General features: G+C 42.6%; 3 protein-coding genes and 3 long non-coding RNA genes across 13 annotated transcripts; 2 read left to right on the forward strand and 4 right to left on the reverse strand.

Annotated features, from left to right (window-relative positions):
* Positions 1–8,914: 8,914 nt before the first annotated feature.
* LOC110150180 (ubiquitin-ribosomal protein eS31 fusion protein-like) lies at positions 8,915–9,750 on the reverse strand. Its single transcript, XM_070450879.1, has one exon. The coding sequence runs from the start codon at positions 9,733–9,735 to the stop codon at positions 9,265–9,267; it is 471 nt and encodes a 156-aa protein (XP_070306980.1). The 5' UTR covers positions 9,736–9,750; the 3' UTR covers positions 8,915–9,264.
* A 45-nt stretch (positions 9,751–9,795) lies between these two features.
* Positions 9,796–15,233, reverse strand: LOC110150188 (uncharacterized). The gene is made up of 3 exons (XR_002317668.2): positions 15,047–15,233; positions 13,796–13,950; positions 9,796–10,654 (listed from the first exon to the last, which is right to left on the reverse strand). It is a non-coding gene; the product is annotated as an uncharacterized lncRNA (long non-coding RNA).
* On the forward strand, positions 13,233–59,237 carry LOC110150190 (uncharacterized). Of its 2 annotated transcripts, XR_011482115.1 has the most exons (3): positions 13,233–13,344; positions 57,016–57,086; positions 57,328–59,237. It is a non-coding gene; the product is annotated as an uncharacterized lncRNA (long non-coding RNA). The 2 variants fall into 2 exon arrangements; XR_011482114.1 differs by lacking the exon at positions 13,233–13,344 and adding an exon at positions 13,911–15,311 and having other exon boundaries at positions 57,016–59,237.
* An 11,034-nt stretch (positions 59,238–70,271) lies between these two features.
* On the reverse strand, positions 70,272–85,578 carry ZNF546 (zinc finger protein 546). 6 transcript variants are annotated; one of them, XM_070450873.1, is made up of 7 exons: positions 85,489–85,570; positions 84,912–84,961; positions 84,751–84,822; positions 80,730–80,817; positions 78,876–79,002; positions 77,116–77,211; positions 70,272–75,842 (listed from the first exon to the last, which is right to left on the reverse strand). In XM_070450873.1, the coding sequence occupies exons 2-7, from the start codon at positions 84,947–84,949 to the stop codon at positions 73,840–73,842; spliced, it is 2,424 nt and encodes an 807-aa protein (XP_070306974.1). In that variant the 5' UTR covers positions 84,950–84,961; positions 85,489–85,570; the 3' UTR covers positions 70,272–73,839. The 6 variants fall into 6 exon arrangements, with proteins under 6 accessions (XP_070306974.1, XP_070306975.1, XP_020768703.2 ...); XM_070450874.1 differs by lacking the exon at positions 84,912–84,961 and having other exon boundaries at positions 85,489–85,578; XM_020913044.2 differs by lacking the exon at positions 84,912–84,961 and having other exon boundaries at positions 80,730–80,846; positions 85,489–85,578.
* On the forward strand, positions 84,717–95,341 carry LOC139029866 (uncharacterized). Its single transcript, XR_011482116.1, has 3 exons — positions 84,717–84,973; positions 85,361–88,956; positions 94,866–95,341. It is a non-coding gene; the product is annotated as an uncharacterized lncRNA (long non-coding RNA).
* PSMC4 (proteasome 26S subunit, ATPase 4) lies at positions 90,898–118,412 on the reverse strand. 2 transcript variants are annotated; one of them, XM_070450878.1, is made up of 11 exons: positions 118,272–118,412; positions 100,015–100,113; positions 99,209–99,395; positions 96,156–96,302; positions 95,965–96,074; positions 95,771–95,864; positions 92,052–92,219; positions 91,890–91,966; positions 91,581–91,749; positions 91,320–91,375; positions 90,898–91,132 (listed from the first exon to the last, which is right to left on the reverse strand). In XM_070450878.1, the coding sequence occupies exons 1-11, from the start codon at positions 118,395–118,397 to the stop codon at positions 91,019–91,021; spliced, it is 1,347 nt and encodes a 448-aa protein (XP_070306979.1). In that variant the 5' UTR covers positions 118,398–118,412; the 3' UTR covers positions 90,898–91,018. The 2 variants fall into 2 exon arrangements, with proteins under 2 accessions (XP_070306979.1, XP_020768714.1); XM_020913055.2 differs by lacking the exon at positions 118,272–118,412 and adding an exon at positions 101,001–101,189.
* Positions 118,413–124,416: the final 6,004 nt, after the last annotated feature.

Consider the following 124,416-nt stretch of genomic DNA (forward strand, 5'->3'; position numbering starts at 1 on the left):
GCATCATGTCATCTCTGTTTTTTATTACAATTTAATTCCTCACTCAAATTCTTAATAAAAATGTCAAAACAAATATGTTGAAAGAAGTTCTAATGTGTACTTTAGCAGTTTTCCACATTGCAAACCTTAACCACATTGCAGGTTAAGTGTGGATTAATCTACTCTGACAAGTGCTTTTTTTCCTCGGTGGAGAAAACCATGGATATAGCCATTTCTGATAATTCTGTGCTTGACTCAACTTTCACATTAGTTTTGTCTTTAAATTAATAAACTCTGAAATTTCTGGATTATTCAGATCGATCAGAGACAGACAGATTTCCCTCTTCAGATTTCCAACCAGAGTAATGACCATGACTAAGACAAAATTTTTCAGAAAGTGAGATAGTGGACATGCCTGTGCTTAATCCCTGCCTCTATCTTTTTCCAGATGTGCCAAGATTTTCCTTTGGGCAGTTCTGGTAGGATTATGTTGGGTTGTGTGGTTTGTCAAATAACACTCAGTTAAACAAAATATATATTTATTTTTCTATCCCAGAAAGAAGATGATTCATGGTTGACTGTTTCCATAGTGTTAGGGACTCAGGCTCCACCATGAGTTTCCTCCATCCCTAAATCACTATGTAGTCAAAGATGACTTATTTGTCTCCAGCCATCCTGTCCACATTCTGGACATAGGAAAGGAAGAAAGGACAGATAATCATGACATATCCCTTTGAGGACATTTCCTGGAAGTAATCACTTCCACTTGTATTCAGTGGATCTGAACATTATTGCCCGGCTTTTTAGCTTCAAGAGATTCTTTGAAATGTAATCTTGATTCCAGATGGCTATATTCCTGGCTAATACATGAGTGTTTTGTTACTCAGAAAGAACTTTGTCAGGCAGATTCTTAACCACTGGACTACCAGGGAAGTAGGCCTATTCATATCTTTTGCCCATTTTTATAGTGGGGTTCCTGACTGAGCGACTGAGCATGCATACATGCATTCTTAGATGTTTGCAGGATTTTGTTGTATATTTGGATTTTAATCACTTTTTTTTTGAAGCTAGAAATATGTTCTCCTGGTTTGTCACTTATTAAACTTTTTCAATCATGTCTTTGCAGGAAAACTTCGATCTTAATATAGTCAAATCCATCTCATTATATGGTTTCTGTTTTCTTGGTTTAAACATCTTTATTCATTCCAAAGTCATAAAAATATTCTGCATTTTTCTACTAGCTGTTCTGGGTTGAATTACATCTCTTAAAAACAGATATGCTGAAATCCTTACCCCAAGTAGTCTATAATGTGCTGTTATTTGGAAACAGAGTGGTTGCAGATGTAATGAATTAAATTAAGATGAGGTCATACTGGAATAGGGTGGGGCCCTAGCCCAATAGGACTGATGTCCTTATAAGAAGACAGCCACTTGGAGACAGACACCCAGAGGGAAAAGTGCCATGTGATGAGAAAGGCTAAGATTGGAGTTCCGCAGTGCAGCTGCAAGCCGAGGAACTGCAAAGATTGTCAGCAAATCACCCAAAGCTAAGACAAAGCAAGGAAGGGTTCCCCTACAGATTCCAGAGGGAGCTTGGCCCCTTCACACCTCGATTTTAGACTTCTAGCCTCCAGAACTGGGAGACAGTACATTTCTGTTGTGTTAAGCCACCCAGTTTGTGGTACCTTGATTTGCAGCCTTGTGAAAGGAATATGCTAGCTTTATAGATTATCTTTCATGTTTAGCTCTCTAATCCATTTGACTGAACATTGTATTGTGGTGAAAAGTAGGGAACCAACTTTTCTTTTCTCCTTATAAAGAATCAGTTTTCACGATGTTATCCTTTAACAGTCCATCTCTTCCCTTCTGATTAGGACGCTTATTCTGAAATATCTCAAGGTCTTTCATATACACGTGTCTCCTTTTCCATTGATCAGTTTGTCTGATCATGTGCCATTCCACCTTTGTTTTTTTTCTTTACTCTGGCTTTTTGGTATATCTTTTCAATAAACTGTTTTTATTTATTTATTTGTTTGGCTGTGGCAGGTCTTTGTTGCAGCATGTGATTGAACCTGGGCTGCCTGCAGTGGGGGCATGAAGTCTTAGCTACTGGATCACTTGGATTACCAGGGAAGTCCGTTTGGCATTTCTTACTTGATACAGATCCTCTTATCTATTTGTGAGTCTTGATTCTTCCACATGCATTTTTTAATCCATTTATTTTGTTTCTAAAAAAAAAACTTTCTGGAATTTGGGCTTGTGTTGAATTTATAGCTCGATTTAGATGGAAGAACATCTTAATAATATTAAATTGTTGCATTCATGAACATGGTTCATCTCCCCTTGTTAGATTTCTTCTGTTTCCTTTAATAACATTATTATTTTCTTTTTTGGCCATGCCAAAAAAGATCTTAATTCCCAGACCAGGGATTGAATCCAAGTACTCGGCAGTGAAAGCTTGGAGTTCTAACCATTAGACTGCCCGGGAATTCCCTAAATTTTTTTTCTTCATAAACATCTTGTGGATTGACAGATGAATTCCTAGATTACCTTTAAACTTTTGTTACTATTCTAAATGGGATCTTATTTTTTGTTAGAGTTTCTAGTTGTTTACTATCAGATCAGTTCAGTTCAGTTCAGTCGCTCAGTTGTGTCTGACTCTTTGCGACCCCATGAACCACAGCATGCCAGGCCTCCTTGTCCATCACCAACTCCCAGAGTCTACCCAAACTCATGTCTATTGAGTCAGTGATGTCATCCAGCCATCTCATCTTCTGTCGCCCCCTTCTCCTCCCACCCTCAATCTTTCCCAGCATCAGGGTCTTTTCAAAAGAGTCAGCTGTTCTAATCAGGTGGCCAAAGTATTGGAGTTTCAGCTTCAACAACAGTCCTTCCAATGAACACCCAAGACTGATCTCCTTTAGGGTGGACTGGTTGGATCTCCTTGTAGTCCAAGGGACTCTCAAGAGCCTTCTCCAACACCACAGTTCAAAATCATCAATTCTTCTGCACTCAGCTTTCTTTATAGTATAGAGAAGTGCTATTCATTTTTCCAGTTTGATTTTGTATTTGGCCGATCTGCTGAATTTCTGATAGCTTTAATGGTTTGGAGTTTCTGTGCGTGCATGTGTGCTCAGTCGTTTCAGTCACGTCAGACTCTTTGCAACCTTATGGACTGTAGCCTGCCAGGCTCCTCTGTCCATGGATTCGCCAGACAAGAATACTGGAGTGGGTTGCCATGCCCTCCTCCAGGGGATCTTCCCAACCCGGGGATCGACATCTCCTATCTCTCCTGCATTGCAGGCGCGTTGTTTACCATCTGACCCACCAGGGAAGCCCCTGGAGTTTCTATATGGAATACCAAATCACATCCAAATAATGACAATTTTGTCCTCCTCCCTCTCATCCCTTATATACATATTTATAGTGACTTATTGCAGTGACCAGGACCCCTAGGAGTGAACAGTAATGGTGATTGTATTATATCTTCCTTCTGATCTCAAAGGAAATGAGCTTACGGTTCTATCTTATGTGTGTGATGTGTAGTAGATTTTGGTAGATAGTCCTCAGCAAATTATGAGAGTTCCTTTCTATCCCTAATTTTCTGAGAGCTTTTATCATAAATAGATGTTGAACATTATCAAATGATTTTTTCAAGCCATAGATGTGACCATCGGACTTTTCTCCTTTATTCAATAATGTAGTACATTACATTAACTTTCTGATGTTCATTAAAACCTACTCGATGATATTTTATTTTTCATACATTCATTGTATTTGCTTATCTAATATTTTATTTTGGAATTATATTTATACTTATAAAGTAAAATGGGCCTTTAATATTCTTTTCCCAAAGTGTCCCTATTCTGTTTAGGAGTCAAGGATACCAGCTTCATAAAATAAATATCTCTTCTTTTTTTTCCTTGTAATAAGTTATATACTGCAGGTGTTACTTGTTCTTTGAAAGCTTGGTAGAATTCCCCTGTTAAACTTTCTGGGGCTTCTTTTAACTAAAGTTTCTTTAATGGCTGTTGGTCTCTTCAGAGTTTATTTTTTCTTGTTTCAGTATTGGCGTTTTCTATTCTTGTGGAAATTTGTCTGTTCTGTCAAGATTTTCAAGTGCGCTGGTCTGTGTAATTCAAAAATTTATTTTATCATTTGAAAATATCTCTATCTGTAGTTCCCTCCTTTTAAGTTATGCATTTTGTTTTTATTTGCATCTTTTTTCTATCAGTCTTGCCTGAAGCATTTTTATCTTATTAGAATTTCAAATTGCCAAGTTTTGAGGGGTTTTTTTGGTTTTCACTCTATCAATTTCAGCCTTTAAATTATTTTCTTCTTCCTTTTTGGATTTTTCTCTGTTGTTTCATATTTAAGTTCTAAACTGAGGCTTCCTCATTTGTTTTCAGTCTTTTGATAAAAACGTTCAAAGCAATGAATTACCCTTGAAACATTGCTTTTATTGCCTTTCAGTTATAGGATGTATTTCATTTATTTATTTTTGGCCTCACTGAGTCTTTGTTGCTGTGTGTGGGCTTTCTCTAATTGCACAGAGGCTACTCTAGCTGTGGTGCAAGAGCTTCTGACTGCAGCGGCTTATCTTGTGCAAAGCACATGCTCTGAGACGGGGAAGGCAATAGCACCCCACTCCAGTACTCGTGCTTGGAGAATCCCAGGGACGGGGGAGCCTGGTGGGCTGCCGTCCGTGGGGTTGCACAGAGTCGGACAGACTGAATCGACGCCGCAGCAGCAGCAGCAGCAGGTCTGAGACATGCCGGCTGCAGGAGTTGCGGTGCTTGTGCTCTGGGCTCAGGCTCAGTAGTCGTGACACATAGGCTTAATTGCTTCATGGCATGTGCAATCTTCCTGGCCCAGGGATCAAACCCGTGTTCCCTGCATTGGCAGGCAGGTTCTTAACTACTGGACCACTGGGAAATTCCTATGTTTTATTTTCTAACTCGAGAGTTATTTGTATTATATTATTTAAGTTTTGGGGCTCCTGTGTTTTTGGTGTTTAGAGCCATTTACACTAGGATGAATGACTATGGTATAATAGAGAGAGTCTAGAACATGCTGCCTCAGAAGACATTTATTTCACAAAACGTCGCAGAGTAGGTGGGCGACCCTGCCCCAAGAGGTCATCAGGCCCCAGCTTTCTTATTGCCCTGCTCGAGGCATCATCCTGTCTCATATGGGTGAAGCCATCTTAGGGTCACTAAATCTGTTCCCCTCTATCAGAAAACAGAAGGCAGAAGTATGGAGTAATTAGCTTCATTTTAAAGACAAGACTCAGAAGTTACCTACCTTACATCTACTCTTATTCCACCGGCCAAAATTTTGTCATATAGCTACAGGAGACAATACTAACTGGGGTTTGGTCAGAAAAACAGAAACTGTACCAGTTATTTTAACAGAGACAATTTAATGTAAGGAATTAGTTGAGTTGGTGAATTAGATGTTGAAATGACAAAATGGGGATGTTGTATTAATCAGAGATAACAGATGCAGGCATTCACCCCCTAGGACTGAAGCAACAAAGGGAATTTCTAGTTGTTTACTGTCGTTGTTGCTTAGTCCCTAAATTGTGTCCAACTCTTTTTCAACCCCATGGACTAGAGCCCGCCAGACTCCTCTGTCCACAGGATTCTCCAGGCAAGAATTCTAGAGCAGGCTGCCATTCCCTTCTCCAGGGGATCTTCCCAACCCAAGGATCAAACCCGCATCTCCTACATTGGCAGGCAGATTCTTTACCACTGAGCCACCAGGAAAGCCCTATTTACTATTATGTGAACATCATAGAGTCATTATAATTATAATACGGTTATTAGAATCTAGAAGGTTGAAGGAATACTCCTTAGAGCCGGAACCCAGGCCTCTGACGAGGGGACAGCTGGTTTCAGTGTTTCAGAGAGAGAGAAATGAGACTGAGAATGTGGAAAAGACAGGAGTCAGCTGCTGCCATCAGGGAGAAGAACTACTGCTGGAGTCATGCTGACAGGAACAGCAAGCGAAACAGGAAGAAACATGTACTTTCTCCTTCCAGCCTTTTGTCTTTCTTGTGCTCCCTCCCAGCAGAATCAAATAGAGAGCTGGCAACCTCAGAGCCAGAAAGTGAAGTGTGAAAGGGTGGGTTTGGGCTAAGAAACAATTAGTCATGAAGGCAGTTAACCCACCCTTTTGACTACTCAGCATCCATACATATCTTTTTTTTGGCCATGCCACGCAGCAAATGGATCTTAGTTCCCTGACCAGGGATCAAACCCACGCCCCCCACTTTGGAAGCATGGGGTCTTAGCCACTGGACCACCAGGGAAGTCCCATATGTATCTTTCTACACACATTCAGATTTCCATTTAACAACTATAAGCATCATGTTTCATCTGATCTTGCACAAAGATGCTCTCATCTATCCTCCAAACAGGGGAGATACAGAATTCCTCCTGTCATATTACCCATTTCTGTTTTGCCTTTCTTATTATTCTCCTTCCAGCATTCATTTGGATTGAGTCTGCTCCCAACATTTCCGTTTTCCCCTCTATGCTATATTGAACGTTTTACACTTACTGTCTGTTCTTTTAGTGCTTACTCTAAAAATATCATCATGTGCATTCTACAAAATCTTCTCCATTTATAAGTTCTTCAAGATTTTAGTTCTTTTTTAAACATTAAAATTTGACATTGTTACTGTATTTTTGGTAGAGTTTTGATATTTTTGGTATGTTTACCTCATGCTTTTGTTTAGTTTTTCTTATCATTCTTTCTTGTGTTTCAGGATTAGTTTCCTTCCTCCCAAAGTATCTCTTAGAAATTCTTTTGAAAAGGGTATCTTGGGAATTAATTCCTACTTTTTGGTTTGTCTAAACAATCATTTTCTTTTTGTTCTTGAAATATATTTTGCTGGGCATACAGTTCTAGTGTGACAAGTTATTTTATTTTAGCCCTTCGAGGATCTCATTCCACTATCTTCTGGATTATTGCTATTGAAAAATAAAAAGTAATGCTTGGGCTATTCAAATGACATTCCCTTTAGTGGGCTAAAGTTTACTAATTACATAGTGTGGATATATTTTTTTTAATATTCTGCTTGGGATTCATTGGGTTACCTGAGTTTGAGGAAGAATCTTTCTTATCAATTCTGAAAAATTTCCAGACATTATCAAATGTGCTTCCCTCCCTTCTATTATCTTTTTATTTATTTTGGCTCTGCTGGGTCTTCACTGCTGCCCGGGCTTTTCTCTAGTTGCAGCAGGCAGGGGCTACTCTCTTGTGATGCACAGGATTCTCACTGCACTGGCTTATCTTGTTGAGAGGCACAGGCTCTAGGCTGTCTTCAGTAGCTGTGGCTCCCAGGTTCTAGAGGACAGGCTCAGTGGTTGTGGCACAGCACGTGGGATCTTCCCCTACCAGGGATCGAACCCATGTCTCCCACATTGGCAGGCAGACTGTTTACTACCAGGGAACCACCAGGGAAGCCCCTATCTTTTAAAAAAAAAAACACAAATTAGATGTATGTTGGACCTTCCCAATCTGTTCCATATTTCTCAACCCACTGTTCATAATTTCCATCATTTTTTTCTCCCTGTGCTGCGCCCGGTGTAATTTCTTCAAATATATATGTGTTCTAGTTTCTTCTCCTTTCAATGGTGATACAATCTATTTCATTTGTCCACTGGGTTTTTTAATTTTCACATATGTAACTTCTAGTTTTCCTTGTTCAAATCTTCCTTGCCAGTCTTGAAAGTCTGTTTTTTCCTTCAGTATTTTCAAAATATCATCTTTGATTTCTTAAAACATTTATTTTGTATTCAGTACCTTATAATTTAATATTCATACCAGCTCTGAGTCTGATTCTGAGGTTTGTCACTTCTGCTTGTTAGGTTTGTGGAACTCATGTTCCTTGGGATTTTATCTGTGGAAATTCTTTAAAGCCTGGGTTTAAAATGCATTTCCCTGGGTAGAGTTACTGTTTACTTCTGCCATGTACCTGTGGGAATAGCTAGCTTGGGTTGTTATTCAACTCCTAAGTCATGTCGACTCTTTGAGACCGCGTGGACTGCAGCACGCCAGGCTTCCCTATCTGTCACCATCTCCCAGAGTTTGCTTAAACCCATGTCCATCGAGTCGGTGATGCCATCCTACTATCTCATCCTCTATCATCCCCTTCTCCTCCCACCTTCAGTCTTTCCCAGCATCAGGGCCTTTTCCAGTGAACCGGCTCTTCCCATCAGGTGGCTAAAGTACTGGAGCTTCAGCTTCAGCATCAGTTCTTCCAATGAATATTCGGGGTTCATGTAGCCAGCTTAGGACCACTCTAAAATTTTGTCTGGAGGTCTTTCAGGCTACATAGATAGTACAAATTTAGACTTGAAACACACAGGAATATGGACTTACTGTTACGAGTTCTCAGGGGAAATTTTTCTTTTGCTTTACTCATCATAAAGGCAGAGACAAACATATATTCCCATCATGTTTTTCAGAGGGAGGGCTTTTAAAAAAGTACCAACCAAGGGTTTGCTCTCAGGTTCTAGAATTTTATATCTAGAACTGTGATCTTTCCTCTCACTCTGATTAAGTCCCAGGATTTTTCTTCTCTGAAAATGACCCTTTAACATCCTGGCTTTATGCTGTTAACCCCAGAAAAAGCACCGAGTCTAGAGCTATCTTTACGTCTCTGGATTCACGCTTTCTTGTTTCTGGGACTGTAAGGATATACTTAAGGCACACGCTCTCCTTCAAGACTGGCCCAACCAAGAGGAAATGTCTGGGGCCCCAGGCCTCCCCCCGCTCTCATTGAATTAGGGTGCTAGTTTACATACAATTAATTGTACCTATTCATTTTTAAATTAATTATACCCTGTCCCTAGCATTCACTGACAGCAAATTCAATTACTCATTAATCTAATCGTTACTGCTTTTATTCAGAGAACACTGAAGGTCTGTTTTTTTAAATTAGTTTATTTTTGGTTGCACTGGGTCTTCCTTGCCGCGTGTGGGCTTTCTCTAATTGTGGCAAGAGGGGGCTGCTCTTCGTCGTGGTGAGGGGGCTGCTCATTGTGGTGGCTTCTCTCGCACTTGGGCTTCAGCAGTTGCAGCCTGTGGGCTCAGTAGCTGTGGCTCTCAGGCTCTAGAGCTCGAACTCAGCAGTTGTGGTGCACAGGCTCCATGGGTGCCTTGTGGCTTGTGGAATCTTCCTGGACCAGGTATGGAACCCATATTCCCTGCATCGGGAGGTGATTCTTTTTTTTTTTTTAATGTTAGCTCATATCTTTATTAACCAATATACAACTACTTGTCTTTTGGTTTGTTGAAACAATAGGTCAGACAACATTTGCCACAGTAATGTCTGTCGAAGTGACTGGCCATAAAAACTCCAGCACCACATTCATCTGAGGGACACTCCCGGCGAAGGCGACTGATTTTGCCATTCTCATCCATCTTACAGTATTTCAGAACAGCCAATTTAACCTTCTTTCTCTTATGCTTGTTCTTCTTGGGAGTGGTGTAAGACTTCTTCTTCCTTTTCTTAGCACCTCCATGAAGTCTCAACACTAGATGAAGAGTGGACTCCTTTTGAATGTTGTAGTCAGACAAAGTACGTCCATCTTCCAGTTGCTTGCCAGCAAAGATCTGTCTTTGCTGGTCAGGAGGAATTCCTTCCTTATCCTGGATCTTGGCCTTTACATTTTCTATTGTATCCAAAGTTTCGACCTCGAGAGTGATGGTCTTCCCCGTCAGGGTCTTCACGAAAATCTGCATCTTGGCAGAGGTTCCACTTGAGGGTGAGGAAAAGGAGGAGACAGATGAGACCTGAAATACAGGAGGGGCGATGGCCGGTTACGGGACAGAGCTCCCGGGAGGTGATTCTTAACCACTGGGCCAGCTGGGAAATCCTGAAGGACTGTTAATATCCTAAAACCAAGGAATGTCTCTTATGGGCTGAACTGTCTCCCTCCCATCCCCACCCCCAAATTCATGGGTTGAAGCCCTAATCTGCAATACCTTGAAATGACTTTATTTGGAGACAGGACCTTTAAAGAGGTGATTAGGTGAAAATGAGGCCATTAGATGGGTCCTAATTCAATCATGATTGGTGTCCTTACAGGAAGAGGAAATTTGAACACACAAAGAAAATCAGGGATGTATGCCCACAGAGGAAAGAAGGCAGTCATCTACAAGCCAAGGAGAGGCTCAGAAGAAGCCCTCCTGCCCTCACCCTGATCTTGGGCATTTGTCTCTGGAACTATGAGAAATGAATTTCTGTTGTTTAAGCTACCCAGCCTGTGGTTACTTTGTTATGACTGCCCCAGAAGGCTAGTCCTAGCATCTCTGACGCTATGATTTCAGGCACCATCTTGGTCTTGAGGGAAGAAACCATGATTTGACACAGGAGCCTTGTCAAGGCTATTCCAAAAAAAACAAACAACAACAAACAAAAAAAGGAAAGAAAAAGCAAAAGCTAACCAAATAAATAAACAAAAACCCAAAACGCCAAGCTGTTTCCATCACACCCATTGCGCGGCCTGGTTTGGCAGACAGACTTCTGCCCAGGCCTGGGATGTGTCTCACTCATACATCGTGTTTCTTTTTCCAGGGCCCTTCTGCTCAGGAATGAAGCCGAGGATGGGCAGCATCTCGGGGCTGCCTCAGACTCTGCAGATGACTTGGCTTAGAGGACCTGTGGGACGTGCAGAGAAAGAGAACCGGGGGAGAGGTGAGAACAGCAGGAGCTAGGGAGGGGGACGAGGGACAGGAACACTCTCTCAGGCTTGAAACCAGATTCTCTGAATAAGTGTGGGTGAGGAAGGCATTTTCTGAGGTCTGGAAACACAGGGGGAAATGCAGGAAGGGAGTGATGTCCGATGAGTTCACGACTAAGTGAATCAGAGGTGGCGCAAGCGTCCCAGCCCTCCTCTGCCTCTCTTGATTACCTTGGGAAGCTGATTCAGTCATATATATTCTATTGTATTCATATTCATATCACAATATGCATATGCATATGCAATATTCATATTGCATCTATTCACCTTTACTATTTCCCTTCCCCTGGCTTCATGTATGACAAATTCATTCCCTCATTGGAAAAATATTTTCTGAGCATGGTCGATGTGTTGCGCACGTGGCAGTCTCTGCCTTTATCCAGCTCCAGATCTGGGAGAGCAAGCGCTCAGAGTGAGGGTTTCACCAAATGGCTTAAAAACTTAAACCTAAGATGTGACACCATAGAACTCCTAGAAGAAAGTATGTGCAAAATATTCTCTGATAAGTTGTTGCTGTTCAGTTGCTCAGTCCTGTCTGACTCTGCAACCCCATGGATTCCAGCATGCCAGGCTTCCCTGTCCTTCACCATCTCCCAGAGCTTGCTCAAACTCACGTCCGTTGAGTCAGTGATGCCATCCAACCATCTCATCCTCTGTCATCCCCTTCTCATCTTGTCTTCAATCTTTACCAGCATCAGGGTTTTTTCTAATGAGTTGGCTCTTCACATCAAGTCACCAAAGTATTTGCTTTCCAATGAATATTCAGGATCAATTTCCTTTAGGGTTGACTGGTTTGATCTCCTTGCAGTCCAAGGGACTCTCAAGAGTCTTCTCTAACATCATAGTTTGAAAGCATCAATTCTTCATCACTTAGCCTTCTTTATGGTCCAAATAAAAACAAACAAATGAGACCTAATCAAACTTACAAGCTTTTGCACAGCAAAGGAAATTGTAAACAAACAAGCAGGCAAAACCCCGAAAAGACAACCTATGGAATGGGAGAAAATAGGGCTTGCAGTAATATGGGGTTTACATGGGGTTGCAAAGAGTCAGACATGACTTAGCGACTGAACAAAACAAAAAACAAGGATTTTAGACTCTCCCTGAAGGACATGGGAATCTACAGAAAGATTAGGCTGGGGAGCAACAACTAGATCATGAATGAACTGTACAGCAAGATTTGAAATGTTGCTGTTGTATTCAGCAACATCTTATGGAAAACCTTGAACGAACTTTTTGGGCAACTCAGTAGTACAGGTGAGAGATGATGGTGATTTGGAAGAGGGTAGCTTCGTGGGGAATGAGAGAAGTGACAGATTTTTGAACCTCTGGAACATTCTAAAGGGTCTGATATGGAGTGAGGAAGTGGGAGGAGCTAAGTGTGACTCTCAGATTTCTAGGGAGACTAAAGAGTCAGAAGAGAAGAGAGAAGAGGATCTAACTGTTACTCCAGGAGGTCTGTCAAGGGGAAGAAGGAACTTTTTCTAAGAGCCTGGAGAAGGAGGGGCTTCCCTGGTGTCCAGTGGTTAAGAATCCATCTGGCAATGCAGGGGACCTGGGGCTGATCCCTGGTCTGGGAAATCTCCCACATGCCACAGGGCGACTAAACCTGTGCTCCATAACTACTGAGCCTGCACACTCTAGAGCCCATGTACTGCAGCAAGAGAAACCACTGCAATGAGAAGCCTGCCCACCTCAACTAAAGAGTAGCCTCTGTTCACCACAGCTCGAGAAAGTTTGAGGAGCAACAAATACCCAGCATAGCCAAAAATAAACAAATAAATAAAATTATTAAAAAAAGAGTAGCCCCTGCTTGCCACAACTAGAGAAAGCCCATGCACAATGACAAAGACCCAGCACAGCCAAAAAATAAAATAAGTAGATTTAAAAAAACCTGGGAGAACCTAGACAGCATATTAAAAAGCAGAGACATTACTTTGCCAACAAAGGTCCATACAGTCAAAGCTATGGTTTTTCCAGTAGTCACGTATGGATATGAGAGTTGGAAAGACTGATGCTGAAGCTGAAGCTTCAATACTTTGTGTACCTGATGCAAAGAGCTGACTCATTGAAAAAGACCCTGATGCTAGGAAAGACTGAAGGCAGGAGGAGAAGGGGATGACAGAGGACAAGATGGTTGGATGGTATCACTGACTCAGTGGACATGAATTTGAGCAAGCTCCAGGAGATGGTAAAGGACAGGGAAGCCTGGTGAGCTACAGTCCATGGGGTCACAAAGAGTCAGACATAACTTAGCGACTGAACAACAAGAAGATTTAAAAAAAAGAGCATGGGGAAAGAATAACAATATCTGGAAACAGCACTGAGTTGCTAAGGGATAGCAGAGTCTAAAGATACTAGATTATCAAGCTTGGCCACATGACCTGCTTTAGCCAATGAAATATGGACACATTGATGTATATCTCTTTTGAGCTGAAACTCCAGGAGCCAGCTCACGGCTGTTCACATCTCTTTTCACATCTCTTTTCCAGGAGATCAGCAGTGTTTTAGACACTGCTCCATCAGTCTGGGTGAAGAAAGGAGCATGTGGAGAAGAACTTGAGCCACCCAGGTTGGACATGGCGCACGAGGGAGTCTCTACCTTTATGTGAGTCACTGGGATTTTGGTTTGTTTGTTTCCGTGGCATATCCTGGTTACTTCCCTCTCCACCTCCAGACCTTGAGGTGTTTGGCGAGTGGGCGGATGAAGTGCCTTCAGCTAAGATTGTGGGGATTATCTCTGGAGAAGGATCTGATGTTAGTTAAGGTAAGAGTCGGAGGGAACATTGAGCGAAAGGCTTACAGGGGTTGCAGTGACAGAATTTGGGAAGGATGGAGGGAGGCAGGAGCGGGTAGAGCAGAGAACACAGAGATTGATGGAGATGAGAGAACTTGAGAGGATGAGAGGAGCTTGTGTTGGGGGAGTTATCGAGGGAAACAAAAGATAGGGAACATGATGAATTTGGTTACGACATTCCTCAGAGGACAATGGGCTCTCAAGCTCAGAACCACAAATTGCTTCAAAAAGTCTCCTCCCCATCCCATCCACTCCCTCTCACCTCTCTCTCTTAATGTTCATCATCACTTTCATCATAGTGGGCTGACTTCTCAGTTGCTGGTGTCGTTCTGATACAATGTGACTTCCATCCTGCAAGAGCCTGGCCTGAGTTGTTCATTACTCTACCCTGAATGCTGAACACAGGGACCCAGCTACCTGTGAGATGAATGAAGGAAATTTACGGATCCATCCTATTCATCATAGTCTCTCCCATCAGTAAAGGGTGGTTCTTAGCAATCTGTAAGCCTAAGTTTAGCTCTTGGCTTATGTTTTTCTGTCTTAGTCATTGTGGGCAAATTACCCAACCTCTCAGACTTTGTTTTCTTAGGTTTAGAATGGGATGCTAGGGACTTTCTTGGTGGTCCAGTGACTGAGACTCCACCATCCCAGTGCAGGGGGTCTAGGTTAGATCCCACGTGCTGCAACTAAAAAAGATCCCACGTATTGCAACGAAAACTGGAGATCCCAAATGCCACAACTAAGACCCAGCCCAGCAAAACAAATAAATATAAACATTTTGTAAAAATGTTTTATTTAAAAATGAGATACTGATAGTTATCTAAGTCACAGGGTTGTTCTCAGAATTAAATGACATGATTTATCTCATTTAAAGGACTCAGCATGTTGAACAACTATCCAATTTTTGGGTACGTGTCCTAATTATAGAAAGATATCTATGCTGATGGCCACTGCAGACAAATATGCCAGTCCCTGGGCTGCCCAGGTGGCTCAGCGGTAAAGAATCCTCCTGCAGTGTAGGAAATGCAGGAAACTTGGGTTTGATTCCTGAATTGAGAAGATTCCCCTGGAGAAGGAAATGGCAACCCACTCCAGTATTCCTGCCTGGAAAATTCCATGGACAGAGGAGCCTGGTGGGCTACAGTCCATGGAATCGCAAAGAGTCAGACATGACTGAGCGACTGAGTGCACACACACACACACACACACACACACACACACACACATGCCTGTCCTCTTTAGAACTCCATATAGTTTCCCCAATCTCCTTGCTTATCAACTTATACTACAGAGGAAAAAGGGCTTGTTTGAATAGACCCTCTGGGTCTATTGAAGACCCAACCAGAACGTGCCCTACTACACCTTAGAAGGAAGTGGCTCTCTCAGCTAGAGAGGAATGTGACTCAACGAAATACCCAGAAAAAAAGAAAGAAGGAAGAAGGAAAGAAATAACGAGCAGGCATGGGAGTTTTCTACAGCTCCTATAACAAATTATCACTGTCACTGCTCACACGGTTTGCTGAACCTAGGGTAGGCCAGGCATGAGCGAGGAAGCTGGAAGAAAACTCGAGGAGCGTAGAAACCGCAGACATGTTACAGCCATGACGTAACCTTCTCTCCTAGCTGACGCAGCAGCCGAAACAGCAGCCATGACGTAACCTTCTCTCCTAGCTGATGCAGCAGCCGTAACAGCAGCCATGACGTAAAGGCTCATACCTGCAAGGGTCTTCCAGGTGGAGCTTATATAGCCCCACAGACCAAAAGTAGCCCTTGGTCAAGTGAGTACCTCGTGATGCACATGTGCAGTGCTTTAAGTAATCTCAGCTGTTACACGATCATTATTTACAAAATGTGGGGCAAGAGCGAGAGGCCTCGGGGCGAGAGAGCCTGACCACGCCATCTTGGCTAATTTGCTCTTTCCCTGAAACCACAAACTTAGTGGCCTCTAACAACACAAATTTACTGTTTTGCAGTTCTGGAGGTTGGAAGCCTAAGATCACTCTCATTGGGATAAAATCAAAGTGTCACAGGGCTGCATTCCTTTTGTGTGTGTGTGTGTGTGTGTGTGTAATTCTTTTATTTATTTATTTATTTATTTATTTATTTTGGAGTATAGTTTCTTTATAATGTGGTAGTTTCTACTCTACAGCAAACCCATGTCTCTTGCATCTCCTGCATTGGCAGGTGGATTCTGTAGCACTAAGCCCCCTGGAAAGCCCCATTTTATTCTTTAGCACATCTCAATTCAGACTAGACATGTTTTAAGTGCTTCATATTGAGAATATTTTGTTGGACAGTTCAGGTCTAGATCCTAAACTCTGCAACGGCCCCAGGGCCTAGTACAATCCCTGGTCAATGGGCATTCAGATTTGGTGGACATAGAAATTTATGGACTGCTCTGTTCAGGTTTAAACTCTTTTTCAAAAGCCTTGGACCACTGACCCAAAGAAGGAAGCCTAACTGGGGTATGTGTGTGTGCCGTCATTTGCACTAATTTGCATAATCCCTCCCAGGTGTGCTTGCTCTCCAGTCAGCTTCTCTTTAGTGATTCCCACTGGGTCTGCTCTTACCCGGGCAACTTTTTTTCTTTAGGCCAAGCTGTGCTATGCAGCTTTCGGGATCTCTGTTTCCCCAACCAGGGAAATTGAACCTGGACCACGGCACTGAAAGCCCGGGATCCTAACCACTATGCTACCAAGGATTAGGATTCCAGGCAACTTTGGAAAATGCACCGTTGAGCTGTGCTTAGTCCGGCCTGGAAGGAAAAGGACAGAAAGGGAACGCTGCATGGAGCCAGTTCCCTGGGGACCTTCAGAGGTGGGTGGGTCAAGAAGAAACTCCCAAACAGGCCTTCCAAGGCCCTTTGTGATCTGGCTCTGCTCCCTGCTCACCTCCAGCCTTAGCACATTGTTCTGGATTGAAACATGCCCTCCCCTCTTTAAAGCCGTACACTGAAGCCCTGATGCCCAAGTGTGACTGAGTTTGGAGATAATTGCAGTTAAGTGAAGTTAAAGGGCTAGAGCCCTAACCCCATAGGACTGGTGTGCTTATTAGAAGAGGAAATGACACCAAGGGCCTATATACCCAGAGAAAAGGTCTCGTGAGAACACAGGGGGAAGGCGGCCGTCTGCACGCCAAGGAGAGAGGCCTCGAGAGAAACCAACCCTTCTGGCACCTTCATGCTGGACTTACAGAACTGTGAGAAAGTCAATTTCAGTTGTTTAAGCCATCTGGTCTGTTGTACTCTGTTATGGTAGCCCTAGCAAGCTAGCACCTACCCTGGCTCTCACCAGTCCTCAATGTTGCCCTTGAACTCCTCTCTGTTAGCTTTCCTGGCATAATCCAGCAGTCCTTCTTTTGGAGAAGAACTTTTTTTTTCCCTCTGGGTGATAAACAAGAAGTAACAGAGCTAGCTGCTCGTCTGGGTGCATTGAAAGGAGACGAAACTGCCTCTTAACAAGTAAGAGACAAGCGGGAGTGCTCCCTCTCTGCAGATTACTGTCAATCACTGAACACATCACTCCTTTTAGTTCTTAAAGCAAAACACTATGGGGCTTCCCTGAAGGCTCAGTGGTAAAGAATCTGCCTGCCAATGCAGGGGACACAGATTTGATCCCTCATCCAGGAAGATCCCACATGTCTCGGAGCAACTATTGAGCCTGTGCTCTAGAGCCCGGAGCTACAGCTACTGAAGCCTGGGTGCCCTGGAGCGTGCTAAGTTGCTTCAGTTGTGTCCAATTCTTTGCGACCCTATGGCCTGTAGCCCACCAGGCTCCTCTGTCCATAGGATTCTCCAGGCAAGAATGCTGGAGTGGGTTATTATGCCCTCCTCCAGGGGATCTTCCTGACCCAGGGATTGAACCCATGTCTCTTTTGTCTCCTGCATTGGCAGGTGGCTTCTTTACCACTAGCATGCCTGAAAAGCCCCCTGGAGCCCATGCTCCACAACAATAGTGTAGCTCCTATTCTCTGAAACTAGAGAAAAGCCTGAGCAGCAACGAAGACCCAGCACAGCCAATAAATAAATAAATAAAAATTATTAAAGAAAACACTATGAAGTGAGTACCATAGACCATATTCCCATAACTCTAACAGCAAACATTTACACTCTGTCTAAAGTCTCAGGCACTGTGCTCTGAAGCAAACACGCATCACCTCATTTAATCCTCACTGGGACAGAGAAGGTAGGAACCATCATCACCATTCATATTCTGTACATAAGGCAGGCAGGCCCTGGGCAGTTCAATCATTTGCCCAAGTCTGCAGAACTGGGCAACTGCCAAACAGAGCAATCTGACCCCAGAGCACTCACCCCTGCCCACTGAACTCTGTGAGTCAGTGGAGAGTCAGGCAACCATAAACTTGCCCAAGGTTACGGACTTCCCTGGTGGTCCAGTGGTTGAGGCTTCTCCCTTCCACTGCAGGAGGCACAGGTTCGATCCCTGGTTAGGGAGCGAAGATCCTGCATCCAGGGAAATGGTGTGGCCTAAAATTAAAAAAAAAAGAAAAAATCTTGCCCAGGTTAAATAATAATCATTGGGGCTGTACTGGAATTTGACTTTTTATCAAAAGTGCTGTCACATTCACTCAGCAGTCATTTGATGGTTGTGCATACTAGGAAAGATACTGTGCCCAAAATGTGGAGTCTGAAAACCAACACCCACAGTTGCTGCCTAAAAGGAGGATCTGAATAGTGGAAAGATGGTCATGCAAATAGCTATAATCCAACTACCTCATTGTTGTTGTTCAGTCACTAGGTTGTGTCCGACTCTGCGAGCCCATGGACTGCAGCACTCTAGGCTCCACTCTCCCACACTATCTCCCAGAGTTTGCTCAAACTCATGTCCATTGAATCAGTGATACCATACAACCATCCCATCCTCTGCCATCCCCTTGTCCTGCCTTCAAACTTTCCTAGCATCTGGATCTTTTCCAGTGAGTCGGCTCTTCCCATCAGGTGGCCAAAATATTGGATCTGCATCTTCAGCATCAGCCCTTCCAATGAATATTCAGGGTTGATTTCCTTTAGGATTGACTGGTTTGATCTCCTTGCTCCCCAAGGGACTCTCTAGAGTCTTCTCCAGCACCACAATTTGAAAACATCTGTTCTCCGGTGTTCAGCCTTCTTTATGGTCCAGTTCTCACATCCGTACATGACTACTGGAAAAATCATAGCTTTGACTATATGGACTTTTGTTGACAAAGTGGTGTCTCTGCTTTTTAATATGCTGTCTAGGTTTGTTATAGCTTTCCTTCCAAGGAGCAAACATCTTTTAATTTCATGGCTGCAGTCACCATCTGCAGTGCCTGGAGAATTCCATGGACAGAGGAGCCTGGCAGGCTACAGTCCATGAGGTCACAGAATCAGACATGACTTAGTGATTAACTTCCTGGAGGAAGGTATTGAATCCAGTGGGATCCTATAAACAGCCCAGAGTTTGCCTTGGAAATCTTTCTTCACAAGGGAATTTATGCTGGAGAAAAACCAAATAAGACTGGTCATAGATCAATTGATTTTAAAAAAAATTGCAGTAGAAAGAGAGAATGGGAAAAAACAAACTCACTCTCTTAACCACATAACCACATAAAGGATCTTAATAACCTTCACATTTAAGAACAGCCTAAGTAAATTATTACTGATTTTTTTATCATCTGATATGACTGTATAAACCATCTCTAACTTTTAAACCAACCATTGCTTTTCATTTATGGATTTCATCTAAAAATATGCCAAACCTTAAGAAGAATTCAAGTATAAATATCTTTAACAGGAAAGAAAAACTAACAAGTTTCATTAGCACTGGGAGTGTTCTTATCTTTTTTCTCCTTGGGTGTTAAAAGCTGGAGAACAGTAAATACTGTGGAATTCAAGAACACATTTGCCTCAACATTGTTTTTGGCCTTCAAATCCAGGAGGAATTGGCCTTCAAATTAACACATTATTGATAAAAAACTAACTTCCATTCTTAAAGGGGAGGCACATATTCTGATCTTCTGTTTTTCTCTAAAAAAGAGATTTATGTGCTTTTCAACAGATGAAAGTGTTAGTCACTCAGTCATATCTGACTCTTTGTGACCCCTTGGATTATAGCCCACCAGTCTCCTCTGTCCATGGAATTCTCTAGGCAAGAATACTGGAGTAGGAAGCTATTCCCTTCTCCAGGCAATCGAACCCGGGTTGCCTGCCTTGTAGGTAGATTCTTTACCATCTGAGCCACAGAGCTTTTCAACGGAAAAGGCAATAGTATGTTCAAAGCATAGCAACTTGAGAACATGATTTGCTTTAGGAAACGCAAAGATTTCTGTATTTCTGGAACATAAAGTTCAGGAAAGGAGATGAGACTTAGGCTGTAACTGAGGTTAATTTTGAAGAGCCCCTTCAGTTTAGATCAGTTCAGTCGCTCAGTCATGTCCGACTCTTTGCGACCCCATGAACCACAATACACCAGGCCTCCCTGTCCATCACCATCTCCCGGAGTCCACCCAAACCCGTGTCCGTTGAGTCGGTGATGCCATCCAGCTATCTCATCCTCTGTTGTCCCCTTCTCCTCCCACCTTCAATCTTGCCCAGCATCAGAGTCTTTTCCAGTGAGTCAGCTCTTCGCATCAGCTGGCCAAAGTTTTGGAGTTTCGGCTTCAACATCAGCCCTTCCAATGAACACCCAGGAGTGATCTCCTTGAGGATGGACTGGTTGGATCTCCTTGCAGTCCAAGGGACTCTTAAGAGTCTTCTCCAACACCACAGTTCTAAAGCATCAATTCTTCGGCGCTCAGCTTTCTTTATAGTCCAACTCTCACATCCATACATGACTACTGGAAAAACCATAGCCTTGACTAGATGGACCTTTGTTGGCAAAGTAATGTCTCTGCTTTTCAATATGCTGTCTAGGTTGGTCATAACTTTCCTTCCAAGGAGTAAGCCCTTTATATTATAATAAAAAGTAGGAATTTTACCCCGATAGGCTGGTAGGCAGTGAAAAGGAACAGACTCTCTTTCTTTGTCTACTCACCACTCAACTCTGCATACTTGTCACTAAATGCATGGAGGTTTTCCCCACACCAAGAAATTCTCTGATCAGGCACTTCCAGTGGTTCAGTCCCTTCCAATGCAAGGATTCAGATTTGAACGCTAGTCGGGGAACTAAGATCCCATTTGCCGTGGGGCTACTGAGCCTGCACACCACAACTAAGACCCGACGAAGCCAAATATATGTATTTAAAGAAGTTCTCCACTTCTCTGGGGACACCAGCTGGATGTCTTAGAATTCAATTCAGTTCAACTCTGACACCATCTACCTGGAGTTGGCCTGAGATCCCACAGTTTAAGGGCTCAGTCCCACAAGTCTAACCCCCAACTCTCAGATACCTATTGTAACTAGTGGGTCTTCAGGTTACCTGCAACCTCTGTCCAAGTTGGCTACAAATTGGGGGTTCCCATGACACCCCCTCCTCAGGTTCAATGATTTGTTAGAACAGCTCAGAGAATTCAGGAAAACAGATACTTACTAGATGATTGGTTTATTATAAAAAGATCCAACTCCAGAATGGTTGAATGGAAGAGATGGACAGGGCAAGATATGGGAGAAGGATGCAGAGCAAACATGCAGAGGGCATGCCACACACAATCCCCCCCACCCCACCCCCGCACCAGCCAAAAGCTCTCAGAACCTCTTAGAGTTTTTCATGGAGGCTTCATTACCCAGCCATAGTTCGTTAAATCATTGGCCTTTGGTGATCAATGTCCAGCCTCTCTTCCTTCCCTGGAGGTGAGGGGCGTGGAAGGCTGAATTCCAACCCTCTGATCACAGGATTGGTTTCCTAGCAACCGTCCCTCATCCTCAGCTTTCCAGCAGCCACTTCATCACCAAGAACTCAGGTGTGGTTGAAAGGGGCTTGTTATGAAGAATAAAAGACACTCACTTAAAAAAAAAGATTTATTTACTTATGTTTGGCTGCACTGGATCTTCATTGCTGCACATGGGCTTTCTCTAGTTGTGGAGAGGATGGGCTACTCTCTTTGTGGTGTGAGCGCTTCTTGTGGTGGCTTTTCTTGTGGCAGAACACAGGCTCTAGGCACACAGGCTTCAGTAGTTGTGGTGCACTGGCTCAGTAATTGTGGCACATGGACTTAGTTGCCGTGTGGCATGTGGGATCCTCCTGGACCAGGGATTGATGTATGTCTCCTGCATTGGAAGTGGATTTTCAACAACTGGACCACCAGGGGAGCCCCTCCTTTCACTTTTATTGCTCTAATCACTTAGGAAATCCAAGGGTTTCAGAGAATCTGTGTCAGGAAAGGGGACGAAGACCACATATATCTTTCTTAATATCACGACATCACAGGCAGCTATTGAAAACATATTGGCAAGAGAGTGAAATGATCAGTCATACTTATTTATAAAGCTTCTCTTGATAGCAACCCTGAGGATAGACTGTAAAAAACTGGGAAGATCATGAAGAGTCAATATCAATTATGAGGTTATTGTCTCCGAACTCCCAATCCACCCTCCTCTGCTGCTTCGTGATGATGCTGAGCTGGGAAACCACATTTCATTTATTCAGAATTTATTTTATTTCTGGCCACCCTTGGTCTTCGTTGCTTAGAGCAGGCTTTCCCTAGTTGCAGCGAGCAGGGCTACTCTCTTGTTGCAGCTGGCAAGCCCTGGAGTGCAGGCTTTGTAGTGGCGGTATACGGGCTTAGTTGCCCTGCAGCACGGCACGTGGGGTCTTCCCGAACCAGGGATCAAACCAGTGTCACCTGCATTGGCAGGCAGATTCCTAATCACTGGACCACAGGGAAGTCTAGGGAAACCACAATTCTGCTTTGCCAGATGGGTCTATGTTAGACCCTGGCAATGGGGTTTGCGAGCAGATTACAGAAGTAAGGTGATTTCCAGGTTTGCCCTGGGTGTCCCCAGTTTTAGCAATGAAAGTTATGCTTCCTGGGAACCTCTTTCCAGGGTGGTTGGTCACCTTATGCAGAAGGGACTTGCCTGCTGTTCTTGTGAGTGTTACCTCAACAACACTTCTTCACTCTGGTGGTGGTGGGGACGGCGGCAACAGCAGCAGCATTGCCTGAATCCAATTTGTAGTTTTCTAACACTTGTAAAGGGCTTCCCTGGTGCCTCAGTGGTAAAGAATCCTCCTGCCAATGCAGGAGACCCAGATTTGATCCCTGGGTCGGGAAGATCCCCTGGAGAAGGAAATGGCAACCCACTCAGGTATTCTTGCCTGGCCGTTGCCATGGACAGAGGAGCCTGGTGGGTTACAGTCCATAGAGTTGCAAAGAGTGGACACGACAGAGCGACTAAACAATAACAACAATAGCAACACTTGCAAAACTGGTTTCATCAGAAACATCAGCTCCAGCTTGCTGGTGCCCTTTCTTCCCATCACTGTTGCCCCAGCTCTAGATGTGGTCCTGCTTCCTGCAGTTGCTGCTTCTACGCTGTCTTAGAGTTGTGGTCCTCAGAGTGTGGTCCCCAGAGTAGCAGCATCAGTATCTGCTGGGAACTTGTTAGAAACACATCATTCTGGCCCCATCCCAGATCCATCAGACTCTGGTGGTTGTCCTCTGCGGTCCTCCAGGCAGTTTGGCTAAGGTTTGAGAACCACTGCCTTAGGGATCTCTTTTTACCCTTGCAGTTATCTAGATAACAACTCTATGCCAAGTTGGCATTTCCTTATATTACAGTCCATATGTTCAATTCTCCCTGTTAAAATAACTGGTGTGGTTTCACTGTCCTTATTGGATCCTGACTTGTTATGAAGAATAAAAGACACTTCTTTCACTTTTATCACTCTTATCAGGAAATCTGATAAGTGTTTTAGGGACTCTGTGTCAGGAGAGGGAACAAAGACCAAATTTATCTTTCTTAATATAAATCACAACATCACAGATAGACTAATCCAGACTCCGCTGCAATAATACAAGTTATAGGACTTCTCTGATTGTCCAGTGGTTAAGAATCTGCCTGCTAACGCAGGTGACAAGGGTTTGATCCCTGATCCGGGAAGATCCCACACGCTGAGGGGCAGCTAAGCCCGTGCAGCATAACTGCTAAGCCCGTGCTGTAGAACCCACGAGCCACAACTATTGAGACCACATGCTGCAACTGCTGAAGCCTGCACACACTAGAGCCTGTGGTCTGCAACAGGAGAAGCCACTGCAATGAGAAGCCTGCACATTGCAACTAGAGAAAGCCTGCATGCAGCAACAAAGATCCAGCACAGTCAAAAATAAGTAAATAAAAAAAATTTATAGACAAAGACTGTCCAAACTAGAGTAGTAGGAGTGCGGTGGAGAAGAGGTGACACACAGAAGATATTTAAAAGTTCTGGATTACTATTTGAGTGGAGGGAGGCCAAAGATCTAGGACTGTTCCCACTTTCCTGGTCTGGGTTGCAGATGGACTGTGGTGCCAGTTCACAAAACCCAGGCACTGTAGGAAGAGGGACGGGGTGATGGTGGTGGAGATGATTGATCTGCTTTGGGATTTGATCAGGTTTCGGTTTGGCAGTTGGTTTTAGGGCCTTGAGCTCAGGAGAAATGTCTGAACAGGAGAGTTGGGAATGATCTAAGGTAGCAGCTGACTCCATAGACCTAGCTAAGCCTCTCCAGAGAGATAGGCAGCCAGGAGAAAAGATCTGCTAGCCAGGTGTCATAGGATTAGAGACCAGGACACACACTGGTGGGAAGTTATAGAAAGTTGAAGGGGCATTTCCCTGGTGGTCCATTGGCTAAGACTCTGTGTTCCCAATGTAGGGATCTCAGGATCCATCCCTGGTCAGGGAACTAGATCCCGCATGCTGCAACTAAGACCCAGAGCAGCCAAATAAATAAATTAATTAAATTTTTAAAAAAGGAAAGAGAGGGAGGGCTGAGGGAGGTTCATAGTGGGTCAAATATAATGGACTGGCCACAGAAGTGTATTAACCAGTCTTGGGGTTTTTTTCCCCCCTGTATCCTGATGCTTTGACATCTGGGGCCTTGCTGACCCTGGAAGACCTACCCCTGCCAGGACTAGCCAGTTTCTAGAAATAGTCAGTGATTTTCTTTGGAGCATGCTTTTCAAATGCAAACCAACCAATCTCGAGACCCACAGCCTCCTCACCTGCTCTATTTGGCTGTCACACTCCAGCCACTCTCCACCGGCTCTCATCACCACCTGGGCCACGTGCCAGAAAACAGGGGAGACCCTGTGCCTCCTTACTGCACAAAAGGTAGCAATCTGGGCACTCTAATTGCACCTTGCTTTTTTTTTTTCCTTAACTGTATCTTAGAGATCACTACACACAGACACTCACACATACACATTCTTACGTATCTGTACTCCTAATAGTTCTTATTTCCTTTTACAGCTGAATAGTATTCTGTTTTTGTGGATGAAGCATAGTTGATTTAACCTGTACTCCATTCATGGCTGCTTCAGTGTTTTCTAGTTTTAAAAACATTAATCAAGTATTGTGGCTGTGCCATGTCTTAGTTGCAGCAAGTGGGATCTTCGATCTTTGCAGCATGTGGAGTCTTTAGTAGCAGCAAGTGAACTCTTAGTTGCATCATGTGGGATCTTAGTTCCCTGACCAGGGATTGAACTCTGGGCCACCTTCACTGGGAGCCAGGAGTCTCAACACCGGATTAACGAAGACCCCAGTTTTGTTTTGTTTTAAGACCCCAGTTGTTTGCTGTACTGAAGAGGCACATTTGTATGACATTTTTCTGTGCGTCTTTACATTAGAATCTTAGATGTGGGATTGCAGATGTCAAAGGGTAAATTTGCTAAATAATGCCAAATTCTCCTCCATGGAGGTTTGACTTGTTTTTCATTCCACTAGCAAGGTGTAAGGACCCCTGGGTCCTCACAGCAATGCCAACAGAGTGTTGTCAAACCACCTGGAGTTTTGCTTATTTGATAGGTGAGAAAAAGGATTTCAGCATGGTTTGAATTTGTGGTTTTTAAAATTACATGGGGAGGTTGAGCATATTTTTGTGTATGTAGGGGATATTTGCATTTCTTTTCATGTGAACTTCCTCTTCGTATGTCTTACCCACTTTCAATAGGTTTCTGGGTCTTTTTTGCCTCCATTTTTTAGATGCTTTTTATATTTTAGAGATACTAATCCTTTGTGATTCTAGTTGTAAATATTTTTTTTCCATTTTTTTCATCTGTAGTTTTTAGTTTGCCTGTGGTGGGTTTATGTTTTGAACCTGTGAAAGGTTTCCATTTTTGCTTGGTCATTTAACAAAATGCTCTTTCATCACCTCTGAATTTTGATGAACCATTTGGCAAATATACCCCACTTCCACACTCTCAGGTCATTAGGAGACTCACTAGTGTTTTATTATTTATGAGACTGTATTTTTCCACTTAGGTCATTGATACACTTTGAATTTAAGCTGGTATCCTGTGTGAGAAATGGACTCAAGCTTTTTTGTTTGTTCATCTAGTTGATCCAATAGCACTAAATTAAAAACTTCCCTAAAGTTTCTTCCTGAATTAAAAAAGTATTACATGATTGCATAAGGTTCCATAAGCAATTGTTTCTATTTCTGGATTGATCTGTGTGTGTAACCGATGCATCCACAATACATTGTTTTATATTGTCTTTAATATCTGTTTTCTCCCCCTCCTCCTTTTTCAATTTTTCCCCCCACATTTCCCTGCTGTACTTCCAAATGAACCTTATAATCAAGTTGCCTAGCTGTAGGGAAAAAAAAACCTGATGACATCTTTATTGGGCTTGTGATAAATTTATAAATGAACTCAGAGCCCTGACCTCTTTATAATGTTGGCAGCTGGTTGTTTTTTTTTTTTCCCCTTTCCATCATTGGTATCCATGTGCCACCTGGTGGCCACTGTTCACAACAGCAATTATTTTCTCTAAAGAAGCTGCTCAAAATAATAAACGTTTGTCATCTCACACACTTTCTGTGAGTCAGGTATCAGAGGATGGCTTGTCTGGATGATCCTTGCTTGAAGCCCTGGCTCATCCTCACTGTGAAGGCCTCATTCATCAGAAAGCTTGAATGGGGCTGGAGGAATCCCCTCAGCCTCTTGGCCAGAGGTGTCAGCTCCTTCCAGGTGGCTCAACAGTAAAGTATCCACCTGCAATGCAGGAGACACAGGTTCAGTCCCTGGGTTGGGGAGATCCCCTGGACAGAGGATCCTGGCAGGCTACAGTCCATGGGGTCGCAAAGACTCGGACACGACTGAACCCAGCACACACACACCTCAGTTCCTCACTATACGGCCCTCCCCAGAGTTTCCTTAGGACCTGCATCTGGCTTTCCCTCAGGGCAAGTGGACCTGAGGTAGGAGATAGATGGGCCTCCAGTCAGCTGTCAAGTGGAGTAAAACTAAGGCTTTGTTCTCACACAGACTTCCAAGGACAAAGCTACTGACAGAAGCTGAGCTCTGCTGAAGTAGAGAGAAGATGACCACTGCTGAGGTCAAGGAAAACTTCTCTTTGTGCACATGAGCAGGAAGACTCCTTGAGGGTCAAAAAGGAACGGAGCCCCACCCCATAATAAGTGCAGGCGTGTACCCACAGGTCTCTGTGGTGGGATCCTTCTTAACAAAAAATTGTGCGGGCATATTGGAGAGGGTTCTAGGACTAGTCAGGTGTGAAAAAAAAAACAACAACAAGATAATCGGCTTAATGTAAACAAAGACTTGGAAGGACTGTCCTATATAAGTGATTTAAATCACCTCTTTACTGTGCTTCTCAGCACTTCTCTCCAGAGATCAGACCCAGAGGGAGTGAGGTGGAAGCTGCAATACTAGGTTATTTTAGACTTATAGGAAATGTGCTGCTAGTACAGAGATGTCCTGTGTATCTCTCACCCTGATCCCCTTGATATTAATACTATAGTAGAGTGATCAAATGCTATTATAGTATTAATATAGTATAATAGCAGAGGGCTCCCCTGATGGCTCAGCTGATAAAGAATCCGCGTGCTGTGCAGGAGACACAGGTTCAATCACTGGTTGGGAATATCCCCTGGAAAAGGGAGTAGCAACGAACTCCAGTATCCTTGCCTGGAAAATCCCATGGACAGAGGAGCCTGGCGGGTTACAGTCTATGGGGTTGCAAAGAGTTGGACATGACTGAGCGACTAACACTTGCACTTTCAGAGTGATCAAACCCAGAACGTTAACATGGCACCATATCATTAATTTAATTACCAGTCTGCCTTGAATTTTAACAGTTTTTCTGCTGATGTCCTTATGTTCCAGGATCAAATCCAGGATCCTGCACTGAGTTGTCAAGTGCCCTTAGCCTCCGAGAGTCAGTGACAGTTCCTCTTCATTTCCTTATCTTTCATGACCTTAATCATTTATTTGGCTGCTCCCGGTGGGCCATGTGGGATCTTTGGCAGCATGTGGGATCTTTGATCTTCGTTGTGGCCTGCAGAATCTTTAGTTGCAGCAAGATCTACTTTTGTGGGATCTACTTCCATGATTAGGTATTGAACCTGGGCCCCCTGCACTGGGAGCATGGAGCCATTGGACCTCCAGGGAAGTCCCAACCTTGACACTTTTGAGGAGAGCTCTTTTATTAAATGTCCCTCAGCTTGGATTTGCCTGTTTTCCATGGTTGAAATGAAGTAATGCATTTTTGGGAGGCCAGGAATACCATACAAATGATGCTGTGTCTTTCTCAGTGCAACGTATGAGACATGTCACTATGTCTTGTGGGTGATATTGACCTGAGTCACTTGGTTAAGGCACAGTCTACTGCATGTCTCCACTGTAAAGCTACTGTCTTTCCCTTAGCAATTAAGAAGTATCTTGGGGAAGGTGCTTTGTGTCTATACAAGTCTTGATTCTCCTCAGACCTGCACCTACAAATTTTAGCATGGATCTGGTCTGTAACAGTTGTTACTGGGCATTTGCCTAATAGTGATTTTGCATGTCCCTTTCTCCTTCTACTTCTGTTAGTTGGAATTCTGTTGAAAGAAAGAGCCGTTCCTTCTCCCCATTACTTACATATTTGACTATTTACTTAAATCAACATGAACTCAGAGTTTTGTTTCACTCTGTGGATTGAAACCTCATATGGGGAGTCTTTTACATTTTTGACAACCAGCTGGATATGAAACAGTATGCTGTCATAGTTTTATTTTATTTATTTATTTATTTTAGTATGCTGTCATAGTTTTAATGAGAATGTTTCTGAATACTGAATTCTAATGAGGTTGGGCATCTTTGGCTTTTTCCATTTGTGATGTCTAGGAAATGCTTATGGCAGCTTTTTTTTTATGGTTTTTAAAATTAAAAATTTTAAAGTCAAAGTATAGTTGACTTATAATGTTTCAGGTATACAGAAAAGTGATATATTGAATGTATATATATGTATATATTTGTTTCCATTATAGGTTACTACAAGATATTAAATATAGTTCCTTGAGCTATACAGATCCTTGTTGTTTATTTATTTTATATATAGTAGTGAAAGTGAAAGTCACTCAGTCTTGTCCAACTGTTTGCCTACAGTCCATGGAATTCTCCAGGCTAGAATACTGGAGTGGGTAGCCATTCCCTTCTCCAGGGGATCTTCCCAACCCAGGGATCGAACCCAGGTCTCCCGCATTGGAGGCAGATAATTTACCAGCTGAGCCACCAGGGCATGTCTCTTTTAATCCCCAATTCTTAACTTATCCCTCCCCCTTTCTCTTTTGCTAACCATAAGTTTGTTTTCCACCAGTGTATCTGTTTCTGTTTTGTAAATAAGTTCACTTATATCATTTTTAAAAATTCCACATATAAGTGATATCATATGATATTTGTTTTATATATCTTTGATTTAATTCACTTAGATAATCTCTAGGTCCATTCATGTTGCTGCAAATGGCATTATTTCATTTCTTTTTTTATGCCTGAGTATATTACTCATTGTATGTATGAACCACATCTCCTTTATCCATTCATCTGTTGATGAACATTTAAGTTTCTTCTATGTCTTGGCTATTGTAAATAGTGCTTCTGGCAGCTATTTTTTTATTTTCTTGTCTCTCTAGGTCGGGATGTCAGGCTCACAGTACAGATACAAGTCTATATCTTGCGAATAGGCCTAAAATACATTAGGGCTTGTTTATGTGTTAAATGCAACTTCTAGGTTTTATGTTCCACCCATATGCTGATGAATCCTGTTGCACTTTGACACTGAAGCACAGCTTGAAGTGTTAGACATGTGCTGAAGGGAGAGCGGGGCATGAAGTATGGGTGGAGAATTTGAATTGTGATGCAGGTACAACATTGACCTTAGTTGACCCCACAAGGGGCTCTGGAGTATAGATAACCCATTAGAGAGACTTCCCTGGTGCTCCAGTGGTTAAGAACCTGCCTTGCAATGCAGGGGACACCAGTTTGATCCCTGGCCAGGAAGCTAAGATCCCACATGCTACAGGGCAGGTAGGCCCATGTGTTGCAACTGCGGAATCCATGTGCGGCAACAAAAGATCCCACCTGATACAGCCTAAATAATTAATTAACATTTTAATAAAGATAACCCATTAGAGCTTTTCCCTATTTGGCTCTAATTCCTGGGCCTTATGTGTTTTCACTTTCACTTTCATTCTCCCACAAGGACTTAATGGAGTTTTCCAGAGGTTACGCGTGTGATGGTGTCATTACTCTGCCCACTAATGGAATATGTGCACAAATTTTTTTTTTTTGGTGTGTATATTTATTTTCCATAATAGCTTTATTGTGATAGTGATATAATTCACATAGCATAAAAATTGCCTATTTAAAGTATTAATATCCAATGGTTGTTAGTATGTCCACAGAGTTATGCAACTATCACCACAATCAATTTAAGAAAATTTTCTTCTTTCCACACCAAAGAAACCCGACACCCATTATCAGTTACTCCCTATTCCTGCTACCCCTAACCCCCGGCAGTGACTAAACTTTCTTCTCTATAGATTTGCTTATTCCGAACATTTAACATAATATGGAATCATTCAGTATGTGGTCTTTTGTGCCCAACTTCTTTTACTCAGCATAATGTTTTCAAGGTTTATCCACATTGTAGCCTATATCAACACCTTGTTCTTTTTATTCCCAAACATTCCATTGTACGAACAGACCACATACTTATCTAGTCATCAGTTGAGGGGAATTCAGATCGTTTCCACCTTTTAGCTATTCTGAGTAATGCTGCTATGAGCATTTGTGTACAAGTTTTTATGTGGGCATATGGTTTTATTTCTCTTGAATATATATGTGTGTGTGTGTGTGTGTGTGTGTGTGTGTGTGTGTGTGTAACTATAAGCAGAATTTTTGGGTAATATTAACTCTATGTTTAACCTTTTGAAGAACTTCTAGACTGTTTTCCAAAGTGGCTGCCCATTTTACATTCCCACTAGTGATGTATGACGATTTTGATTTCTCTACATCTTTGCTGATAACTATCTCTTTTTGGATTATAAGCCATCCTAGTGAGTGTGAAGTGGTATCTCACTGTGGTTTTGATTTGTATTTCTCTGGTGGCTAATGTTGCTGAGTACCATTTTTGTCTTTCAAATTTCTCAGTTTTAATTTTTAATATAGTAAATATTGAGAGATGGAATGCAAACAGATGTGCATTGGGATCCTCAATAATTTTTAAGAGTGTAAAGATTGCTTAAAGTTTAGGCTATCTTAATACCATGAAGTTTTGAGAAGTTTTGGATTGGGGTTTGGATTTACCAAACCCACTTGACTCCTTGGGCACAAAAGACACTTGGCAAGTGTCATCAGTCAGATATTGACTCAATAATTCTGTTTAATCTTCTACCCACAAACTTCAGCAGCTTCAGCAAACAGCCTCCTGATCATCAGACTGAGGTCAACTGCAGTGTGTCTGGTATAGAGCAGACTTTGGTGGGTGACTCTGTGCCAGCCTACATGTTTAGCTGGGCTTGGCTCTGAGCCGTTGGTGGGATTCAGGCTTATTCTGTATGTGTTCATTCTGCAGCTCAGGCTGAAGGGGACATACTTTTCTCAAGGGCCATCACTAGAGTATTTAAAGCCTTTGTGGGACTTCCCTGGTGATCCAGTGACTAAGACTCTGCGCTCCCAATGCAAGGGGCCTGGGTTTGATCCCTGGTCAAGGAATTCGATCCCACATGCTCCAATTAAGAGTTAGCATTCCTCAACTAAAGACCCTGCATGCTGCAATTAAGACTCAGCTCAGTCAAATGAATGCATAAATATTTTAGCATAAAATAAAACCTTTGTGTGCTTTTGTGGCTGCTGACATATCTCCCTTGGCCAAAGCTATTCATGTGGCAAGGCCCACTATTAACTGGGAGGGAAACTAAACTCCACCCACTGAAGTGGGAGGAGCCAGTGTTTGATGTTGCCAAACCCCAACCTCAGGGCAGAGGCTCTGCACTCCAGAATCTGCTTGGCTGGTTTCCTTTTTCAGAGACAGAACTGACTTCCCCTCACAGAGCATCACTCATGCAGGACACCTTCCTGTGCCTGGTTCCTGTCCTGATACAGCACATTTCTAGAGCTGGCTGGTGAATGCAATAGGTTGTGTGTGTGTGCATGGGTGCATTCTCAGTCATGTCTGACTCTTTGCAACCCCATGGACTGTAGCCTGCCAGGCTCCTCTGTCCATGGGATTTTCCCGACAAGAATACTGAGGTGGGTTGCCGTTTCCTCCTCCGGGGACCCTATAAGTCATCTGCTGCTAAAGTTGTAAACTGGGGACCTGCAGGCCCACACTCTGTTTTTCAGAACTTCACTTGGGTCTTCCCTGGTGGTCCAGTGGCTGAGACTCTATACTCCCAATTCAGGGGGGCCATATTCCTTCCCTGTGGGAACTAGATCCCACACGCTGCAGCTAAGAGCTCGCATGCCACAACTAAAGATCCTGAATGCCCCAAAGAAGATCAAAGATCCTAAGCCCCAGCAGGATCCAGGGGGACCCTCGGGATGAATGGCGTCAGCGAGAGAGAGACACGTAGGACCGGCCTTGATGGGGCCAAGTCTGCTAGGGAGAGAGAGAGAAAGAAAGAGACCAGACCAGGAATGTGCAGCAGAGTCTGGCAGTTGCTTTATTTTTCACCATCGCCTTTATACCCTAAGTTGGTACATTTCTAAGGGGCAGATAAGCATACAGACTTAGTTTAACATTACATCAGCTTGTCCTTCAGGAAACCAGGTGTGCTCTGTATATTTTTGTTTATGAGCATCTTTTCCCATAGACGTTTTGTACATTATCTCCTGGCCTTGAGCTCAGCAGAAAACAGAAAAGTGGCGGTCTCATGGTACAGCAGGTTGCAACATAATAAAAATACAATCCTGTTAACATAAAAGTCAGTCTTTTTGCAGAAGTTCTCAGCTAAATTTATCTAAAAAGTTTAACACACAAAGACTCTGTGGCTCTGGTGAGGCAGCCCCTGTTTAGCATTCCTGGTTAAAATTAACAAATTATCTTATTGTTTTTACACTAGGGCTAAACTCTTATTTTACTAGATCTCCGACTATATTAACAATAGTTTCCACTGCACAACCTCAGCACATTAACATCAATCAAACGTTGATCTAATAACCACTTTTAAAACAATATTTTTTGTATTCTCTAATAGGGCTTCCTCACCCCCCAAAGGGCTCTGTGCCTATTAGGGCTCTTTTTATGGTTAATCTCTATATATAATATCTTTTGGCTTTCAGGCCTGTTGACAATTTATGGCTTGCACCTGGTGCAACTTTAAGCAACTTCAGTAGCCGACCCTATCTTTTTTGTGGTTAATCTATTTTCTTTCTATTAGGTGTCATCTCCAAGGGAACTAGATAAGATTACATTTTCACAGAACAGAAATGCAAAGGATTGCAAAAACAGCAGATAGGGCACAAAACAGGCTCTTAGTCCAAAAGTTAATTACCTGCAGAAAGTCACCAGCTAATCTCTATCTAAACTATTTTCTATTAGGCACATATGTGGCTGTGGGGCTTTTCTCACCCCTCGGAGGGACCTATGCTTAATAATTTCTTTTGTTAGCATACTGTGTTTAGGATGTTTAGAACAATCACAAGCATTTTGTGCAATGAGAGCACACATTTATCAAACAAGCCAGAATGCCAGCAAAAGGGTTTGAATTGAAGCATTTCCTTCATCCCTGGCCCCTTCATAGGGTACCAGCGTCCAGGAGATTTATTAATTAGGGTTTTAAGTTGGTCTTTATTCAGTGAAAGAGGAGCAGGAGAGCTCTCGGCAGGCAACACAAGAATCCGCAGCAGGGCAAACAAGACCAACAGCAGAAAAGGGGGGAGGATCCAGGGTGGGGTAGAGGCAGAGGCCAACCTGGAGGGTCCCTTATCCTAGACGGCCTTGCCTATCAGGTTTTTCCTCGTGACCTCATCATGGATGGGGTCCCGGACGGCCTTGCCTGCCCGGTATTTTCTTCATGACCTCGTCATGGGCGGGATCTCCCATAATGGCTCCCAGCACTAAGTGCTGCAACTGAGACCTGGCTGGGCCAAATAAATAAATAATACATATCTTTTTTAAAAAAATTCACATACCCAGATTGGCTGTTTTCACATAAAATCCCTATCTCTGTCTTATCTTGAGAAATTCTAAAATCTGGCCCACGTTCCCCCATGGTGATAATTGATTGAGCTGAGTTGTGATCACCAGCCTGACATTTTCATTTGCCCCAGCCCCCATCCCTCCTCATTGCCTTACACCTGTCTTTCTTCATCCACTTACCTTTTCTCCCTGTCCTTCTTGAGCATGTATGTTTTTAAAACTGTGGTAAAATACACATTACATAAAATTTTACCAATTACCAGGTTAACCACTGAAACGTGTGCAACTCAGTGGCATTGGGCACCTTTATAGTGCTGTGTAACCATCACCACTGTCTAGTTCCAGAACCTATTCGTCTCTCCAGATGGAAACCTGGCAACCACCAATCTGCTTTCTGTCTCGATGGATCATAAATTATCATGAATTTTTAATCACTGCTCTAGATAAACCCTAGCTAATTTGAAAATCAGCATACATAGCATGATTTTATTTGGGTTACAATGTATTTGTATATGTGTCTGTAACACTCAGATGTGGTCTGCTGATGGGTAGGGAAAAAATGTCTGAAAAAAGTAATGCCACAAGTTCTAATCAGTAATGACCTCTAGGGGGTTGGGATCAGAAAATATTCACTTCTTGCTTTGCATAATTAATAGATAAAGAGATGAGAGTGTGGTGAACTTTTGCTTTATGTTTGTGTATTCCTCCCCCTCTCCCACCCTGTATAAGAAGAAAGAAGTACAGAAATACATCTGAGGCTGTTTCAACTATAAATAGTGGAGCCTGCCCTACATATGGCCTGCTTACAAGTGAGATAACTAAATAAATCCCTTTTATTTTAAGCCACTTGATTCACATTATTCCTGCTGTTAGCTCCCTAACTGATATTTTTATAATGACTGTAACAGGCAGGTGCTGTCATCCTTTTCTACAAAAGGAGACTTGTATCGAGAGATGGAAAGTCACTGTTTAGAGACACCAGCTAGCAGATGCACAGTATTTTTTTTTGTCCCAAATCATTTGCAGCTGGGAAAGGGTGAGGAAAAAAATGGCCGAGTCACCTAGATGAAATCCTTCCCTCACCTGGGCTCTGGGTCTAAGAGAGGGTAAAGCCCAAGTGTTGGGTTACTCATGAGAAGGGCTCACACTCAGGGCTGCTGACTGATAAAATGTGGCTCTGGGCTGCATGGTCTGGGAGAGAATCCTTCTCCTTTTACCAGGCTGGAGTCTATGCAGTCAGTGGTCTTACTGGCACCATACTGGGGTCAGCTCGTAGCATCTAACTCAACCCCAGGCTCTGGCAGGAACTGGGGTGGCAATGAAGGGTTGCCTGGCCTGGGTATGGACCCCTCCCAATGATGGATGTCTGGAGACCACTTCCATCCCATTTGAGAGGGGAGGAAACTCTCATGGACAAGGGCATGGACTTGCCCAAGGTTATTGAGGTAATTTCTTTGGAGCTAAGACTAGAATCTGTATCTCCTCTTTCAAGTCCTTGGGTTTTTAAAAATTTCTTTTAAAATATTTATTTTTATTTATTTATTTGGCTTCAAGAGGTCTTGTTGCAGCACACAGGGTCTTCAGTCTTTGTTGTGACATGTGTGATCTAGTTCCCCAATCAGGGACTCAGTCTGAGCCCAAGGCATTGGAAGTGCAGAGTCTTAGCCACTGGACTACCAGGCATGTCCCTCGAGTCTTTGTTTTTTTTACACTCAAGTGACTCTAAAGACAGAGACCAAGTAGCTTGTTCTTCCTCTCCTCTCCTGAAGGGTTATGGAGGATGCATGGGAATAAAGAGTGGAGAGAGAGAAACAATAATAATAGTAGTGCTTAGATAGTGCTTACTTTTATGGGCACTGCTTTAAGCACCTTACCTTCTGTGTTTTACCTAGTTTAACCCTCATGAAGCAGTAGTTATTACTGTCCTCAGCTCCACTTGATGGATGAGAAAACTGACGCACAGAGAGGTTGTGTAACCTGCCCCATGCCACAGAACTAGTAAGTGGTTGGGCCAGGATTTGAGCCCCGAAAGTCTGATTTCAAATTCCATGAGTCAAATCCCAATAAGTATGCCCTGGCCTCACAGAGTTCTACTTCTTATCTGTTCTAGTAAACCAGAGATCTGAGACTTCTGCCATCACCAGGGGACCATTTTTAGTAACACTTGGTGCTATTGCTGCTCACTGAACTTCTGCTTTGTGATAGCTGCTCTCTGTGTGGTCTATTTTTTTTTTTTTTTAGAAACACCTGAAAAGAAGGTATTTTACTCCCCCCTTTAAGTTGAGAAGACTGAGGATATTTGCTCTGATCAAATATTTAATTGAGGAAAGGGCTTCTTTTCTATTTTGGTGGACTTGGGATGCAAATGAGATTTCAAATAAAAGACAGGTAGACATCAGAGTGAGGCTTCCCTGGTGAATCAGTGGTAAAGAATCTGCCTGGAATGAAGGAGGCACGGGTTCGATCCCTAGGCTGGGAAGATTTCCCTGGAGGAGGGCATGGCAACCCGCTGCAGTATTCCTGCCTGGAGAATCCGGTGGACAGAGGAGACTGGTGGGCTGTATGCAGTCCATGGGGCCCCAAAGAGGGGGGCACGTTGTGTCAGTTGGATACGACTGAAGTGACTGAGCACGTACATGCAGACATAGACATCAGACTAGCAAAACTTCAGCTGATGGATAACATCAAGTCCTGCCAAGTGTGTGTGGAAGATGACGAGCTCATAAACAATGCTGGTGGGAGTGTAAATTGGTACATGTTTTAGAGAGAAATCTCATGATCACAGAATGAAATTTTAAAACACATATATCCTGGAACTTCCCTGGTGGACCAGTGGTTAAGACTCCTTGCTTCCACTGCAGGGGGCTCGGGTTCTATTCCTGGTTGGGGAACTATAATAAAATATCACATTCCTCACGGTGTGGCCAAAAAGGTAAAAAAATAAATAAATACAAGCTCATAAATCCTAGTGAATCACTTTGCTGTACAGAAGAAATTAACACAGCATTGTAAATCAACTACCATAGAAATTTTTAAGAAGCCACATATACCCTATGACTTAGCCATTCCATGTACATAAATCAATCCCACAAAATATTTTGATTATATAAAGACATAGGCTTAAGGATCTTCAGTGCAGTTTATTTTCTAAGTAGCAAAATTATTGGAAACAGCTTAAGTGACTCTCAATATAGGACTGGCTAGGGTAATTATCATCAAAAAAAATTTAGAATACGATGCAGCTATTAAAAAGAACAAGGTTGAGTTGAACATGCAGATCTGGAAAGAAACCCACAACATATTGGGAAGCCAAAATTCAATATTCAGGATCTTCTCTGGTGGCCCAGTGGTTAAAATCTGTCTTGCAGTGCAGGGGGCTTGAGTTTAATCCCTGGTTGTGGTAGATCCCATAACAGCAACTAAGCCCCTGAGCTGCAACTAAGACCCTATGTAGCCAAATAAATAAAATATTTTAAAGAACAACATTCAGCTAAATTTTCTTGAAAGTGAAAGTGTTAGTCACTCAGTTGTGTCCAACTGTTTGTGACCCCATGGACTGTAGCCCACCAGGCTCTTCTGTCCATGGGACTCTCCAGGCAAGAACACTGGAGTGGGTTGCCATTTCCTTCCCCAGGGGATCTTCCTGACCCAGGGATTGAGCCTGGGTCTCTGGAATTGCAGGCAGACTCTTTACTGATTGAGCCACTAGGAAAGACAAATTTTCTTAGCATGACCCACATATAGTAAATAATAATGTGTGCATATTGTTCTTTCTATATATATACCTCTATAAAGACTATTCATGGAAAACGATCAGAAATAAGCACCAACTACCTAATAGTTATTGTTCAATATTTCTTGCAGTTGGAAAGGGCAAACTTATGTAAATTTATTGTTTACATAAATGTTAAACAAGTGACGGAATTGTGAGCAATTTATCCTTTCCTGTTTGTGTTTCTCTTTTTGATATTAAGTAATACAGAACCATCACAATTTTGTAAAGTAATTATCATCCAATTAAAAATAAAATTAAAAAAACAAAAAATAAAATAAGAAAACAATTCAGGAATTCTTGAGATACATATCCCATGGACTTCCCAGATGGCTCAGTGGTAGAGAATCTGCTTACCAAACAAGAGATAAGAGTTTGATCCCTGGGTTGGGAAGATTCCGTTGGAGAAAGAAATGGTAAACCACCCCAGTATTCTTGCCTGGGAAATCCCACGGACAGAGGAGCCTGGCAGGCTACTGTCCATGGGGTCACAAAAGAGTCAGACATGACTCAGCGACTAAACAACAGGAACAACCTATCCCATAGACGACCAACTAGGAGCCTGTGATAGAATCCAGCCTGCAGATAGATTTTACTTGGCCCATGCCGCAGTGTTTTTCCTAATTGAATAACTGATAATAGTTATCAATGTTTTACGCAGTGGGATCTTTCACAGAAAAGTTCAGATTTCTGGATACTTGTGAAAAATATGCAGGAGATCTGGCAATACTTGGCAACAACCAGCCTTCATGGCACAGTGGCCTGGAGCTGAGTGATGGGAAGGTGCCCTCCAGGTAATTAGAAACTGCAGCCCTCCTTATGGTTTTTTCTATCCCAAGACTCTGCTTCAGTAGCCATTTATCATTATACCTGCATCATAATTATTTTTCTTTAAAAATTAACATGTAATTCACTTACCATAAGATTCATAGTTTGAAAGTGTGCAATTCAGTGCTTGTTCTTATTATTTTTTAAAATTTATTTACTTGGCTGCACTGGGTCTTAGTTTGGGCACTCGAGATCTTTAGTTTTGGCATGCAAACTCTTGGTTTCAGCATGTGGGATCTAGTTCTCTGACCAGGGATTGAACCCAAGCCCCCTGCATAGGAAGCGTGGAATCTTAGCTACTGGACCACCAGGGAAGTCCTATTTCAGTGGTTTTTAGAACATTCATGGAACTGGGCAAACATTCCCACTAGGATCGTCCTTGGAGTCCATGGGGGATTGATTCCAAGACCTGCCGCAGGTACCAACTGAGAATGCTCAAGTCCCACCATCGCTCCTCCCTGTCTGCAGTTCCACATCCACAGATTTAACCAACAACCTCAGATTATGTAGTACTGTCTCTATTTATTGAAAAAAAAATACATGTATAAGTGGACCCATGCAGTTCAAACTCATGTTGTTCAAGGATCAACTGTATATAATTCCAGAACACTTACACCATCCCTAAAAGACATTCTAGATCTCATCACCTCCCAGCCCCTGGCACCACTCATTACTTCCTGTCATTATTGAGTTGCCTGTTCTGGACATTTCATATAAAGGGAATTATTTGTCTGGCTTCTTCCACTTAGTGTGATTTGTTCAAAGCTCATCCACATGGTAGCATGTATTAGTACTTCATTCTTTTTTGTGACTGTATAGTATTCCACTGCATGGATACAGTACATTTTGTTCCTCTGTTATCAGTTGATGGACATTTGACTTGCTCCTGCCTTTTGGCCATTGTGACTAATATAAATGCTAACATGAACATTTGTGTAGAAATTTTTGTATGAACACATGTACCAAGCAGTTGAATTGATGGGTCACACAGTAACTCTCTGTTTAACTTTTTGAGTAGCTGCCAAACTTTCCAAAGTAGCTGCACCATTTTACATTCTGAGCAGCAATATGTGATGTTTCTAATTTCTCTACATTCTTGCTAACACTTGTTATTTTATTTATTTATTTAAAATTTTTTATTTATTCATTTATCTTTGACTGCACTGGGTCTTCATTGGAAGACAATGTACAGTGGAAACAGGGACAGACTTTATTTTCTTGGGCTCCAAAATCACTGCAGATGGTAATTGCAACCATGAAATTAAAAGACACTTGCTCCTTGGAAGAAAAGCTATGACCAACCTAGACAGTGTATTAAAAAGCAGAGATATTACTTTGCCAACAAAGGTCCGTATAGTCAAAGCTATGGTTTTTCCAGTAGTCATGTATGGATGTGAGAGTTGGACCATATAGAAAACTGAGTGCCAAAGAATGGATGCTTTTGAACTGTGGTGTTGGAGAAGACTCTTGAGAGTCCCTTGGACTGCAAGGAGATCAAACCAGTCAATCCTAAATGAGATCAGTCCTGAATATTCATTGGAAGGACTGATGCTGAGGCTGAGACTCCAATACTCTGGCCACCTGATGCAAAGAACTGACTCATTGGAAAAACCTTGATGCTGGGCAAGATTGAAAGCAGGAGGAGAAGGGGACGATAGAGGATGAGATGGTTGGATGACATCACCGACTCGATGGACATGAGTTTGAGCAAGCTCCAGGAGTTAGTGAAGGACAGGGAAGTCTGGGATGCTGCAGTCCATGGTGTTTCAAGGAGTTGGACACAACTGAGTGACTGAACTGAACTGGGTCTTCATTGCTGGGCGGACTTCTTATTGCAGTGGCTTCTCTTGTTGTGCAGCACAGGCTCTAGAGCCTTTGGGCTTCAGTAGTTGTGGTGCACGGGCTTAGTTGCCCCAAGGAACGTGGAATCTTCTTAGACCAGGGATTCAACTCATGTCCCCTGCATTGGCAGGCAGATTCTTAACCACTGAACACCAGGGAAGTCCTTATTTATTTATTTATTTTATTATAGCCATCCTACAGGGTATGAAGTGGTAGCTCACTGTGGTTTTCATTTGCATTTCCAGATGGCTAATGATGTTGGGCACTTTCACATGTGTTTATTGTTCATTTCTACGTTGAAAAAGTGTCTAGTCAAATCTTTTGCTGGTTTTTAAATTGGGTTATATTTTTGTTGTTGATCTGTGAGGATTCTTTATATATTTTGAATGTTGTGGTTTGTTGTATAGTCACTAAGTCATATCCGACTCTTTTGCAGCCCCATGGACTATAGCCTGCTAGGCTTCTCTGTCCAAGGGATTTCCCAGGCAAGAGTACTAGAGTGGGTTGCCAGGAGATCTTCCTGGATCAAGGATCAAACCCACATCTCCTGCTGTGGCAGATGGATTCTTTACTCCTGAGCCACCAGGGAAGCCCATTTTGAATACTAGATCCTAACTATATACATGATTTGCAAATATTTTCTCCCATCCTATGAGCTGTGTTTTTACTCTCTTGACTGTGCCCTTTGAAGTACAAAAGTTTTAAACTCTATGTCCAATTAATCTTTTCCTTTTGGTTGCTTATGATTTGGTTGTCACATCAAGGAAGCTTTGCTTGGTCCAGGCTCAAAAGATTGTGCCTGTATGTTCTTTAATAGTTTAATATTTTGGCTCTTATGTTTAGGTGTATGATGCTTTTTGAGTTAATATTTATATGATGTGAGGTAGGGGTTCATTTCCTTCTTTTGCATATGAATATCTAGTTGTCCTAGCACCATTTATTGAAAAGATTGCTTTTTCCTAATTGAATTGTCTTAGCACCTTTGTCAAAAATAAATTGGCCATATTTGTTTCTCTCTGTCTGATTTATTTCGTTTAGCATGATACCCTCCAGGTCTGTCCATGTTGCTAACAACGACACGATTCATTCTTTCTTATGGTAAATCAAGGCTGTATATTGTCACCTTGGTATTTTAACTTATATGCAGAGTACATCATGTGAAATGCCAGACTGGATAAAGCACAAGCTGGAATCAAGATTGCTGGGAGAAATATCAATAACCTCAGATATGCAGATGACACCACCCTTATGGCAGAAAGCAAAGAGGAACTAAAGAGCCTCTTCACTGAAAGTGAAGGAGGAGAGTGAAAAAGCTGGCTTAAAACTCAACATTCAGAAAACTAAGATCATGGCATCCAATCCCATCACTTCATGGCAATAGATGGGGAAACAATGGAAATGTGACAGACTTTATTTGGGCTCCAAAATCACTGCAGATGGTGACTACAGCCTTCAAATGAAAAGACACTTGCTCCTTGGAAGAAAAGCTATGACCAACCTAGACAGCATATTAAAAAGCAGAGACATTATTTTGCCAACAAAGGTCTATCTAGTCAAGGGTATGGTTCTTCCAGTAGTCATGTATGGATGTGAGAGTTGGGCCATAAGGAAAGCTGAGCACCGAAGAATTGATGGTTTTGAACTGTGGTGTTGGAGAAGACTCTTGAGAGTCCCTTGGACTGCAAGGAGATCCAACCAGTCCATCCTAAAGGAGATCAGTCCTGAATATTCATTGGAAGGACTGATGCTGAAGCTGAGACTCCAATACTCTGGCCACCTGATGCAAAGAACTGACTCATTGGAAAGACCCTGATGCTGGGAAAGACTGAAGGCAGGAGGAGAAGGAAACAACAGAGGATGAGATGGTTGGATGGCATCACCGACTCAATGGACATGAGTTTGAGCAAGCTCAGGGAGATGGTGGTGGACAGAGAAGCCTGGAGTGCTGCAGTCCATGGGGTCATGAAGAGTTGGACATGACTGAGTGACTGAACTGAACCATGGTAAATCAGACAGAGAAAAACAAATACTACATGATTCCACTTATATGTGAAATCTAATAACCAGAAACAAATGAACAAACAAAACACAAACAGACTCATAGATAAAGACAGCAAACTAGACATTGTCGGAGGGGGAGATTGACAGGGGGATGGGTGAAATAGGTGAAGGGGATTAAGAGGTATGAACTTCTAGCTATAAAATAAGTCATGGGGATGTAATGGACACATAGGGAATAAAGTTAATAATATTTTATGCTGATAGATAGTAACTGATCTACTTATTTGGCTGCATTGGGTCTTATGGAGAAGGCAGTGGCAACCCACTTCAGTATTCTTGGCTGTCAACAGAGGAGTCTGGCAGGCTATAATCCACTGGGTCGCAAAGAGTCAGACACACCTAATTGACTGAGCAACAATTGAGTCTTAGCTGCGGTACATGGGATCTTCCTTGCATTAGGCGGAATCTTTCATTGCCACACACAGTCTGAGTTGCTCCATGGCATGCAGGATCTTAGTTTTACAACCAGGGATTGAAACCAAGTCTCCTGCATTGCAAGGCAGATTCTTAACCACTGGACCACCAGGGAAGTCCCATATAAAGTCATTTCTGAGAACATGAAACAAAATCTGCACAAACAGAAAGCCATGCTTTTGAATAAGGAGCTTCACAACTTTTAATGATATAATTTCTCCTAGAACTTATAAGTTTAACGTGGTGCCAGTTAAAATCCCCAAAGGACTTTTTCCCCCCCCCAAAGGACTTTTTGAGTAAAATACTCATATAGCTTGCATGGAAGAATAATGTCTCATAAAAAGCAAGAAAATTATGAACATAAAGAAAATTGAGAAGAGGTTAATCTTATCAGATGTTTGAACTCACCATAAAGCCATTGAGATAAAAATAGTGTAGGACTGCTATATGACTAGGCAGATATATCAGGAACATTAGAAATAGAGCCCAGAAAAAAATATGATTTTATCACATGTACAGGTGGCATTTGAATTTGATAGGAGAATGGCTTATTTTTTAAAAATGGTGCTGCCACTGCTATATTTAAAATAGATAACCAACAAGGACCTACTGTATAGCTCATGGAACTCTGCTCAATGTTAGTGGCAGCCTGGATGGCAGAGAGATTTTGGGGAGAATGGCTACATGTGTATGTATGGCTAAGTCCCTCCACTGTTCATCTGAAACTATCACAACATTGTATGTTAGTCAGCTAAACCACAATACAAAATAAAAAAACTTAAAAAAAAAGACAGAAACAGACTCACAGACATAGAGAACAGGCTTGTGGTTGCTAAAGGGAAGGGGGTAGGGGAAGGAAGGACCAGGAGTGTGGCATTAGCAGATGCAAACTATTATATGTAGGATGGATACACAGCAAGGTCCTACTGTATAGCACAGAGAACTGTAGTCGGTATCCTGTGATAAACCATAATGGAAAATAATATTTTTTTATAAAAGAATGTCTATATATGTATAACTTAGTCACTTTTCTGTACAGCAGAGATTGGCACAACACTGTAAATCAACTCTACATCAATAAAAAATAAAATTAAAAAAATAAAAATAGTGCTGGTATAACTGGACAAGAATAAAGTATGATTCCTGCGTCAAGCCATGTGTGTGTGTGTGTGCTAAGTCGCTTCAGTTGTGTCCTACTCTTTGGGACCCTATGGACTGTAGCCCACCAGGCTTCTCTGTCCATGAGATTCTCCAGGCAAGAATACTGGAGTGGGTTGCCATGCCCTTCTCCAGAGGATCTTCCTAACCTAGGGATCGAACCAGTATCTCACATCTCTTGCATTTGCAGGCGGGTTCTTTACCACTAGTACCTCCTGGGAAGCCTATATCATGCCATTCAGGAGACAAGTTCCAATGAACAAAATACTTACAGATAAAAAAAATCAATAAAGATCTTGGAAGAAAACTGAAGAAATTTTGTGTACAGTTTTGTGATGGGCAGGTACCTTTATGATAAGGACTCTCAAGTCCATATAATAAAATATTAATAAAAATCCTAGGCAGATGATGACCATAAACAAGGCAATGGGCAAGGATTGTAGCATGCAAGGCAGATGAAAGATAGTTGTTCAAATAAAAGAATAATAACCAAGAAGACTGAGGAAAAAAATATAAATAGACAAATTATAGAATGAAAAAAATCCAAGAGGCCAATAAAACATATGAAAAAGATGCTCTGCCTTTATTATCCAGGGAAATGACAGTTAAAGCAAAAATAAAATATCATTTTCTAGCCATTAGTTGGCAAAACAGAAGATGATTTATAAAGTCAATGCTGCTTGAAACGCTAAGAAAAGGATCCTCTCAAATATTGCTGGTGGCCGTGTGATTTGTTATAAAAACAAATCAATAATTTATTTGGCTGCACCAGGTCTTAGTTGCTTCGCTCAGTATCTCCCACTCAGGCTCCAGTCTTCATCACCACATTGAACTCTTAGTTATGGCAGGTGGATCTAGTCCCCGGACAACAATCGAACCTGAGCCTGGGAGTTCAGGGTCTTAGAACTTCCTCCTCTTACACTTGTGAAGGTTATCACAGGTCTCTGAGTTGGAGGAGTTAGATTTGATATTAGAAACTATAGTGTAGTTTTCACATTTAGTTACTTATAAATAAGCTTAGTAAATTCTTTAGTCTTCTCATAAAAATAAAAATTCATGACCAACATATCAAAAAATGTTTCATGATGAAAATATAGTGAAATAAAAAGAATTGAAAATTTAACACTTTTTCTTAGCTTTAAAATTTTTAATTGGAGAATAATTGCTTTACAATATTGTACTGATTTCTGCCATATATCGACATGAATCAGCCATAAGTATACATATGGGTCGTTTGTTTTAAAGTCACTATTAAATTTGTTCCAATATTGTTTCTGTTTTCTGTTTTGGTTTTTTGGCCAGTGAGGTATGTGGGAGTCTTAGCTCCTGCCTCTGCATTTAGGGGTGAAGTCTTAACCTGTGGACTGCTAGAGAAGTCCCTTTGAGAAAAAAGTTTAATACAAGCATAACATACAGGAGAATGCATGATTGGTAAATGAATTTTAATGAATTTTAATTTTAATTTAATTTTAATGAATTTTCTAAAGTGAATATACCATCACCCGATCAAGGAACAGAACATTAACAGGATCCCAGAAATTTCCCCTCATGCCTCTTCCAGTTCTACCTGTGACCTCCTCCTGAGAGGTAAACACTGTCTTGTCTTCTAATAACCCAGATGAATTTTTCTAGGGTTTTGACCTTCATTTAAGTGAAATCATTCAGTATGTACTCTTTTGTGGCTGGCGTCTTTCGCTCAACGTTATATGTGGGATATTCATCCAAGTTGCTGAATATAGCAGCAATTCATTCATTTTATTATTGTACAGTATATCACATGGGCTTCCCTTGCGGCTTAGCTGGTAAAGAATCTGCCTGCAATGTGGGACACCTGGGTTTGACCCCTGGGTTGGGGAGATCCCCTGGAGAAGGAAAGAGTACCCACTCCTGTGTTCTGGCCTGGATAAATCCGTGGACTCTATAGTCCATGGGATCGCAAAGAGTCAGACACGACTGAGCTTTCATATCACACAACTCATTGGTGGAGGAATTATGCACCATTTGTGTAACTCCGTTGGGGGAAGACTATCATAAGCTTCTGTGTACTTTCCTTCAGACTTGGCTCATGTACCTTTTCCCTTTGCTGATTTTTCTTTGTCTCTTCTGCATCCTTTCATAAGAATAAGTAATAGCCACGAGTATGACTAGAGGTTTAATCCTATGAGTCCTCATAGTGAATCGTTGACCCTGGGGCTGGTTTTCTTGGAGACCTCTGATACAAATGGTGTCAGAAGTGGGATTCACTAGACCCACCTCTAACTCACTGAACTTCAGCAATAGCATTGCTTAGGAAGAGGAAATGAAGTTGAAGGGATGGGATATGATGAAAATTTGGTTCCTGGGTGATTGTGGAATCATCCATGGTATGAAACAGCACTGAGTTGCCATCTGTTGTGAGAGGTAAAAATTGTTGGTGTTTAGTGAATAAGTTGTATCTGACTCTTTGTGACCCGATGGACTATATAGCCTGCCAGGCTCCTCTGTCCATGGTATTCTCCAGGCAAGAATACTGGAGTGGGTTGCCATTTCCTTTGCCAAGGGATCTTCCCAACCCAGGGATCAAACCCATGTCTTCTGCATTGGCAGCTGAATTCTTTTCCCCTGAGCCATCAGGGAAGTCCAAGGTAAAAGTTACCTATGGAATATGAGAGTAATAGATCATTCCCAGGACAGTTGGCTCACTGGGTGCCCTCGCTGCTTTTGGCCATGCTGGCTAAAGTGAGGAGGAAAAATGCAGGCTGAGTGATGCTTCTGGTTTTTGTTTTCTCCTCCAGGAAGAGGAGAAAGTGCTCCTAAATTCCGTCTTCCTACTAGCATACCAGCCTTGATTTTTCCTGAAAGCTATAATATTAATTTTGCAAGTGCTAAATTGACTTCTAGAGGTTTGAGTAAAATTTCAATGAGGAAAAAAAGGGTGGTATTTTTTAGTTGCTTTGTATCTTGTTACTCTTGCATATGGCTGTATGGTAAAATTGATATAAAATGTTCAGTTCAGTTCAGTTCAGTTGCTCAGTCGTGTCCGACTCTTTGTGACCCCATGAACCCCAGCACGCCAGGCCTCCCTGTCCATCACTAACTCCCGCAGTTCACCCAAACCCATGTCCATTGAGTTGGTGATGCCATCCAACCATCTCATCCTCTGTTGTCCCCTTCTCCTCTTGCCCTCAATCTTTCCCAGCATCAGGGTATAAAATGTTAAGTGCTTTTAATTTCATAAATTCTAGAAGGATCATCCTTATAGGAAGAGCTGCAAAGTAGGGGGACTCAAATTCCTTGCTTTTTTGCCACTGATGGATGGATTAGGATGAACTGTTTCGAGTACTGTAAACAGAACAAGTTACCATGGGTTATGATCTTTTTTCTTTTTAAATTTCATCTTTTGACCTCGCATTTTGGCATTCAGGATCTTAGTTCCCTGACCATGGATTGAACCCATGCCTCTTGCAGTGGGAGTGCAGTGTCTTAACCACTGGACCACCAGGGAAGTCTCAATAGGTGATGATCTTTAACAATGACATTTGCCTATTGAAGTCCAAGGGAAAAAATGAGACAACATAAAAACAGAGCCAATCTCCATATAAAGATACACTTTTGGAGTTTTAAGCAATTTTCAGTGAGTGTGTATCTATTTGCTAGATGGGATACTGCTGCTGCTGGATTCATGAAGTGCTTAATAAAGCCGCTTAGAGATTAAAAAAAGAAATTTTCAGTTTTTTAAGGAAAGTAAAAGTGAAAGTCGCTCAGTCATGTCCAACTCTTTGGGACCCCATGGACTGTCCACGGAATTCTGCAGGCCAGAATACTGGAGTGGGTGGCCTTTCCCTTCTCCAGGGTATCTTCCCAACCCAGGGATTGAACCCAGGTCTCCTGCATTGCAGGCAGATTCTTTACCAACTGAGCTATCAGGGAAGCCCATTTTTTAAGGAGCTCTTGTGAAATTGTATATCTGACAACTCTTATTTTTTTTAAGTTTTCTTTTATATTGGAGTTTAGTTGATTAATGGGCTTCCCAGGTGGCAGAGTGGTAAAGAATCCACCTGCCAATGCAGGAGGTGAGATGCAGGTTGGATCCTTGACTCGGGAAGATCTCCTGGAGAAGGAAATGGCAACCTGCTCCAGTATTTTTACCTGGAAAATTTCACAGACAGAGGAGCCTGGTGGGCTACAGTCCATGGGGTCATAAAGAGACAGACACGACTGAGCAAGCACGCATATAATTGATCAATGATACTATATTATTTTTAGGTATACAGCAATGTGACTCAGTTATATGTGTATCCATTCTTCTTCAAGTTCTTTTCCCATTTAGATTCTTACAGAATATTGAGCAGAGTTACCTGTGCTATACAGTAGCTCCTTGTCCTATGTCTGACAGCTCTCAAAGGCTGATGATTTTCTGGCCTGAGGTGCACAGTTTGAGTGGATCAATTTGGACTCAAAGTTTGACAAGATAAAAAGGGCTTCGGAAAACCTTGCCTGTCACTTGGGTTTGGAACATGGCTGTCTGGCCCTGTAGTGTCTTTGCTGCTGCTGGAAAAACATCTGCTGGCTTAAAAAAAAATCCTGGATCAACAGATCCTAATTGCCTGGTCGTGTCTGTAAGTGAAAACCTGCTATGAGCTGTGCTGAAATGAAAGCAGGTATAACTCAATAAATAGAATTCACACTCAAGGGCTGTTACAGATTTAGGGCAGCCCTCTGTGGGGGCCAGAGCAGTGACAACGCTATGCATGCCGGCTCGACCATCTGGGTCACTCACAGGTATCCACAGGAAAGGGTTTATTCTCTGATAGGACTATCTAAATTTGAGCTCCCCATCAGCTCTGTTTCTTTTCTTTTTTTTTTTTTTTTGTAGATTTATTTTGTTTTTTTTGACTGTGGTGGGTCTTTATCTCTTGTGTTTGGGCTTTCTCTAGTTTTGGCAAGTGGGGGCTACTCTTCGTTGTGATGTGTGGGCTTCTCATTGCAGTGGTTTCTCTTGTTGTAGAGCACGGTCCCTGGAGCACACTGGCTCCAATAGTTGCGGCACAGAACTCAGTAGTTGCAGCACAGAAGCTTAGTTGCTCTGGAGCATGTGGAATCTTCCTGGACCAGGGATTGAACAGATGTCCCTTGCATTGCAAGGTGGATTCTTAACCACCAGACCACCAGGCAAGCCCCTCAGTTCTGCGTTTCTCATGCTGAGTAACTGAATCCCTAATTTGGGTTTCCTGCCCCCAAACTGCGGGTTGGAAGAGGACATCATAAGGACTATGACCCCTCCACCCACTCCTGACAGATCTGGCTCTTGACCCCTCTCTTGGGGGATGTCTCATTTCTGTTGACTTGTGTTCAGCGTTCCAAATTAGATGCAGTTTGCCACAATGGACCTGGAGAAGAAAGTGGCAACCCATTCCAGTATCCTTGCCTGGAATATCCCATGGACAGAGGAGCCTGGTGGGTTATAGTCCATCGGGGTTGCAAAGAGTCAGACATGACTGACCGACAGAACAGCAACAACTATTTGGATTTTCTTTTCTTTCTTTTTAAAAATTTTTTTTTTATGTGGACCATTTTTAAAGGTTTTTTTCTTCTTTTTAATTTTGTTACAATATTGCCTCTGTTTCATGTTTTACCTTCTGGCTGTGAAGCATGGGATCCCAGCTCTCCATCCAGGGATTGGACTGCACCCCTACATTGAAAGGTGTTGCCCTAACCACTGCACCACTAGGGAAGTCCCACTTGGATTTTGTTTTGAACTGTGGCAGCAGACTTCTGCTCTGGAGCAAAAATCTGAGTTTGCATTTCTGAGTCATATTGGCAAATAACAAGGGAGAAAGTCACTGTGGTTCATCAGTGGCAATTTACCACACTGGCAAGAACTTCCAGATCTTACCTGTTGTTCTCACGGCCTTTCCCCCACTAGGACTTTGTCTCCTATGTATCAAATACCTGGATACCATAGGAGTTGTAACTCTGGTTTTCTGAGGTTTTGGTTTAGATTTTTAGTCTCCTACTGAAAGGTTGTTGCTGAACGATTAGACGCGGGATTCTTGGCCTCCGGAGGAGACAAATTCAATCCGGGGCCAGAGACAAGGCTGGATCGCTCAGAGCTTTTGTGTAATAAAGTTTTATTAAAGTATAAAGGAGATAGAGAAAGCTTCTGACATAGGCATCAGAAGGGGGCAAAAGAGTACCCCCCTCCTAGTCTTTAGCTGTATGTTATATAGTCACTCACAGTTTGTTAATGAAAAGAAAGGAATGTCATAAAATTTAGAATGGCACCAGATAATTCATCCCTGGCCATAAAACAATTGAGAAGGGCAGAATACCAACAAATAGTTCCATTTACATAGATTAGGGGAACAATACCTGAGTAAGTAAATTAGGCCCTTTGGCGGAACCAACTTGAAGATAGAGTCTGGGGTTCATTAACATAGCTTAAGACAACATTTCCATACGAAAAAGAAATGTATAGGTTAACTCAAGGTTTGAGAGTAGTTAGCTTCAGGTGAGACCAGGTGTCATGGCAACACAGATTGTTGAGAGAAGCCTCCTTTTAAATTTGTGTAGAGAAGGAAAGACATATCGCTGGTTTGTTTCTTCCTACCGCTTAAGAGAGATAAAAATGTCTGGCACCTGCAGCTTCTTTTTTCCATTTGAAGACCCCTGGCCTTCCTGCCTGTTACCCTCTCACTGCCCAGCCAAGTTTTCAATTTAGCAAATGTCTTAAGTAGGAGGTCCGTTTCTTTTCTATTTTTGTATTTATTTATTTATTTGGCTGCAATGGGTTTTCGTTGCGTCCTGCAGGATCTTTTGTTGCGGTGTGGGTATATTTGCTTCACAGCATGTGGAATTTTAGTTCCCTGACCAGGGATGGAACCCACATCTCCTGCATTGCAAGGTGGATTCTTAACCACTGGACCACCTGGGAAGTCCTCAGAAGTCAGTTTCTTGAAGCCCCTCAAATCTCTGGTTGATCCCTCCACCCTCAACACAACTGAAAGTTCCTCTGGCTTCACTATGTCTCAGCAATGGCCCCATGCCTGGACCAAGCCCAGATTCACAGTCTTTAGACTATACCCAGAGTTTGCAAAGGACTCTGGGGAGACACGAGGATCCTCAGCATTTGCCTGAAAATTCTTCCCTCTCTGGAATTTTATTTCCTTCATCTTTGTTGCTTTCACAGCTCTCTGATATCTTTAAGATAAGATTGTAGTAATTGATCTGACTTTTCTAGTTGTTCTGAGCAGAAGCACTGGCTTGCTTCATACTCAGTTCAGTTCAGTCACTCAGTCATGTCCGACTCTTTGCAACCCCATGGACTGCAGCACGCCAGGCCTCCCTGTCCATCACCAACTCCCAGAGTTTACTCAAACTCCTGTCCATTGAGTCAGTGATGCCATCCAACCATCTCATCCTCTGTCATCCCCTTCTCCTCCTGCCTGCAATCTTTCCCAGCATCAGGGTCTTTTCAAGTGAGTCCTTCACATCAGGTGGCCAAAGTATTGGAGTTTCAGCTTCAGTATCAGTCCTTCCAATGAATATGCAGGACTGATTTCCTTTAGGATGGACTGGTTGGATCTCCTGGCAGTCCAAGGGACTCTTAAGAGTCTTCTCCAACACCACAGATCAAAAGCATCAATTCTTTGGCACTCAGCTTTCTTGATAGCTTTATACTACTCCATCCTATCCAAATATCAATGTCTTCTGTTTCTTCCTGTTTAAATCAACTTTCTTGTGTGACTTCTCTGGTGGTCCAGTGGTTAAGACTCTGCACTCCCAACATAGGGGGCCCAGGTTCAGTCCCTGGTCAGGGAACTAGATCCCACATGCTGCAAAGAAGATTGAAGATCCCACGTACCATAACCAAGACCCAGTGCAGCCAACTAAATAAATATTTAAAAAGCATCAACTTCACTGTGGTATAATTTACATACAATAAAATGTACCACTGTAAGTGTACAGGTCAATGAATTTTGACCAGTGTGTGTTTGACCTATGCAACCATCACTACAATCAAGATATTCAACATCTCCACCATCCCCAATATGTTCTGTCAGGCTTTCCCAGTGGTTCAGAGATAAAGAATCTGCCTGCATTACAGGAGATGCAAGAGACTGGGGTTTGATCCTCAGGTCGGGGAGATCCTTGGGAGGAGAAAATGGCAACCCACTCCAGTATTCTTGGAAAATCCCATGGACAGAGGAGACTGGCGGGTTACGTCCATAGGGTCACAAAGGGTCGGACAGGACTGAGGTAATGAGCATAATATGTTCTGTCATGTTCCTTTGTAGTCAATTCCACCTCCTTCCCCAGTCACAGGCAATTAGGCAACCATTAACCTGCTTTCTGTCACTACAGATTGACTTTTCTAGAATTTCACATAAATGGAATCATACAGTATGTACCCTCTTGTGCCTGACTTATTTACTCAGCAAAATGTTTTTTGAGATTTATCTTTGGTATTGTATCAGTTGTCCATTCTTGAGCAGAATTCTGTTGAACTATATTACTATGCATTGCTGAACAGGGTTCCATTCTGTGAATATACCATAATTGGCTTATCTATTCACTGGATTGTTTCCAACTTTTATTATGAATAAATCTTCTATGAACATCATGCATAAGTCTTTGTGGGGATGTACATTTTCACTTCTCTTGAATAAATACTTAGAAGTGAAACTGTTGAGTAGTATGATAAGTATAGGTTTAACATTATAAAAAATTGTTGAATTGTCTTCCAAAGTAGTTTTAACGTTTGACATTCCTGCCAGCAATATATGAGAGGTTCGGTTGCTCTTCATCATCAGTCTCTTAAATTTTAACAATTTGAGTGATTGTGTAGTGATATCTCACTGTGGTTTTGTGTTTCCCTAGTGACTAATCTTGTAGAACATTTTTTCAAGTTGCTCATAGACCATTATTTTCTTTAAATTATTTATTTATTTACTTTTGGCTGCATCAGGCCTTTGTTGCTGCATAGGCTTTTTCTCTAGTTGTGATGAATGGGGGCCACTCTCTAATTGTGGTGGGTGGGCTTCTCATTGCAGTGGCTTCTCTTGTTTTGGAGCTTCTGCTCTAGGCACATAGGCTTCAGTACTTGTGGCACATGGGCTCAGTAGTTGTGGTGCTCAGTAGGTGTGGGCTTAGTTGCTCCACGGCACATGGGATCTTCCTGGACCAGGGATGAAACTCGTGTGCCCTGCATGGGCAGGTGGATTCTTTCCCTTTGGACCAGCCCCATCTCATCTATCGCACCTTTTATAATAGGTTCTCTGTCAATACATGCTACCTTAGTTAGATGTCCCCCACACTGTCTCCTTGAGAAAGGCTTCTTTCTTTCTTACCAAATCTTGAATAGGTGGAATTCATCAAGGTCTTAGCAATCTGAGACTTCTCTCCTAGGAAATATGTTTTTCAGAGATTTTCAGAATATAGACAGCATCACAGTTTATTCTCTAAGGTCTCACTTTTTAGGACTCACAATTATCTGACCTTATCCCTGTAGGGAATGTGGAAAAAAATGTTTACATCCAGTCACTTCTGACAGCATCTTGGGATAGTCTATTTAAACACTCATAATTAATTTGGATAATTAGTATGCCAAGAAAAAGATGTTTAGCGTTTTTCTTGGAGGCACTGTCATTGATGCTAGAAATAACATAATAATTACAGCTCTAGAGAGATGAGGTCAGGAAAACCAAACCTATAATAAAGGGGTTCAGATTTTCTCTCCCATGACAAATGTAGTGATCATTGGATTCAGCATCCCAGAACAGAAGTTACTTAGGTGAGTGGAGTTTTTATTTTGGACTTAGAAACTGCCTGGAAAAAAAAAAGAAGTGAGTATTTGGAGATGAGAATCTACCCAAGATCTGGATAATAATTCCTTTTCATGAGAACATGCAAGAGTCCCTGAGAGAGACTGTGTGAAGGGCTGCTTTCTGATTATTGCAGAGAATATTCCTCTTATTCACTGCCTCCAAAGTCATCTCACTTCTTTCCCTGCTTTAGTTCTGTCCAAATTTTCACCTCTGTCTTCATTAATTCTGTCCTTTGATTAAAGTGTCTTAGTCTGAGATTCCCTAAGCACAGGAACAAGAAGAATTAAATGTATACAACATTAAAGTATTAAATTATTATAGTGCACAAACTATCTTATTCTGGTTTTAATATTTATTTATTTGGCTGCAGCATGTGAACTCTTAGCTGTGGCCTGTGGGCCCTATTTCCCTGACTAGGGATTGAACATGGGCACCCACACTGTGGTCAGGTGGAGTCTTAGCCACTGGACCCCAGGGAAGTCCCCACACTATCTTAAATCAATGTTTAGGCCTTGTTTCCACTGGACCTTGTCTGGATGAGACTGAATTGGGGAAACTCATTTATACTGAAAAGTTCTTTGAGTGCCCTGTATGAAGATTTTAAGACCTTGTCCAAATCTTTACTACAACTGGTGCACTAGGAAATTACATTGTTGTAGACTTTGATCTTCAAATTGAAATAATACAGCTTGGAATTAGTGCCGGATCCAATTACAGAAGGCATCTTTACCATCGAATATCCTCAGAGTTGGGTCTTTATTCCTAATAGCAAACTTGGGTCCAAGACTTGATTTCTGAGATGTGATATTGGTCCTACAATCAGACACCTGATGTGAACCCTGCCTTCAGTTCTGTGTTCCAGGGGAACATAAGAATCTTGAAAGTAAATATGACAGATCAGGGCAGTGGCTAGCACAGGGTCAGTGTTCACAAGAGGTTAATGATTTAATGAAGTCCCTCTGAACCTCGGGTTAAATAAAACTGTAGGGAGGCATCTTCACACTTTTTGCTCAAATACAGAGCCCATTCAGGAGTTATAAATAGGAAACTACAATACTCTACAGCTATAATACTAACCAGCTACAATACTCTCTTGGTCAGTGACACCTCTGGTGTGTGTGGGTGTCTGTTTCCTGCTTTTTCTGATTTTTTTTTTTTTTTGCCCTGAATTTTGTTTGCCTGTAAGATAGGGCTTCCCTGGTGGCTCAGTGGTGAAGAATCCACCTCCCAGTGCAGGAGACAGGAGTTCGATCCACGGGTTGGAGAGATCCCCTGGAGAAGGCAATGACAACCCACTCCAGTATTCTTGCTTGAAGAATCCCATGGACAGAGGAGCCTGGCAGGCTAAAGTCCATGGTGTGAAAAAAGAGTTGGACATGATTAGTGAGCACATGCTGAACTTATCTTGCTTGTTGAGTTTCCTATTTATAATTTTTTTCTGAAACTTCTTTCTGAAGCATTGATATATTTAACTATTCTTCATTTGTACCACACAATTTTTTAAAAACTGCAGTATGAAATTGAAATTTTTTTATTTTTAAGTATTTATTTATTTGACTACACTGGGTCTTAGTTGAGGTGCATGGGATCTTAGATCTTTTAGTTGTGACAGGCAGGATTTAGTTCCCTGACCACTGATTGAACCTGGGGTCCCTGCATTAGGAGCATGGCATTTTAGTCACTAGACCACCAGGAAGTTCCCATACCACACACTTTAATTCCTGTGTTAGATTTTAAGAAATTGGGTAGGTCAATCCACTTCATCATCATTATTTTTCTTTTGTTATTTTTAAAGAATGACTTAGTTTTGTATGTTTGTTTGTGTGTTTAGTTAATTGATGTTGAATTGAATCTACACCTTTGAGGAAGTTTCAAATCTTGATGACGTATTATATTATCCCATCTAAGAACATGGAATTTAGTTCTGCTCATTCAAGATTTCTCTTATGTTATTTAATTTTTTTACTTTTATATTTCCAGTACATTATTGACATAGTTTACTCCTAAATTTTAAAGTGCTTATTCAAAGTATATTTTAAAATTTTTGCACATTTGTATAATATTTGGATAAATTACTAGTGTATTGCTTCTAAAATATTTCAGTTTTATAGCAGAGCAGTTTCCTCTCTGTGATCTATTTAAAGTCAGCCCTTGACACAGGGGTTTGTAAAGAAAAAAGAGAGAAAAAATAAAATTTAAAAAAAGAAGAGAGAAAAAAGGAATTAAGAAATTTCAGTTGGTTCTTTGAATGTAACACATAAAATAATCTACGTTTTGAAGAGGAATAATTTTTTCCTGCCATTTTATTGAAAAATTTATTAGAAAAATATTGAATAGCTGTGTGCCTGGGGCTTCCTAGGTAGTGCAGCGGTAAAGAACCCATCTGCCAATGCAAAAGACACAGGTTCAATCCCTGGGTCAAGATGATCCTCTTGAGTAGGAAATGGCAACCCACTCCAATATTCTTGCCTGGAAAATTCCACGGACAGAGGAGCCTGATGGGCTAGTCTATGGGGTCATGAAGAGTCAGACATGACTGAGCACACACAGTCATAGTAATGACTCCATTCATTGGTTTATTCATTTATTCATGTAATAGTTATTTATTGACTGCCTACTAGTGACAGATTGTTCTAGACCCTAGATATGGGTGGAAAATGAGATAGACAAATCCCTACTTTAATAGCTCTCATGTTTCTATTGAAGGAAAGTGTCTTCCTTCGATAGAAATAAGGTAATCCAATGAAATGATTTCAGGTGTTATAAGTATTATGAGGGTTATACTGGGTGATTAAGAGAAACAAACTTTAGGGATATATTTTTTTTCCTTTTTTGGCCTCATGTGCTGCAAAGTTTTTGGTAACTTAGTCCCCTGAGCAGTTTGAACCTGACCAGGGATTGAACCTGAGCCTAAGCACTGACTGGACTGCCAGGGAATTCCTCATGGATGGATTTTTATGCATGACATTAGAGTAGGATTTCCAGAAAGGAACTTTTAAAGAAATTCTGGTGGGAAATGTACTTCACTTGACTTGAAGAAATTCATATATGTGTTCTGTTTCTACCCAGGTTCCATGTGTCTGAGCATAACCATCATATCCCAGCCAATGAAGGAATGATTTCTATTGATGTGGCAATAGGTATGGTGATCCTCGCTCAGGCTGGAATAGGGACTGTGGGGAATGTCTCACTCCTTTGTCATTGTATCTGCTCTCTTTTTAAGAGGCATGGATTGAGACCAATTGAGCAAATAATCAACCACCTTGCTTTAGCCAATACTTTGACCCTAATCTGTGGAGGAATCCCTCCAACATTGGCAGCCTTTGAGATGAAGTATTTCCTAAGTGACATCGGATGTAAACTTGTCTTTTATTTTCACAGAGTGGCCTGGGGAACTTCTCTCAGCGTCACCTGCCTTTTGGGTGGCTTTCAGGCCTTAAATATTAACCCCCCAAACTCCAAGTGGGCAGAACTCAAATTCAGATCCCAGAAGTATATTACTACTCCATGTATCCTGAGCTGGATGTTTCACTTGCTGGTTAATGTCATAGTTCCCATGAGAATGACTGGACAGAAGAATGGCAGAAATGTCAGTGTGAAATCAAATCTTGGCCATTGCTCTTGTCTGTCCATTAACACAATTACAGAATCAATCTGTTCAGTTATTTTCTCCTCTGTTGATGTTGTTTGTTTGGGATTCATGATATGGGTCAGTGGATCCATGATACTTTTCCTTCACAGGCACAAACAGCAAGTCCAATACATTCACAGCACTAGGCAACCCTCCCCAACATTCCCCGGGACCAGAGCCACAAAATCTATCATGTTACTTGTGAGCGCTTTTGTCGTATTTTATTCTCTCTCTTCTGCCTTTGAGATGTATGCTTATCTTTTTGGCAATCCACAGTTGTGGCTTGTGAACACCAGTGTGCTCCTAGCATCTAGTTTTCCAACCCTCAGTCCCTTTTTGCTCTTAAAGAGTAACACCCATGTCTCTAGCATCTGCTCTTCCTGCTGAGGAAGTTGTAGAACTTACTCAGTTGCTGACAGCATTATACTATTTTCATTCATCCATTTATTGTCTCATTCTATGAAGTACCTTCTCTGTATCATTCATGTTTTAGACACAGTAGTGGGCTGCTGCTGCTGCTGCTGCTGCTGTGTCGCTTCAGTCCTGTCTGACTCTGTGCGACCCCACAGATGGCAATCCACCAGGCTCCTCCGTCCCTGGGATTCTCCAAGCAAGAATACTGGAGTGGGTTGCCATTCCTTCTCCACAATAGTGGGCAGCAGGGTTTATGCTCCAATAAAGTCTGTAGGCGAATCTTGACATCAAACAAACAATTATACAAATACTTATGTAATTTCAGATATACAGCTTTCTGCCACGAGGAGCTTGGGATAGTATGTTTCAGAATCTTGAATCTTGGAAGGCTTCCCTTTGCATCAGCAGTTTAGGCTATTTCCTGAATATTCTGGAGGATGTCGTCAGCCATAGAGGATGTTCTAGGCAAATGGAAAAGTATGTTGGAACACTGTTTGCAAGAAGGAACACAGGACAGACAAAAAACAAAGACTTCCCTGATGGTCCACTGGTTAAGAATCCACCTTTCAATGCAGGAGATGTAGGCTGGATCCCTGGTTAGGGAACTAAGATCCCGTATGTTGTTGTTGTTGTTCGGTCACCAAGTCATGTCCCACTCTTTGCAACCCCATGGACAGCAGCATGCCAGGTTTCCCTGTCCTTCACTATCTCCCAGAGTTTGCTCAGATTCATGTCCATTGAGTCAGTGATACTATCTAACCATCTCATCCTCTGCCACCCACTTCTTTTGCCTTCAGTTTTTCCCAGGATCAGGGTCTTTTCCAGTGAGTTGGCTCTTCGCATCAGGTGGTCAGAGTATTGGAGCTTCAGCTTCAGCATCAGTCCTTCTAATGAATATTCAGGGTTTATTTCCTTTATTATTGACTGGTTTGATCTTGCAGTCCAAGGGACTCTCAAGAGTCTTCTCCAGCACTACAATTTAAAAGCATCCATTCTTCAGCACTCAGCTTTCTTTATGGTCCAGCTTTCACATCCATACATGACTACTGGAAAAACCATAGCTTTGACTATACAGACATTTGTCCCATATGCTTCAGGGCAACTAAGCCTGTGAGCCGCAACTATAGAGAAGCCCACACACCACAATGAAGACCTTGCTCTCCACAACAAAAGATCCTGTGTGCTGCAACTAACACCTGATGCAGCCCAAAATAAGTAAATAAATTTGCTGTTGTTTGCTGGCTAATTAGTTTCTGACTCTGTGACCCCATGGACTATGGCCCACCAGGCTCCTCTATCCATTGCATTCTCTAGACAAGAATACTGGAGTGGGTTGCCTTTTTCTTCTCCAGGGTATCCTTCTGACCCAGTGATCGAATCCAAGTCTCTTGTGTCTCCTGCATTGGCAGGCATTGGCAGGGGTTTTCTTTACTGCTGAGCCACCAGGGACGCCCCCCCCAAAAAAAATATATATATATATATTTTTTTGAAAGAACATACAAAGAACTGAAAGAAATTCCAAGTGCCTCATGTGCAAAGAACAAGAGAATTTGACATGAGCTGAAGTTATTGAGTTGGGGTCAGATAATAATTTGCCAGACTTATAGATTATGTTAAGAACATGTACCATGGATCCAATAGGAATTTTAGGCTTTAATCAAGAAGATAAACAGATTAAAAATTTTTTTCTTATCAAGCAGAAAGAAGGCATTTAAGGAATTCTCCAGTTTGCCTCACAATTATAAGCATAGCTTACTGAATGGAGTAGGAGTAAATTTGGGAAAAAGAATGAGAAGACTTTTGAGATAATCCAGGTGAGAGAGGATGATGATTCTGATAAAGCTGATGAAAATCAACGTGCCAAAGGAGAATAGGGACTTTGCTGGGGTCCAGCCTCGGCAGGATCCAGGGGGTACCCTATCTCAGGCCTATCTGTGCAGATCGTGCTCAGCCACCTCTCCAGTGGACTCTGAACTCTCCGCTTAGGGCCTGTGGGAACGACAATGGAAGGAGAAGACCCCCTCCGGACAGGGGAATCTTGAAGATCACATCCAGGTTACTCATTGCCTAAGAGGAAACATACCGTAATCACCCCTGTCTCCGGACAGGTCATAAATTTTTTCCCTATCTATCGGGATGTAATCACAGGCTTATCGATTATTAACTGGTTGGAACGTGACCACAAGCTTATTGATTATTAACTGTTTGGAATTAACTGCAGGCTTATTGATTATTGACTGTTTGAACACATAACACGTGAATAATGGGGTTATTGTAGTTGTATTTACCCTTCCTTCCTTTATGTAAGTCTCAAGGGAATTGGGGTGGTGGGTTTGGACACGTACACATGGGGTATAAAAGATTTTCACAAATGCTGGTTGGGGTCCTTGGCTAAGAGGAGACTCTGCCTTGGGCCCGCCGGTGTAATAAACTGCACTCCACTATCTGCATTGTCCCTCTGAGTGAGTTTGTTTCCTGGAGAGCATGGCTATAACACAGGGTCTGGCAGAGTCTGGCAATCCTTTATTTTTTACCATAGCTTTTATACCCTATTAGTACATTTCTAAGGGGAAGATAGTTTAACTTTACCTCAGCTTGTCCTTCACGAAACCAGGGTGTTTTCTGCATACTTTTTTGTTTATGAGGGTCATGTACATTATCTTCTGGCCTTGGGGCCTGTTAACATTTTATGCAGGTCAGGTGAATGTAAACCTGTTTTCCATAATCTATTCTTTAATGAACACAAAGGTCAGTCCTTTAGCAGAAGTTATCAGTTAAATTTATCTAAAAGGTTTACCACACAAAGACTTCAGCTCTAGTGAGGCAGCCCCTGTTTAGCATTCCTGGTTAAAATTAACAATTCTAAACTCTTATTTTTCTAAATCTTTAACTATAACCACGTTTAGAATAATATTTTATGTTCTCTAATAGGGCTTCCTCACCCCCGAAGGGCTCTGTGCCTATTAGGGCCTTTTGTGTGATCAGGTTCTTCATGCTGTTTATGATTAAGGTGTTGTGAGCAGTCATATGCACTAGTACGCATTTGCCAAGCAGGCTAGAATGCCAGCAAAAGGGTCTAAATTGAAACACTCCTTTCATCCTGGATAATCTTATAGGATACCACCATCCGGCGGACATATTAATTAAAGTTCTAAGTTGATTCTGTTTGGAAAGAGATCGGGGAAGGCCTTCTACCTGTGACATAGAAATTAGGGAGTGGTCTAATATGGCAAACATCAGAAAGACAGAGATCATCTTTAAGGTGAGCACCGGGGCAGCTTTTCGAAATCCCTGGAGTCCTGATCTGCCTTGCTTGTCAGGTCTTCTCCTCATGACCTTGTCATGGGTGGGATCTCATGTGCTGGCTCCTGGCAGGACTTGAGAAACGTTTCCTTAGAAGGAATGGAATTTGGTGACTGTGTCATAAGGGGTGGTTTAAGGCTGATGCGGGCATTGAAGCTCAATTCTCTTAAGACTTGAGCAACCGGATTGGTTGTGGTGGTGTTTCTTGATATTGAGAAGCCGGGGAATTTATAGTTTGGGTGTAAAGATAGTGTGCATTCCTTTTCGTACATGGAATGTGTTATGTCTCTAAGGCATCTGCATTATGCACACGTCTAGTCATAGATCACACACATGTGCATATGAGTAGGGCTGCCAACAACATATATTGGTGATAGAAGCTTTTGTTGTTATTTAGTCACTAGTGGTGTCTGACTCTTTGCAAGCTCATGGACTATAGCCCGCCAGGCTCCTCTGTCCATGGGATTTCCCAGGCAAGAATACTGGAGTGAGTTGCCATTTCCTACTCCAGGGGATTTTCTCGGATCGGGGGTTGAACTCACATCTCCTGCATTAGCAGGTGGATTCTTACCACTGAGCCACCCAGGAAGCCCAATAGGAGCTTAGATAGTGTTGAAATAAGAGAAAAGAAAAATTGAGGGTGGAGAGAATAGGCCTGAGACCTAGTAACCAGTGGGGCTTCCCTGGCAGCTCAGAATCTGCCTGTAATGTGGGAGATCTGGGTGTGATGCTTGGGTCAGGAAGATCCCCTGGAGAAGGGAATGACTACCCACTCCAGTACTCTTGCCTGGAGAATTCCATGGACAGAGGAGCCTGGAAGTTTACAGTCCATGCGGTCATGAAGAGGACAGGACTGAGCAGCTCACACACACACACACACACACGCTAGTAACAAGTAAGCATCATTTAAAGATCAGGCACTTCCTGGTGGTCCGGAGTTAAGACACCGCCTACCCGTGCAGGGGCACAGGTTCCGTCCCTGGTCAGAGAACTGAGGTCCCACCTGCTGCAGGGTGTGGCCAAAAATGAAAAAAAAAGATAGAGAAGGTGGAGCTACACTTTCAGTTCCTTCTTTCATTTATTCGTTCGTTTTACCCAGAACATTCAATGATTCCTTACTGTATGTCAGTCACTTTTATAGGTGATATTGGATATAGTAATAAATATGACAAGAAAAAGTAACAGTCCTTATGGAATTTACATTCTACTGGAAGTGACTGAAAATGTTAAATAAACAGATAACAGTGGTTATCTGTGGTTAAGTGCTCTGTTGAAAAGTATTGGATAGGAGAGGGAGAAGGAATGCCCTGAATGATTCAGTTTTAAAAAAATATTTATTTGCTTACTTGCTGGGTCTTATTTCAGCATGAGGGATCTTCAATCTTCATTACAGCATTCAAACTCTTAGTTGTGGCATGTGATCTAGTTCGCTGTTGTTGAGTTGCTCAGTTGTGTCCGACTCTTTTCACCAGCCTTTCCTGTCTTTCACTATCTCCCAGAGTTTGCTCAAATTGATGTCCATTGAGTTGGTGATGCCATCCAACCATCTCATCCTCTGTCTCTTCCTTCTTCTCTTGCCCTCAGTCATTCCCAACATCAGAGTCTTTTCCAGTGAGTCAGCTCTTTGCATCAGGTGGCCAAAGTATTGGAGTCTCAGCTTCAGCATCAGTCCTTCCAGTGAATATTCAGGGATCAAACTCAGGCTCCCTGCGCTGGGAGTGCAGAGTCTTAGTCACTGGGCTACCAGGGAAGTCCTGGGGATTCAGTTCTAAATACTCTGGTCAGGAGGTCCCTCCCTGAAACTGTGGTTTTGAAGAGTCCAGAATGACTTGAGGAAGGAAGTAATGCATATAATCCATGGCAAAGATGTAAAGGGTGGAGGGAAGAGGTAGAGGGGAAACTGAGGAAGGGCCATTATTGGTGTGTTGAAGGGCTAGCAAGGTGAGCAGGGTGGCTGCAGGGAGACGTGAATGAGCAAGTGGTAGGAGTTAAAAGGCCAGCTTACGTGTGGTGCTGTAACTATTTTGACTTTTACCCTAAAGGAGAAAGGAAACCATCAGAGGGTTTTGAGCAGAGGAATGCGATGATCTGATTTTTTAAAAAATGATGATGAAAAAAAAAATGATGATGGTGTGTTTTTTTCCCCTATTCTTACAACTGCAGTTTTATTACAGTGAATGCAACTCTGGAACTGCCAAATATATGTGGTGTAAAATATGTGTCTGTGAGGCGTACCCAGAGCTTCCATGCTTCCATTATTTTATTAATTTTATTTTTGGCTGCTTGCTCAGGCTTTTTCTCTAGTTGCAGCTGGTGAGGTTACTCTCTTGTCACAGGCTTCTCACTGCAGCTGCTTCTCTCGTTGCAGAGCATGGGATCAGTAGTTGCAGAGCATGGGATCAGTAGTTGCAGCTCCTGGGCTCTAGAGCATAGTCTCAAGAGTTGTGGTGCACAGGTTTAGGTGCTCCTGAGCATGTGTAATCTTCCCAGATCAGGGACTGAACCCATGTCTCCTGCATTGGCAGGCGAATTCTTTACCATTGAGCCACCAGGGAAGCCACCATTTTTCTTTTACTATTATTTTAAAAATATATATAGTTAATAGCTGCACTGGGCTGGGTCTTAGTTGCAGCACATGGGATCTTTGATATCCATTGTCGCATGTGGGATCAATTTAGTTGCATTCGAACTCCTAGCTGTGGCATGTGGGATCTAGTTCCCTGACCAGAGATAGAACCCAGGGCCCCTGCATTGGGGGCTCGCAGACTTAGCCACTGGACCACCAAGGGGAGTCCCAGTTGTGCTTGGTTTTATACCATATCAATTTAGCTAAGTTAGACCATGGTCCCCAGAGCTCCCTTCCTGAATGGTTTCCTGTTAGGCTTGGTCCAGGGCACGTTTGTGCCGTATTTAGAAGCTGGAAGAGAAGCAGGGCCGTATGTTCTGAAGGGCAGTGCTCCACGTGGCTGTTCCCCTGGGGGCTTCCCTGCTGGCTCCTGCAGGCGCCCGCCTTCAGCTCCGCCTAGCGCTAGGCTAGCTGTGTGTGCTGTCCACGGCAGGGTGCCGGCTTCCTCAGGTCACTCACGCGGTAGAACTTGGAGGTTGTGAGACCTGAGCCAGGTTCCACTTTGTCTTCTTCACGCCTTCCTACTTCACGTCTAGCTTTCATACCCCGATGGCCGTCCACGCCCCCTCCCACTGCCCCGCCCCGCCACAGTAACCACGGCCCACCGCTAGAGGCAGCAGCAGCCTGTCCTCACCAGCTCTTGCGACTTCAAAAGGTGTGATTTTAAAAAAAAATTTTTTTTTGCAGGAGGGCACCCTGAGGGGCATGTGGGATCTCACTTCCCGGCCAGGGGTCAAACCCGCGCCCGTTTGCTATGGAAGTGCAGAGTCCTAATTACCAGACCTCCTTCTTTTTAAAATTAATTAATTAAATTGGAGGATAGTTGCTTTACAATGTTGTGTTCGTTTCTCCTGTAAAACAAAATCAATCAGCTATAAGTATACATACATCGCCTCCCTTTTGCGTCTCCCTCCCACCTCTTCTGTCCTTCACACTCCTCTAGTTCATCACAGAGCAACAAGCTCCTCTTCCCGCTAGCCATCTGTTTTACACATGATCGTGTGTATACGTCAAAGCTATTCTCTCAGTTCATCACACCTTCCCCTTTGCCCGCTGTGTCCACAAGTCTGTTCTCTATGTTTGTGTCTCTATTCCTGCCCTGCAAATAGGTTCATCTGTACCATTTTTTCTGGATTCTGCATATATGCATTAATACATATTTTTTCTCTTTCTGACTTACTTCTTTCTGTATGACGGACTCCAGGTTCATCCACATTTCTACAAATAACCCAGTTTTGTTCCCTTTTATGGCTGAGTAATATTCCATTATGTATATAGACATACCACATCTTCTTTATCCATTCATCTGTCATTGGACATTTATGTTGTTTCCATGTCTTGGCCATCTTGGCCACTGTAAACAGTTCTTCAATGAATATTGTGGTACATGTGCCCTTTTGAATTATGGTTTTCCCAGGGTATGTGCCCAGAAGTGGGACTGCTGGGTCATATGGTAGTTCTATTTTTAGTTTTTTAAGGAAACTCCACACTTCTCCACAGTAGCTGTCTCAGTTTACATTCCCACCAACAGTGTAAGAGGGTTCCCTTTTCTCCACACCCTCTCCAGCATTTATTGTTTGTAGGTTTTTTTGATGATGGCCATTCTGATTGGTATGAGGTGATATTTCATTGTAGTTTTGATTTGCATTTCTCTAATAATTTGTGATGCTGAGCATCTTTTCATGTGCCTCTTGGTCATCTGTATATCTTCTTTGGAGAGATGTCTATTTAGGTCTTCCACCCAGTTTTTGATTGGGTTGTTTGTTTTTTTGATATTGAATTCCATGATCTTCTGTATATTTTGGAGATTAATCCTTTATCCATTGCTTCATTTGCAAATATTTTCTACCATTTTGAGGGTTGTCTTTTTATCTTGTTTATGGTTTCCTTTGCTGTGCAAAAGTTTTTAAGTTTAATTAGGTCCTGTTTATTTATTTTTGTTTTCATTTTCATTATCCTAAGAGGTGGATCAGAAAAGATCTTGCTGTTGTTTATGTCAGAGTGTTTTCCCTATGTTTTCCTCCAAGAGTTTTATAGTTGGACACTATAGTCTTACATTTAGGTTCTTGACCCATTCTGAGCTTATTTTTGTGTATGGTGTTAGATGGCATTCTAATTTCATTTTTTTACATATAGCCATCCAGTTTTCCCAGCACCATTTACTGAAGAGGTTTCTTTTCTCCATTATATTAACATATTCCAATATATTCTTGCCTCCTTTGTCATTTAGGTGACTATAGACGCATGGGTTTATCTCTGGGCTTTCTTTCCCATTCCATGGATTGATATTTCTATTTTTGTGCCAGTATCATACTGTCTTGATTACTGTAGCTTTGTAGTATAGTCTGAAGTCAGAGAACCTGATTCCCGCAGCTCTGTTTTTTTGTCTCAAGATTGCTTTGACTAATCAAGGTTTTTTGTGTTTCCATACAAATTAAAAAAATTTTTTTTTGGTTCCAGTTCTGTGAAAAAAGCCATTGGTAATTTGATTGGGATTACACTGAATGTGTAGATTGTCTTGGGTAGCACAGTCATTTTAACAATATTTATCCTTTCAATCCAAGAACATGGGATATCTTTCTGATTTTGTCATCTTCCTAACCTGTGCAATAAGGCAAGTGAAGGACATAAAGGGAAATGAAAATGAAAAATGAACTTCATACATGTCTCAACTGTGTTATAGAAAACTCTAAGTAACTTATCCATCAGAGGGCAGACAGAATGAAAACCACAATCACAAAAACTAACCAAACTGATCACATGGACCATAGCCTTGTCTAGCTCAATGAAACTATGAGCCATGCCATGTAGGGCCATCCAAGATGGACAGGTCATGGCAGAGAGTTCTGACAGAATGTGGTCCACTGGAGAAGGGAATGGCAAACCACTTCAGTATTCTTGCCTTGAGAGCCCCATGAACAGTATGAAAAGGCAAAAAGGTATGACACTGAAAGATGAACTCCCCAGCTCAGTAGGTGCCCAATATGCTACTGGAAAAGAGTAGAGAAATAACTCCAAAAAGAATGAAGAGACACAGCCAAAGCAAAAACAACACCTAGTTGTGGATGTGATGGGTGATGGAAGTAAAGTCCAATGCTGTAAAGAGCAGTATTACATAGGAACCTGGAATGTTAGGTCCATGAATCAAGGCAAATTGCAAGTGGTCAAACAGGAGATGGTAAGAGTGAACATCAACATTTTAGAAATCAGTGAACTAAAATGGACTGCAATGGGTGAATTTAACTCAGACAACCATTATATCTACTACTGTGGGCAAGAATCCCTTAGAAGAAATGGAGTAGCTCATAGTCAACAAAAGAATCCAAAATGCAGTACTTGGATGCAATCTCAAAAATGACAGAAGGATCTCTGTCGTTTCCAAGGCAAACCATTCAGTATCACAGTAATGCATGTCTATGCCCCAACCAGTAATACTGAAGAAGCTGAAGTTGAACAGTTCTATGAAGACCTATAATACCTTCTAGAACGAACACCCAAAAAAGATGTTCTCTTCATTATAGGGGATTGGAATGCAAAAGTAAAGTTACAGGTAAATTTGGCCTTGGAGCACAAAATGAAACAGGTCAAAGGCTAACAGAGTTTTGCTAAGAGAACACGCATATACCCTCTAAGAGAACATAGCAAATACCCTCTTTCAACCTCACAAGAGAAGACTCTATGCATGGACATCACCAGATGGTCAATACTGAAATCAGTTTGATTATATTCTTTGCAGCCAAAGATAGAGAAGCTCTATACAGTCAGCAAAAACAAGACCAGGAGCTGACTGTGGCTCAGATCATGAACTCCTTATTGCCAAATTCAGACTTAAATCAAAGGAAATAGGGAAAACCACTAGACCATTCAGGTATGACCTAAATCAAATCCCTTGTGATTATTCAGTGGAAGTGACAAATAGATTCAAGGGATTAGATCTGATAGACAGAGTGCCCGAAGAACTATGGATAGAAGTTCGTGACATTGTATAGGAGGAAGTGATCAAGATCATCCCCAAGAAAAAGAAATGCAAAAAGGGAAAATGGTTGTCTGACAAGGCCTTACAGATAGCTGAGAAAAGAAGACAAGCAAAGGGCAAAGGAGAAAAGGAAAGATATACCCATTTGAATGTAGGGTTCCAAAGAATAGCAAGGAGAGATAAGAAAGCCTTCCTCAGTGATCAGTGCAAAGAAATAGAGGAAAACAATAGAATGGGAAAGACTAGAGATCGCTTCAAGAAAATTAGAGATACTGGGAGGGAGGCGGGAGGGGGGATCAGGATGGGGAACACATGTAAATCCATGGCTGACTCATGTCAATGTATGGCAAAAGCCACTACAATATTATAAAGTAATTAGCTTTCAACTAATAAAAATAAATGAAAAAAAAAAAGAAAATTAGAGATACCAAGGGAACATTTCATGCAAAGATGAGCACAATGAAGGACAGAAATAGTATGGACCTAACAAAAGCAGAAGATATTAAGAAGAGGTGGCAAGAATACAAAGAAGAACTATACAAAAAATATCTTCATGATCCAGATAACCATGATGGTGGGATCACTCACCTAGAGCCAGACATCCTGGAATGTGAAGTCAAGTGGGCCTTAGGAAGAATACTACGAACAAAGCTAGTGGGGGTGATGGAATTCCAGTTGAACTATTTCAAATCCTAAAAGTTGATGCTGTGAAAGTGCTGCACTCAATATGCCAGTAGAAAACTCAGCAGTGGCCACAGGACTAGAAAAGATCCATTTTCATTCCAATCCCAAAGAAAGGCAATGCCAAAGAACGTTAAAACTACTGCACAATTGAACTCATCTCACACTCAGGCAAAGTAATGCTCAAAATTCTCCAAGTCAAGCTTCAACAGTATGTGAACTGTGAACTTCCAGATGTCCAAGCTGGATTTAGGAAAGGCAGAGGAACCAGAGGTCAAATTGCCAACATCTGCTGGATCATCGAAAAAGCAAGGAAGTTCCAGAAAAACGTCGACTTTTTTTGCTTTACTGACCATGTCGAAGACTTTGACTGTGTGGATCACAACAAACTGGAAAATTCTGAGAGATGGGAATACCAGACCACCTTAGCTGACTTCTGAGAAACCTGTATGCAGGTCAAGAAGCAAGTTAGAACTGGACATGGAACAACAGACTGGTTCCAAATTGGGAAAGGAGTACATCAAGGCTATATATCGTCACCCTGCTTATTTAACTTATATGCAGAGGACATCATGAGAAACCCTGGGCTGGAGGAAGCACAAGCTGGAATCAAGATTGCCGGGAGAAATATCAATAACCTCAGATATGCAGATGACAATACCCTTAATGGCAGAAAGTGAAGAAGAACTAAAGAGCCTCTTGATGAAAGTGAAAGAGGAGAGTGAAGAAGTTGGCTTAAAGCCCAACATTCAGAAAACTAAGATCATGGCATCCAGTCCCATCACTTCATGGCAAATAGTCAGGGAAACAATGGAAACAGTGACAGACTTTATTTTCTTGGGCTCCAAAATCACAGCAGATGGTGACTGCAGCCATGAAATTAAAAGACTCTTGCTCCTTGGAAGAAAAGCTATGACCAACCTAGACAGCATATTAAAAAGCAGAGACATTACTTTACCAACAAAGGTCTGTCTAGTCAAGGCTATGGTTTTTCCAGTAGTCATGTATGGATGTGAGAGTTGGACTATATAAAGAAAGCTGAGGGCCGAAGAATTGATGCTTTAGAACTGTGGTGTTGGAGAAGACTCTTGAGAGTTCCTTGGACTGCAAGGAGATCCAACTAGTCAATCCTAAAGGAAATCAGTCCTGAATATTCATTGGAAGGACTGATGCTGAAGCTGAAACTCCAGTAGTTTGGCCACCTGATACAAAGAACTGAGTCACTGGAAAAGACCCTGATGCTGGGAAAGACTGAAGGCGGGAGGAGAAGGGGACGACAGAGGATGAGATGTTTGGATGGCATGACTGACATCATAGACATGAGTTTGAGTAGGCTCTGGGAGTTGGTGATGGACAGGTAGGCCCGGTGTGCTGCAGTCCATGGGGTCATGAAGAGTTGGATACAACTGAGTGACTGAACTGAATTTATTAAAAAAAAAAAAAACAACCTTCTAGATCTAACTGAATTTATGGTAAGGATATCAAATATATAGTCAATATACTAAAATTCATTATATTTTATAGACAGATTGTTTATAGTTTTTAAAGAAAGTTAATTACGAATCTAAAATCTTATCAAAGAAAAAGAAAACTATAATACTGCCTCACATATGATTATAGATGGAAAAACTCTAAATAATATATTACCAAATGAACTTCAGCCCTATGACAAAAACCACAGTATATTACAAGAATTGTTTAAAATTTAATTTTAATTAAAAATAAATCAAGGCACCAATAAACTTACACCAAGAAACAAATAGTAACAAATCAATACATCAATAAATTTAAGATGAAAAACATAAGATTTTATCAGTAGATAACAAAATGGTCTTGGACAAAATTCAGCAGTTCACTAGCAAACAAAGTAGGGATTCTCTGGTCCCCTACAAATATTGAAGGAAATTATTTAGAGGCAACAAGAAGAATTTATCTCCAAATAGAGTGAACATTATAGTAAATGATTAAATACTGGGATATTTCTAAATTCAGAGAAATTGATGACTGCTATTACCAGAATATTCAAATTTGTTCTGAAGAGTCTATCAAAAGAAGAAAAGTAAATGAAGTAATAAGTATAAATAGTAGAAAATAAAGTTTATTGTTATACAGATTGTGCAATTTATAACTTAGAAATCTGTCTCATAAAAATAGAATGAGTGTTCAGTAGACAGATAACTACTGCTATATTTAAGATAGGAGAAAGTAATGCCAAATGAAGTATCCAGAATACCATTCAAGCCTAATAGAAAACAAACAACAGAACAACAATAATGGAGAAAGTTTAAGAACAGGAAATTCAAAGGAAAGAAATAATGATTGGCCTAGAACCACATTTGAAAAATGCTCAACTGAAATTCAAACTTATCAAAATATTTAGTAAAACTTATACCTAATATGAAGCTGTAGGAAAACTCAATTCCAGGAGTCTAAGAGAACAACTTGGCCATATCTAGTAGAATTGGAAGTGTATTTAACCTGTGATCAACTTAGCAACATCTAACATAACTGAAAGAGTATATAATGTATGAGCAGGTCTACTTTTCCATGAGTACAATGAAAGAAATTCCAGTTCACACAAACCAGTGGTCACAGACAAGGATATGTCTGAAATTGAAAAATTGTTAAACCTGAACATTAAAAAATAAGAGGTTTAAATACATCATGATATATTCATATAAAAAACTAGATGAGATAAGTGTTTACTTCTGTAGAAAGTATCAGCCCTACATTTAAAGCACAAGCAGTTGAATGCAGAGGAAGATACGAGCAACAGAGAAACACTCCATGCATTTCCTTTCTCAACACAGGTAAGCACTTGCCATGGATCTGGACTGTCCATCTTGAGGGTCACTCTTCTTCAGTTATGGCAGCATTTTCAGTGTGGGTTCACATCCTGAAGATATTAGGTGTTGTGAATGAGGCTTCCTTAGTAAAGGTTAAGAAACAATAGGATAAAAAGCAAATTTTATTGTAGGCATCTCAAGTCCTTTGATTGATACTGAGCATTTTTTCCTTAGAAGGGATTTATTATTTAGACATTCCTAAGTGACATAAGAACATTTCCCCAGTACCATTAAATATTACTATTCCCAGAGACATTAGTTTAGACATGTTGAGATAAGGCACTGGTTATCTTATGTGTAGTATTACAGAGATGGTAGTATTGTTAATGTCCTTCAGTGTGAAGTTACATAGTGATTGAGTAGGAGGCAGTCTTTTTTCTTAGGAGTTGCAGGATATATAGAGAGGTGAAATGTTATGATGGCTATGCATGCATGCTTATTCGCTCAGTCATGTTTGCCTCTTTACGACCACGTGGACTGTGACCTGCCAGGCTCCTCTGTCCATGGAATTCTCCTGGCAAGAATACTGGAGTGGGTTGCAATTCCCTTCTCCAAGGGATCTTCCCAACCCACAGATCGAATCTGGATCTCCTGCATTGCAGCAGGAAGGTTCTTTACAGTCTGCGCCACCAGGGAAGCCCCATGATATCTAATGTCTGTATTTATACTCAGATACGACAGTAAAAATGTCAAAAACTATGCAAATCAAATCAGAGAACATATTAACAATCATTGATTCTAGAGAGGCCGTTATATTATTCATTGTATTTTTATTTTTCCAAATAGACAGTGGTCTTTTCATTGTTAGTTTCTAATCTATCATGAATTTGGAGCAGAAAAAGCAGACAGTAACATGTCTGCTTTATGGCTTATAAAAGAAAAAGCATTACAGCACTCCCAGATTCTTCAAAAGCCTTCTCTCATCATCTCCACATTTATCAACTCTAGAGATTTTTCACATTAGTTTTTGGAAATGACTTCTTAATTTTAGAGGTGAAAGTTTATTTTACTAGACTTTATCCATAATTAATTAAGTAAACAAAATGAAAGATAGTGGACAGTTTTTTAAAATTCCTTATATTCACAGGGTCTTCCTCTCACATGAATTTACTAGTATCACTGAAAGTAGTAATTAATGAACACATTCTCTTCTAAAGGTCTTTTAAAATTAACATTTCATCCTTAGAAAAGTATTATTAGGTAGGTACTATAATCACCACTTTTAAAACTGAGGCACAGAGGGGAAGAGTGCCTTGCCAATACCACACAGGCAGCGGTGGAATTATGAGAACTCTAGAAAAATCTACCATGGCTAAAGTCTTCTCCCACGTCTGTCACATTGACAGAATTATTTTCTGTTGTAATGCTGCATAAAGTGTGGTCTGTGTACTGATGCTGGTCCACAAGTTGTTTGCTTCTGGTCTGCAATGAGTTAAGGTACAGACACTGAGAGCAAATTATATTTATAGAGTTATTCACAGAAAGAGGACAGGGCCAATTTATGTCTGTTAAATCCAATTACAAAAAATTGGGGGAACTTCCCTGGTGGTCTAGCGGTTAAGAATCCATGGGCCAATGCAGGGTACATGGGTTCAATCCTGGTCCAGGAAGATTCCACCTGCTGCGGGATAACTAAGCCTATGTGCCACAACTACTGAGCCTGTGCTTTAGAGCCCATGCTCTCTGAGAAGTCACTGCAATGAGAAGCCCATGCGCCAAAACTAGAAAGAGTAGCCCCCTCTTGCTACAACTAGAGAAAGCCCTCATGCAACACTGAAGACCCAGCACAACTTCTAAATTTAAAAAATGGTTTTTAAAAAGTAGTAAAATAAATTGGGGGCTTCCATTTTGTATGTTTGTTTTTCTTGCAGTTTTATTTATCTGGTAATCCAAGTTCATTGTGCCTTTTAAAAGTACTGGTCAACAACAGTTTTTGTGGGGAGGTAGTTGGTATCCTTCATCTTGGTTTCAGATGCACTGCAGCAGTATCATTCTCTAAAGTTAACCAAGACTGGGTGATACTTTAATTTTTTCAGCTCTTTCAATCAACATATGTAGTGTAAAACTATTTGTTAACTTTTAAGCATGAAGCAAAGGGGATTACCACATGTTCCCTAATAAGTAAAATTTTTCTTAATTATGAATTCTCTTGTTATAAAAAGCATTTTCTAAAGGTCACTGTATCCTCTGTAGGGGCTTCCCCAGTAGCTCAGATGGTAAAGAATCCACCTGCAATGCAGGAATCGTGGGTCAGGAAGATCCCCTGGAGAGGAAATGGCAACCCACTCCAGTATTCTTACCTGGGAAATCCCATGGACAGAGGAGCCTGGTAGGCTAGTCCATGGGGTCACAAAGAGGCAGACACAACTTAGCAACCAATCAATATCCTCTTTACATTATGCATAGGGATTCCTAACTAATGTGTTCTCTGATGTACAGTGAGTAGATCACAACGAGCAAAAGCCTTCTCACATTGTTTACATTTATAGGGTCTCTCACCAGTATGAATTCTGTGATGTCGTTTAAGTTCTGACCTAACACTAAAGGCTTTCCCACATTCTTTACATTTATAGGGTTTTTCACCTGTATGCATTATGTAATGTAGACTAAGTCCTGATTGAAGACGGAAGGCACGCCCACATACTTTACACCCATAAGGTTTCTCACCAGTATGAATTCTAAAATGATTAGTAAGACGATACCGGCGACTGAAGATCTTTCCACATTCCTTACATTCGTTTGGATTCTCACCAGTGTGAATTCCTTGATGAAAGGTAAGTTGATACCTACACATAAAAGCCTCCCCACATTTGTCGCATATGTAGGGTTTCTCCCCGGTGTGGATTCTGTAATGGTGAGTAAGATAACAGCGCCGACTAAAGGTCTTCCCACATTTGTTACATTCATAAGGTTTCTCACCAGTATGAATTCTCTGATGTTGAGTAACATGATGGCGACAGACAAAGGCTTTCCCACATTCCTGACATTTATAGGGCTTTTCACCGGTATGAATTCTGTGATGCACACGGAGTTCTGATTGAACGCGAAAGGCCTTTCCACATTCTTTACATACATAGGGTTTTTCACCGGTGTGAATTTTATAATGTTGATTAAGACCGGAGCGACGTCTGAAAACCTTTCCACATTCTTTGCACTCGTAGGTGTTATTGGTGTGAATTCGCTGGTGTGAAATAAGTTGACTGCTACGAATAAAGGCCTTCCCACATTCCTTGCATTTATAGGGTTTTACACAAGTATGAATTCTGTGATGTCGAGTAAGATGATAGGGACTACTGAAGGTTTTCCCACATTCCTTACACTCACAGGGAATCTCACCAGTATGAACTGTCAGATGTAAAGCCAACTGATAGCCACAAATAAAGGCCTTCCCACAGTCCTTACACTCATAGGGCTTCTCTCCAGTATAAATTCTACAATGCCGAGTCAGTTCTGTTTGGAGACGAAAGGTTTTTCCACATTCTTTACATTTGTAGGGTTTCTCACCAGTATGAATTCTATGATGTCGAGTAAGATCTGCATGAAAACTAAAGGACTTACCACAATCTTTACAGTCATAGGGTTTGTCACCAGTATGAATTTTCTGATGTTGAACAAGGTATGAGCCACGACTGAAGGCCCTCCCACAGTCATTACATTTATAGGGTTTTACACCAGTATGAATTTTCTGATGTTGACGAACATGTCCTTGTACCTCAAAGGTCTTTCCACAAATTTTACATTCATAAGGCCTCTCACAAGTATGAATTCTTTGATGTTCGGTAAGCTGATAATGAAGTGAAAAGGCCTTCCCACATTCCTTACATTCATAAGGTCTCTCCCCAGCATGAATTGTCTCATGTACTCTAAGGTCCCCCACACGACAAAAGGACTTTCCACATTCTTTGCACGCATAGGGTTTCATAACAGACTGTATTCTCTGATGTTCAGTAAGGTGATAAGGAAGCCTAAAAGTCTTCCCACAATTGTCACATTCATGGGGTCTCTTCCCAGCATGATTTCTCTGATGTACTCTAAGGTCCCCCACACGACAAAAGGCTTTCCCACATTCCTTGCATTTATAGGGTCTCTCACCAGTATGAATTCTTAGATGTTGAATAAGGTGTGACTGTTGTCTAAAAGCCTTCCTACATTCCTTACATTCATATGATTTCTCTATGGCATGAATTTTCTCATGTAGAGGAAGAGCTACAGAGTTTTGGATTGTCATTTGACTAGCATATCTCATTTGATGTGCTTCTTGTCTCTCAAACTCATGTTTACACTGCAAATCATTTCTGAAAATGGTGTCCTCCTGGATATAAGTTTGACTTTCATCCACTGTCTGCAACTGAAACAAATGTGTTCCACAAATATCCTTTTCTGGAAATACCTTCTTGGTGAAATACTTAGACTCCAAATCTGGAGGAAAAAAAAAGGAAACAAATGCTGTGATGTGATTTTTCTATGTTGGGGGTAGAATAAGGGATTGCATCTTATAGTCAAAATAAAAGACAAACGAAGAATAAGACAGATTAGAAGTTGATTTTTAGAGCAGAGGTCGGCAAGCTTTTTCTGTAAAGAGCCAGATAGTACAAATTTTAGCCTTTATAGGACATACGGTCTTTGTGACAATTACCCAGCTCAGCTGTTATAAGCTCGAAGGGAGCCTAGACAGTATATAACTGAATAAGTGTACCTATGTTGTAATACCACATATGGTGTATGGACACAGAAATTTGAATTTTGTAAAATTTTTATGTTTCACAAAACATTCTTCTGATTTTTTTCAACCACTAAAAATGTAAAAACTGGTTTTAGCCTGTGAGCCATTCAAAAGCAGATGGGCAGTTGTTTGTCTGCTGGATCCTGATTTAGAGAACTCCAAATGGTTGTAATGCAATTTGAAAGAAGGCAAAAGGCTTCAGAAAATGATGTGGTGCTAAAAGAGGGTAAAATGAGTGATTAGATGAACAAATTAAGTCAGTGGTCCCCCTACTTAGGATGGATGTAGAGGAGTTCCTTACATATACTGCTTTTTGGGCAATAACAGAAACAAAAGGAATGAAAATCTATAGGAACAACTTCTGAATGTCTTTGTTTTTAATCTTTTTCATTAGATGATTCTGATGCAAATCACTTTGAGAATCTGTACACAATTTTTTTTCCCAAAGGTTTCTCTTTAATCTCTTAGAATAAAATTCAGCCAAATTACCACATATAAAAACATATCACCACCATATTGCCTTGCTTCTCTGTACAGGTCATCTTCTTTACTACAACATGTAGGAATCTCTATCAATAGTACTTAAACTTGGGCACAGTCTCGCTTTCAAGTAAGTTGGAAATATGTATAAAATAATGTTATGCAGTGGAGAAAAGAATAGAAGTATAAATATAGAAGAGGACTTGGAAACATAGATAAAATGGTTGTCAATGGGGAAAAGAGAAGGCAGTTCCCTCTTTGAAATGGGAGGGAAATAGAAGAGAAGTGAAGTAAGGAGCATGACAAATGAGGGTAAAGATGAAGTGCTTTTGGGAGCTCATGTTGAGGGGCTTTTAATGTTTTCCCAGAAATCAGGCCTTTTCCCCACAGGCCTTGGGCCTCTGAAAGGAGCCTTCATCTCAGGGCCATGTGTCTCCCTGACCCAGAGGGTGTGATGGCATGCACGTTGGCTGATCTGGCATCACTCACCTGTGAACCAACTTCCTGTTCCTTCTCTCATTATCATCCAGGGCTCTTTCTCTTGCTCCAGTAAAGTAATCATGTCTGGCTTAGGAGTGGAACATCCTGCTCACAAGAAAGAAATGCCACATGACTTACAACAGGCAAAATTCAAAATGACTTAATTTAGACTTGGTTATATCTCTATTAAACTCGAGGTCAAAATGTGTGTGTGTGTGTGCGTGTGTGTGTGTGTATGTGCATGCGTGTGCTCAATCCTGTCTGACTTTTTGCAACCCTGTGGACTGTAGCCCCCAGGCTCCTCTGTCCATGGAATTTTCTAGGCAAGAATACCAGAGTGGGTTGCCATTTCCTACTCCAGGGGATCTTCCCGACCCACGGATCAAATCCACATTTCTTATGCCTCCTGTACCAGCAGGTGGATTCTTTAGCACTGCATCACCTGGGAAGTCCTATAGGTCAAAAGAGCTTTTGATAAAATGGAAAAGGCCATTGAAGAATATCAACATTTGATGGATTCATGGTCATAGGACTAAAGAGGCCAAATAGGGGAGGGAGAAGGTCTGTTGTGCATTTAAAGCAGTACAGAAACGCACTGAGGACACAGACTCTCAACCCCTATGGTCTGGGTTCAAATACTCTGTCACTCACCGGCAGTTACTCCTTCCATGTGTTACACTTTTATCAGTGTAAATGGGGCTATTATTACCTTAGAGGACTCTTGTGAGAATTAAATGAATTAATATATGTAAGAGCTTGCAAGGATGCCTAGCATGCAGTATTATTTCTGTTGTTGTTCTTATTTTAGTAAAAGAAAAATTTCTTGTTACTGTTTAGTTATTAAGTCATGTCTGAGTCTTTTGTGACCCCATGGACTGTAGCCCATCAGGCTCCTCTGTCCATGGGATTTTCCAGTCAGGAATATTAGAGTGGCTTGCCATTTCTTTCTCAAGGGGATCTTCCCCATTAGGGATCAAACCCATGTCTCCTGGAGCGGCAGAAGGATTCTCTACTACCGAGTCACCTAGGAAGCCCAAAGGAAAAATACTGTCTTCAAAAATACTTCCAAGTTCTTCCTCATAATTCTTTCTTTCTTTTATTGATTTTTTTTTTTTCTCTCAGAATTCTTTCAATAGAAATGTAAGATTCACGGACTAGAATTTTCAACCACAAAGTAGGTTAGAGAGAATATGTCTCCTCTAGGATGGGATGAGTTTACTTCAATTTTAAATGAATATTACTGGGGACTTCCCTGATGATCCAGTGGTTAGGACTCTGTGCTTTCACTGCAGGGGCTGTGTGTTTGATTCCTAGATGGGGAACTAAGATCCTGCATGCCAAGTGGCACAACCGAAAAAAAAAAGTAAATGAATATTGTTAATCCATCTACCACTCTATAGACTGTAGAGGCTCCTCTGATGATCACGAAAACACAAAACTCTAAGACTAGCTAATTCTCAGGAATTCTGAGCATGGACATTATATGACACCTGACTTCTCTGAACATACTACAGGACTCAAACCTAGAAATAATGTAGAATAACAGGCAACTGTAGGAAGGACTAGAGGAAAGAGTGAAGGTGACTGAAGGAAGAGAAGATGGCACTTAACCAAATGCCCGTTTCCAACCCAATAATACTCAAACCATTCTTTCAAAATAGGGGAAAGCCATTCAGCTGGTGTCTTAAAACAGAGCTCTGAAATTCAACAGTGGAGAAAACTGGTATTCCAGAAGGCAGACTGTCAATTATTTGTGCAGATATCCTTACCCAATGAGACCAGGTTGCTGTAGTTCTCCAACATCACATCCCTGTACAAGGCCCTCTGAACAGGGTTCAGGCACTCCCACTCTTCCTGGGAGAGGTCTATGGCCACATCCCTGAATGACAAGGACGTCTGAAATGACAGACCCATGTATTATAAACAATGTTTTAACTGTATTTTCAAAAGGGGAAAACTGCTTTGTAGGAAAGAGGCACTATAACAAGCAGTTAATCTGGTATCAAGCCCGTAACATGTATGGAAGAAAAAGAAAATCAGTAATTTGTAAAACGGAGTGCCTATGTACTTTTGAAGAGTACAGTTGTTACAAATAGAATGTCCTGTATATCATGTAATGAGTGAATAAAGTTTTCCAGTGAAACAAAATCATATCAATAAGCACACTGCCTATCAAGCGAATAGTTTAAGTTGTAAATAAATATGATTTATGTTGTTTTCCTTTCAAAAAACTAAAAGAAAAATAAGTAATGAATTGTTTGTCCCCCAAATACTCCAAAATCTCTAAGAAAATAGGAGTTTACTGACATTTGATTTGGCGCAGCTGGTAACGAATCCACATGCCCAGAGTTTGATCCCTGGGTCAGGAAGATCCTCTGGAGGAGGCAATGGCGACCTACTGGCAGGATTCTTCCCTGGAAAATCCCATGGACAGAGGAACCTGGTACGCTACAGTCCATAGGCTTGCAAAGAGTCAATCATGACTGAGCACAGCACAGCGGCAGACATTTGATTTAATCAATACTCAGGTTCATTATTATGCAAGATAATATCATAAGCATTTTCCCTTGTCATAACAGATGACAAATTATTTTATTTACTGGCTGGCTATTCATCCATCTTGTGGATAGATTGGACTAATCCTTCTGTCACTTTTAGGCATTTAGGTTGGACAAAATGTCTAAGGTCTCCCCCAGTCCCTTTGAAAGGGAAAAGTGAAAGCTGCTCAGTCATGTCTGACTCCTTGTGACCCCATGGGCTATACAGTCCATGGAATTCTCCAGGCCAAAATACTGGAGTGGGTAGCCTTTCCCTTTTCCAGGGGATCTTCCCAACCCAGGGATCAAACCTAGGTCTCCCACACTGCAGGTGGATTCTTTACCAGCTGAGCTACAAGGGAATCCCTAGCATTTCTTTCTAAAGCCCAGTCCCTTTAGCCTTTCTTCGCTCCCCCATCAGGGGTCTGGGAGGGTCTTCCCACCTGCTACCACCACCATCCCTCAGGAACACTTGTTTGGATCCTAAGCTGACGGATGCTAATGTAGGGTGATCCACAATGACACCGATGTCACTAGAGACCCGCATACCCTCCTCAAGCTCAAAACGGACTTCTGTCCTGTTATTTAGCCCTCTGGGGACCCCTTGGACAGACCCTTGAGATTCCAACATGCAGGCCTCAGTCACACTCCAATCTAGTCCTACAAACCTCTTAGAATATGAGATCTCGTCATGTGCAAAAAAATCAACACTGAATTCCATCTTATCAACCTGAAACACTCAGGTCTGTGGAGTCTAATGGACCATCATCTCTGTGTCATGGAATCATGACTCTAATGAGAGAAGTTCAAGGATTTCCCTCAAGCAACTTCACCCATCACTGCTCCACCAAGGGTCCTTAGAGAGACTGAGTCCTTGGAGAGGTGATGAAATAGGTGAACACTGGAGAGAGAAACAAGGGGCAAAGAAGAAGGCCACTAAGATGTGTGGCTCCATCCTTCACTGAGATCAGAGTGATTGAGGGCAACCTGAGCAATAGTGCTGTCTCAGGAAGGAAGTTCCAGGACAATAAACGTGATCACATGAATTCAAAAACCACATCTCAAGGAGGAGAAATGTGAACTTACATGGGCCATGGTTGTAGAACTGCAAGAACTTCGTAGTCCTCTTTGGGGTTCCTCCACTCGAAAAGTACAGAATCCAGAGAAGCTAGGACTGGGGGAGGAATGAGACTCTGAGACCAGCTGTGTCTCAAAGGAATCCCAAAAGGACTTAGTTAATATGATCCTGTTTTGCCTTCTTTGTATTTCTATCCCCATGATATCCCACATACAAATCAGAAGAGAAAAGAGGGAGCCTAAATGAAGCCAAACTTTCCCTATACCACAGAGGACCACCTGCACAAGTCTGGATACAAATCAGGGGCTTCCTGCATGAAGCTAGACCAGGCACTCCAGCAGAAGGGTCTCCAGGGACTTCTCTGGTGGTCCAGTGGCTAAGACCCTGAGCTCCCAATGCAGGGGGCCAGGGTTCAATCCCTGGTCATTGAACTAGATCCCACATACTGCAACTAGAGATCCCACGTGCCGCAACAAAGATGGAAAATCCCACGTGTAGCAACTAAGACCCGGTGCAGCTAAAGAAAGAAAGAAAGAAAAAAAGGGTCTTCAGTCCACCCAAATTTCTGATGATGTTGATCTGTATCTGTTCCATTAGTCTCACTTTGAATCTAACATCATTAGAAGCAAAACTGTTAGATATGAAGTTGTGCTATCACAATAGCCACATATGACTATTTAAATCAAATCAAATTTAAGTAAAATTAGAAGTTCACTGCCTCAGCTGCACCAGCCACATTTCGAGTGCTCGAGAGGCTCATGTGGCTAGTAGCTACCATACTAGAGAATGTAAATACAGAACATATTCATCTCTGCAGAAAGTTTTACTGGACAGAGCTGGTAAGAATCATACAGCCTAAATTTCATTTTTTCACCATAGAGTTCCCCTAAACTCAGAATAAACTTGCCAAAAGCTGACAGAGGTTGCTAGAGAAATGCTATTTCCTTTCTATGAACTCCCAAGAAATGTGACCTGAGTATCTCTCGTGGCTTTATTACCGCCTTGTTGTTGTCGTCTAGTCGCTCAGTCGTGTCCAACTTTTTTGCGATCCCATGGACTTTTAGCCCACCACGCTCCTCTGTTCATGCGATTTCCCCGGCAAGAATACTGGAGTGGATTGCCATTTCCTTCTCCAGGGAATCTTCCCAACCCAGGGACCGAACTCGCATCTTCTGCATTGCAGGCAGATTCTTTCCCACTGAGCCACCAGGGAAGCCCTCACCACCTCCAATCTCATGCTTATGCTGTCTATTTTGACTTTATAATATTTGCTGCATTACAAGAAACTTAAGGATAGTGACCATGCTCAGTGCTTGTTCTCCTCTAACTACCAGAAGACTCGGCATACTGGGAGCCCTTATGTCTGTTATTCAACCAAAGCTCCATTTTTAGGCAGTTTTTCTTAGTGCACTAAGATACATGCACAAGATGTTTATCATATAACAACTTAGAATAACCAACTGTTAGAAAAATAAATAGCTACAGGAGGCAAGAGGTTAAATAAATTATGGTCAGTTTTTCGCCCCCCCTTTGGACTTATTTTGTTTTGGGGTACAGCTGATTAACAATGTTATGACAGTTTCAGGTGAATGGTGAAGGGATTTAGCCATACATATACATATATCCCTTCTCTCCCAAACCCCCTCCCATCCCGGCTGCCACATAACACTGAGTAGAGTTCTGTGTGCTACACAGTGGGTCCTTGTTTGGTATCCATTTTAAATATAAAACTATGGTCAGTTTTGATGGCACACTAAGGCCCCTACTAATACTGATTATACTGGTCAATATTTTATGTTGGAGAAGGATATTCATGATGAATTACTGACACTTACAGGCAAATTAAACAAGTATGGGGAATTCTCTGGCTGTCCAGTGGTTAGAGCTCTGTGCTTTCACTGCTTAGGGCCTAGGTTTGATACCTGGTGGGGGAACTAAGATCCTGCAAGCTGAGTGGTGCAGCCTGAGAAAAACACAAGTATGTAAAATAAGGGAGAGAGTATAATGTCATTCATAACACAGACTCTGTTGTTGATTTTCAGAATGTAAGCCCTAATCTGACAGCTGCCAACTTCTCAGTTAGTTTATTGATAAACTGGGGATAAGAACAGTACCAATCTCCTACAGTTGTCATGAAGATTGGGATATTACACAGACAGCATTTAGTGACACGTAATTGCTAAATAAAAGTCAGATGGTATTGTGATGAAATTATTTTCTACTTTCTGTTTTTATAGTAAAATTTGATTCTCATGCCCACTTTTTTTTATAATGATATTTTACATATTTTAGAGGCAAAGCTCTAAAGTGGTAAGCACATCTCTCCTCATCCTTGCTACTACAAAAGAAGAGACACAATTCTTCAACATAAAGTTGATAAAAGAGAATTAAATGGAGAATATTAATGAGGCTCAATCTTACTCTCCTGTCCTATATAAAGATTTACATTAATATTTACAGTCATTACCATTTTATTCTGTTTTCTACTATTATAAACCTGTCTTCCAAAATGTTGCTGGCATTTAAAGATACGTGGACTGGAGAGGTTATTACTGTGTCCTGTTAAAGCAACTAAATTTTTAAAATATTTATTTATTTAGGCTGTTCTGGGTCTTAGTTGCAGCATGTGGGATCTAGTCTCCTGACCGGGGATCGAACCTGGGCTCCCTGCATTGAGAGCATGGAGTCTTAGCCACTGGACCACCAGCAAAGTCCCAAAAGCAACCTAAAAAAGTTTAATCCTGAAAGCCTATCTTATTTGATAAATTGTGCCATAATAATTATTCATAGTTGATTTAGATAATGCTAAATTTGGAGGTATAAATACTTGGAAGGTTTATGAAGCTTCACTGACATGTTCCTCTTCTTTCTATATTCATGGAGACATAAGAAACCCCCGGTTTGGTAGAATTACTTTTTTCAAATAAGAGTTGTGGAATGTGTGTCCTTTGAATGTTCAGTTAGAACAGTTTCTATTCTACACACACATGCACACACACACACATATACAGGTTCACAGAAGAAATTTTTTGCTAAAATAAACCTCCCCAAAATATTAATCATGATGCCAGGGTTATTTTAACTTTCTTTTTTACAAGTCCCTTATGTAATATAACTGAATAACCTTTGGAAAAAAATAAGTATCAATTCCATAATATTAAGTATACAACAAATCTATATCCAATTAAAAATATTTGAAAATCTTGGAAGCAAATCTGTTTGACATGTGTGGGAATAGTAAGGGAATCAGTATGACCATTATTAATAAAGACTAACAACACTTGAACATTCTTCTTCAATACAATAAGACCTTTTCACAGACAAAATTCTCCTCTGAATGAACATATCAGGTGAGGGGCATCTGCAGACTAAATAAAAAAATGTGGGCAAAGCAGACAGACAAGTGTTTGGTTTATTTCCCCTTTCTCCACTGAATAATCAACTGAAATATCACTTTGGATATAACACTTGTAAAATTATCTCTGAATCCCAATAATAGTAAATGCTATTCATATAAAATTTAAAATGTGAGTATTATTGTTCATCACAATGAATCTTACTTTACTCATATGCACATTTTTTTTCTTTTGACAAACTCTTTATAAGCAAATCTCAACCTATCAATTCCCTGGAAAAAATCTTACGCATGATGACACAGATTTCCATGATTTCCAATCACGTTCCCGCTCCTAAACACCTTAAAAAGCAGATGCCCATGTCACTGACACCAATCAGACCACCTCTGATCTTGCCTCACTTTTAAACTGAGGTTCTGCAGGACAGCAATGATGTGATTCCACTTAAATATTCATCTCATTTGCTTTATTAAGCAAAGCTGTAACTTTAGACTCCAGGATATAAATTTACTATTACAAAAAGTGAATGAGAGGGGGACCCATCTGCATGGCCCCTCATTTATTGAGAAGGAAGGCCTAGAATAGGTCATTGACATTTCAGGAAAAGAAAAGCAAATGTTTCTATGTACTAAAAACAAAAATGCATTGATGAACAAAGAAAGTAGAAGCTCACCTGATCTGTAGTTTTAGATGGGGAAATTTGTTTCCTTTCTCTTCAGGATCCTTCTTGCAAAGACTGGCAGGACTGGGGAAGAAGGAAATCATGAGACACCAAGCCTTTCTTAGAGCACAGCCAGACAGGTAATGTCCCCTCCAGGGCCACATCAGCTCTACCTCACGCCTGTGACCAGATGGGAGCCCGTCTTTGACATGATAGCCGACTCCTAGGATCAGAGGTAAGGGGATGCTGTTGTTCAGAAAAATGCAGCAGCACCCACATTGCCTCCAAGTAAGGACCCCTCTCACCATTTCCTCCCAGAAGTCTGTCTCGGAAACACTTTTAGCTCTAAAAGCCCCATTCCAAGCCCAGGACTGTGCCTTCTTGCTGGGAACCTTAATCCTGGGGTTCAATCTTCGACTTTTCTCTTGAGGACATAGTCTGTGCAGACACCAGGGCTGAGGGGAGGGAGGGTAAGGCAGCAAGGGCATCGGTCAGTTACACTCATCACTGAACCAAGCACCACTATCAGACAACCGCACCCATCGACAGGAGGCCTGACTTTGTCCTGCACACACACACACAGTCACACAATCGCTTTCCTCCTCTCCTCCTGCCCGCACAGACCTGAGGCTGCAGGCAGAAAAGCCTCCCTGGGCTCCTCACTTTGGGCGGCATCTCCATCTCCACCCCGGACAAATCCTGCTCCGCCTCACCTAGCACCAACTTCTCCCCCAGCTTCTACAAACTCACATGCGGTGGCTGGGCAACCCGGAAAGGACGGCTCGGTGAAGCCCTCTGGGTGAATTTTACACGCGGTGGCTCACTCGCGGTAGCTGCGCAACCCGGAAAGGACGGCTCCGTGAAGCCCTCTGGGTGAAGTTTACACCCTCCCCCTGGGCCTTCTGGGAAATGTAGTCCACGGCCGGCAGCCGGTGGGCTTGGGCTCTGAGTGCGCAGGCGCCCGCACGCTCGGACAGGGCGGCTCTGGTCCCGGACTCTGGTACCCGCGTACTCGCGCGGTGAGCTGACAGAGCTCAGCCGAAAGCAGTCCCGGCTGTGCGAGCCTCGACGGACCTCCAGACAATGGAGTCCAGAGTCTTGACAGCAGAGTGCGTCCGTGGTGCCGCCCTGAGGCCGAGCGCGTGCGAGGCGGATTCTGTCAGATTCTTCCCTCCTGGTAGTCCCGGCGCGTGGTTCACATGTACCCGGCCTCGTGAGCGTGTGTACGTGTGTATGTGTGTTTGCCGCTGTGAGGGTTGCGGGACCGAGTACGCCTGCGGCTGAGAATGAGTTGTGTTTCTGCGTGTGTGTAATTCTTTGGGTGCCAGACGGCGTGTGCTGAAGCAGCACCTAACTGGAAGGAGTCCACGGCCTGGAGTGTGACTCGTGACTGAGCAGTGAGGTGAGAGCCGCGGTGGAGACCGTGGCTGTGCAGGAGTGTGACTGGGGTGATGTGTGTGTGGTGGGGTGGGTATGCGGGTTGCTGTGTGACGGGGGTGGTTGAGCGGCGGGTGCAAGTCAGGCTGTGTGGAGGTAGGTCTGTGAATCTGAGTGTCTGTGTGTGGTACATCACGGGTGCCAGTGGCCTTGTGACTGGTACACGTGTGTGATCATATGAGCCACAGATCTGTTATAAAAAAAAGAATACGTTGCATCTTCTTGCAGCATCAGCTGTGTTTCACGACTTGAGCTGAAGATTTGTCATTTATCTGTCAAACAGTTTTGCCTGTCTGTATAGAATGAATGGTCTCCTCTAGTAGCTCAGAAGGTAAAGCATCCGCCTGCAGTGCGGGAGACCCGGGTTGGATCCCTGAGTCAGGCAGATCCCCTGGAGAAGGGCATGGCAACCCACTCCAATATTCTTGCCAGGAGAACTCCCATGGACAGAGGAGCCTGGCTGGCTACCATGGGGTCGCAAAGAGTCGGACCCAACTCTGTGACTAACACACACATAGAATTGAATGAAATTTTTTTATAGAGAAAAATGGAAACCATAGTAATTTTTTTTTTAATATGAAGGAATTCTTTCCACTCTTCTGTGATGTCATGGGTCTGTGGCAGATACTCTTGAGAATCTTGGATTGAAAAAATATTTCACTTTATGCTTGGGAAGGCAGTGTGCCATAGAATTAGTCAGTTGATAACACATTCTGTACTTCCTCTCCCCTTTCTGAGCAATTCAGTCCTAAAGCTGTAAGATGGGCTTGGAGCCTGAGCAGGATGAGGAGGGTGGTCATGTAGGGAGTGGCTTGAGACACTGGGGCTGGGATTCTGATCAAATAAGTAAATATATCAAATGCAATGGGAGCAGCCAGGCTTCTCCCTATCAGCAGGGAACCTCAGACATGGAAAAGGAGATGACTAGAATGAACCTTGGGATGGTAGGTTGAAACTAGATGTAATAGTTTGAACTCACAATTATCTGTATGGTTCTTGGCTTTCCCCAGTCAATAGAAATTGACTAAAGGCCAGACAGGAAATTCACACAAGGCTTTACTGGGGCTCCTGCGGGCTGCAGTAGGGAGCATAACAGGTTCCCTTGTTTGCTCCCCAAGGGGTGGGTGTGAGCTCATTCCTTATATGGGGTGAGGGTAGGGGTGTGTCCAGGGCTCAGACTGGAGGGGTCGCTTAGGTGGTTTGCCTGCCCTCTGGTGGTGGTGAGTGCAGGGAGGCATGTGCAGTAACCCTGCTTTTGCTTCCAGCTCTTCAGAAATGGCATTTGGGGTTTGGGGGGTGGGTTGTTTGTTTTGTTTGTTTTTTTGTCTTTTTGTATCTTTTGGTCCAGAATTTGTCTGTGTATGCAAACAGTTATTTGTAGTTCAAGGAGAGGTGTGTCCAGGTGCAACATTGCAGTACTGAAGCAGAGGGTCCCAGGCCTGTCTCAGATTGATACAAAAATTAGTAGGTGCTGGACCACTGAGGGCACCAGGCTTACTTCTGGAGAGAACCCTGCTCTCCCTTGCAGGACTCTGGGGTCAGCATCTGCCTGGCCTGATATATCCCTGCTTCAGCAGTAGTCAGTGTGCTGAGCTTCCACTGGAGCCTCTCATCCTATGACATGACAGGACGTATACCTTAACAGGCAAAATGTCCAAGTCATGTTTTGGGATAAGTTGTGAGGATAAGTAAAGGAAAAAAGAAGATGCAGTCTTTGGGATGTTGAGCACCATCTATTTCAGGGTCGCTCTTCCTATACATCCTCCTCCTCCTCTTCTCGCCACGAGGCTGACATGCAAGACTGTTTGTCATCTGGGATGGCGGTGGTGTGATCTGTGGCATCATGACATGGCTTCTGGTCTGGGCAGACAGTGGTGATGTTTGTCATGTTGCTGCATTGGTACAGAGTCAGTTTTGATCAATCAAGTCCTTTTTAACAACTTAGCAGTACATGTGCTGTAGTCTCACCTGAGCTATGCTTACTGATCCTGGTTGTACTCAAAGGAAATGTTACTAAAGAATACATGAGGGACTTCCCAGGTGGCCCAGTGGTTAAGAATCCATCTTGCAGTGCAGGATGTGGGTTCGATCCCTGGTCAGGGAGCTTAGAGCCTTTGTGCTGTGGAGCAACTAAGCCTGTGCACCACAACTAGAGTCCGTGTACCAAAACGAAAGATCGCGCATGAGGCAGCGAAGATCTCGAGTGCTGCAACTAAGACCTGATGCAGCCAAATAATAAAATAATAAAAAAAAAAAAGAGTATATGTGAAACCTGGGGAAATGATCAACATTTGTCTAGACTGTTGGCTCTATCAAGCCAGGGTACACTCTCCATTGTAGGAATTGCAGAGGTATTCACAAAATGGATCATTACTGCTCCTGGGCAAAGAGTTTTATAGGAATTTCTTTTTCAGTGGAAACCTACCACCTGGTCCTTGGATGATGGTCACACAAGTGTACTGTTCATAATAAGTTGTTACATTATACATTTATATTTTGGGCTTCTTTATGTGTATTATTATAATTAAAACAATTAAAAACAAAACAGTTTACATATATTTGCTTCTTTTCCTTCTCTTGTCTTTGCAGAGCAGACAGAGAAAAGGGATCTGTTTCCCTTAGTAGGAAAACATTTGCTTTGAAGACTCCACTTCCAATGTGTTCATGTGTCTGGGCTGTTCCGCAAACTGGCCTTACTTTTTCCTTCTTAATGCGGTAGCATGTAGCTGAGAACAGAAGAAAGCAGTCCCTGACATCCAGGAACTGGCTTGACACTTACAGGTAGGCCTCAGTGGTATTGAAAGATAGCCTAATGCTCACAGCTGAGCCACATTATCCTGTTGGACATACGCAGTCTCAGAACATCAGCATCAGGATCACTCAGACCATAATGATGGGAGGCCACTCTATAATTTTGTCTAAGCACAGACAACAAGGTTGCTGGGCAACCTTCAAAATATACCAAATATCCCCTCTTCCAGCTAATGTGACTGGCTACTACTTTTTACCAATTAGAGCTTCACACTAGTCCGCTGTCATTTCTGGGGTACATGGCTTTGTTTTTTTCCCAGCCTCTTTGCCCTTTATCACTGATGTTTACAATGTGTTTTGTCCCTTTGTGACAGGACCCAGGGATCATTCCTGCGTTTAAATTAGGTACTGTTAACAAAGCCATGCCAAAAAAAAAAAAAGGTCAAGTATATATTGAATACAAAGTGTACTAGACAAAAAAGCATTCCCATGGGACACTTACCTTGTATTTCCCTGTCTACTTCCAGGAGGCAAGGACCTCTCATCCTTTTGTTTCTTTTGAAATTTCCTTTCATTATTTCTAAATTATATGCTTTTGTAAACTCATCAGTTTTGGTATCAGCTGCTGCTGAATATGAACAGTGAAGACTTCAGGTGTCTTAACAACCCACTTTCCTCTTGCTCATGCTGCTTGGTTTCCTCAGAAGGAATCCTTCAGGTGCCTGCCCAGGGCGCTTAGTCAGTCTCATCTTCAGCATGGCCCCTGTCTCACCCTTGCCCGAGGTACCCCAGCCCAGGAACTGCTGGCCCAGCCTTTGCAGAGTAAATCTGAGGTCTTCAGCCAGGCCTGGAGTAACAACAGCTCATTTGTTTCCTGCACACTCAGTGTATCAATTCTGGTTCTTATATAGCCTTTCAGGCAATCCTGTTTCCTGCCCTCACCTTCAGAACCTGGCCCCTCTGGATTCTGAACATGGAGTCTGTTTCTGGACTTCCCATTAGTTCAGGTTCACATTTCCTCAGATCTGCTACATCAACAGGGGGATCTCTGCCTCTTCTCAAAATTGTTTCACTGCCACCTCCTCCCTCCTTCTGTGTCCACATGAATTTATAACCTACTTTTGTTTTCATGAGGTGCCAGGAGGGGGGAAGAATTAATTTCTCTGCTCAGCCTGCCATGCTTACCTACAGAGGAATCACCCATCTCTTCAAGGACCCGATTCCTCAACTATTTTTCCTTATACCTTCTTACCATCTCACTCCCAACTAAATGGTGACATTCATACATTTATCTAAGGAACATGAACTGACTGCCACGTGTGGGTGCTGAGACTTGAACTGTGATCAAGCTACAGTCCCTAACTATGAGGCAGTCCAGTCTGGAGGAGGCAAATGTAAGAAGTCCCAAGCAGAGCATGTGCACGGTGTAAGGGCAGCATAGGAAAAGGGTTACTTCCCAACTTGGGGTATCGGGGGAAGACTCCCCAGAGGGAGAGGGGTCTAAACAGAGACTTCAAGAGAAAAGTGGGAACTGATCCTACCAAACACACCTGTGTCCCAATGAGATGGTAGGAAGAGCCAGAGACATTCACAGAACTCAGGCATCCAACTTTCCCCTTGCCCCCTCATCCCTGCTCCAGGGGACTCTACTGGGTGGTTCCTCTGTCCTTGGTACGTATTCTGAGTGCAAAGAAGGTGGGAATTGCCCAAAACTTGGTCGTCTACCTGTAGGAAATGTGGGTGGGGAGATTATAGAGGCTTTATTTTGTGGTCATGGGCTGTTCATTTTCCATCCTTTTCCCCAAATTTCTGAAGCCATTTAGTGTGAATTCCTTACTTTTCCCTCAAGCTGTAACCCAGGCCACGTACCTCAACCGCGTATCTGTCAGGAAAGCAGGAGGGGCACAGAGGATCCTATTCAAGGCCCAGCTTCTCCAAAGGAGTTAAACTTGTAAGGAGAAATTAAACAGATTCAATCATATTTGTTTAATGAATAAATCAATCCTGGGTAAAGAGGAAAGAGAACTAGGTTTGGGGAAAGAGGCTGGGGAGGTGAGAGAAGCCCCCAGCCCCTGTGGTTTGGGTAGAGGGGTCATTTGTAAAATTCATGCTCCTGTTCGTCCTTCTTGATGACTGTCTTGTATGCTTTCTCGAAGTCCTTGGCCAAAACAATGTAGCGATTCTCTCGGACAGCCAACATCCCGCTCTGTCAAGGGATAAGAGTTAAAACCTACTCCTTGCACCCCCCGCCTCCAGTGATGGTGCAGGAAGACACAGACGCAGCCCAAGACCCAGGGAGGCAAAGAGGGACAGAAGGACGGCGGCAGAGTGGTTTCAGGAGGAAGGCTCTTCACACACACCCCTGCCCAATCTAGACAGAAACCATCACTCACCTCCTGACAGATGGAGTTGATATCAGCTCCTGAAATCTTATCCGGTCTGGCCACATCTGTGGCAGATGTGTTAAGGAAACCATTCCCTGCCAGACAGGGTTAACGCCCAGAGCCAGAAGTTGTTCGTGGGCTGTCTTTGTTACAGCCCTCTCCCCAGACCTTAGTCTCCCACCTGCTCAATCTGGGTGGTGGTGAAGGCAGAGGTGGAGATACAACCCCCATTCCCAAGGGAGACCTCCCCTTGCTTCTAAAGGAGGATACAATCTTCCAAGTCAACCTCCTCAGAGAGATTCATCTTGCTGGTGATAGTAGAGAAAATCAGTCTCTTCTGCCGGCGGTCAGGGAGTGGAAATTCAATTTTTCGGTCAAGGCGTCCCGGCCGCAGCAGGGCAGGATCCAGGGTGTCTGCTCTGTTTGTGGCCATGATCACCTGGCATTGGGGACAGGCCAGCTCAGACCTCTGTCCCTTCTACACTCTCCCTCCCCCTGCAACAGCTGTCCCCTCACAGGCCAGCCTCCATCCTTCCGATTCCCACACCACACCTCCCCTGCCCATCCTGAATCCCAAACCTTGACGTTGACGTTCTGATCGAATCCATCCATTTGATTCAGTAGCTCCAGCAGGATTCTCTGAACCTCCCTGTCAGCTGGAGAGTATGTAACACGGTCAGCCTAGGGCATCCCGTAGGCAAGGCTGCCCAAGACCCCAGGCCCTGTGTGGGCATCACTCACCCCCTGTCTGGGCATCGAATCTCTTGGTGGCAATGGCATCAATCTCATCTATGAAGATGATGGCAGGTGCGTTCTCCTTGGCCAGGCGGAACACGTCCCGGACCATGCGAGGGCCCTCGCCCAGGTATTTCTGTACGAACTCTGAGCCCACGACGCGGATGAATGCAGCTGATGGCAGGATGACAGGGGTCAGATGAGAATGGGACTCCTGCCTACAGGGCCCCATACTACTTTAACTGAAACTGAGCATCCCTTCAGGACATCCATTTCTTTGGATGCCCACTCCAAGTGGTCATGACCTGGGCAGGGTCCTAGATCCAGTCAGGAGGACCAGCTACTCACTTGTACCCCTCAGAGACCCAGCAGCCCAAATTGCGAATCCTGCCTAGGGATGTGACATTGTTTGGCTCAACCTTTAAAAATCAGGTTATTTAAAAAAAATGTGTCTGTACTCCAACATGCCTCTAAAATAGAGCTAGAGGCATTCGTGGAATCTAACATATATTTAAAAAAAAAAAAAGTGGATTTTCAGAGTGCTTACAAAAACCAGCAAGAAAACAGGTTTTTCATACACTAAGGCATCATGTTGCCTCACTAGGAGCTCAGTTCCATTTGCTCCAAGGACCCACCTTTGAATACCGTGCAAGAGTCAGGAACCAGCAGCACATATTCTCACGTAACAAGTGGCAATGGGGCTGACAACAGGTTTGCTTTGGGCCTGCCTCTCCTTTCTATCTTTTCTTAAGAGTTTAACTTGTTTGTTAGTGTCTGGATGTGGCTCTGTGTTGCTCGGAGCAACCTTTAGGACACTCCTTCCAGGTACCACAGAGAAAGAAGACACAGAATCCATGGTGTAGACCCGGTCATAAACTAGGAGCTGTGCAGCTTGTAGCCCTGTCCTTCTCTAATATGGTGGCCCCTGGCCACAAGTGGCTACTAAGCAAATGAAATGTGGCTGGTCCAAACAAAAGGAGATGTACTCTAAGTGTTAAATACATACCAGACTTCAAAAGACAGTACCAAAAAAATGTATCAATAAATGTCCATCAACGAACGAACAGATAAAATATGCTTTATACATATAGTGGAAAATGATTTGGCCTTTAAAAGGAAGTATGTTCTGACATATTCCAACATGGGTGAGCCCTGAAGACATTATGCTAAGTGAAAGAAGGCAGTCACAAAAAGATAAATACCATATGACTCATTCACATACATGAGGTGCCCAGAACAGGCAAATTCAGTGACTGAAAGCAGAATAGAGGGTTATCAAGGATGGTGGGAAGGGAGACATAGGGAATTATTGTTTAACGAGTACAGAGTTACAGTTTGGGATGATGAACAAGTTCTGGAAATGGATAGTGGTGGTGACTGCACAGAACTGTGAATGCACTTGTCACTTGTAAATTGTACACTCACAAAGTGGTTAAAATAATAAATTTTACATTACATATATTTTACTGCAATGACAAAATTACAGAAAAAACTCAAATTTCGTATCTGTTACATGTTAAAATAACATTTTGAATATACCAATTAAATAAGAAATAGATATATTTTACACTTAAGTTCACCTGTTTAACGTGTTTAAAAAACCGAGTACTTAAAAATTTAAATTATATATATAGCTTGCATTCTACCGCTGACCCTTGAACAACACAGGGTTTAGGGGCGCCAACCCTCTGTGTAGTAGAAAATCTGTGTCTTAACTTTACAGCTGGCCCTCCGTATCTGCAGTTTTGCATCTGTGGATTCATCCAACCATGCATCCTGTGAAAAAATCTGGGTACAAGTGAACCCTCAGAGTTCAAGCCTCTGTTGTTCCAGGGCCAAATGTATTTCTATTGAACTCGGCCTGTCTACAACCACCTTGCTCTCAGGACAACAGCCAAACTCTCTTATATTAGCACTAAGATTTATATTCATGCCCTTTCTGACCTCTTCAGCCTCATCTCCTGGCCCCACAGCCCCTCCTTCAGTCAGCCTTCATCAGTTATTTTCTGAGCACCTACCACAATTCAGCTACTGGGCAGGCACTGGAAACACAAAAGGACAAAACCACCAGTTCCCTGCCCCCACAGAGTTTAGTCACATCTACTCACCACTACTCATGACTCCCTAGGTAAGTTCTTTCCCACCCCCTGGCCTTTTCAAATGCTATTCCCTCTCCTTACGGAGTGCCTGGCAGACTCCTCACACCTCTCTTCTGGGACCCCTCTCTGAGAGGCCTACGCAGAGTAGATTGACAGCCCTCCTGGAGGGCTATCCCACTACCTTCCTTGTGGCATTTGCTACTCTGTAGACTGTCCCCACTGGAGGCTCACTTCCTACCATGACCTCTTGCTCACGCAGCTTCAACTATAGGGGCCTCCTCACTGTTCTGGGACATTAAGCACATACCTGCCTCAAGGCCTTTGCACCAGCGAAGTCCCTCGGCCTGACACACTCCATCTCCCAGACGTCCACGTGACTCACTCTCTCAAAAGCATATTCTAGGTCTTCACATAAATGTCACCTCAGAAAAGCCTTCCCTGACCACCTCCAGTCCTGGCACAGAAAGCTACAGCCCGTTTTTCCCCGTCTCCCTGCCTCTTAGTTGTTCTCTTCCGGCATTTAACACCATATGACATAGGACCTATTCATTCATCTGTTCAAGTACTTCCTCAACTAAGATATCACCTCTATGAGGTATGGAGACTTTGTTCTGTTCATGGCCATGTCTTCTGCACCTAGGACACAGCTTGTTATGTATCAGGTGCTCAATAAATATTGAATGACTGAGTTCTAAGTGTTTATTTTCCTTTTTTTCCTCAGCCAAACTGGGAAATTCTCCAATGCAGGGGACATGTCTGGCTCATCACTCTATCCCAACACCGGGGACTACAGAAGTTCAGTGAGCTGCTAAAGCAATGAATGATCCCGACAATGGCTAATATTTACTATACTTACTATGTGCCAAGGTACAGTTTTAGAAGCTTTATGTTGATTTAATCCTCTGAATAATCCAGAAAACTAGGAAATGGAGTCACAGAGAGGCTAACTTGCCAAGAAGTTACATAAACTAACTTACATAAGTAGTACAGCCTTACATAAGAAGTTGTTAAGAGGTCCGTATTTCAAAAACCCAGGCAGCCTGACTCACTGCTTACACACTACCCTCTACTGCTCCCTGGCTTAGTACATTAAGAGTTTAAGAGTCTTGTTTTTAGGCATTACAAACAGTAATACAGTGACTTTCACACATCTTTGTTTGAAACTTACAAGAAATACATTTGTATAACCGCAGCAGACAGGTGTATGTGTATTTGTGTGTGTTAAGTTGCACAAACAATATGGGCTCTTAGTATGTGGGGTGAACTCTGGTGTTTTCTGTTCTGTTTTACTTTGTAAAATGCTTGTTAGAACCCATGAATTTGAACTCAGAATTACTAACAGGTCATGACCCACCAAAGGAAAACTATGTTACTATTTCATTAATTCTCTACAGAATCATGCTATGAAATGAATGTTTTATTAGATGAGGAAGTTGAGGCACAAGAGTAAAGTCACCTCCCCAGGATGGCAGCGCCACACGGTAAGACACACACTGGGGCTTTGACCCCAGAGCCCACATTCCTAATCGCCATGCCACGCTACTTCCTGGGGAGGATGAGAGAGCTGAGGGCAAGGCTGGAAAAGCCCAGAGACCAGAGCTTGGGGGGAGGGGCCAAGCGGCTCACCTGTCGTGTGATGAGCCACAGCCTTGGCCAGCATGGTCTTCCCGCAGCCAGGTGGGCCGTACATGAGGACGCCTCGGGGTGGGTCGATGCCGATCTGAAGCCCAGAGGTGGAGAGAAGGAGCCAGGGAGTCCGTCACCAGCTGGAGACCCAGTGGACCCAGCCTCTCCCTCCCCTGCCAGATCTGGCTCCTTACCTGCTTGTAGAGCTCGAAGTGTGTGAGTGGGAGCTCCACGGCCTCCCGCACCTCCTGCTTCTGGATGTCCATGCCCCCGATGTCCGCATACATCACGTCTGGCTTCTGATCTGGTGGGAGAGCAGAGCTGGGGCCCCCAGCCTGGCCCGCAGGGTCCCTTCAGGCCTCCCCGGCCCTGGGCTCCCTCTCACCTGAGGTGAGCATCATGATGCTGCTGTCGGCCTCGGGAGGCAGCACGTCCACCAGGGCGTTGCTGTGCTTGTGGAGGGCCACCGAGGCGTTGGGCTTGAGCAGCTCCCGGTCAATGGTGCTCAGGATGCGCACATAGTAGTTGGAGCCTTGGTGAAGGACGAGAAGGGAAAGGGGAAAATGAGAAGCCGCAGATTCTACCCCTAACTCTGGAGCTCCAGACCAGGTGACCAGCAGCCCCCTGGAATGCCCCGCCCCGGATGTCCCCCAGCACGTCTCACTCACTGCCTCAGTGTGCTCCTATCTCCCCCACCTGTGCTCCTCCTCCTGGGTCCCTGTCTCGGGAAGGCCTGTGGTCCTGAGTCACTAGAGAGAGACCTAAGCCTCATCCTGGGCTTTTCTCTGTTTCCCTCCATAGCGTGTCAGTCATCACGGCCTTCCGCTAGCCTCCTACAGTGTCTCTCTGACCAGTCCCTCCCCCCCTCCCCAGGGACCTCTGCCCCGATTCAGCACCATCCTCTCCTATCTAATTTATTATCTGTTTATGGCTGCACTGACTCTTCGTTGCTTTCTTTACGAGAGGGCTTTCTCTGCTTGCAGTGAGCAGGGGCTATTCTCGAGTGCAGAGCATGGGCTCTAGGGCACACGGGCTTCCGCAGTTGCGGTGCATGGGTTTAGCTGCCCTGCGGCATGTGGAATATTCCTGGGCCAGGGCTTGAACTTGTGTCCCCTGCACTGGCAGGTGGACTCTTGACCACTAGACCAGCAGGGAATTCCTCCGTTCCCATCGAGGTCTCTGCCACAGACTCTTGGCTTGCCCAGACTCCTCTATCTCACCTCCCCAGTCCACCTTCTACATTTATGGTAGTGACACACACATCTCCTTCCAGCCTCAGTCTTTCTCCTGACCTCCAGACTTGGCTGTCCTGTAGCCTCCCAGACACTTCCCTGTGATGTTCCAGGCTGCCCTCACTCTCTTGACAAGGCTGCTTTTCTGCCCATGTCGCCATCTTAGAGAGAGCCACTCTCCCCGAGTCCAACAGATCAAAGACACACTCACTTTGGATCTCTCCCTCCCTTCACTACCAACTCCAGGGTCCAGTCACACACCTTTCCCCGCAAGCTTTACAATCATATGGCTTGATCTGGAGGAGCAGAGGCCAGAAGCAAGAAAAGACAGGTAAGACGCAGAAACAATGACCATCAGGAAGGCAGCACCTAGACCCATGTTAATAACAGCAGCTCTCACATAAGAACTGAGTCCTAACCAGAGCCCAATCTCACTTCACCTATGTTTTCAAATTGCATGTCCCAACTCAGTCCCAAAGAAAGGCAGTGCCAAAGAATGTTCAAACTACCGCCCAACTGCACTCATCTCACACGCTAGTAAAATAATGCTCAAAATTCTCCAAGCCAGGCTTCAGCAGTATGTGAACCATGAACTTCCAGATGTTCAAGCTGGTTTTAGAAAAGACAGAGGAACCAGATATCTAATTGCCAACATTTGCTGGATCATCGAAAAAGCAAGAGAGTTCAAAAAAAACATCTATTTCTACTTTGCCGACTACGCCAAAGCCTTTGACTGTGTGGATCACAACAAAACTGTGGAAAATTCTCAAAGAGATGGGAATACCAGACCACCTTAGCTGCCTTCTGAGAAACCTGTCTGCAGGTCAAGAAGCAACAGTTAGAATTGGACATGGAATAACAGACTGGTTCCAAATCGGGAAAGGAGTACACCAAGGCTATATATTGTCACCCTGCTTATTTAACTCATATGCAGAGTACATCATGAGAAACCCTGGGCTGGAGGAAGCACAAGCTGGAGTCAAGACTGCCAGGAGAAATATCAATAACCTCAGATATGCAGATGACAACACCCTTATGGCAGGAAGTGAAGAAGAACTAAGAGCCTCTTGATAAAAGTGAAAGAGGAGAGTGAAGAAGTTGGCTTAAAGCCCAACATTCAGAAAACTAAGATCATGGCATCTGGTCCCATCACTTCATGGCAAATAGATGGGGAAACAGTGGCTGACTTTATTTTTCTGGGCTCCAAAATCACTGCAGATGGTGATTGCAGCCATGAAATTTAAAAGACGCTTACTCATTGGAAGGAAAGTTATGACCAACCTAGACAGCATATTAAAAAGCAGAGACATTACTTTGCCAACAAAGGTCTGTCTAATCAAGGCTATGGTTTTCCCAATAGTCATGTATGGATGTGAGAGCTGGACTATAAAGAAAGCTGAGTGCCGAAGAACTGATGCTTTTGAAGTGTGGTGTTGGAGAAGACTCTTTTTTTTTTTTTTGCCCTACTCCCTGGAGAAGACTCTTGAGAGTCCCTTGGACTGCAAGGAGATTCAACCAGTCCATCCTAAAGGAAAATCAGTCCTGGGTGTTCATTGGAAGGACTGATGTTGAAGCTGAAACTTCAATACTTTGGCCACCTGATGCAAAGAGGTGACTCATTTGAAAAGACCCTGATGCTGGGAAAGATTGAGGGTAGGAGAATAAGGGGATGACAGACAATGAGATGGTTGGATGGCATCACTGACTCAATGGATATGAGTTTAGGTAGGCTCCGGGAGTTGGTATTGGACAGGGAGGCCTGTTGTGCTGTGGTTCATGGGGTCGCAAAGAGTCGGACATGACTGAGCACCTGAACTGAACTGAACTCAGTAGTAGTTGTGAAATTATTTTAGACAGTCATGACCAGAAAGCTGTTTAAAACAAAACAGAATGGAACAGAATAGAAAACTAATTACAGTATCACACCACAACGAGGCTAAGTACCTTCAGTCAAACTTTTACTGTATAAGTTATATATACATACTTATACAGAGGAGCGAAAGGGAGAGAACATAAAATATGTAAAATATACTTCTACTTTTGCATCAGACTGAAAATACTCTGAAAAACACTATTACACCTAAACATTAAAAACACTATCTTCCCTTGTTTGCCATTGTAAGTTCCTGGCACATGGCAGGAAATAGTTAACAGCTGTTGAATGGACAGATGGGTAAACAACCCCCAGCCCCCCACCGCCATGTACCTGTGGTGGAGCCCACGATGGCTGTATTCTGATCCACAGCCTCCAGAAACTGCCCGATAACCAATGGGATGCTCTGGATTCGTTTCACCTCCTCCTGGGCATGGAGGAATTCCTTCTTCAGGTTCTTTTGCTCATCCTTGATATACTCCTCCTGCACCTCCAGGAACTCCAGCTCCTGCTGTAGCTTCTGTGAGCAGACAGTGGAGAAGCAGGGGATGGTTCCAGGCCTTGCTGAGCCAAGGAATGAAGGTAAGGGAAGTATGGGATGCTGAGCCCTGTGCAGGGTCCAGACTGGTTTTGTTTTGTTAATTTTTTTATTAGCATATAGTTGATTTACAATGTTGTGTTAGTTTCAAGTATATACCAAAGTGAATCAGTTATACATATACCCACTTTTTTTTCTTAGTTTCTTTTCCCATTTAGGACATTAGAGAGTATAGAGTTGAGTTCCCTGTCTTATTCCCTGGTAAAGATCCACTGGAAAAGAAAACGGTAACCTCCAGTATTCTTTATTTATTTTTTAATTGAAGGAGAATTGCTTTACATAATTTTGTTGTTTTCTGCCAAATATCAACAAGAATCAGCCATAAGTACACATATGTCCCCTCCCTCTTGTACCTCCCTCCGCATACCACCCCTTTAGGTTATTACAGAGCCCCTGTTTGCCACTCTAGTATTCCTGCCTGGGAAATCCCATGGACATAGGAGCCCCGTGGGCTCCAGTCCATGGGGTCACAGAGAGTCAGACAGGACTTAGTGACGAAACAACAACAACAGTGATTCTTTGCGGACGGGCTTGAATGTACCTTGTAGCGGCTGTAGAGGTCCTCCAGGTCCTCTGGCTCAGGCCCCAGGAAGGACAGGCCAGTCTGGGGCCGTGACACAGACAGGGCTGGGATCTCGTCCTAGACCACGGAGGGAAATTCAGGTTGGAAGAAGGTCCCCTTATGAAAGAATCTAAAGCCCCCCTCCCCACTTCACCATGAAGTCACTTGGCCCCTAATAGGTTCCTGACATCATTCAGCACCCTAAATAGATCCTGGGAACTTCTCAGGTCCCTAAAGAGGTTCCTGCAGTCACCCAGCTCCTAACAAGCTCCTCGGTCACACAGCCTTCCAAACAGATCTTCTGGTATCATATGCCACTTGTAACATGTCCTCAATGTCCTAACTCCCATCTATGGCCTAAATGTCTGATCAACTCCTTACCAGACCCCAATGCCCTCCAGCCCTCGTCAACAGGTTCGAAATACTACAGGGATGCCTCAATTGACGGTGAAAATCACCATGCCTTCATACAGTCCTGGCATTACTGTTACCCCCCAAATATTCCTCATGAACTCCAACTCACATTAGGCCCATATGTCACCCAGCTCCCAAGCAGGCCCCAAACATCACTCGGCCAGATCACAGATATTACTTGGCGCTCCAACACCAGCTAAGCCCCAAATATCAGTCAGCTCCCCAGCTCAGCCTAATATATCATTCGGCTCCATGGCTGAATCCCATACATCACCCACCCTTAATGCCGCCGGGCCCAGCGATGTCACAGCATTCCACCTAAACCTCGAAATCATTCAGCCCCAAAGAACCTCTAGCGTCACCGTTTCCCCAGCCCCGCTTCCCAAGCCCTACTATCATCACTCTTCCACCCAGCCCAGGCCTCGGAACGGCACGAAGCTCTCTACTGAGGCCTCCGAAATCACTCAGACCCACGCCTGGATCCCCAAAGTCACTCTGAATCCGCTCCAGGTCGGCTTCGCCCTCTCCCCGCGACCGAGGCCCCACCACACCTGAGCTTTCTCCACCAGGATGCCTATCTCCTCCATAGTGACCAAGCCGGCCTCTGTGTGGCCCGGCCTAATCCAGTCACCGCTTCCGCTGACGCCACCGGAAAGCAAGGCCTGGATGGGTTCTGGGAAACGTAGTTTAAGACATCGCTGAGAGAAGGCTGAATGGGCGCGGTAGGTATAGTGCAGGGCGGCTTCGTCATGAGCTCCTCCCCAAAGACTTGCTTCTGCGCACTTCGTACCTCGCGGGCGCGCGGGCGGGCCCGGGGCGGTGCGCGTGCGCAATAGCGCGCGGCGCCGCAGTCTCGCGCGGCCTTTTCCGGAGTTGGTTTTCTTGACAACAGGTGGCGCTGCCGGCATTGGTTTTTCTTTCTTTTTTTTTTTCATTTATTTTTATTAGTTGGAGGCTAATCACTTTACAATATTGTAGTGTTTTTGTCATATATTGACATGAATTAGCCATGGATTTACATGTATTCCCCATCCCGATCCCCCCTCCCACCTCCCTCTCGACCCGGTCCCTTTGGCTCTTCCCAGTGCACCAGGCCCGAGCACTTGTCTCATGCGTCCAACCTGGGCTGGTGATCTGTTTCACCCTAGATAATATACATGTTTCGATGCTGTTGTCTTGAAACATCCCACCCTCGCCTTCTCCCACGGAGTCCAAAAGTCTGTTCTATACATCTGTGTCTCTTTTTCTGTTTTGCATATAGGGTTATCGTTACCATCTTTCTAAATTCCATATATATGTTAGTATACTGTAATGGTCTTTATCTTTCTGGCTTACTTCACTCTGTATAATGGGCTCCAGTTTCATCCATCTCATTAGAACTGATTCAAATGAATTCTTTTTAATGGCTGAGTAATATTCCATGGTGTATATGTACCACAGCTTCCTTATACATTCGTCTGCGGATGGGCATCTAGGTTGCTTCCATGTCCTGGCTATTATAAACAGTGCTGCGATGAACATTGGGCATTGGTTTTTCAAACCAGGGAATCTCAGAGATCTGTCAGATCTGGCCAAGTGCTATTCTTGTTTAGAGGCTTGGGCAGGGTTCCGCAGACTGGGGTCTTTATCGGGGTTTCCAAGTGGGCTGCAGCCGAGGATTGCCCTCCGCGCGGAGCCAGGAAGACCAAGGCTACTCGTAAAGGGTGACACCCCTTACCCAGCTCCAGCCCCGGGGTGAGGAGCTCCAAGCCCGCCATTACCGGTAGCCGCGAATCTAGTAGAACCCACGCATTACAAATGGAGAAAGTGAGGCAGTGCTGCCAGGAGTTGGGTCACTCGGGAGACCTGCAGATCTATACCAGGCCCTGTTGCTTAAGTTTTTACGTGCTCAATTCATTGAATCTTGACAGACATTATGTTCCCTCTTTCACTGTGAAAGAAACTAGAGCGCGGGGGGCCCAGATCTTCTTCTGTCTACAAAGCCTGTGCTTCCGGCCACGGGAAAACACTGCTGCTTATCACACCAACTAGTTTTGTTAAGTAAACTTTGTATTCAAGTACAGAGACGTATACATATCATTACTGTATCATTCAACAGATTTGCACAAAGCGAACACACCCATGGCTTTCAGGTGGCACTAGTGGTAAATAATCTGCCTGTCAGTGCTGGATATGCAAGAGACACGGGTTCGAACCCTGGGGTTGGGGAAGATGCCCTGGAGAAGGAAATGACAACCCACTCCAGTATTCTTGCCTGGAGAATCCCATAGACAGAGGAGCCTGGTGAGCTCTGGTCTATAAGGTCGCACAGAGTTGGACATGACTGAAGCGACTTAGCAGCAGCAGCAGCATACATGGGAGAACTCAGAAAAACTGAGTAATCCCTTAAATATCTTAATTATCTCTCCTCTTCTACCTGTATCATTTCTAGATTTCTGTCTTTGAGCTGACTTCCATGTGGTCTGCCCTGTTTCCAATTTTTTCTAATGGTTCTTTATCTCATATATTGAGTCCTCAGGTCCAGTTCTGTTTGGTTATTATTTTTGAGTTTCAATTTCCTTGGTATTCTTTCTGTTCATTATTTTTATTCCTGAGTTTACCAAACTGCCTTTCTGAGTTTTCTTGCAGCTCACTGAGTTTCTTCATGACAGGTATTTTGAAGTCTCTATCAATTAGATAGCAATATTCTGTGACTTTAAGTTTGGTTTCTGGAGAATTGCTACTTTCTTTTTGTGATACTGTGTTACCATGGTTCTTCAAGGTGCTTGATATGTTGTTCCTACGCTGATACATTGTTCTTAGCTGACTTATTTGGAGCAGTGAACAACTCCTTTAGGTAAATCTTGTTCTCCTTATACTTGGTTGTAAGGATTCAACGTTAGCATTAAGAGGCTTTTCTTGTGATGGGAGTAAAGAAGGAGAGTGAAAGAGCTGGCTTAAAGCTAAATTTTTTTTTTTTAAAGCTGAGAACATGCCGTCTGGCCCTATTCACTTTAGTTCAGTTCAGTTCAGTCACTCAGTCGTGTCCGACTCTTTGCGACCCCATGAATCACAGCACGCCAGGCCTCCCTGTCCATCACCAACTCCCGGAGTTTACTCAAATTCATGTCCATCGAGTCGGTGATGCCATCCAGCCATCTCATCCTCTGTCATCCCCTTCTCCTCCTGCCCCTAATCCCTCCCAGCATCAGGGTCTTTTCCAATGAGTCAACTCTTCGCATGAGGTCCCCATTACTTCATGGCAAATAGAAGGGGAGGTGGTGGAATAAGTGACAGAGCTCCTCTTCTTGGGCTGTAAAATCACTGTGGATGGTGACTGCAGCCGTGACATCAAAAGACAGTTGCTTCTCAGCAGGAAAGCTATGACAAACCTAAACTGTGTTAAAAAGCAGAGACATTACGCTACTGACAAAGTATAGTCAAGGCTATGGTCTCCCCAGTTGTCACATACGGTTGTGACAGCTGGACTGTAAAGAAGGCAGAGTGTTGAAGAATTGATGCCTTCGAACTGTGGTGCTGGAGAAGATTCCTGAGAATCTCTTGGATGGCGAGGAGATCAAACCGGTCAATCTTAAGGGAAATCAACCCTGAATATTCATTGGAAGGACTGATGCTGAAGTTCCCATATTTTGGTCACCTGATACAAACAGCTGATACATTGGAAAAGTCCCTGATGCTGGAAAAGATTGAGGGCAGAATGAGAAGAGAGCATCAGAGGATAAGATGACTGGATGGCAGCACTGAATCAATGGACATGAACTTGGGCAAATTTCGGGAAACGGTGAGGAACAGGGAGGCCTGGGCTCCTGCAGTCCATGGGGTCACAAAGAGTCAGACACAACTGTGTCACTGAACAACAACAACTTGTGCCTTCCAGTAGGTGATGCTATAGCACAAGCTTTGGAGCTCTCTTACCTGCGTTACCTCTGGTTATGAAAGTGAAAGTATTAGTCACTTAGTCTTGTCTCTTTGCGACCCCATGGACCCCACTGACTGTAGCCCGCCAGGCTCCTCTGTCCATGAAATCCTCCAGGCAAGAATACGGGGCTGGGTAGCTGTTCCCTTGATTGAACCCGAGTCTCCTGCATTGCAAGCAGATTCTTTACACCGGAGCCAGCGGGGATCCCCCAATTCTGGGTACTCATTCTCAAATATTCAATATGTATAATTGAATATTTGAGAATGAGCACTTTCCACTCTTAGAGGCAGGTTTGATCCCTAGATCAGGAAGGTCTCTTGGAGGCAAGATGGCAACCCACTCCAGTATTCTTGCCTGAAGAATCCCATGGATAGAGGAGGAGCCTGGCGGGTAAAGCCGGGCGGGCCACATCCCATGGGGTGGCAAAAGAGTCAGACATGACTTATCGATGAGACCACACCTTTCGGTTCTCCACTACCTCTGTTAGTGGTGTCCCCTGTGCCCTCATTGTTGCTGTGTTTTGGTGCCTTGCTGCTGCCAATAATGCTGGCATCGCCACCTGGGGCACTGGAAGGGTACAAGCCTCCACCATGTCTGGGGGCTCCTGGCTCTGCCACAGGGGGGACTCAGGGTGGTAGGCATCTCTGCCATGACCAGAGTGGTCAGGTTGGTGGGCTCTGCGGCTGCAGACAGGGCAGGCGCTGGAGCTGTGGGTCCCCTTGGAGCTGAATGGACAGGGTCACAGGCCCTGCTGCTGCTACTGTGACTCCCTGTGGCCGTGAGCATTGCTGCAGCTGGGAGGCTGCTGTCACGAGCACTGTCTCCCCTGATGCCACTGGTTTCTTAGCAAGATCAGCTACCGTGGCCAGGTTCCAGGGATCAGGTCATGAACCACCTCAGCTGTCCCCCTTCTTCTGCCTCCTCTGTGTGTTCCAATCCACCTACCTTCAGATGCACACTGCTGAGGAATTCTCTGGTGTTCTGATGTGTTGGGAAGAGGCACCTTTGCTGAGTTATGGGTGTTTTGCTGGTTGTAGATTGAAGGGGAGAGACAAAGGAGTGTCTTAAGCTGCCATGATGCTGAAGTCACTCCTAAAATCAGGCAGCATAGTTTTTGCTTTGTTTTTTAAATTGTATTTATTTACTTTTTGACTGCTCTGGGTCTTCTTTGCTGTGCAAGGGCATTTTCTAGTCGCAGGGAGCGGGGGCTACTCTCTAGATCCAGTGCACAGGCTTCTCAGTGTGGTGGCTTCTTTTGTCGTGGAGCGTGGGCTCTAGGGCGCAGCTTCAGTAGTAGACGCGACTAAACTGTCGCGTCAGTTTAGTTGCCCCTCAGCATGCAGGATCTTCTGGGACTAGGGATCAAACCCATGCCCTGTGCATTGACAGGCAGATTCCTAACCACTGGACCATCAAGGAAGTCCAGACAGCATATAATTTTAATCTAACCTGACAATCTCTGCCTTTATTTGGTATGTTTCATTCATTTATGTGTAATGCAATTATTAATAAATTGGACTTAGATCTATCATTTTATTATTTGTTTTCTGTTTGTTCCCCCTGTGTTTTGTTCTTATCTTTTCCTGTTTTTGCCTTCTTTTGAGTTTGAGTTGTTTTCATTTAATTACTCTATTGGTTTCCCCAACACCTCCTCCCCTCTCCCCCATACACTTGCTGCTAATAGGTGATCCTTCCCTGTCCTCTGAGAGTTTCTTAAAATTGTTATGCCTTTGTTTGCTGCCCCGATCTGGGATTTGGATCGCCATATGGTTAAAGTTGGGCTTCCTTGGTGGTCAGACAATAAAGAATCTGCCTGCAATTCAGGAGACCCGGGTTCAATCCCAGGGTTGGAAAGAGTCCCTGGAGAACTGAATGGCTACTGACTCCAGTATTCTTGCCTGGAGAATTCCATGGACTGAGGAGCTGGGTGGGCTACATTCCATGGGGTCGCAGAGAGTCTGAGCAACTAACACTTTCACTTTTTCATTGGTTAAAGTAGGAAGATACAGGAAGGTAAAAAAACCCCACAAAACTTTACCACCATATCAGTAATTTCTCAGATTTTGACTTCCCTTCCCAACCTGCCTTCTCTCAATTACTTTTCAGGGTTCTTGGGAAGTTGTTTTATGTTTTCTGGCTAGAACTTTTAGTTGTAATTAGTGAGAGCTTACTTGCAGTAGGCTTGACCAATCTTAATGAGAACCATAAGGAAACACACACAAAAAATCGGCCAAGAAGAGTGACATTATTTTGAGTTTTTCAAGTATCTTTTATGTCCTGCTTAATTGAAAACAGTTGAATCCTGGTATCTGCTTCTGCATTCAGTGTATTGTGAAGCATTGTTTTGGGTGAAGTATATTAGGAAAATCTGGCCTCACATGTATAAGAGGTTATAGAGTTATAGAGGTATATTTAAAAGCTTTACTAAAAATATTATAAAAAGGTGTATTGAAAAGATTTGTATCTAAAAGGAAAATGTGGCTCTTTTTTTTTTAACACTACAGCAGAACTCTTCAAATGGTAGTTTCTTAAAGGTTAGTTGCAATGTGCAGTCTGAAACTGTATCAACAAACTTTTAGAAAATGTATTGGTCTGTCTTGCACTTTGACTGGATCTTTTTAAAAATTATTTAATTTTATTTTTGGTTGTGCTGCATTTTCATCGCTGCATGGGCTTTTCTCTAGTTGTGGAGAGCAAGGGCTACTCTCCAGTCGTGGTGCTTGGGCTTCTCATTGCAGTGGCTTCTCTTACTCATTGTGAAGTACAGGTTCTAGGGTGTGCATGCTTCGGTAGTTGTGGTTCTCGGGCCCTAGAGCATAGGTCAGTAGTTGTGGCGCAGGGCTTAGGTGGGCTTCTCAGGTGGTGCTAGTGGTAAAGAACCCGCCTGCCAAAGCAGGAGACATAAGAGATGAGGGTTCGATCCCTGGGTGGGGAAGATCCCCTGGAGAAGGGAACAGCAACCCACTCCAGTATTCTTGCCTGGAGGATCCCATGGACAGAGGAGCCTGATGGGCTGCAGTCCATGGGGTCGCAGAGTTGGACACCACTAATGCCACTTAGCAGCGGCAGCAGGGGCTCAGGTGCCCTGCAGCATGTGGGATCTTCCCCGATCAGGGGTCAAACATGCATCTCCTGCATTAGCAGCCAGATTTTTTTTTACCACTGAGCCACAGGGAAGCCCTTGAGTACATCTTTTACCTATTCACTGTTTTATAACATCATGCATCAGATAACTGGAAAATATTGCTGTAGTGAGTTATTCAATTTTTTCAAAACTGTTGAAACATTTCATTATATAATATCAAAAAATCATATTCATAAGCATCCACATTGATCTTATCAGAAAATCTGTAAATCTTTAGAAAGTTGTTAGACACAAGGCGGCAGATATGTGTTTCTCCTTGAAGGTTCAGATTTTATCATCTGTCACAAAGTCAGTCAGTTATTCACCTTAAAGGCGAGTCTCACTTTGTTTTTTTGTTTTTTTTTTTTTTCAGAAAATATCTGCCAGATAATCCAGTCTATGGTTTTAAAATTGTTCTTTCAATGTACAAAAAAAAAGTTACGCTATGACAAAAGCTGGCAGTACAGTTCATAACTCAAATAATTAAACAAATGCTTTTTTTGAGACAGTCATCATGTATCATTATGTAGCTTTATATCTACCTTGCATTTTGTCATGCAGTATTTTAAAATGATATCTACTCAAGGGTGGAGATTTTGTGGAATTAATAATTTAAAAACTGGATATTATTGTTTTTTTGCTATGAGTGCTTGTGTAGAATATAGTAATTTCTAGGATGTTGGGTGCCACTGCCTTGATTTGCAACAAGAGCCAGGAGTTTTTCTTAGTTGCAGCACGCGGGATCTTCGTTGCGTCATGTGTTATCTTTTGCCGTGGCACATAGACTCTGCAGTTTGGACACCCAGGCTTCAGTAACTGTGGCACATGGACTCTCTAGTTGTGACGTGCCAGCTCTGGAGCTCACAGGCTCAGTAGCTGCAGCGTGAGAGTTTAGTTGCTCCTTGGCACATGGGATCTTAGTTCTCTGACCAGGAATCAAACCCACGTCCCCTGCATGCAAGGTGGATTCTTAAGCACCAGACCATCAAGGAACTCCCAAGAGACAGGATTTTTACCTGCTGTTGTTTTTGCAGATTTTAACATAATGCAAAATCTGAATAACATCTTAGTTTTGCTATGAAAATAAGCTTGACCCAGGGGATCCCCTGAAAGCGTTGAGAAGATGCAGGGGTCTGCAGATCCACTTTGAAAAGCACTCTACTAAGAGAAAAGATAAGGGAAGCATTTGTGGGTCTCCTACAGGAATAACAAGAATAAAAACGATCACACTTAACTCAGCCAGGAGGTTAGAGCCAAAGAGACCTGAAGAATAAGTAGGAATTAGATCTGTGCGGGAGGGCATTCCAGACTAAAAGAAGCAGGGCAAGTGAGAGTATGTGTAGGAGACATAAGGGGACCAGGGGTGATGAGTTGAAATAGGAAAGAAGAGCTGGAGGCATAATTTGCAGTCTTAAATATTATCTAAGGAGTTTAAAATCTATCCTAAATGGAAGGGACAAGCATTGAAGGGTTTTAAGCTGGGAGATGACTTGACAAGATTTTACTTGTTTAGGATGATCATTCTTATTGCAGTGTAGATATGGGTGGAAAGGGGAAAAGACTTTGAGCAATGGCTGTGAATCCAATAGTAAAATGGCAGTTGAGAAGAAGAAAGAAATGAAAGTGTTAGTAGCTCAGTCTTGTCCAACACTTTGTGACGGCATGGACTGTAGCCCACCAGATCTCTGTCCACGGAATTCTCCAGGCAAGAAAACTGGAGTGATAAATGAGTGGATAAAAGATTGGTTAAATGTTCCCTTCTCCAGGGAATCTTCCCAACCCCGGGATCAAACCTTTGTCTCCTGCATTGCAGGCAGTTTCTTTACTGTCTGAGCCAGCAGGAACTTGGAAATAAATAGATAAATTTGAGGCAACCCACTCCAGTATTCTTGCCTCGAAAAGTTCATGGACAGAGGATCTGGGCAAGCTACAGTCCACAGGGTCACAAAGAGTCAGACACAACTGAGTTACTAACACTAACACACACTGTATATTAACTTAAAAAAATTAAACAGGCATTTCACTCTTGGTTTACTGGAGAACTGATGCCAATGGTGGCATCACTCGATGAGACTAAGAATAAGAGAAGAACCTAGGTAGGTGGAGCGAGACAGTGAGGTTTGGGATATACTAAGTTTGAAGTGACTTTGAGATATCCAGTAGGTATCCAGTAGACAGATACACCATCTGGCACTCAAAGAAGAGCTATTCTTAAAATTTTTTAAATCCTCTCTTGGTGTAGAATCATGGGTTTTTCTCCTGAACTTGTACCCCTGTTATCAAGAACTACTGTGTCATGTTCTTATCACTGTACTTATATTGGCCTAGCACCAGTGACTTAGTCTTTACATCTCAGCCATTATATGGTGGTAAATAGTGAATATTGATAACTTCTGTACGGGATCTTATTTACAATAAGAAATATAACAAAAGCAGGAGGTCATTTGGAGTCATTACAAGGTATGAGTCAGCTTATGGTGGTATCTGAAACCAGGAAAAGGTTTGAGAAGGCTTAGAAAGAGTGTAGAGTGTTAGAAGCGGCAACAGTGATACAGGCTCGAAGATGAGGTGGCAGAGGATAAGGAGCTTGAAAGTTGCGACCCAAGGGGTTAGATGGAAACCAGGGTGGGGGGTGTGTGTGTGCATGCACACACACATGCACATAAGTATGTGCTGTCAGAGAAACCAGTAGAGGGAGAAAATTTAAAAAAGCAGGTGCTTGTGAGAGATCACACCACAGCAGGAAGATGTCCTCTGGATTTAATTACAGTGGTTATTGGCAACCTTGGCTGGTATAAACTCAGTAAAGTGGTGGGGTTTAAAAATAGACTGTAAGGGCTGAAGAATGTAGAAAGAATAAATGCAGAAGATTATAGAAAGTTGAGTCAGTGAGTGTATATAGCTCTTTCAAGAAACTTGACTCTATAGAAAGGGGAGTTAGAGGGCTTCATTTAGGGCAGAATGCATTGTTAGAAAAGTGTGTGTGTATGTGTGTGCAAGTACATATGTATTTTAAAGAAATTGAACATGATTATAAAATGATGTGTAGGAGCAGAGATTTAGAGAATGAGGTTAATTGGTGAAGCCTGTCTCCTGACACAAGGAGAGGGGGATAGTATTTTGATTAGGTTGCCCTCTATCTTCAGTTCCTTTAACTTTATGCCTCTAAGTGAGGGGCATGAGAACTGGAAACTACCTCTATTTGATGATAATATGGTTATAAGAGGATCAGTGAAGGGACTTTCCTGGAGGTCAAGTGTTTAAGACTTTGCACTCCCAATACAGAGGGCATGGGTTACTAAGATCCTGCATGCTGCACGGTGTGGCCAAAGTAAAAAATAAATAAAGAAAAAGAATTGGTGAAAAGCAACCATCAACAGGAGAATTTAGTGAAGTAGCATGAGACACAATTAATATACAGAAATCAACAGCCTTCAGCAGTATCCAGTTAGAAGAGGTCACAAAAGAGCACACCCTATACACAAGAGCAAACAGTAATGATAATAAAATACCCAAGCAGAAACTTAGCAAGAAACCTGTAAAACTTATATGAGGAAAACTGTAAATACTCATAAAGGACAGAAAAGTAAACATGAACAAATGGAAAGCCAATTTCTTTGACCAGAAGTCTCACATAATATAGTAATTCTTTCAAAGTTAATTTATAAATGCAACAGAACTCCCTCAAAACTATCATCAGGTTTTTATCTAAAATTAGAAAAGTTGATTATAAAAACATATTTGAAAGAATAAACAAGCACAGCTAGGAAAGTTCTTAGAAAAAGGACCATGACAGGTAGGTACTACCAGAGAGTTAAACATAGTATAAAACTTCTGTAGTTACAACAATGAGGAATTAGCATATGAATGGATAGGCCAAAAAACAGTATAGGAAATTCAGAAAGCAGACACAAGTGCATATAGAAATTTAGTATATAATAAAGGTTGCATCTCAAACCACTGGAGGGAAGAAGGATTTTTTAATAAATACTGGGGTAACTGGATAATCATATGGAAAAAGATCAAATTGAATCTACTCCTTATACCATACATAAGAATAAATTTTAAAAGAGTCAGAGATCTGAATTTTAAAAGAAGAAACTATGAATATATGAAAAGAAAACAATGAATTGATGTATAATCTTCAAGTAGGCAAAATTTGCTAACTGTGATTCAGAATGTAGAAGCAGTAAAAGAAAAGATAACATTTGACTACATAAATTTTTGCATAGCAAAAAATACAATGAGAGAAGTACAAAGACAAAAGAATAGAATTCACGGAAAACACAAGTCCTTAAACAAATGATCAGATGGTTGACCTCTTATAATACTTAAAATGCAAAATAAAACTACATTGAGATATAATTTCTTTATCTGATTGACAACATACTTTGTTGTAATGTTGTGGGGAAATTGGCACCCTCATATTGCTGGTGGGAATGAAAAATAGTACAAACCTTAAAGAGTCTGCCTACATGCAGGAGACCTGGGTTTGATCCCTGGGTCAGGAAGATCCCCTGGAGGAGGGCATGGCAACCCACTCCAGTATTCTTGCCTGGAGGATCCCATGGACAGAGGAGCCTGTTAGGCTACAGTTCATGGGGTCACAAAGAGTCAGAAACAACTGAATGACTTTCACTCATACGGAGGAGGATCTGGTAATCTCCAGCAAAGTCACATACATGTAGCTTTTTACATATCAATCTCACTTCTAACAAACTTATATATTCCCTTTGATCCAGAAATTCTCATTTTACTCTCATTTCTAGGGTTCTATCACAAAGGTACAGTGACAAAAATACAAAATAATTAAAGTACACGGGTATTTATGGTAGTACTTTTTGTAACAGAAAAATACTTGAAACCAAAATATCCATCAGTAGTGGAATGATTGAATAAACTTAAGGTGTGTTTACACAGCAGAGTACTATGCAACTCTAAAAAAGAATGGAGATCTTTACACACTGTTGTGGTATGATAGCCATGATAAGTGTTACACAAAATAGTAAAGTGTAGGATGGTGTATGCAACATGCTACCTTTCGTGTAAGAAAGAAGGGAAATGCAAATACACACGTACATGTGTTTGTGTATTTTCAAAGAGAAACAATGGAAATGAATAAAAATCCCATAAATATAGTTATTTATAGGTGAAAATAAGAAATCTTTTTTTTAAGCAGTTCTTTTTCTTTTAATTTTTGGCTGTGCTGGGTCTTCATTGCTGAGCAGGTGTTTCTCTAGTTGTAGCTAGCGGGGGCTATTCTCAAGTTGCGGTGGGCAGGTTTCTCATTGGGGCGGCTTCTCTCGTTGCAGAGCACAGGCTCTAGGGTGCGCAGACTTGAGTAGTTGCAGTGTGTGGGTTCAGTAGTTGTGCTTCTCCAAGCTCAATAGTTGGCTGGCTCAGGGGCTTAGCTGTCCTGTGGCATGTGGGATCTTCCCGGATCAGGGATGGAACCCGTGTCTCCTGCATTGGCAGGCGGATTCTTGACCACCCGGGAAGCCGGGAGAAGAAGAAACGTGATAGAGGGTTCAGAGACGGCAGCTAGACCTCTGGGAATATACCTCATTATAAAACCTGGGCTTTGGAATCGTGCAAACGTTTCATACACTTTTCTCTCTCTCTTTTTTCTCCGACGAGATCAAAGGGCCGCGACCGCCCCCTCTCCCCCTGCGCCAGGGGTGGAAGAGGACACGCGGCGCGGATGCTTATAGCCGCACGTTTCGTCGCCACTCGGCTCTGCCCGCCGCTTCTCCCCTTTCGGGCCCCAGCGCCTGGGCGTGGCCCGCGGCCGGGAGGGGAGGGGGCGAGGCGCTGAGGCCCGGAGGTCCCGCGAAGGCCGCCCGCTCCCCCTCGCCCTTCCTCCGGCGGCACCGCGCCGCTGGACCCGAGGCCCCGGCTTAGGCTGGACCGACGCCTCCCTAGACCCACGGGTGCGGGCGAGTCCGGGAACGTGCACGCGAGACCTGCCATCGCTCCTGTCGCGCGGACCAGGGCAGCCGCCGAGGACGCCGCTGGGTCGGGGAAGGGGGTCGCCAGTCGGGAGAGGTAGAAACGAACAGGCTCCAGGGTCCCGCCGCCGCTAGTGAGGCTACAAACCCTTGTGTGGAGGGCTGACTTTCAGTAGATCACAGCGAGCGAGCTGCTCTGCTACAAACGAACTCCGAAATTTTTTAAAAATTTAAACAAAAAGATAATTCTTTGTCTAGTGCCCAGATTATGGTCTCCAGATGTAATTCGGTAAACTAGTAGGAATCAAGCTCTTTGAGAAATGACTGATTTCTGGGTTTGGTGAGGAAGTGTACAGTGATGAGCCTGGAACATCTTGTCATACTATAAATCAAGGAGGCTCCTACTGGTCAAAGGTGGAAATTGAAATAGCAAATATGTTTAAAACCTATATATTCGTAATAATATTAAACACAGACACACACACCCAATGTTTGTTTGCCTTCAGAGAGAGCTTAGTCTGAAAACTGAAGCATCTGAGTTGTTTTTTCTGTATTACCTGCAACTCAGGGCAACCAAGGAATTAATGAGGGATGGTTCTCTGTATAGTAGTGTATGTATATATTAGTATACAGATGTTTCTGTATATAGTAGCTAGTAAATGAAGAAAAAATGATAAATTAGCAATCCCCATTTTGCAAAGTCCCTAATGAAATAATAAATCTAGGTAGGTTGCCAGATTCAGCATATAAATTTCATGGAAACTACTTATAAAATTATAGTAGAGTTATATTGAACATGTATGTGTGTTAGTTGCTCAGTCATGTCCAACTCTTTTTGATCCCATGGAATCTAGCCCTCCAGACTCCTCTGTCTGTGGAATTCGACAGGCAAGAATATTGGAGAGGGTAGCCATTCTCTTCTCTGAGGGATCTTCCCAACCCAGGGATTGAACCTGGGTCTCCTGCCATCAGGGAAGCCCCATACTGAACATACTTATCCTGAAAATTAATTTTTATCTGAAGTTCAAGTTTAACTGAATGTCCTATATTTGACCTGGCAGCCCTAGATCTAGATAATGATCAACAGTGGATGTTAACATAACTGAGACAGATGCAGAAGTATCATTTAATAAAATTAAACATTCATTTATGTGTAAAAAAAAACTAAAAATAAAAGGAAATTGTTTAATAGAATAATGTGTACTCACAGAAATACTATGCAAGCATTGCGTTTAGTAGCAAAATGTTGAAAGCTTTTGCTTTCTGATCAGGAGCAAGACTAGAATGCCCTAGTCATGCCTTTTTTTCTACTATGTATTAGAGAGGCTAAAGGAAAGATACAAAGATGAGAAAGAAAGTAGTTAAACTCATTATTCATAAGCCCACGTGGCTCAGTGCATAAAGAACTTGCCTGCAATGCAGGAGATGCAGGGGTCGCAGGTTTGTTTCCTGGGTCAGGAGATCCCGTGGAGAAAGGCATGGCAACCCACTCCAGTGTTGTTGCCTGGAGAATCCCATGAACAGAGGAGCCTGGCAGGCTACAGTCCATAGGGTTGTAGAGTCAGAAATGACTGAGGCAACTGAGCACATTCATAAGCAATATGATTGGGTACATAAATTTTTTAAAACCCTACCATTAAATTATTAGAATAATAAAGGGTGACTTCTGGTTCCAGACAAGTTGGCAGAGGCCCATTTCTCCCTACCCGTCTCTGATAAGGCCAAGAAAAACTCTAGAAATAATACAACAGACATTTGTAAGAAGTCTGTGAAAGGTACGAAGTAGAAGCCTATGTGACTTGGGACCTTAGGACTTGAGGAACAACACAGTAAACCAGCATTTCTCAGCTGATCCAATTACAGGAGGTGGCCCACACCCACTGGCTCCCTAGCCTTCATCCAGCAGCAGAAGGCACCCAAGTAGGTGCTTTTCTCTCCCATGGGCAGCATCAGCAGTGATCAAGCAGGAGCCCTGCTGGCACTGGGCAGTCCAGGAAGAAAGTGCTCTCCACCACCGCTTCATGCCAGCATCTCCTACCCATAACCTAGCAGCATCATGTAGACACTAGGAAATTCTTTCAATTTCCACTGGTGGTACCAAAACAAATTGGATGCAAGTGCAACCATAACTAGGGAAAGTGAAAAGACCAGAATAACACTACAAGTCTTCTGAAATTAAATTGTCACTGGAACCACAGCACACAAAACTAGGCCAGGACCTGCATACGAAACCTAAACGTGGCAACTGCCTGCTAAAATGGAAGGGTTAAATAAGATCCAGAGTTGGTTTTTTTTTTTTTTATCATAATAGCCAAACTGTTCAGGATATAATAAAATAATCACACATCATAACAAAAACCAGGAAAGTCCCACCTTGAATGAGAAGACAATCAACAGATGCCCACACTGAGTTGAATTAGATCTTGAAATTATCTGACGAAGATGTAAAGTAGCCATCATAAAAATGCTTCATCAAGCAATTACCAATACTCTTGAGACTAAAGAAAAAATAGAAAATTTCACCAAAGAAATAGAAAATATAAAACAATGGAAATGATAAAACTGAGAACTATGATAACTGATATTAAAGACTCACTGGAAAGACTCAAGAGGAGGATGAATATGACAGAAGAAAGCATAAGTGACTCTGAAGATAAAACAATAGAAATTGCCCAATCAAAAAAAAAATCAGAAAAGAAAAACTGACAGGAAAAAAGAACTACCAAATCCTTAGAGAACCTGCAGGACAATTACACAAAATCTAACATTTGTATCACAGAGTAACAGGAGAAAAAGAAAGAGCAGGGCTGAAAAGGTACTTGAAGAAATAATGACTAAACCTTACCAAATTTGGCAGAAGATCTAAACCTACAGATTCAAGAAGCTAAACAGTAAATCCAAAGAAATACACACCAATTACCTTATGAAAACTAAGGCAAGAAAGATCTTGAAAGCACTTGAGACAAATGATACATTATCTACAGGGAAACACTGATAGAATTACTGTGGGTTTTTCATCTAGTACCATTGAGAAGAAAGCATGACATCATATTTTTCAAGTGCCAAGAGTAAAGAACTGTCAACTGTGAATCCTATATCCAGCAAAACTACCCTTCAGGAATTAAAGGGAAATAAATTTTAGGTGAAAAGCTAATGTCTTTTCAGTAGAACAGCTGTTAAAGAATGGGTAAAGGAAGTTCTTCAAACTCCAAATGATAATAGAAGTCTCAGAACTTCAGAAAGAAAGAAAAATAGAATGGGTAGATATATAACCTTTCTCAGGACTAAATATATTACCTTGCTCATGAGTTTTAAAAATCAATTATGGCTGAAGAAAAAATTATATTATTTGATGTGGTGCTTACTGTAGATGGAGGTGATGCTTGAAACAATTATATTTTTTAAAGTGAAGAAGGTGAAAGAACCCACATGGAAGTAAAGTTTCAGCACTTCAGTCAAAGTGGTAAAATATTGAATAATAAGTTACATATTCATTTACAATACCTGAAGCAAGTGGTAACAAATTTTATCCAAAGTAATGGAGAAGACCCTTGAGAATCTCTTGGACTGCAAGGAGGTCAGTCCTATAGGAAATCAATGCTGAATAGTCATTAGAAGGACTGATGCTGAAGCTGCAGCTCCAGTTCTTTGGTCGCCTGATGCAAAGAACTGATTCATTAGAAAAGATCCTGATGTTGGGAAAGATTGAAGACAGGAGAAGGGGATGACAGAGGACAAGATGGTTGGATGGCATCACCAACTCAAAGGACATGAGTTTGAGCAAGCTCCAGGAGACGGTGAAGGACAGGGAAGCCTGGTGTGCTTCAGTCTATGGTGTCCAAAAGAATCAGACACGACTGAGTGATGGAACAACAACAAAAATGTACCCAAAAAGAATATAGGGGATTCCCTAGTGGTCCAGTGGTTAAGGATCCACCTTCCAATGCAAGGAGACATGGATTCAATCCTTGGTCAGGCATGTAAGATCCTACATGCCAAGGGTCAACTAAGCCCATGAGCCACAACTAGAGAAGCCAGGGCACTGCACCTAGAGAAGTCTGCATGCTGCGAGGAAGACCCAACGCAGCCAAAAAAAACAAGTCAAAATGGAATTATAAGAAATGCTCATATTAACCCACAAGAATAAAAGAAAAAAAGATAGACAAATGAGAAGCAGAGGGGCCAAGTGACCTTAGGTTCTTAACCACCAGGGCGTTTGCATTTTTAAATTTTTTAAATATTTATGTAAACTTCACATATGTAATTCCCATGGTCTATATTCATATCTGGCTAATACATGTATGTTGTGTATCATAACAAAATTTGACTAAACCTAAAAGTATTCAACTGTCACTTCTAGAAAAGGTCTGATGAGCACAGAGACCATTGATCTGAGCTGTAGACTTGAAGTATAACAGGCATATCCATTTTAAATGACCAGACAGCCTGATTCTCCCACTCTGCTTCTGCAAAGTGTCTGTACTAACCTCCAGGGACTTGTCTGGTGGTCCAGAGGTTAAGACTCCACACTCCCAATCCAGGGGTCCTAGGTTCAATCCCTCGTCAGAGATCTAGATTCCACCTGCAGCTACAAACATCAAAGATCCTGCATGCCGCAACTAAGACCCAATGCAGCCAAACAACCGATAAAAATAAAATAAATATATATTAAAATATATATATACCACTCTCCATTAACGCTATGGGAAGGACAACTTCCATCATAGGCCAATATAACAGACAACTGAACCCCACAAATCTCTGTCACTCCTCCAGATCTTCGATTATTTCTCCATTCCATTCAATCAGGAAATAATTGCTAAGTACTCACCATGAGCCAGTGCCCGGGTCCAGCCCCAGCAGGATTCAGGGGTACCCTCAGGATGAACGGTGTCGGTGAGAGAGAGAAAGAAAGAGACCAGACCCATAGACCGGGGTGTGCAGCAGAGTCTGGCATCACTTTATTTTTTTACTGTAGCTTTTATACCCTAAGTTGTACATTTTTAAGGGGAGGTGAAAGATAAGCATACAAAGTTTAGTTTAACATTACTTCAATTTTGTCCTTCACGAAACCAGGGTGTTTTCTGCATACTTCTTTGTTCATGAGAGTCTTCTTTCATAGTGGATCTTTGTACATTATCTTCTGGCCTTGGGGCCTATTAACATTTTATGACCTAGGTGAAGGCAAAACTGTTTTCAGTAGTCTATTCTTTATTGTTCTGTTTTGCCTTGAGTTTAGCAGAAAACAGAAAAGTTGCAGTCACATGGTACAGCAGGTTGCAACATAGTAGAAATACAATCCTATTAACGCAAAGGTCAGCCTTTTTGCAAAAGTTCTCAGCTAAATTTATCTAAAAAGTTTACCACACAAAGACTCTGTGGCTCTGGTGAGGCAGCCTCTGTTTTGGCACTCTTGGTTAAAATTAACAATTATCTTATTGTTTCCACACTAGGGCTAAACTCTTATTTTTCTAAATCCTTAACTATATTAACAATAGTTTTTACTGCACAACCTCAGCACAATAACCACAATCAAATGTTGATCCAATAACCACTTTTAGAATAATATTTTTTGTGTTCTCCAATAGGGCTTCCTCACCCCCCGAAGGGCTCTGTGCCTTTCAGGGCCTTTTGTGATCAGGTTCTTTATGCTGTTATGATTAAGGTGTTGTGAGCAGTCCTGTGCATTAGTACACATTTGCCAAACAAGCCAGAGTGCCAGCAAAAGGGTTTTTACTTGAAACATTTCCTTCATCCCTGGCCCCTTCATAGGGAACCAGCATCCAGGAGATTTATTAATTAGGGTTCTATGTTGATCTTTATTTAGTGAAAGAGGAGGAGGAGAGCTCTTGGCAGGCAACGCAAAGATCCGCAACAGGACGAACAAGGACAACAGCCAGAGGGGGAGGATCCAGGGTTGGGTAGAGGCCGGGGTCAACCTAGAGGATCCCTTGTAGCCTGAACAGCTTTGCGTTTCAGGTTTTCTCCTCATGACCTTGTTATGGGTGGGATCTCCCATAATGGCTCCCTGCAAGCCAGGACTATACCAGGCCCTGGGGATTCACTAATCAGCAAAATAAACACATCCCTGTTCAGATCAAGGAGGTAAAAAAAACAATTACAAGATGGTGTGAAATGTGTTTTGGTAATGGAATTACAGGGTTCTGGGAGGGAACTCTACTCTATGAGTTCTCAGTCTTAAAGGCTTTCCAAAAGCTTCTTTTCACAGGAATTGCATCAGTTCAGCTTTGAAATATTAAGTCAATATTTTTGCCCACTATCTGCTGCCTTTCCTTAGCCTTTCAGAACCATCCATGACTGAGGGAGAAGGTCATGGCTCAGGCAGGAAGTTTCCCTGTGTCTGTAGTTCACCTATTCAAAGAAGAGAAAAAAGGTATTATCTGTGGCTGGGGAGGCATTCTTTCAACTTCCTGGACTGTGTCATGTTTCCACCCTAAGTAGGAGAACCCGCTCTACAGAGTCCAGGTGTAAAAGAGTTTCAACATTTGATCACAGTTCCTGAGAACAGCGAGGAATATTTATTCATTCCTCACCAGAGTCAATAGCCGCCATAGCTCTGACTCTCACTGACCATTACATCGAACACGAAGTGTCCCTTTGAAAGTCTTCAGTGCTGTTGGTGGTTGAATTGTTAAGTCATGTCTGACTCTTTGCAACCCTGTGGAGTGTAGCCCACCAGGCTCCTCTGTCCATGGGATTTTTCAGAACACATGTTTATTAATTTCTTCAGACATAGCACATGCCAAAGTGCTAGGGCTCACATTACTCTTTGGTTTTCTCTAAGTCCCCTCAGAATTCTTATTTCTCACCCCCAGAATATTTCTGAAAAAAAAATTAATTACTGTTGAAATAAATCCAAGAAAAATCTATATAAATGGGAAAAAGAATGTTTATGTTGCTGCTTTTTAAATCTTTGTCTTATTAGCCCACCAGGCTTTTCTGTCCATGGGATTCTCCAGGCAAGAATACTGGAGCGGGTTGCCATGCCCTGCTCCAGGGGATCTTCTCAACCCAGGGAGCGAACCCACATCTCTTATGTCTCACTGCATTGGCAGGCAGGTTCTTTACCACTATCACCACCTGGGAAGCCCAAGAATGTTTATGGATTAGATGAACTCAACACATTAAAAAAAAAAAAAGACCAGTCACAAAATGTTACAGGTTGATGAAATGGACCACATTAAAATTAAGAATTTTTCATTATTAAAAAAGTGAAAGTGACAAGAGAGAATTCCTTGACAGTCCAGTGGTTGGGACCTGGCGCTTTCACTGCTGTGGGTTCGATCCCTGGTCAGGGAACTAAGATCCCACAAGCCATGTGGATTGAGCCAAAAAAAGAAAAAGATAAATTTTGAAAAGGTAAATCACAGAGTGGGAGGAAAAAAGCAAAATATATAACCAATAATTGACTCGTACCCAGAACATATAAAGAATTCATACAGAGCAATAAGAAAAAACAGACTACATAATGTAAAAAAATGGGCAGACTTGAACAAGCACATCACTAAAATCACCAATTGCAAAGAGATTCTAATCACCAATAACTATGTGAAAAGTTCTCAACCTCATTAAAAGAACAAGGAAATGCACATTAAAACCACAACCCAACATCACTACACCTCTAGAATGGTTAAAATTACAAAGTCTAAAAAAAAAAAATTACAAACTCTAACAAGGCCAAATATTGGTGAAGCTATGGAGCAACCGGACCAGTCATTTATGGGAGTTGAAACTGAAACATATTTGGTAGCATCTACTAAAGCCGAGCTCAGTGACCACTGGGAACTCCACAGCACATCCCAACAAACTGCACGTGTATCAAAAGATAGAATTCATTAGCCCAAAGTGGAAAAAGTAAAATGGGGAAATATGTAGTGATTTTTAAACAAGCAAGTATCATATGGCAATGAAAATGAACTACAGTTACGTACATAGGATAATACTGAGTGAAAGAAGCCAGACACAAAACAATATGGACATTTCATTTGTGTAAAGTTCAAAACCAGAGTCCAGTGGTTAAGACTCCAAGCTCCCAATGCAGGGGGTTCAAGTTCCATCCCTGGTTGGGGAACTAAGATCCTGCATGCCTTACAGCTCAGCCAAAAAAGAAAAGAAAACAAAACAAAACAACAAGCTAAACAATCTGTGGTGTTCGAAGTCATGACAGTGACTCCTTATGATCCCTGGGTCAGGAAGATCCCCTGGAGAAGGGAATGACTACCCACTCCAGTATTCTTGCCTGGAGAATCCCAGGAACAGAGGAGCCTGACGGGCTACAGTCCATAGGGTCGCACAGAGTTGGACATGACTGAGCGACTGCATGGAAGCATGGGAAGTAGGGAATGGGTAGTGATTAGGAAGGAAAATTCAGAAGGCTCTGGATTGCTGAAAATATTCTTTCTTGACCTAGTTGTGGGTTATAAGGATGTATTCACTTTTAAATAATTCAGTGAGCTGCATACATTTATGATTTGTGCATTTACCAATATGTGTATTTTATTTCAAGAGGATGTTAAAAAATATTCCCATGAATCAAATTAGAATGGTTTCTACAAGGGGGCCAGGAATAGAAAATGGGTATAAAAGAGAATAGATAGGTAGGTAGGTATGGGTGGCAGATAGAGGTTTTTAGAGTTTTATCCTGTCTAATACAGACATAAGTTACAGGTGGTTATTTAAATTTAATTTTAAATGGGTTAATTAAATTAAAATTCAGTTCCTCCATTACACGAGTCGCATTTCAAGAGCTCAATAGAGGAACTTCCCTGGTGACCCAGTGGCTAAGACTTCAAGCTCCCAATGCAGGGGGCCCAGGTTCGATCCCTGGACAGGGAACTAGACCAACCTGCCACTACTGAGAGTTTGCATTGCTACAACTAAAGATCCCTCATGCCACAGCAAAGATAGAAGATCATGCGTGCAGCAACTAAGACCCAAAACAGCCAAATAAATAAATAAAAGAAAAAAAATGTTTAAAAGAGCTCAATATATACATGGAACTATTGCCTACCACACTGGACGGCCCAAAACACAGAAGTTTCATCATCACAAAAATAGTATAAGTGGACACAGATAAGATCTTCTGGAGAGGACTTCCCTGGTAGCTCAGTGGTAAAGAATCTACCTGCCAATGCAGGAGAGGCGAGTTCTATCCCAGATCTTGGAAAACCCCACATGCTGTGGAGGAACTAAGCCCATAAGCCACAACTACTGAGCCTGTGCTCTAGAGCCTGTGCTTTGCAACAAGAAAAGCCACTGCAACGAGAAGCCTATAAACTGCAACTAGAGAGCAGCCACGACTCCCCGAAACCAGAAAAAACCCACATAGCAGTGAAGACCCAGCACAGCCATAAATAAATAAATATATATATTTACTTTTTAAAGCAGAGAAATCACTTCCCAACAAATGTCCGTATAGTCAAAGCTATGGTTTTTCCAGTAGTTGTGTATGGACGTAGGAATTGGACCGTAAAGAAGGCTGAGAGCTGACAAATTGATGCTTTCGAATTGAGGTGTGGAGAAGACTCCCGAGAGTCCCTTGGATAGCAAGGAGATTAAACCAGTCAATCCTAAAGGGAATCGACCCTGAATATTCATTGGAAGGATTGATGCCGAAGCTGAAGTTCTAATACTTTGGTCGCCTGATAGGAAAAGCTGACTCACTGGAAAAGACCTTGATGCTGAGAAATATTGAGGGCAGGAGGAGAAGGGAACAGCAGAGGATGAGATCATTGGATAGTATCACTGACTCAATGGACATGAGTTTGAGCAAACTCTGTGAGATAGTGAAGGACAGAGAAGCCTGGTGTGCTGTAGACTGTGGGTTGCAAAGAGTCAGACATGACTTAGTGACTGAACAACGATCTCTTGGGAAAAAGAGACAGAGAAATAAGCAGAGAGAGAATCTAAAGAACACCAATGTTAAAAGAGTTATTGTAGAAAACAGGTCAAAATAACACAAGAGCCAGAAGAAAGTGATATGGAAACCAAGGCATTCGAAATTTTCGAGGAGGAAGTGTTCGTGTCAAATGTTACTGCGGAACTACATTGGAGGAGAGAGTTCAATGTACATGGAAGTCAGATTGTGGTGGGTGAAAGAGATGGGTGAGGAGGTGCAGGACAGGACCATAGATGTAGCAGGTCTGAAGTTTCAAGAGGGTAAAACAAATACATGGAGTTCCCATAAAGCAAGGAAGTAGATGGCCAGTGCCGTGTAGGAGGAATAAAAAATGGTTAGCCTTACCTCGGGTTCTCAGGAAATGACACATGCAGAAAAGGATATCTAGATTCCAGGCCTGGGGTTAGCAGGTAGAATATGATGAAGAGTGGAAGGAACTGCACCGGCAAGATGGAAGTTGCCGGAAGTGGGGCATTAGGGCTTCAGACAGCCCTGCCAAGAGTGTGGACTTGCATTCATAGGGACAGAGAGGCATGGAATGTTCTTGAGCAAAGGAGGAAGAAGGTCAAGTTTGAACCTCAGGGAGCTTAGTGGCAAGATGGAGGAATCCCCAAGGATGTGTAAAGACCTCTTGTGGGATCCAGAGCATGAAAGAATGAAGTTCAAAATTTCCAGCAATTTTGACCTCCTTGATCTTGAGCTGCAGAATAAATTCTCTCCACCTGTGCTCCATATCTCCAAAACCCAGACCAGCCGGAGAGTCCCAGGGGTCTCCAATGGTATGACCAATACAGATCTGCCCCCAACAGAGTCTGTCGGCAGGGAGAGGCCAGAGGCTCAGACACACAAACACCCCCTTATCTGGGCTCAGCCAGGACTGCTGGTGCAGGACGGATGTGATTTCACTGACCGCAGGGAACTGCCCCCCCAGGTTATCTCAGGGATCACCGGTGGAGTTTCTGAGAATTTGATATAACATGGAGCAGGACAGAAGGTGTGTCACACCGTACCCCTCCTCCATACACACCTACCACACTCATACCCCTTGGGCTCTGAA

Source organism: Odocoileus virginianus, chromosome 20 (genome assembly GCF_023699985.2).
Source record: "Odocoileus virginianus isolate 20LAN1187 ecotype Illinois chromosome 20, Ovbor_1.2, whole genome shotgun sequence".
Classification (NCBI taxonomy): domain Eukaryota; kingdom Metazoa; phylum Chordata; class Mammalia; order Artiodactyla; family Cervidae; genus Odocoileus; species Odocoileus virginianus.

What these genes read in the sequence shown, in the direction of transcription:
- LOC110150180 (XM_070450879.1), bottom strand. Translation starts at nt 9,735, where the DNA reads ATGCAGATTTTCGTGAAGACCCTGACGGGGAAGACCATCACTCTCGAG.
- ZNF546 (XM_070450873.1), bottom strand. Translation starts at nt 84,949, where the DNA reads ATGTCAAAGACGGGCTCCCATCTGGTCACAGGCGTGAG. An exon ending in CATCTAAAACTACAGATCAG is followed by an intron (nt 80,818 to 84,750) that starts GTGAGCTTCTAC and finishes TTCCTCCCCCAG; the next exon opens with TCCTAGCTTCTCTGGATTCT. An exon ending in GTTCTACAACCATGGCCCAT is followed by an intron (nt 79,003 to 80,729) that starts GTAAGTTCACAT and finishes CTGTCATTTCAG; the next exon opens with ACGTCCTTGTCATTCAGGGA.
- PSMC4 (XM_070450878.1), bottom strand. Translation starts at nt 118,397, where the DNA reads ATGCCAGACTCTGCTGCACACCCCGGTCTATGGGTCTGGTCTCTTTCT. An exon ending in ACCTCTACAGCCGCTACAAG is followed by an intron (nt 99,396 to 100,014) that starts GTACATTCAAGC and finishes GTCTGCTCACAG; the next exon opens with AAGCTACAGCAGGAGCTGGA. An exon ending in GGAGGTTGACTTGGAAGATT is followed by an intron (nt 91,376 to 91,580) that starts GTATCCTCCTTT and finishes CATCTGCCACAG; the next exon opens with ATGTGGCCAGACCGGATAAG.